The sequence below is a fragment of the Acinonyx jubatus genome, chromosome C1 (genome assembly GCF_027475565.1).
Source record: "Acinonyx jubatus isolate Ajub_Pintada_27869175 chromosome C1, VMU_Ajub_asm_v1.0, whole genome shotgun sequence".
Classification (NCBI taxonomy): Eukaryota; Metazoa; Chordata; class Mammalia; order Carnivora; family Felidae; genus Acinonyx; species Acinonyx jubatus.
The window spans coordinates 46,936,610-47,080,788 of record NC_069381.1 but is presented as its reverse complement, the minus strand read 5'-3'; the positions used below and the strand labels follow the sequence as shown (position 1 = coordinate 47,080,788).

The window sequence follows — 144,179 nt, the reverse complement described above, 5'->3', positions numbered from 1 at the left end:
ATGGTGGAGGAGAGCCTGGAGCTCAGGCTGGTCCAAGTCCTGCACTAATGGGGTCTCTTTTAACCATACCTTTGTTAAAGTGTTGCCACAACCAGCAGCTTCAGTCTCACCTAGAACTTTGTTTAAAAAAAGAAGGAATCTCAGGCTGGGTCCCAAGCCTCCTTGCCAGAATCTGCCTCTCAGCAAGTTTCCCCAGGTGACTCCAATGTCCATTCATACTTTTGAGAAGTCCTGTCCTGCACCACCCCAGGTTTGTCCGAGGTTCCTTCTCATCCCGGGGTTCTCACTGTCCCATCGCTGGCAGGCACATCCCTGTCACCCACAGTATGCACTGCTCTCTGCCAGCAGCTGGGATTCTTGGCTCCCTTTCTCATCTGTCTCTGCTGCAGCCGATGAGCCCCTCGGGAGACAGGAGGCAGCATAGCAGGACTGCCCACACAGCCAAAGCAGCCCCTTACATCACCACTGCCGTCTGCAGACCTCACCTCATTCTTTTTTTTTTTAATTTTTTGTTAACGTTTATTTATTTTTGAGACAGGGAGAGACAGAGCATGAACAGGGAAGGGTCAGAGAGAGGGAGACACAGAATCTGAAGCAGGCTCCAGGCTCTGAGCTGTCAGCACAGAGCCCGATGTGGGGCCCGAACTCACGGACCATGAGATCATGACCTGAGCCGAAGTCGGCCGCTCAACCGACTGAGCCACCCAGGCGCCCCGACCTCACCTCATTCTGATCTTTACACAAGCCAAAGTAGATACTATTATCAAACTAAGAGACTTGCCCAAGTTTTCAGAGCTACATTAGTTCAAATTGAAGGGCTCACCTGGGGTGAGAAAACCTCACTAGGAGTCTGGAGGTACTGAAACACAGGCATGGTACATATTGTTTGAAATGACGGCGCTCCTTGACTGCAAGAATCAATCTTCAGGAATGCCCTCTGGCCTACACGACTGCCCTGTGCTGCAGGGACAGTGACCAGTCTCTGCTGGCGGCGGGATCTCATCATTCCGGCTGGAAGGCCGCAGCCCTGGCCTCCAGCCTCAGCTGTCATTCACTTGCGGTGCGACTTTGGGAAAGGCAGCTGGGCTCTTGTGAGTGAGGCACTTATCACGGCGCCACATGAGAAGGAGACACTCAGTAAGAGCCAGTTCCTGTTGTTCCCTGGGCCTCAGTTTCCCCATCTGGAGAATAAAGATGTTCCGCTAGAATCAGTTTTCAAACTATGGTGCACAGCGCTTTGGGGATGTCAGTCTGGATCTGTATCTGGTCTGGACTGAGAGATAAGAGAAAGAAAGGAAGGGGATCCCTGGCTGCCCCTGATTTCAACCAGGGCTGCTGACATTTATCCATTTTACACACCAGCTTTCTTGGGAGACATATATATATACACACACACACACATATATATGTGTGTGTGTGTGTGTGTGTGTGTGTGTGTGTATTTGTGTATGTATTTTGCTCTAGAATAATTTTGAAAACCATTGTGCTGAATATTATCTGAGATCCCTTTTAGTTAGTCCAGACTATGATTCCAGGCCTGATTGGGATTTATTAAGTGGGGGCATTAAACAAATATTTACCGATTGCCATCATGTCATTTACCGAGTGACATTCCCTGCTGGCTGCTTTACAATGTTCACTTCGGCTGCTGTAGGGAAAGCAGACCACAAGGGTATGTGTATGACAGATACCCCAAGATCCACTCATACTCAACCTTCTTTCTATAGCAACAGACCCTGATTTCTAGCTGGACACCTGGCTATGCAGAATAGTCTCTGTTCACAGTCACCCAGGTAGCTAGGTGTGGCTGTTTGACTATATTCTGAACAACGTGTACAAATGGAAGTGGGCGCAATCTGTGGGCCACGCAGTTAGAAAAAAAAAAGGGTGTGCCTTCCCCTTCTCCCTTTCTTCTTCCCAGCTGGGCAGAATGCAGACACGGTGGTGAGCAATGTTGGGTTACGTAAGCAAAGGAAATAGCTTACAGAGGGTAGGGCTACAAACACAAGGAGCCTGACACTGTGGGACTGCCACACGGTCCTGGACTGCTTTCACCCAGCTTGATACATGAGCAACAACAAACTCTTGTCTTGTTCAAGCCACTGTTGATTTGGGTCTCAGTTGGAGTACCAAACATAGATATACATATACATACATATACATAGGTACACATACACCAAATTTATACGTATATGTATAAACACACATACTCATCAATGCAGAGTACAAGAGTGGGAACAGAGAGATCAGCTAGAAACGTTTGAAATAGTCCAGGCAGAGATGATGGCGATTTGGAAAAAGGTAGTAGCTTTGAAGGTGATGAGAGGCTCAGATGGGTTTGGGAGGTATTGCAGACATACAGGTGATGAGATTTGTTGGTGGGGTGAATGTGAGGCATAAGAAAAATAGTCACGGGTGATTCCAAGATTTGAAATAATGTGCTGCCAGATGGAGAAGATTAGGAAAAGAGCATGGATGGGGTTGGAGGTCAGGAGTTCATTCGGGACATGACAACTTTGAAATGCCTGGTAGATATCCAAGTGATGGGCGGGCATTTGGATTCAGGCATCGGAATTTCAGGGGACAGAGAATTGCCTTAAGCATAAAAACAGACCTTTGGGGCAAAAATGTAGGGAACAAAATAGAATTCCACGGAGAATATCTGATCAAGCTACTGCCTTGTCATTTCCCATAATTGTAAAATGGGAATCAACATTAACTAGCTCTGTAGACCACTGGGCACTGGGAAACCTGTGGGACAGATCACTGCTCTGTGTGTGCAGCTTGGGAAGTGTAGCCTCACATCTGAACAGCTCAGAGTTCCCAAGGCCATCTGAACAGCTCAGAGTTCCCAAAGCTCATAATTACCCTCTGAGAAAGCTTTCTAGGGTGAATGGCATTTGGGAAAGTTGGGAAGTTGGGGAACTGGATTTTCAATCCAAAAGACAAGGGAAAGAACAGTCAGATGATCAGGCTTGGAGTCCTGGACTCTCTCTATAAGGACCTTATGATATGAGATAAGTCATCTAATATCTATCCATGAATCTTTCCATCCATGCATCCAGCCATCATCTGAATAGATGATCTCTAGTGTCATTTCCTTTCTCTTAAATCTCCCACATCCTTACACCACGTGGCCAGGCTATGCTGCTTCTTGCCCAGGTAAGATAAGAGAGGAAACCACCTGGAGAATAGAGGCGTATAGAGGAAGAAGAAGAAGAAGAAGAAGAAGAAGAAGAAGAAGAAGAAGAAGAAGAAGAAGAAGAAGAAGAAGGAGGAGGAGGAGGGGGAGGGTGGAGGAGGAGGAGGAGGAAGGGGAGGAGGGGGAGGAGGGAGAGGGAGGAGGGGGAGGGGAGGAGGGGGAGGGGGAGGAGGAGGAGGGGAGGAGGAGGAGGGGAGGAGGAGGAGGGGGAGGAGGAGGAAGAGGAAATAATATAGGGATACCTTTCTAGATAGAAATGGGTAATAGAAAGCTATTCTGGCATCAGGGTGTGGGGCAATGGACAGAGGGAGAAGAAAGCCCAACCTGAACGCTAAGCTCTCTGAAGTAATAGCTCTTTTGTGACAGAGGTGAGGGGAGAGTAGTGCAGAATAATTTGCTCCTTGAGTCTCAGTGTCTAGCTCTAAACCAAGTCTCAGGTTCAACATGGCATCATGTCCAACACAGCATGGTTATATAAGCAGTCAAGCTAAGAAGGTGTCTAAGGGCAATATCACAGAGGCTGCGCACTAACTTGGGGGCAATAGAGAAACAGAGCATTCCTGGAAGCCCCAGAATTGGGGTCAAGAGCTAGAAGCCACAGAGAACAGGGACCTTGCAACTAGAGGGTAAAGCAGGTATGAAGCTGTCAGCATGAGGGGCCGTGGATGGATGGATGATACCCAGAAGACCTCAGATATTATAAACTCCTCAATAGACATCTACCCAGAGCTCCAAAGGACCAAGCTAAACCTGCCAGCCCTCTGGAATAGGTACCCTGAGACCTATAGGAGCTCTTGGACCAGGACCCCTTCTCATCTGTCCTCTCTTTCTTGCCACTCCATCACCACGGGCATGCATAAACTCACACCTGCACCCAGACACCGTATCTTGGGAGAGAAGGAAAGCTTTTTGAATGAGAAAAGAAGCAGTATTGATAAGGGGCTTGAGTTTAAATGAACTAGCAACCCAACACGACTGGCTTTGGCAGGAAGAGACTGCCTGAATCCCACATAAACTGAGTTACTTCCAGTTGGCAACTTTAAGGACGATTTTCCACCCTCAGTGGGAATGGGGATGTGAGAGCAAAATAAATTCAATCACCGCCGAAGAAAATCATGTTGTTTTGCACATCAGAGTTGTGTGTGACTTTTTAATTTCCTGCTATAATCCTTTCACTTATTCGTCCCACAAACATTTACTGAGTGCTTACATTCTATCAGGAACTAAAGAGAAAGATGGGCAAGATTTTTCTGCCCTCGAGAAGTGTAGAGATTGGGATGGGGGGCACTACTCACAATCCCAGTACGAGGTTAAGACGTGCTGCAATAGAGGCCAGCACAGAAGAAAAGCAAAGGGTGCTCACCCCAGCCTGGGCAGTCAGGAAAGACTTGCTGGAGGAGGTGGTGCCTAACCTGCATCTTTAGGGGTCAGTAGGAACTGACCAGGCAGAGAAGGACAGACAGAAATGGTGGCATTTATTCCTGTGTTTATTCCTTCCCTTTTTCCTTCCTTCCTTCCTTCCTTCCTTCCTTCCTTCCTTCCTTCCTTCCAGTAATATTTGCTGGGTGCCTGCCAAATTCAAAAATTGATGTAAGCAGTGGGAATACAGCAGTAAATGATACGTTGAGATCCCTGCCTTGGTGGAATTTATATTCTGGTGGGAAGAATGCGATTATAAACACGACAGAATAAACATGTAATAGAATATCAGGTAGTGAGAAATGGCAATGAAGAACAAATAAAGTTTGTCCAGTAAGGAGTCAGAGGGAGGCAGTGGGGAAGGTGAGAGAGGGGCCAGAGGTTATTTTGAGTTGAGTGAGAGGGGAGGACTCTGATGAGGTAAGATTCAAGCGGAGATGTATTTGAAATGAGAGCCTTAAACGTGTGACCCTCTGGAGACACAGCAGGTGAGGCAGAGGGAACGGCGAGTGCAAAAATCCCCGAGGCTGGAGTTTCCTGGACAACTTCAGGAACAGCCAGGAAATCAAAGAGGCTGGAGCAGAAAAGGAAAGGAAGAGAGGCAGGGAGTTAAGCCAGAAAGGTATCCAGCACCGGTTGAGACAGAGCCGTGCAGGTCATGGTTAGGAGTCTGGATTCTGTTCCAAGGGTGAGGAAAAGCCATTGAGGTTTCAAGGCATGAGATAGTAGTGAGCACTAGGGAACTTACAAAAAGTCCAACATGACTGGACTGGCAGGTTCACATGAGAGATCATGAAGGAATGAACCAGAGAGGTCAGCCAGACGCCAACAGCCAGGACAGCTGCTGGGATTTATCTGAAGCACAATGGAAGTGTTGAATTGACGTGACCAGAATCGGATGTTGGAAAAATGAGTCGTAGGCGTTTTGGAGGATGGATTAGTAGAACGGGAGAGTGGTGTAGGAAAGAGAGGGCAAAGTAAGGGGAAAAACAAAAACAAAAAAACAAAACAGAACAATAAGGCTGGTGTAGGGGCGCTTGGGTGGCTTAGTTGGTCAAGTGTCGAACTTTGGCTCAGGTCATGACATCGCAGTTGGTGAGACCCAGCTCCACATCTGGCTCTGTGCTGACTGTGTGCAGCCTGCTTCAGATCCTTTGTCTCCTTTTCTCTCTGTCCCATTCAGGATCTGTCTCTCAAAAATAAAATAAGCATTAAAAAAAAAGAAGACTGGTGTAATCATCCAGGGGAGAGCTGGCGACCAGGCAGGTGCCAGGAAACAGGGCACTAAGTGAAGTAGAACAAAGTGTGACTGGATTTGGGAGGTGAGGGAGAAGGAGGAGACTGGTTTTCTTCTCCCTCTGAGCCGTCTTGTCCATTCCCACAGACCGAAACACCATCCTCAGGATAGTAACTTCCTCAATTATATCCCCAGCCCAAATCTCACCTCTGAGCTCTCATCCCCAGCTCCCTCCTTGGCTTCTCTGTTGCCTCACAGAAATCTGTGTGTTCCAACAAAAGCCTCGATTGGCTCCCATGTGCCCCTCCCATCCAGTCTTTCTCACATTAGTGACAATGCCATCCACACAGCTGATCAAGCCAGACAGGCACCTAGGGGTTGGCCTTGACTCTTCACTCCCTCCCCATGAACACTCCGCTGCAAGTCCTAACATTTTAAAATGCATTTTGAGTCTGTTCACACTTGCTTAGCCATAGTCACTGTCATCTGTGGCTCAAGTCGTGAGTCCAAAAAAGCAATGCAGAAGACAATTCAGCTCCAGAAAATACCGGAACTTCTACTTATATTTATTGTAGCATGTCCTTTGTAACTTATTTTCTTGTATTCATTTCATAATATACATTCTACATTAGTGTGGCAGTGTTGATAAGAATAGCCAACACGTAATGAGACCTATGATGAACTGGACCCTGTTCTGAGCACTATTCATTAATTAGCTCATATAACTGTCCCAACAAGCAGGTGAGGCTGCTATTATTATTATAAAACTGATTTTGCCAATGCGAAAACTGATGTGCAGAAGTTATAAATGCCACAAGATCGCACAGCAGATAGTGCCTGTGGTGAACAAAGAGATGGGCTGTATTTCTGTCCCTTGAAAGGACATGATAAGCCCCAATTGCCCATTCTTCCTGGTGCCCTCAGCTCCTCTCAGTGTAGCTCCAGCCGGACATCTGGGAGAGGTCATGGCACAAGGAGCATCCCCATCCACAGTGGGATTCCTCTAAGGGGCTCCCTCCTCCAGTGCACGCCTTGTGGCAAGCAGAGACTTTATCAAATGGCTTCATAGTTCTGGAAGCTTACTCTGCCTGGTCCTGCTCATTCCCCTCCCAAGGTTATTCCTCCATAGAGTCCAAACTGCATCTCAGCGTCTACTTCCGGGTACACCCAACAGACCCATTGCCTGGGCAATGTTGATGACTCTTTGTGTACCCCCATTATCCTGTCCTTCTTTCTGTCTTTGCATTTGCCACACTGCATTGATGTTTTTGGTTTCCGAGTCTGGTGTGTGTGTGTGTGTGTGTGTGTGTGTGTGTATACACGTGCGCACGCGCGCGCACACACACACACATGCATGAGTGCACCCATGCATCAAAATATATATAAAATAAAATTTGCCATTTTAACCATTTTGATGTGTGCAATTCAGTGGCTTTAATTATGTTCACACTGTTGTGCGACCATCACCATGCTCTGATTTCAAAACTTTTTCATCACTCCAAACAGAAACTCTGTGCCTGTTAAACTATAACCTGAGTCTGATTTTTAGACACCAAAACTAAGCTGAGTTCCATCAGGACAGTGATTCTATCTGACTCGTCTCAATCTGTAGCTTCTAGCAGGACCTGGCATATACTAGGCATCAACGATATCACTTACCAGACCAAAGAGTTATAAGAAAATTTCTTCTGAGGTATCTGAGAAAATTTGGATGAGGTGACATTTCATTGGAATCTTAAAAGATGGAAGATTTCAGGAGGCGGACAGGAGGGAAGGGCATCCCAGGCTGAGGAAACAGGAGGACAGGGCAAGCTCTGTTGGTCCCTAACTCGAAGTCAATGTCCCCTCCCAGAACTGCAGTTTTGTTTAGGGCAGCCAGGCGCACAACTCAAACTTATATACATTTCCTAGCCTCTTGTTCATTCAGATCCAGGTGGCCGTGTAACAGGTGTAGCCAGTGAGATGTAGGCAAAAGACTAGTGGAGACTTCTGGGGTTGGTTCATATGCCTGAAATGGGTATTGCCACTTCCTCTTTGATTTCTTTCTTCTTTTTCTCATCTGGAATGTAGATGGAGTTACTGGAACAATACTAGACATCTTGCAACCTTGCACAATTGTGTAGTCCTTGTCCTGACATTTCTGAGCCACTGAATTAGCAACTCTAGACTTCTGTGTGTGTGTGTGTGTGTGTGTGTGTGTGTGTGTGTGTGTGTGCATGTGTCTGTATATAATTCCTACCTGTAAAACTTGCCTGAGATTTTTTTATTTGCATTTAATATAAGTCCTAACCACTACGATGGTCAGCAGTTTTAGAAGCAATGGCAAACCTGGATAACGAGACTCTAAGCACAACCTCAAGAACCATAGGTGGCTCTGGCCACCAGAAGAACTTCTGCTTCCTCTGCCTCAGGGAACTGGCAGCCAAACGAGGAAGCTGCCTTTGCAGCTGCTCTCTGCCAGGATCAGGAAATCACCCAAATCAGAAAAAGCCACAGTCTAGAAGCTAAAATGACCAGGAAGCTACCACAATCAAGAAGTGTCTCAGGAGAGCCAGACCTCCTGTGCACTTGCCAGCAGAGCCACAGAAGCAGGCTGGCGAGGCCGCCTTGTCATTCCATCTTTCAAACCCTGCTTGAGCGCATCTGACTGATAGAACTCATTCATATCCAGAATTTGTATCACAAAGGAACCTGGGAAACGTGGTCTTTAGCTTTCCAGCCAATACATGCTAGGAGGGTGGAGTAGAAATTGTATGCCATGGATGACATCTGCCTCAGCCTGGGACAAAGTTGTTCTTCTCCCCCTGGCCCAGTATTGATCGTCCTCCAGGTTAGATGCCCCATGTCACTTCCTTGCTGAAAATACCCATGCCATTCTGTACTTTTCCATTACAGATTATACATTCACCATCCTCCTACTCTAAGAGCTTGTCTGTCTTCTCTGAGAAGCCCACAATAGCAGAGACTGTCTTGCTCACCCCTGTGTCCTCAGGAGTTTGCCCAGCGCATGCTACACTACAACCTCTTGTATGAAATGAGTGAATGTATTGCATGAATTAATGAGTGGATTGACAAAGGAGAGCGTGGGGGTAAGAGCTTTGGAACAGTGGGTCATGAGGCAAATACAGACATCATTTGGAGGAAAATTCTTCTGAACAGGAGGGGGTTCCATCTCTGTGATTTGCTTTGCAGAAGTAGATACACTGATAAGTATAAAGTATGGCAGACGTGGATATCATCTGGAAGAATCCATCACACTCTCAGTAATGTTCATAAGCAGCATTAAACAGAACCAGATGCTTCTAAGAGAATGGCATTTCCCTTTCACTGGTCTCTATCTCCAATAAGAAACATTAGTTCCCAGAGTATCTGACTTTGAGGAGCCTAGAGATGAATGAGATGCTCAGAAGCCTAAAAGATGCTCAGAAGCCTAAAAGTCTTTGTTCAGAGGTTGCCCATAGCCTAGTCTTCAGAACAGACTGAATCTCAGAGAAGGAACAATTTCCATATAGCTCTGGGACAGGAATGTTTGGAATACAGATTCACTTCTCCAGGATTTGACCTGACACCTTGTTCACCTGTGGGGCCTGGATCTTTGTGGAAGCCTAGCCATAATACTGAAACGTTTACTTCTCTGAAGAAGGAGCCTGAATGGCACTACCTGTTTGACACAGTAATGCTTAGGCTTTGGCTCAAAATCCAGTCTATCCGAAGCTCTTTTCCTCTAAATAGAGGAACCAGTTGCATTGGATGGACCAAGGTCTTGTGCCAGATGAATGCAGAGCCACTTTGGGGGTTCCCAGCCCCTCTGCCTCTTGTTCCAAAAAACTGATTACAGTGGAAATTGTTAGCAGAGTGAGTTTAGTAACAGCCCAAAGGCAGCAAAGCCCAGGGGAGTAACTAGGGCTGGTCCAGGGAGAACCACTGCTTTGGGTCTTAGTTTTGATACCTGTTGTCTAGGGTCACACTTCCCCCAAGATACACACAACTATGGACAACAAAACTAAAGTTTGCAAGATCAAGGTGACCTACAAAAGAGGTATTAATTAGAACTTTATAATATGTGTGTATGCTTATGTATACATATATATGTAAGTATGAAGTACAGCTATTTATAAGACATTGATAGATAGTGGTCATGGTCATGTAAGACGTTGAGGACCCACTTATGCCTCATTCTCACTTGATATCCGTATTGATCCATTCACCCCCAATCCACACCACCCACGAATCCTCCTGCCTTGCTTATAAATCTATGAAACATTTAATTTTTTCTTTCAGTGCTACTGTTACCTTTGTTACTACTTTCTTGGTTTAGGATAGTCATGAAGAGGTGAAGCTATGGAGTCAGACTTTGTCAGTTTAAATTCCAGTTCTACTCCTTGCTGCTGTGTAACCTAGGAAAATTAACCTAATGTTTCCCTGTCCCAGCTCCTCCTTTGTAAAATGGAGATTAAAATATCCTCACCATGTGGAATTGTTGTCGGAATTGAATGGAGTAATCTATATGGCATTTGAAATTAAGCTTGGCATATTGGAACTCCTCAATGATATTCATTATCCTTATAATTATTGTTCTTAATATTCATGTGTAGCACTCTTTTACTGTTTAGAGGCATAGCTTTCATGGATTTTATGTAGTAAGCCAAATGTATGGGTTAAATGACAGATCAAATTTGTTTCTCTCCCATTCTCCATTCTGGGACATTGAATAGAGCAAGTGACATAGGTTGATCGATCTCTGGATGAGCAAGAACTAAAGAAATCAAACTTACTGAGCAAATGTTCAGATTTCAGAGAAAGGAACTATGGCATTAATTGGGTTGTCTTGGGCAGCAAGCAACAAATCCTGCACAAACTGGGTTAAGCTAGAGGCAAGCACATTAGTTCACATAGCAGATGTCCAACAGTAGGGGAGGCTTCAGGAGTTGGTTGATTCAAAGATGTGATGATGCCATTTTGGTCCTAGGTCTTGTTCTTTTCATCCCTCCCCTCTGTCTTATGTAGCACCGGCCTCCTCCTAAGCCTGGCTCCCCTGTGTTCATACGGTGGCTGCCAATGGCATCCAGGACACATGTGTCTTCTTTGCCATCACGGGAAGGAGAAAAAAAAGGCTAGATGCCCCTGAAGTATTCTTTTCTGGCCTTTCCAGGAGCCTTTCCTCATGACTTGAGGACCTCCCCACACCTACCTGGAAAGGAGAATGATGTTGCCATGGTTTCTGCAGACCCATCAGATGGGGTGGCATGGATGTTGGAGTTCAGTCACCGTGACCTTTGTAGGGATCATATGAAGAGGCTTTCAAATGGTGCCAAGACTTACCTACTTTTATATTTATCAAGTGTCAACAAATCGGGATGTTCTATTTATCCTTTGCTGGACAACAAATGATCCCAAATTTAGTGGTGTGCAGATACAATTATTTTATTATATCTCACAGTTTATGGGTCATGATTTCAGGCAGGGCTCAGCTGGGAGATACTTGAGCTTCATGTGATTTTGATGGCGGTCACTCATTGGTATCAGCTGGCAGCCAGGCTGGTCTGAGGGTCCTAGGATGTCATCACTTGAATGACTGGCTCCTTGGGGACAGCTGGGCTGCACTGGACACTTCTCCCTTACTATGTAGTCTCAGGACCTTTCCATGTGGTCTCTCTAGCAGAGGGGCTGGTCTGCTACCCAGCTGTAAGAGACAGACTGTGAAGGAAAAGATGATTCCAAATTATCTGAAATGTTATCTTCAGTACATGTAAAAAACATAAAGGAATAGGCATGTAACTTTTTTTAATGTTTATTTATTTTTGAGGGGGGGGCAGAGAGTGGAGGAGGGGCAGAGAGAGTCAGAGACACAGAATCTGAAGCAGGCTCCAGGCTCTGAGCTGTCAGCACAGCCAGACGCGAGGCTCAAACTCACAAACTGTGAGATCATGACCTGAGCTGAAGTCAGACACTTAACCAACTGGGCCACCCAGGTGCCCTGGAATGTAAGTTTTAATAATACTTTGTCTCCCTTCATGCCAACTAAATGGAGGTGTCTATTTTTAAAATATTGGTTTGAAGAGGTACTGCTTTGTCATACCAGGGTGCCAGTGTCACCGGCTGGCCCTGTCCTGGGTAAGCTGTGAGGTTCTCTATCCTTCCCATCAGCCCTTCTTTGTCTAGGGCTCCGCCATATCTCTAGGATGTCCCAGGAGCCTCCGATCTGAACCTCCTGCCACCAGTCTTATCCTTGAGAGGCCCACTCATCCTATGTGTTGTTTTCCACTGTGGTGTTTCTGAAACACAAATATGCTCAGACCATTCCCTTGCCTAAAGTCAATACTGGGTTTCTTTCAACAACCAGAGAAAATTCAAACTCTTCAGTATGGCTCATAAGCTTTTCCTCTCCTGGGTCAAATCCCCCAGTCTATCAGTGCAATGTAAGCTGAAAGAGGGCAGGGATCTCACCTCTCTTATCTGTTGCCTTATCCCCAGCACCAAGACCAGGCCTGGCATCTAGCAGGCACGTCATAAGTATTTATGGAAGGAAGATAAGAAAGGAGGAAGAGAAAGGCAGTGGAAGAAAGGAAGGAAAGCAGGAAGTTAGTTCCTGTAGCCCCCTGTACTTCACCTAACCTAATGCTCACTTTTAGTTTAATGTCTGGCTTCCTCATAGCTGGTAAGGTGCATGGGGGTAGTGAACGCACCACATGCACTGCTCCTAGCACAGTGCCTGGAATAAAGCAGGTGCTCTAAAACATTTCTAAAACAAGTGAATTAATTAATAATGTGCTAAGTGTTTAAGGCACACACACAGAGGGGTAAAAGCCTGGAAGAAAGGCCCGTTGATTCTTTGGAGTTTAGGAGTGGAAATGGAAAGGAGACAGGACATGAATGAGCCCTTGGATGGTGATGCCAATGGCTTCCACTTTTGGGCCCAGCCTCACAGGAGTGAGTGACTGGTCCCCTTTAGGGCTCTGGCCCTGGAAGTTTGAGTCCTTTGCTCGGTCCTGATATCCCTTTTGTGTATCCAGTTTTCTTCTTTGGTGGAGGTATCCAACCCTGCTAGTTTGTTTTTTTGTTTGTTTGTTTTTTTTTCCCAAGAGAGTGAGTCTTTTGAAGCCATGTGTGGACTGCCTTGCCTCAGCCTCCTGGAATGTGACCTCATTCCTTCCCCAGGTCAGTCCCCTCATTAAGCGGCCTGCCCAGTCCTGCTCCATCAGGCAGCCTGCCAGGCATGCACTTGGCATAGGAGTGCCAACTCAGGCACCAACGCAGCCTTTACTATTTAAGAGCATGGACTTCAGACTCAAACAGACCAGATTTTTGGATCCTGAATCCATCGCTGATTAGCTGTGTGGTCTTGAGCAAGTCCCTGCCTTGACTCGATCATCTGTAAAGAGGAGTTAACAATAGTGCCTAGTTCATAGCATATTTGTAAGCATTAAATCAGATACGCCATAAGCCTACACCACAGGGAGCTCAAAAACAGGTGGAGGTTATTTTTCTGCTGAAGGACTTCTCCTGTCCTCGGCAAGTCATGAATTTCTTTGGGATGGAGCAGGGATGAGGGAGAGAAGGGGCGGGGGTGGGGGGTGGGGAGCATGTACTGAACACTTACAATGTACCAGGCACTGGGCTGGCATGTCCACAAGAGCTATCTTCCCCACACCACACAACAGCCCTTTTGCCGTGTCTAACATTTCCAGCAGAAGGCATGCAGACTGTAGAGGAGACAAACCGTCGGGATGCAGGCTCTAAAACGCACTTGCCATGTGAGCCTGGGGAAGGCCCTTCCCCTCTCTGGGCCTCAGTTCACCGGTTCCTGTGTGACAGGCTTTCTGTGTGGGCTGAATGAGTCAGTGCTACGTAAAAATGCTTACCCAAATGATGCTCGGTATGTGTGACTTCCTTCATTCCCAAGGGGACCCTTGGTGAAGAGCAGGGTTTGAATAGAGAGAGGGAGCACATGGGGACATGGCAGGAAGAGGCATCCCAGGGCATCACGATTCTGGAGGGGACGCATTCTTTGACTCCACAGAGAGGTGGGCTGCTATAAACACCATGAGTGGATGTCCCTGTTGGGCTGGCACAGAGACTCTGATGGCTGGCCATCTCCATTCCCGACCTTTGGGTTTACTAATGAGTAACGGTAATCACACCAAATTATAAGCTGAGGTCCTCAAAAGCAAAAATTCGATCTTTTTTCATCTTTCGCACCCTAGAAGGCACTTAGAGCGAGCTAAACAAGTGAATGCGCTCTGCAAAGAACTGTGCCCAGGTCGAATCCACTGCACTTGATGAACATCACACACATCTACACACACACACACACACACACACACTGGACAACTCCTCTGCCACTTTCCTTTGTGTGCCAAAGACAGAAACTTGTACTAATGCAGGCAGGGGAGAAGCACTGGCCTGGAAGGCAGGAGCTAGGTTTCTTTTTTTCTTTTTCTTTTTCTTTTTAATGTTTACTTATTTTTGAGAGAATGAGAGAGACTGAGCACAGTGAGGGAGGGGCAGAGAGAGAGGGACACAGAATCCGAAGCAGGCTCCAAGCTCTGAGCTGTCAGCACAGAGCACGATGCGGGGCTCAAACCCACCAACCGTGAGGTCATGACCTGAGCTGAAGTCGGAGGCTCTACTGACTGAGCCACCCAGGCGCCCCAGGAGCCTGGGTTTCTAATCTCAGTGCAGCTCTGCTTGCCATCTGATCCCGGGCAAGTCACTTCCCCAAACTGGGCCTTTGTTTTCCTATCAGTGAAATGAAACAGTTGCAAATAGATGGTGGGGTCCCCTCTAACTCACAAACTGTGATTGTGTTTGTGTTTGGAGTTTCCTCAGTCAGGGATGCTCTAAAGGAAGGGAGACATGGGCAGAAGGTGGCTGAGCTGGCAGAACTGGCCACCTATAGGTACAAGAGTCAGGGGTTTCCCAATACCCCATAGCTGGAAGAGGGCAGAGTGCCCCAGAGCCAGAATATGGTACCTTTCTCTTTCCTGTGCTTCTGTCCCTCCCTAGAAACCAAGGCCTGTGGTCCCCATTCCAGCTCCTCCCACCTGTCTCTGTCCTGTGATGCCGGCATCTGACTTGAGGCTTTCCTGAAAATAATTAGAGCTTTTGCTGCCTTGCCTATTTAAGCTGGATGCGGATGGGAAACCCTCTGCGACAGGGAGGAGCAGGGAGGCTCCATACACCTTAGCAACGTTGACTTATTTGTCACAAACAGGTTGGCTGAGCTGGGCGGCCAGCACACTGTTTCCTGTTGTGACTCGTGCCACACGGAGGTAATCCTGACGTCTGAAAAAGTGCTGGTTTGAGATAGCAGAAACTAGCACTTCTGCTAAGCTAAGAGTGAGCAAACTACAAACCACGGGCCAAATCCTGTGTTTGTATGACCACCTGTTTTTATACGGTCTGTGATCTAAGAATGTATTTTACATGTTTCTTTCTTTTTTTTTCATTTTTTTTAACGTTTACTTATTTTTGAAAGAGAGAGAGAGCACGCGCTCGAGCATGAGCGGGGGAGGGGCAGAGAGAGAGAGGGAGACACAGGATCTGAAGCAGGCTCCAGGCTCTGAGCTGTCAGTACAGAGCCCGATGTGGGGCTCAAACTCACGGACTGTGAGATCATGACCTGAGCTGACGTCGACCCTTAATCGACTGAGCCACCCAGGTGCCCCGTATTTGACATTTTTAAATAATTCTATAAGTATGCCCAGAACAGCCATGAATTTTGCTCCTTAGCCAACAAAGCTTAAAATACTTACTATCTAGCCTTCTACAAAAACAGTTTGCTGACTTCTGCTCTAAGTTTTTCACATAGATGAAGTCCTAATCCTCACAATAACCTTAAGAAGTGGGTAACTATTGTTCCCATTTTACAGAAGAGAAAACAAGAGGCCAAGAAGAGTTAAGTATTTTACTGAAAATCAAACAGCTGGCAAAAGGTAAGGTCAGGCTTTGAACTCAAGCAGCTGGTTTCTGTGTTCCTTCTTAAAACCAAAGGAATCTTTTCACTAACTGGCTGTGTGACCTTGAAGAAGTCATCGCAAGGTCTCTGCTAAGAGAGGCGAAGCCATTGAACTCCATTAGAGATTCTAAGTTGAGGGTGGGAGGGTCCTTGAGACAAATAAACTGCAGGGAATCCGAGATACCACCAATGGAAACCTAATCAAGGTTAATGAGTTTAGGGTAAATGTTAGTGTTTGTGCACGGTTGCATTTATTTGAGGAGAGAATCTGGCGATCTCCTCAGAAATGGATTCCATGACTCAAAACAGATGAGAGCTACTGGACTAGCTTTCTTGGAAAGTCGTTTCCAGGTTTAACGTTCTTTGATGTTACCAGTTTGGGTTGTCATTTTTGTCCTTCAGGTGTTACCTTTCTAGGCTGCCCAAATGTTATTTCTTTCAGTCATCTTTTTTGTGTACACGTTACCTATTGGATTGCGTTCTTCCCCCACCCCCTACCCTCAAAGCTCTACGTACTCATCCCTGAGAAACACTAGAAAAAGCCAACATGCTTAAGAGCAAGGGATGTTTTTCTAGCGATGTGTTCTGTAACTAGGTGAATAACTCATGTTGGTGGGGAGGGCAGGCACAAGACTGCATAACCCTTTATTGCAATATTTCATGTTTCTGTGTTATCTGTTCAACAAATATGCACTGAGCCCTGACTAGATGGTTATTGCTGTGTGGACTGTGAGGTACTCAGAGTCAGGGGTTAGGTGCTATCTGCCCTTCAGCCTCTTGGCCTAGTACGGACCTGGCACATGGGAGGCACTCGTGAGCCCTAGAAAGTAATGCCTGGCTGGCTGGATGAAGAGATGGTGAACGGGTGTATGAGAAACCAGCAGTGTGGGTGGGAAAGGGGGTGCATGGTGCCGAGCAGGTTAGTTCTGTTGGCTCCCCATTGCCTTTCCAATCAGCAGCCTCCTGTGTTGTTGGAGAAGCTTTGGAAGGCAGTCTTCATTTTCCCAACAGCCACAGTTTGAAAGGTTATAGCTGAAGGTTAGCTGACACAGCCAGGACTTCCCACATGAATCCAGAGAAATGAATCCGATTTCTTGCATCCCACTTAGGCCAGAGGAACAATGGGGGCTTCCTGGTCCTTTTTCTTGGACTCAGACATCCCCCGCATTGGAGAACAATGAGCTCTCCTCTCTCCTGCCTTCTCATTCTGCCCAGACTTCTGAACTTTTCCTCTCTCCCACTCCTCCTTGCCTCTACTTCCGTCCGCACTCAGACTCACAGCTGCTGAGGGTAGGAGTGCAAGCCCCTCCACACAGCTGGCTCCTGGGCTGATGGGTCTGGAGACATCTCCAGATAAACAGCTGCCGAGGCAGGGACGAGCAGAGGGCAAACCACAGCACAGGACAGGGCGGGGGAGCCTGAGCCGGCGGAAAGGCAGCACAGGAGCTCAGGAAAGTATCTGCTGCGGGGAAGGCTGGAAGGTTCTGTCCTGCTCTTGAGCTTTGGACAAGCCATTCACCTGCGCTCGGCTGGACTTTCTTCATCTGCACAGAGTGCGTAATGCCTTGTCTGTTTCCCTCAAAGGGTGAGTTCAACCAAGATGCCAGATAGCAAAACTGTAAGTTGTCCTATAAAATCGAAGGCATATCATTACTTGGATTCAGTTGAGAGACTATTCAGATGCTCTGATTCAGTAGCTATAGAAGAAAAAGAAAGTGGTGATGTGGTTTGAACTGGTATAGGAATGAACTTGTACCAAGGTGTTGTGGAGGCTAAAACATTTGTGTTCAGGAAACTCACAGGGTCTGGAGTAGCATGGTGTAACAAAGACCACAATCTCAGAACCAGGCAAAAATGAATGTGAATTCCAGCTCTGCCATTTACTATCTACAGATTCTCAGGCAAGTGCCCTTTGGCATGAGTTTCTTATTTGTGAGGCAAGAAAAACAGAACCTACCTCATTTAGATGATGTAAGGATAAAGATAACCCATGTGAACAGCTGGCCAAAAACAGGCTCTGAGTATAATGTAGATCTTACAAATACTGCCCAGACGTCATCTGTTCCAAGAAAACAGGGAATTAGTAGTTAGGTAGGGGACAGCTGGGGTTACACCTACTCTCCTAGACAGAAGAGTGAGGCAGGTCAACAGAAACAAACCCTCCTTCACAACTTCCACAGGATCCTCGGTTGGTATCTCCCCAGACTGCCTCGTTCCATAACATCATGTGTTGAGCTACAATGTTTTGCATTGCTCCAAGAACGGAAATTCAGATAGTTTGTGAAGATCACAGAGGCACAGAGTTTCCCTGAATATTATGATGAACTTTCTCATGGAGCTGGTTGGGATTGGGCTGGGCTGTCTCGTGGGGAGGATGGTTGATTCATCACTAAAGCAGCGGATAAGCACCTACCTGTTCAGGACTTGGACAAGGGACTCCATACTTTGGGTGGGAGACTGGGATAAAGGACCTCTGATGTCCTTCTCAATAATCCTGAGGAGCATCCCTTGGGCCAGCACTGCCCAACAGGCAGGCTAGTTTGGGAGAGGCAGTAGCAGCACATTTGAGACCTGTCGCCACTGTCCTCACCTTGGAAGGGCCAGAAGTGCTCAGAAACAGCAACACCTCCACACCCCTCACGGGAGCATCACACCTCAGCTGGATAGCTCTGGGAAAGGAAGCACCATGACTCATAAACATGGGGTTGGAGAAATGTGGCTGCCCTGGGGATGTTGTGATGAGATTTCCCAATCTCTCCTCATTTGCTGCCAAATCTCTCCAGAAACAATGGGCCCAAGAGCCAGTGAGATCAACTACAGAGTGACTACTCAGTTGTTGGGTGTTTTATCAGCTTTTTCCTTGAGTGTAAGACCCTTGGAAAAGAAGCCAACTACCACTAGAGGTAGAGACCAGATGCGAGGGGAGGGGGCCAGTTATGGTTTGCACTTCCTGATGAGGAGGTCATGACAAGAAGATCATGAAGAGAAGGTCACAGGTAGGAGATACCAAAATGAAATAGTGACACACACTTTTCAGGTGAAACTGCAGTCCCTTTTCAAATCCTGATGGACTACAAAAGCCAAGCAGAGCCACGGATGGCACAGCCAACCTCTCCTAATAAACTGAGTGAGGCCTCACCCAAACAAGCAAACAGAGAAACTATTGTCTTTTCCAGAAAAGTGAAAAGATCAGACATTCCAGTGGCTAGGCTGCCCAGACCCAAACCACACCCACTTTACAGACCACACCCACTTTACAAACCACACCCATTTTGCCAATCTTTCCTCTTCCATCTACTCCTGTTCATTGAAGACTCTTCAGCAAGACCCCAAACTTTGTCATAGAAAAGTGCAGATGTCCCTGTCACCAGACTTGGGTTCAAGTCCTTCCTCTGCTGAGTCCTAGCAGGGTGATTGTAAGCCTCAGCTTCCTCATCAGGCAAATGGGAACAAGAGTAATTATTTTATAGAGTTGCTGGAAGGACAATAGGGGACCTATTTATAAAGTGCCTGGTACAATGTTGGTGATCAATACATGGCAGTTCATATTAATAACAGAAACTATGGAAATGGGAAAAAAAGACAAGTAGAAGCAAAAACAGAAATTTTACCCCAAATACTTCTAAAACTTAACTTGAGGGATTGACTTGTTTTAAAAATGTTTTCATTATAAACATTTTAATAATAATAAACAAGAAAATATAGTGAGTTTATCTGTACCCTACCCTAGATCTTTTGAATTCTAATGCTTTGTAACACTGTTTTAAACATATTTTTAAAGAAATGAAACATTAAAGCTAGAATCATGTACCCCTTATCTTTTTTGTTGTCTGCACCCCCGCTCCCCAGCCCCTGGGCTGACTTCCCATTCTTTCTATGGTTTCTTGGGGCCTCCTTCCTCCATCCTGAGCTAATAATCACCACAGCTTACTTCTCTGTCTGTGTTTTCTGCATTCTGGCTAAAGGATCACCTGCTTCCCCTGGGGCTCCGAGCTGTTTCTGAGAAGGAAGGGAAACCCTGACCAGCCTTCTTGCATTGCCCATTGTCTCAGTGACTGCTCCTGATAGAGGCCAGAGCTGACCGTGGTCACAGGCCAAGAAGAGTGAGGCGTCTTCCAACCTGGCCCAGGCAGCTTCACAAATGTCACACCATAGAATCCCCACCACGTCACTAAGAGGCAACATCATCGCTGTTCTACAAAAAAAAGGAAACCAAGCAGAAAGACCTGCCCTTGGCCTGGCAGTGCAGAATTCAAGCACCAGCTGTTTCATCACAGCAACGCAGACAGCAAGGAACATGTCCACTCTAGCGTGGGAGGAAGTCGTGGTTAATGGCCTAAGTCCTAGGGTTTCAGGTGTGGGCTCTCTGCTATGCCCTACACAAGTAGCTCTTTTTTGCTTTTTGCAAACCCAGAACTTTCTAAGGGTAAGAAAGAAAAAGAAAAGAAAATCCAAGGAACATGAGATGAGACTCTATCCTCTTGACTCCTTCAGTCCTCTTCCATTTTTGTTAATTTGTATGTACATGTGCTGTCAGGAGACCCAGATTCTAGGCCTGGCCTTACCACGCACAAGCATGTGACCATGATCAAGCCCTTCTCTTCTCCTCCCAAGGTCTCTGTTTCCACATTCTGTAAAATAGGGGGCCAGGATGACAAGGGCCCTGGGGCAGCTCCCCTCCCTAACAAACAGCTCCTTGGGCCTGATCTTTGGCAATCTCCACAGTCACCAGCTTTGTGCAGAAACCTTTAATGATCTCAAAGCATCCTCACACTCCTGAGATGGCTGATAATAACAGCTAAGGTTAATTCTACTTAGTAAATGCCAAACACTGTATTGGGTATTTTATATTCTTTATCTTGAGTCATTAAAATAATTATAGATGGTAAGTATTTTTTTTTTTTACTAATCAGCTAGAGTTTTGTTCTTGTGTTTTGTTTTTAATAAATCACACCCTTATTGGTCTCATACCAAGCGAAGTCAGATAATCAACACCAGTTTAGAAAACAGTATAAGAACATATGAGAAGTAGGAACTTCAACTGAAGAAAAGCATGTTCATAATCACAAGGTGGGAAATTATCCTTTTCACAGATGTTGGGGAGATGGAGACATTAAGTTTTAAGAGATAGACATGAAATTTTATAATTAAGGAAACTGAGGCTCCCAGGGGTGAAGTAACTTGTACAAAGTCACACAGCCAGTAAGTTATGTGAAACTAGGATTTGAGCCTGAGTCTCACTAGATCCAAAGTCCATTTTCCTTCAACCTCACTGGACTGCTTGCCTCCAGAATCCCCATCTGCTCATAGACTGTCAGACTCTATCTCTATTCCCTGTAGCACAGTCTGATGAAAGTTTGGGATCATGCATAAAAGCAAAAGTAACAGTTCATCATTACTCAGTGTTCCTTGAAACTGGGTGTTTGAAGGTTGCGTTAGGGTAAGGATAGAGATTCATGGTTGGAGTAGGCGATGAGAAATGGACAGCAGAGAATTGAAATGGTCACAATGAACACTCCCAGGAATGTATATTGATACTGTAACATTCTGGGAACAACTCAATGTTAATTAACCCAATAAACATTACTGAGCCCCTAATATATGCTGGCGCTGGGGTTATAGTGCTCAGATATGGTTCTTGTCCCTGGTATACATTTGACAAGGCTGAGTTCATGGAATGCTTTTGTTAAATACTTGAAAATTAAAATGAAAAAAAAAATACAAAGAGCTAAAGCTAACACGTGAAATTTTACAGACCTAGTCAGGAAACGGATGAAACAAGAAAGGAGAATCAGAGCTGAGGCTGTGCTTACTTAATAAGCTCATCTTAGGGGTGCCTGGCTGGCTCAGTCAGCAAAGCATGTGACTTTTGGTCTTGGGGTTGTGAGTTCAAGTCTTATGTTGGGCATAGAGCTTACTTAAAAAAATAATAAAATATTTCCCAACTAACTCCCAAAAGAATCTATACAAAAACAATAAAAAACAAGCAGCACCAAAACTATCAACCGACTCTTGATTTTGGTTCAGGTCATGATCCCAGGGTCATGGGATCGAGCCCCATGTCAAGCTGAGCATGAAGCCTGCTTAAGATTCTCCCCCTCTCCCTCAGCCCCTCTACCCCTCTCCCCCGCTTGTGTTCTCTCTCTAAAATAAAAATCAAAATAAATTTAAAAAGTAAAAACAAGACAAAAACATTACTTATCATAGTGTTTGCGTGTTGGGGGAAAGCCTGGCAGATCATAGAATTTAAGAAAGGAAAGAGGGTGGGGTGGCCCTCCATCTTCCACAGAGGATACTGAGAATGGGCTCCTTTTATCCGCATCCTCCAAACACTTACCATGGATGAAAAAGGCCAAGGTTTGGAGACCTCAGAGCTCTTGCCTGAGAAAGGTCCAGCCATTTGGGGCTGATCTAGCTAAGCAGCCAAAAGCACCATTGTGGACATTGCTCAGCCCTGAGAACCCTTCCCCATTAGCTTTCCTGCTGCCAGCCTGGGAAGCACTGGACTAACAAGCAGGTAGCTCTGCCCTGTATAGAGGATTGTGGCTACGTAGTCAGGAGCTGGTAGAACAAAAAGGATATTTAAAAAATAAAAATGCAACCTGACATGTTGACCATGTCTTACATTTTACAAAACTTTGGTATCTACCGTCTCATCTATTTTAGATTTGGTTGTTGGAATGTCTCATGAAATAGAGAGATGCTATTATCTCCATTTTACACGTGGGCAGACAGAAGCCCAGAAAAGTCTGGTGCATTACAGGATTTAGGAAAGCACAGAGAGGGAGCACTCCCCTGAGTGCGATAGACAGGGCCTCTCAAGGGAGGCTTCCTGGAAGCGATCCAAGGGCTCAGTAGAAACGCACAATTATGCACTAAATAGATGAGGGGAGAGTACACGACTTGACAAAGGCTGGAAAATGTGAAGAAGACTGGAGACACTAGCAGAGTCAAGATGAGGAGGCTGATGGTGGTGGTGACCACGACAGCAGCTGACCCCTATCCATGCTTATACTAAGTGCAGACACTGTTAGAACAGATACTGTTCTAGGCAGTTTATCTACGTTAATTCTCATACCTACCTTGTTAGGTAGGTACGTTTATTATCCCCATTTTACAGATGAGGAAACTGAGGCATAGAGAAGTAGCTTGCCCAAGGTCATATATGATCTTGTTTGCCACTTAAAAAGTGTGACTTCTACAGGCGCCTGGGTGGCTCAGTCGGTTAAGCATTCAACTCTTGATTTCAGCTTGGCCATGATCTCGCGGTTCATGGGTTCGAGCTCCACATTGGGCTTTGCGTGGACAGTGAGAAGCCTGATTGAGATTCTCTCTCTCCCTTTCTGCCTCTTCCCTGCTTGTTCTCTCTCTCTCTCTCTCAAAAATAAATAAATAAACTTAAATTGTGTGATGGATATCCTTCTTTTAAAAAAAAGTGTGGGGGGGCACCTGGGTGGCTCAGTCGGTTAAATGGCCGACTTTGGCTCAGGTCATGATCTCGCGGTCTGTGAGTTCAAGCCCCGCGTCGGGCTCTGTGCTGACAGCTCAGAGCCTGGAGCCTGTTTCAGATTCTGTGTCTCCCTCTCTCTGACCCTCCCCCGTTCATACTCTGTCCTCTCTCTGTCTCAAAAATAAACAAACGTTAAAAAAAATTAAAAAAAAAAAGTGTGGGGGCACCTGGGTGGCGCAGTCGGTTAAGCGTCCGACTTCAGCCAGGTCACGATCTCGCGGTCCGTGAGTTCGAGACCTGCGTCGGGCTCTGGGCTGACGGCTCAGAGCCTGGAGCCTGTTTCTGATTCTGTGTCTCCCTCTCTCTCTGCCCCTCCCCCGTTCATGCTCTGTCTCTCTCTGTCCCAAAAATAAATAAACGTTGAAAAAAAAAATTAAAAAAAAAGTGTGAATTCTATACCAAGAGCCAAGAGCACCTCCCACTCTGTTCTCCGCAGAGATAGACACAAATTTGTGATTTAGAAAGCCTTCTCTGACCACAGGGAGGACTGGGTGTTGGAGAAGGGAAAAGACACTGGAACCTGACTAGGCTTTTGGTTCAAGAACCTAAACAGAGGGTGGCGCCTGAGTGGCTCAGTCACTTGACTGGCTGACTCTTGATTTCAGTTCAGGTCGTGATCTCAAGGTTGGTCAGATGGAGCCCTGCATGGGGCTCTGTGCTGACAGTGCAGAGCCTGCTTGGGATCCTCTGTCTCTGTCTCTGTCCCTCCCCTGCTCATATGCACATGTTCTCTCTCTCTCTCTCAAAATAAAATAAACTTAAAAAAAAAAAAGAACCTGAACATACAAACAGAGACAGTGGTGGTAGAGAGCTGGGGAGCATTCCCACAATGCCCGGGGCTTATGGGTAAGAAATTGCCCCTCACGTGACTCTGCTTTCTCTACCTATAAGTGCAGAATGTTGTATTTCCACCTGCCTGCCTCAGGAATTGCTTGAAAATTAATGGGGTAGAGGCCTCGCTGGCTTTCATGTGTTAAACAACACCTTTGTACTGCTGCTGGTGTTCATTAAATGCTGAACACATAAAATGTGCTTTGAACGGACGAGCTGGGAATAATTACAGCTTGCTAATTATTGTTAATTTTACCACAGCTTTGAAACCCTGGACTTTCTCAATGATTCAAAAAAGAGATTGCAACCCCTCCATCCCATTCAAGTAGCCACACAGAGGCAGACCAGCCAATTTCCCACAGTCTGTATTCTTTCCTCATTTGCAGTGGTGCAGCAACTTATATGGGACACAGAGAAAGAAAAGCAACGATTTACTCTTTTAGAATCAAGTTGCACAAAGAACCCCTTATACTCTTGCTTGTTCTTTTTAAGAACTAGTTCCTTTTTGTCTCCTGATACTCAGTTCATGTATAAACATTATTTGTTTCTCTCTGTGTGTGTGTGTGTGTGTGTGTGTGTGTGTGTAAAGGAAAATGGTGTTTAACAGAACTTCTGACGCATTGGACACCAGGGCACCTGGGTTTTACTCATGATACGGTGAGTAACAAAAACTCCCTAACTTTCAGTTTCCATACACATTGTTGTAAGTTTTCATAACTGCCAGGCAGAATACCAAAGACCCCTCCGAAGGATCTGAGGATATTGACGGCTGAGTGACTTTACGCCTCGGCCTCGACTGCATCGCTTATAAAATGGGTCTGAAACATTGTCCATAATACCTGTCAGGACCTAGGAGAGGATGAGATAATGCTTATGAACTGTAAACTATGCAACTGACTGCTACTATAAGACCTGGGGTTAGGGTAGCGATAGAGGGTAGGAAACGGAGCGAGAAAGGCAAGCGGATAGGGGACAAAAGCGAGACGACCTCGCGCGAGACGACCCTACTTTTCAATGAAATCCCTAAGAATTCCCGTCCAGAAGGGCAGCCAGGACGCCCACGGAGGTCTGGCTGGAGGCCGCACCGACCGCGGCCCCTCCCCAGGTGGGGTCGGGCGGGACGGGGGCGGGGCCCCCGCAGCCCGCAGGTGAGTATCGGTTTTCTTCTCCTGGGCTTTCGGTCCGGAGGAGGCGGGAGCAGCCACCGCTCCCCTGATCCTATCGCGGGCGGCGCAGGGCGGGCTGTGCCTTCCGTGGGACGGTGACGGGGGGCGGGATGTGTCACCCAAATACCAGAGGGTGAGTCGGCCGAACCAGCCGGGCAGGTCGGGCGGAGTATAAGAGCGGGAGGGAGCGGCCAGCGGCAGATGCCCGGAGACTGTCCCAGCTCGGAGCCGGAGCCCCGCGGAGTCCCCAGCGCCTGATCCGCCCGCGTCCCGTCTGCGCTCCGCGTCCCCACCATGGCCCGGGAGCCGGGCCTCGCGCTGCCGTCGCTCCCGCTGCCGCTGCTGCTGTTGCTGCTCCTGGCGGCGGCGACCGGCCCTGCGGCCGCGCAGGACAACTGCACGTGCGCCACCAATAAGATGACCCTGTGCCGCGCGGACGGCCCCGGCGGCCGCTGCCAGTGCCGCGCGCTGGGCTCGGGCTTCCCGGTGGACTGCTCCACGCTGACTTCCAAGTGCCTGCTGCTCAAGGCGCGTATGAGCACCCCCAAGAGCGGCCGCGCGCTCGTGCGGCCCAGCGAGCACGCGCTCGTGGACAACGACGGCCTGTACGACCCCGACTGCGACCACGAGGGCCGCTTCAAGGCCCGCCAGTGCAACCAGACGTCGGTGTGCTGGTGCGTGAACTCGGTGGGCGTGCGCCGCACGGACAAGGGCGACCTGAGTCTGCGCTGCGACGAGCTGGTGCGCACCCACCACATCCTCATCGACTTGCGCCACCGCCCGGCCGCCCGCGCCTTCAACCATTCGGACCTGGACGCCGAGCTGCGGCGGCTCTTCCGTGAGCGCTACCGGCTGCACCCCAGGTTCGTGGCGGCCGTGCACTACGAGCGGCCCACCATCCAGATCGAGCTCCGGCAGAACGCGTCCGAGAAGGCCCCCGGCGACGTGGACATCGCCGACGCCGCCTACTACTTCGAGAGGGACGTCAAGGGCGAATCGCTGTTCCCGGGTCGCGGCGGCCTCGACGTGCGCGTGCGCGGCGAGCCCCTCCTAGTGGAGAGGACGCTCATCTACTACCTGGACGAGAAGCCCCCAGAGTTCTCCATGAAGCGCCTCACGGCCGGCCTCATCGCCGTCATCGTGGTGGTCGTGGTGGCCCTCGTCGCCGGCGTGGCCGTCCTGGTGATCACCAACCGGAGGAAGTCGGGGAAGTACAAGAAGGTGGAGGTCAAAGAACTGGGGGAGTTGAGAAAGGAACCGAGCTTGTAGGTACCGGCGGGGCGGGGGGGGGGGGGTGTAGGGCGGGGTACCCAGACCAAAGTGAGCCATGCTTCTTCACTCGTGGCCCAAAGGAGGCATTTCTCTTTTCCAATTCCTGCCTCTCCCCACCCCATCAAGTCTAATAGATTCTGGGCTCAGGGTCACCTCTTTCTGACTTCTGCCTTCAGAGAAAGCATTTCTAAAATTCCTCCCCTTTGGGTCCAACAAGAAACCTGGCTCGAAGAGTTAAAGAAAGTGTGGCGCAGGGTTCTAAGAACCACGTGTCTGTATTACAGTCCAGCGTCGTTGGCAATCGATGTTGAAGGCTTAAATGCGCTTAGGTGGGGGGAACGGCGCTTTTACTGTCCTGGGTTAAGTTATTTGATTAGCTCCACTTGTGTCGTGGCCTTCCTGGTGAGAAGAGGATTTCGCCAACTGAGCCCGTGTAGTGTCCTCATTTGCTGTCGTTTGTATTACCGACCACATGTCCTTGTCACCGGGAAAGAAGCCTGTCTCAACTGCCTGAACACATTTGAGATGTCTTTTGAGGGCAGACTCTGCCCCCGAAACTCCGCGTCTGTGCTTCAGCCCGCCCTTATTATAGCTGATATTAGTAATGTTTCTTTTGTAAAATGTTTGTACATATTTTGTCGTTGATAATGCTAATGTGATTTTTTTAAAACACAAATGTAATAAAATATGGAAAAGGCACAGACCAAAAGATGGGAGTTTGTGAAAACTCGCTCCAGATTTATATCACGTTCAGGTCCTCTCATTTCCCTGGGCTCAGATTTCTCATTTCAAATCCTAACACGTTTTTTATTTTATTTTTTGCAGGAGCAGGCATTTCATTTTGCCTCTCCTGTTTTCCTGAGATGCAATAACAGGCTGGTTTAAATACTGGCTTTTCTAAATAAGATTGGAAGCCTCCCTCAGACTGCATAAGGGTGGGTCTGAAGGAGGCAGCTAAAACGAGCTGCTGTTGTAGGGAAAGGGGACCAGTTTTAGGTTCTCTCAAGAACCTCCGGTGGAGAAAGAAATGCGGTAGTTCTTTGAATGCCTGCCCTGCCTCAAGTAGTGGTATTATGTCCATTTAGCCTCTGGCAGTTTACTTAATTGCCAAGTATTGTGGCTCCCAGACAGGTTAAAGGAAGCTTCCAAGTAGTTACAGCTAGTCTGTAGTGGGCCTTACTCTCTGGCCGCGGAAGTGCGGGGGTGGCACGCACCCAGGTTGTTTTCCTAAAATTTCACCAATAATACACTTTAAAAACTTCTGCTTCCTATTAGCTGTAAAAACTGGCAACCTGGCTCCTTCATGCTTACTTCCTCATTTTCACCCCTTCGCATTCATTTATGTGGAGTGTGTTAGAAGGGCACTGTTGGGGAGCCTGCAGGTAAACAAGTTAGGGTAATTACTGGGAAACTGGGGCAACAATGGGTGTGCACAGAGGAGGGAGTGGTTGCTACCCCGACAGCAAATAGCTAAATCAGGATTTCAGTTTCTTCCCCTGGAATCCATCATGCCTCCTCCCACTCCTGCCCTGTGGTTTCTGCCTGCCCCACAAAGGTTGAAACACAGGTAAGAAACGGGGGAGTATCTTTCAGCTGCGGCCTTTCGGGCTTGGGGCTGTGGCTGGCGGAAATCTAAATCTGTAAGCACGCCTGCTAGGGCGCCCCCCCCCCCCCCAAAGTCCTCTCTGGTTCAGATGGGGCTTGGAGGGGGAGGGGGAGGGGGAGAAGATGGATGTTGGCTGGCTTCCTCAAAGTGGAAGGGGCCGAGGCCAGAAGGGGAACTGTAATAGTGTGAGTGCAGCTTCCCTGAGTCACTGAATAGCCAGCTTAGCTCAAGAGACCATGGCCCCTCAAACCTAGCCCCTCGTTTTACAGAGGGAACCGGCTAGTGACTTCTGGAGATGAATGTTCCCATGGCACAGCTGGAAACTAGACAGGCTGGCATTCTTTTTACTACAGCAGACTGCCATTGTTTCAAGAGTCACTTCAAAAAACTCACCTGACTGCCTACAAAATAAACAGATTGAGGGTTGAGTGGGCGGCTAAACAAAGGAAAAAGCCCTGAAAATGCCAATTTCTTCATAGACTGCCCCTTCTGGATAATTTCTAAATTTCTGCATTAATTCAGGACTAAGAGTCTTTGCACTTTATTGCACTTAATACTTCACAAAAGCACTTTGTACATGAATCGTCTTTGAGACATGGGCTTCCTGGAAATAGCCCAAGTGATGACAAACCTGAGTTCGAATCCTTCCCTACTAGGCAGGTAAGTAGGTAAGTCCCTTACCTCTCTGCAGTTTCCCTTTGTGTTGCATGAAACTACAGATCTCTTTCATCAATGCCAAGATTAAAGGAAGTAATTGATAAAGTGCCTGGAACAATATGAGCATTTAGAGTTCAGGGTATCTTAAATTTGCTCGTCTCCTATAGACCTTATCCATTTCACGTGACAGAAAACCGAGGTCCAAAGAGCTTGGGTAGCTCTGAATCACACATCCTCGGTGTGCTAAAGCCAGGGTTGAGAACTTTTGTCTTTGGCTTCCTAGCCCAGGCTGTTCTCCTAGGCACCAAGCGGGTTGAGACACCTTTCTTCTTCACTTGTGTTAAGGAAGAACCCCTCACACGTATGTTTTGAAACTCAGCTTGCATCTGCTGAGGGCAGGAGTATCTAGAACTAGCTATATTCCGGTGTTTAGTCTCTACCTCCAGGAGTTCCCCTCAGAATTCCTCTTCACTGCTGTGTGCACAGGCCTGGGACTGCCCTTGGAAGGAATGTGAGGAGCAGGTGTGGCTCACCAAACAGGTCAGGCTTGTCTTGTGAGCCCCGTGGGAGGCTCATCTGGCTTCCTTGTTTCGTCCTGGGGCTTTCTCCACTCTTGCTATTTCCTTAATTGGAGCGATTTGAAAAATCATAGCCTTTTCCCCTGCTCACATATTTTTGACTTCACTGTTTTCCAAATAGAATCACCACACGTCAGAGCTGGAAAAAGGATCATTGAATCCGCGACTCCATTTTGCTGATGGAGACATAGAGGCCCAGAGAGGAGAATGGATTTTCCCAAGTCAGGCACATAGTGGCAGCATTACCCTAGAGCGCCAATACTCGGATTTCTATCTTGTCTAGTGTTTGCTCTACTTGTCTCCCTAGTTAGTCTCCTGTTTATTGTTTTCTGGATCATTTCTGTTCTTAAATTGTCGTGTTGTTCTTTAGCTTTTTGGTACCACTTAAATGGGAGAGATACTTTGGTTAGGTGTAAAATGTATGGGATTTGAAGTTATGTGGTCTTTTAGACTCCCATTTTTTCTTAGTTTTTTTTTTTTACGTTATTTATTTATTTTGAAAGAGAGAGAGAGAGCACATGGAAGGAGCAGAGAGGGGGAGAGAGAGAGAATCCCAAGCAGGCTCTGCTCTTGAACCCACAAATCGTGAAATCCTGATCTGAGCAGAAGTTGGATGCTTAACTGACTGAGCCAGCCGGGCGCCTTTGTGAAATAGGTAGAGTCTTATCTAATATGCTTGATTTTATAGATTAGATAGAAGAGGGGCACCTGGCTGGCTCAGTTGGTGGAGCATGCGACTCTTGACCTCAGGGTCATGAGTTGAAGCTCCACGTTGGGGATAGGTTTACTTAAAAAAAAAGATTAGAGGACGCCTGGGTAACTCGGTTGAGCACTGACTTCGGCTCAGGTCATGATCTTGCGGTCTGTGAGTTCAAGCCCTGCATCAGGCTCTGTGCTGACAGCTCAGAGCCTGGAGCCTGCTTCGGATTCTATGTGTCTCTCTCTCTCTCTCTCTCTCTCTCTCTCTCTCTCTCTGCCCCTCCCCCGCTTGCACTCTGTCTCTTGTCTCTCTCTCAAAAATAAATAAACATTAAAAAAATTTAAAGATTAGATAGAAGACATGAAAAATTGAGTATGTATTTGTAAATGATCACTCTTGTTAGAATGACAGCAAGGCCCCCAAGAACCTGGGGAAAAAATAACTAGAAATGGTTAAGCTCTCTCCAACAATGTGAATAGCACTTCCATTGTACTTTCTTAAGGGGATGTCTCTGTCCCTGGACTTCCACTATTAGGGAGCTAGAGCAACCTTGGAAGTCACCTATTTACAAAGGCAGAGCCATGGCCACCTGGTTGGTATATCAGATAAAAGGGCTAGTATCCAAAATCTATAAAGTCACCAAACTCCACACCTGAAAAACAATCCAGTGAAGAAATGGGCAGAAGACATGAATAGACACTTTTATAAAGAAGATACCCAGATGGCCAACAGGCACATGAAAAGATGCTCAATGTCACTCCTCACCAGGGAAATACAGATCAAAACCACACTGAGATACCACCTCACGCTGGTCAGAGTGGCTAAAATGAACAAATCAGGAGACTATAGATGCTGGAGAGGATGTGGAGAAACGGGAACCCTCTTGCACTGCTGGTGGGAATGCAAACTGGTGCAGCTGCTCTGGAAAAATGTGGAAGTTGCTCAGAAAATGAAAAATAGATCTACCCTATGACCCAGCAATAGCATGCTAGGAATTTACCCAAGGGATACAGGAGTGCTGAGGCATAAGGGCACTTGTACCCCAATGTTCAACATTAGCCAAATTATGGAAAGGGCCTAAATGTTCATCAACTGACGAATGGATAAAGAAGATGTGGTTTATACATACAATGGAATACTACTTGGCAATGAGAAAGAATGAAATCTGGCCTTTTGTAGCAACGTGGATGGAACTGGAGAGTGTTATGCTAACTGAAATAAGTCAGGCAGAGAAAGACAGATACCATTTGTTTTCACTCATATGTGGATCCTGAGAAACTTAACAGAAGACCGGGGGGGAGGGGAAAGGGGGAAAAAAGTTACAGAGAGGGAAGGAGGCAAACCATAAGAGACTCTTAAAAACTGAGAACAAACTGAGGGTTGATGGGGGGTGGGAGGGAGGGGAAAGTGGGTGATGGGCATTGAGGAGGACACCTGTTGGGTGCCAATTTGACAATAAATTATATACAAAAAAAGAAAAAGCTGGCCTTGCCAAGTGGCCCACCTTTATTATGATATGAGAAGGAAATAAATGTCTTGCTTTTGAAATTACATTATAGGTCTCTATAATAGTCTTTTATTTTACTTTAACATACTCTTTCGCTAGTTTGAGTGGCTGTATTATTATTCGTGTAACTGATGAAAAAATTAAGACACTGAAGGTGAAATTACTTGCCTGTGGTCACAGATCTAGTAAGTGGCACTTCTGGGATTAGAACCGGGCAGATTGGCCCTCAAATCCAGTGTGCTGTACTGCCTCCCAATTTGTAAATTTGCAAGCCAGAGCATATTAGTTTTTGCTAATTTCCTGTGTTGACACACATTCATTATCTGGTAATTCTCCAGGTCAGAAGTCCTATATAAATCTCAGTAGGCTAAAAATTAAGCTGCCTGCAGGGCTGTGGTCCTTTCTGGGGATACCAGGGGAAATTTTATCTTCTGTTTATTCAGGTTGTTGGCAGAATTCATTTCCTTTTCTGTTGTAGATCCCAGATCTCTGCTTTCTTACTGGCAGTGTAAAGTAAGGGCTTTCCCCAGTCTGTAGTGGCAATCCGCTTTCCCTGGCTCATAGTCCCACCCTTCCTCTTTGCAGCAAGCAATGGCAAGCTGAATTCTCACGCTACATCCCTCTGACCATTCTTCCACCGTGTCTCATCTCTTTCTGGCCGCTTCTGGGCAAGGTTCCCCATTCATGAGGACTTGTGATTAGACTGGGTCTACCCACATAATGCCAGATTAGATTATCCCATTCTCTAGGTTTCTAACCTTAATCACATCTGCAAAGTCCTTTTTGCCATGTAATGTAACATAATCACAAGTTTGGGGGATTAGGAGTGGGCATCTTTGGTGATGGGGGGCAGTATTCTATCTACCACATAGAAGATGGCCCCCAAATCATGTGCGTAACCAATATACTATCTTGCCTCTGTGGAATTGTAAGGCAGGGTGCATTTTTGTGTTTAGTTACAGAAGAGCTGTTTCTCCCATGGCCCTCTCCATCCTTTTTTTGAATCAAGCCTTTTCAAGGGGAAAAAGGGATTCTGGGGAGTTATTTCTATAACCCACACTGGGTTGTCCAGGGTGCCTGGCAACTAATAAGCTCTCAGGAAAGTGTGTCAAATTGAACTGATACCTATGGCTGCCATTTATTAAGCACATAGGACATGGCAAACACTGCCCTACGGTGTTTTCATCCTGATGCTCTCATTTATTTCTCAATAACTCCATGAACATGAAGTATGTTTTGCTGTTCCTGTTTTACTGATGAGGAAACTAAAGCAAAAAAAAAAAAAAAAAAAAAAAAAAAAGACTTTCCAGCAATGACATCGCTGGTAAGGAGTACAGCTAGAGTTCAAATCCAGGGCATCCCTCCTTAGAGTCTGTGTTTTACCACTACACCCTACCCTATGACACTGCAGAGTAGAGACCCACACTCCTTGCCAAGTAGTGAAGACGCTTAGTCTCAGGGACCTAGATAGAATCCCTCCAAGGACTGTTTGGGAACATAATTGATTTCTTTTACAACCAATAGAGAACCCTGGTGGACATCTTCCAGCTGTAATTTCCCTCCTGAAACCATTCTGTTTTTGCTAAATACCACTAGACGTTTCTTGATTGCTTTCTTTTATGACAGTCTTCAGGAAGGAATTGTCGGGAGGGGGGAGGGGGAGGGGGCTGAGCCCATTCACTTCTAGGGTACACTGAAGACAGGAGAGCTGCCTCCCCAGGTACCACACAGCCATATGTCCTCGATTTAGGGGGAAATTCACATCCACGCTGTGCAAGGAGGCCAAACCGAGATGGGTGAGAAGGGAAAGAGAAAAGATACGCAGTGATGGTTTGAACACATTAACAGCAGGCAGCTTACCAATGCATGGCATCATGTCTCCTTGGAAAAGACAGACACCAATCCCTTGGCTGGTTCATGCTAATCCTCAGAAGGCTTGTGCACTCAGGGCTCCCACACTGCATGTGACTCAGTCTCCTTAGTACTACCCACTACTCTCAAATCCCTTGTTAGCTGATGCTGTTTGAGGGAATGTTCTGTCCACCCAACTATTTTGATGGGAAGCACATTATTATATGCCTTCGAACCACAATGTGATATAGGAGGTATCAACTAGGTCAGCAGGTTTATACTTTATGTCTTGGTTTTCTCTTTTCAGCTAGGTGATCTTAAATGTGGTAGTTCACCTCCCTGAACCTCACATTGGCATCATCAAATGGGTCTGATAATATCTACTGATTCTACCTCACAGAGCTCTTGTCTTCTGATCTTGCCTAAATAAGCTTGATGGAATGGCCAGTTTGCCTGGTTCTGGGTATACCTGCAGTGTAGACACCCTGAGTGACTGTAGGTGGTTATCCTGAAGCAGTCCCAAGTTGGACAACCTGTGTCTTTAAGGATGCTGAGGGTAGATCACTCGTTCATTCCTTCAAGTATTTTTTGTCTTATTTTAAGTCAGATATTGTGGTAATTGGGGGAATATATCATGAATTGAACAGATTTGGTTTCTCTGGTGTTCATTTGTCAGTTTTTTTTTCCAATTTACCTGGCATCCCCACAACCTTCTCAAATGGGAGAAGCACCTCATTTTGTGAATCTTAGTGGGAGGCCCGATGACCCTGTTCCCTGGCTGGTGGGATACGGCATGTGACCAGGCACAGCCATTGAACCTTCCTGCCTTGGACATTGATCTAAAGGACATGAAGGTACATCAGGCCACCTGCTCAATTACTCCCAGCAATGTGTACAGCTGTTCCATGGCTGCCGTGTACCCACTGGTAGCAGCATCAGTGGGGCGTTTCCATCAGACTGTCTCATTGCTTGACCTTGGCCATGTTCCTACTGTCCAGCGAACCTTAGTTGCTTACCATTTTCTGAATCTGGTTCTCCAGTCTTCCTGTTGACTCTGTGAACTTACTCATATCCTCCCAATAATTTTTTTTTTCATTAAGTTTAGCTAGAATCAGTTTCTTAGTACCTGGCCAGTTAGCTCAGTTGGGTAGAGCATGTTGCTATTAGAATGTCTCTGTTGCTTACAACCAACAATCTGACTGGTAGAGTTCTTGCCTTTGTGGAACTTAAAGGCAAGGGGCAAAGATACTTATTAACTCCACAATCACATAAGTAAAGGCACAATTTAAAAATGAGGTAAGTGTTGTAAAGAAAATGAGCATGTATAGAATTCTGAGCTAGTCTTAGCAGGAGTCACATTCTTAAGGAATTGGCATTTAATCTGAGATGCAAGGTACAGTAGATGCTATTTATGAGTGAGGAGAAGCATTTTGGTAGGAAAGAACAGCATGTGCAAAGGTCCTGGAGCACAGAGAGTGTGCTTTAGCACAGGGAGTACCTGAGAGTAGTACAGCATGGCTAGAATATAGATAACAAGGGGAAGGTGGTACTACATGAGGCCGGAGATGTAGGCTGAGGACAGACTATGGAAGGCCTTTCAAGCTTATTAAATATTTTCACCTTTGTGCAAATTAGCAAAGGGCATGCCCTCTGTGCAGACATAAAATGGCATCCCTTTCTAGTTGAACTAAACCCTGCCATGCAGGGACTGGCATATGGGCTGGTGAAACCTTTGCATGGAGGAAAAGGGCCCCCCTCCTCCCTAATGACACAACTTCACCCCAGACAAGAGCATAGGGAAATATGCACCAGACAAGAGCAGAGGGAAATTGTTGAAAAAATATTTTTCAGGGGATGACATAATCATATTATGTTCTAAAAAGATCACTGGCTGGAGTACGGAGAACAGACTAAAAAGGAGAGAGTAGAGGAAAGGAAACAACAGAAGACGAGAAAAAAAGAATCTCAGAGAGATAAAGATAGTTTGGCCTGAGAGCAGGTGTATAGGATGGTGGGGGTGATGGAGAGAAGTGGGTGTTTTGGAGGGATGCTTAGGATACAGAATCAGTAGGACTTGGGAATGGATTCAAATATAGGGGTGGTAAGGAGGAGAGAGGTATCAAGAATGGTTCCCAGGTTTCTGTCCTTCGTGACTGGTTGGTGGTACCATTTGTTCCCTGTGGCAGAGGACACAGTGAGAGCATCTTTGGTGGGAGTGAATTGGTGAGGATCGTTTTCAGACATATTGGGTTCAGCCAGGCATTGGGTATAGATGTCTGGTGTTTTATGGGCGGGAGCTGGGAATTCTGGAAGCACCGGCATATAGGTTTTGAAAGGCACTGGTAGTGGTACTTAAAACCACAAACACGGATGCCGTTGCCTAGGGAAAGGTAAAAGACTGAAAAGGGAAAAGAACTAGCACTGTGCCTCCAAAGACCCCAGCTCTTCAGGGGCAGAAAGAGGAGAATGAGTTGTAGAAGGAAACGAGGAAGGGTCAAAACTAGAAATGGAGACAGAAGGACAAGCCCAGATTGGCACCAGGAGACAAGGCCATGTCAGAGGTTGGGGGCCACTGACCCGTGGAGGGGGAGGGTGTTGGTAGGAGCAGAGCCCCAGACCGAGAGACTTGAGTGTCTGCCATTTGTGATTATCGTCCATCCACTGCCTGCTGTTTAGGGGCAACCATCTGAGAGCAGGGTGGGAGGGTTGGAGTAGGCAGTTCAAGTGACCAATCTGTGAGAGTCCTGTAGGAAGGCAGGTGGCTGAGACGTCTGGGTGCAACTTCTGGCAAAGCTGCTTGTCAGTGTGTGAGCTTCGATCTGGGTACTTACACTCCTCATGCCTCAGTTTCCTCACTTGTAAAATGGGGACACTAGTATACCTACCTTCTCAAAGGGTTGGTGAGATAAGTAAATATGCTAGTACATGTGAGTACTTAAGCTAGTGCCTGCCACACTGTGAGCTCTCATAAATGTTAGCTAATGTTAATAGTTACTTTAAACTTGAATACACAGTGTCCAATGCAAGTTCATGAAAGAAAGAGCTGTTTCTTTTTATTTATTCACCTCTGCATTTTCAAATTCTAGCACAGTTTGTGGAACATAGCAGGTGCTCAGTACTTAATGCTCAATAATTAATACTTATTAAATGGCTGGATAGATGAGATGGGTATAGATGTTCCCCCAAATGGCTAGTTCTGGCCTTCGACATCAGGGATTAACCATTCAAGGAGGTAAATTTCATATGCTTCTTCCCATATCTCACCACTCAAAATAATATTCAGTCGCAAAAGGAAGAGAAAGAAAGCCACTTAGAACTCCATGAAGGTTTTGTTAATGAAAAGCAATATGGAATGCATTTGAATAATTTATGAGTGGAACAAATACAAAATAATAAGCAAGGAAAATACAGCACAAAATAATATGCAAAAAGTTAATAGTTTTACTATATAAAGAACTGAGACAAATTGATTAGAAAAACAATGATCTAATCAAGGCCTTAGCTAGGTACCTTTGTGCAAATTAAAAAGGGCTCCCCTCTCTGGGCAGATAAATTAGAAAAAGACACCCCATGTAGTTGGACCCAGTCTTGTAGTGCAGGCTTGCCAAGTACACAAGTATGCAGGAGCCTTTGTAAGAAGGAAAAAGTGTCCCTCAGTTGAGGGTGCACAGATAGGTAGATGATTGGAGTCAGACTTGATTTTAGCCACTGCACCCTGTTTGTCTTGGTGCAGTTCATACACAGAACAACCTTATGAGATGGTCCTGACTTCAGTAGGAAATGGGCAACGGTCCCGAATAGACAATTCCGGAAGAAGAACTAGAAATGATAATAACCATCTTTTTTTGTTTGTTTGTTTCTTGAGTTTTATATATTTAAGTAATCTCTACACCCAACGTGGGGATTCAAACTCAAGACCCTGAGATCAAGAGTCACATGCTCCTCCGACTAAGCCAGCCAGGTGCCCCGATAATAAACATCTTTTAAAAATATATCTAACATCACCAGTAATTACCGCACTTCAAAGCAAAGTGGGATAAAAATTCTTCTCTGTGAAATTGATACAACGGGTCTTATTCAGTGCTGGTGAGGGACGTGTTCATTGTATAACCTTTCTGGAAAACAAGCTGGTAATATCCACCAAGGACCTTAAAAGTGTTTATTTTCTTTGATTTCCTAATTCCATGCCAAGGAATTTATGTTGGGGAGATAAATAGTGATGCACACAAAGGTTCACAGATAAGATCTGTCTCCTGCAGCAGAAAACTTATAATAACAAAACGCTGAAAGGAGCCCAAATATCCAACAGCAGGGGGATGGTCATACAGGTCCACAACTCCTCTAGAGAATGTTGCCCAATTCAGAATCTTGGGTTTTTAGGAGAACTTGGTACATGTTATCTAGCCCCCTCAGTAGGGTTTGCGGCAGCATCCTCAACAGAGACAGGTTTCTGCCATGAAACTTATTTATAGTCACACTAATTGGTATAAATAGACCGTAAATAGCCGTAGGCCACTTCAGGTCAGCTTTACTGCCACATGAGCTGGCACCAAACGTTCAAAACAGCATTTGGTTTTCAGAGCAATTTGGATTTGAAGATAAGGGATTGTGGATCTGTACAAATTATAGTATAGCCCTTGAGGACTTTCTAATATGGGGCCGGGGAAGAATAACATAATTATATAATGATCCCACTCTGTGTTATTTAATTAAAAAATTTTTTTAATGTGTATTTATTTTTGAGAGAAAGAGAGGGAAACACAGAATCCGAGGCAGGCTCCAGGCTCTGACAGCACAGAGCCCAGCGCGGGGCTGGAACCCACGAACCATGGGATCATGACCTGAGCCAAAGTCAGACACTCAAGTCACTGAACCACCCAGGTGCCCCCCACTCCATTTTAAAAAACAAAAATGGGATTTGTTACTTTATATGCACAATTTGCTGTTTTACATCAAAGCTGACCATAACTGCTTTCCTTTTCCTTTTTTCCTTCTTTTTTTTTTTTTTTTTTTTTTAAATTTTTATCAGGGTCGGGATCAATCTTTGCTCACTCAGTTTTCTTTGAACAGCCGCTGAGGCAGAAGAAAGGGAAGTCCTCCCTGGCCCCAGGCCTTTAGTGGAAGCCAAGAATGGGCCTTTGGATATGCAAAGGAAGGGCCCTTGCTTGGGGGAGGAGCAAAATAACCTAAATTGCTTTGCATCCAGAAGCGAGAAGGAATTTTTTGGCAGTGGGTGGACGCTGGGGGGGGGGGGGGGGGGGGAGGGGGGAAGGGGGGAGGAGGGTATGGGGGTGGCGGCAGAGAAAGGATCCCTTGGCTAGGGGTTGGAGCCTCTGTTAGTTTCCTGGAGCTGCCAGGATTAAGCACAACAAATTTGGTGGCTTCAAATAACAGAAAACAATTATTTCTCATAGCTTTGGAGGCTTGAAGTTCAGAGTCAAGGTGTCAGCAGGGTGGTGTTCTCTCTGAAGGCTCTAGGAAAGCATTCTCTAGCTTGCTGTGGTTGCCAGCAGTCCTCGGTATTCCCTGGCCTGTGGCACCAAAATTGCAACCTCAGCCTCCTTCCTGAGGGGGTCCTTCCCCAATTTCCCTCTTCTTGTAAAACACCAGTCATTGGATTAGGACCCACGCTAATCTAGTGAAACTTCATCTTGACTTGATTACATCTGCAAAGACCCTTTTTCCTAATAAGGTCACATTCACAGGTTCTAGGTGGACATGATTTTGAGGGGTGGGGGGGGATACTATTTAACCCAGCACAGAACCCCTAGTGTGTGACTTGACTGAGAAAAGGGAATTCTAATATTCAATTTTTTTAAAAGGCTATTTCTGCTGAATGAATGAATGAATGAATGAATGATGCATATGGACCTGTGATGTGAATTTCCTCCTTGCCTTTACTGCCAAATTTTCAGTATAAATTGGCCGTGAAAGTGTGCTGTATGGGCAGTGTCATTTGTGTGGAAATCAAGAAGGAAAAGGCATTTCTTTGTTTCTGCGGGATAAAGGACCATGAGAAGTGAAATCAGGAACCCCAGAGGAGCGTAAGGTAAGAGCAGGAGCTTCCTTGGGGGTAAGAGCCAGGATCTGAGCTGGTGTCTGGTTATGGATGCACACAGAAATAAAATGCAAATATTCATTGATGGGGATAATAGAGCTTTCTGTTGTCTCCAGCTATGCTTTTATGTATTTCCTAAGTTTTCCACAATGATTATAACTAGTTTTAATAATCAAGGAAAAAATGCAGAAATTATTTAAACGAAGGGCAGTTTGTGGTGCTGTATTATTTAGACATTAACTCAGATCTTCAGAAAATGCTTAAAGAACTGGCAAACTGGGTTCTTCCTTTATTTAGTCTAATCAGACCACTAAATACTATTAAAGCAATAATTTTCATCCTTCATGAGTATAATTATCCTCTTCTAATTATTCTCTTTGATCAGCCTGGGGAGTTTAAAAATGTATTATTATTATTTCATTAAGAAATCCTAAGTAAAAGCAATTACTGGCTTATATACTAAAAATTAATCAGGACATATTAAACAACTGTCTAGTAGCCACACAGAAATAGTTAGGCTTGGTCATTGTTTATTTTACTATACTTTTCAGAAAACAAATGAATATTCTAAGTTGTGAGTGACTAGACATTAGCCACTGACTATATTTCATGACTGTGTTGCATTAGTGATTTGGGGACAGGAGGATCAATACAAAGGCAACTGCAATAATGTGGGATGATTATTATGAGAAGGGAGGACGGGGCTATGACAACATCCATTAGGGAAAACTGATGGAATCTTGGGTGGAGGTGGGTGTCAGTTTAGGGAAGATCTGCTTGAGGAAGTTCTACTTGAACTGAGACCTGGGGATAAATAGGGATTTGTCAGGTATGAGAACAAGAGGGAGGGAAAATGGATCGAGAGAGACAGCAGATGTGCAACACTGGAGTGTATCAGCAAGGACTGTTCCAGTTGCAAGTGTTGACAACTCAAACTAGTGTAAGCAAAAGAAATTTGTTGACTCGTAACTGGAAAGTGAGAAGGGGAGATGTTAGCTTCAGGTATGGCTGGATCCAAGGGCTCAACTAATGTCAGGTTTCTATTTCTCTCTTCATATCTTTATTCTGCTTCTGGGTTGGCTTTGTTTTTTAGGCCGGCTTTGTCCACATCATGGGCAAGATGGCCACCAATCGTTCCAGTCCTATATTCTCCTAATTTAAGGGCCCCAGAGGAAAGTTATCTCCTTTAACTTTCCTTTGGAAATAGAATTGTTGTAGTTGTTAATTAAGCTGAGGATATTTATTTATAAATAAAGAGAGCATGTGAGTGGGGAAGTGGGGCAGAGGAAGAGACAACCTTTTTTTTTTTTAATTTTTTTTTTTAATGTTTATTATTGAGAGACAGAGAGAGACAGAGCATGAGCAGGGGAGGGGCAGAGAGAGAGGGAGACACAGAATCCGAAGCAGGCTCCAAGCTCTAAGCTGTCAGCACAGAGCCCAACGCGGAGCTCAAACTCACAAACTGCAAGATCATGACCTGAGCCGAAGTCGGTCGCTTAACCAACTGAGCCACCCAGGCACCCCGGAAGAGATCTCACACCCCTGAGATCATGACCTGAGCTAAAATCAAGAGTTGGATGCTTAACCAACTGAACTACCCAGGCGCCCCTAAGCTGAAGATCTTGAGAGGCCATCATTCTGGACTTAGGGTGGGCCCCCAATTTAATGACTGGTGGGTGTCCTTATAAAAAGAGAGGACGCACAGAAACACAGAGCAGATCATGACATGGAGACAGGGGCAGAGATTGGAGTCATGGATCTACAAGCCAAGGAGCTCACTTGTATGGAAGCATGTTCGTGATTTTGTTCTGGGATTTAGAGTGGGCCAACCTGGGTCTCAGAGCCACCACTTATAGTCTTAGTAGGAATGACATGAGCACAAAATGCTCCTGGTGCACAGAAAAGTGGGACAAGTCACCAGGCCTGGTGCAGATGCATACAAGACTTGCCAGAGTGGGCGACTACTGCCCTGTGTTTTGAAGAATAAATTAGCCAGGTGACAGCAGAAAAGGCATTTGTAGCAGATGCTACTGGTGCCCACTCATACCTACTGGCATGTTGGTTCCTGGCCCATATTTCTGCACATGCTGGTTCAGCTTGCAGCTGTCAGCGTCTGAATCCCTTTGCTGGAGGCTTTTTCTGAGCTTCCAGGAGCACATGAAGGAGGCTGGAAGTGCTAGAGAATTAATCATCCCCAGGACAGCCCTCAACCAATGAGTAGCTGGAGTTAGTGGATAAATAGACCAGCAACTTCATTCCTCTGTTTGGAAACTCTGAGGTGTGTGTTACACGGTCTTCCCACATTCATCAGAGGGACTCTCTCCATCTGCCCCCAGTTGTAATTCGTTTGTTAATGCATCATTTATTGGCTTCCTTTCCTTCCCTGTCTCACTTCTCTGCTCCCCAACTGGTGCTGCCTGGGATCACTTCCCAAATGAATGATTGCATCTGATTCCTTGTCTCAGGGTGTCCTTCTGAAGGAACACCAAATTAGTCTTCCACACAGAAAACATGGCATGTGCAAGAGCCTGGGAACGTAAGTGTGGAAATCTCATGACACATTTAAGTGATTGTCCAAATTATTTGAGAATCTGCTGTCCTGGTCTTTTGGCCTACTGTGTGGACTCGCCTGGGGCTTAGAAGTAAGTGGGTACCATGTTGCAATGACTCCTGTTTTATTTTGAGAGTTGTTGGAGTTTAGAATAGCAGGGGATTGTTAGTTTTCCCCTGGACTCTCCAGACAAACACAGTGCCAGCACGCAGTGTGCATTCCGAAAGTGATTTTGAATTAGTGAACTTGTTTATTTTATTGAAATTAGTGTATTAAAAAATTCCAGTGCCTACTGTATAATGCATGTTCAATAAACGTTTGTTGAACAGAATCTAAGGACATCGGGAAGCCAGACTTTCTTTGAACAGGCGTTGTGCCACCTAGTGGTGAGTTTGAGGAGGGGGGGGACTTTGCAGGCACTGGTCTTGTGCTCTAGAATTTCGGGGACTTTGATTTTAGTAAGGGTTCAAGGTTGTAAGCTGAGATATTTGTAACAGCAAAATGACAGGGATAGCTTAAATGTCGAGGGACAGCGGGGTGATAAATTAAATGATGCAATATCATTTCCATAGAACACTATTCAGTGATTAAAATGGATTAAGGTGATCTATATACGTTGGTCAGAACTTTTTCCAAGACCTGTTGTTCAAGTGATAAACTGGAAGGCACAGAGAATACATATAATATGATGTCATTATATTAAAAAAAAAAAAACACGAAAATTCATCCTGTATCTTTGGTTGTTCAAGAGGTGGGCTCAGCAACAGATTGGGTGGGGTGACAAGATGGTTTTTAAGTCCCTTCCAGTTTGGAGATTTTATAATCCTAAGGAGTCAAAGTTTATAGTTCCTTTAAAAAATATACTGCTTTGACCCATATAAGAAGACTATAAAACTTTATGGAGGGACATAAAAGAAGACCTGGGTAAATGGAGACACATGTCAAGTTTCCTGGATTGATAGAGTCAACCTTGCAAAAGAATAAAATTCCTCAAAATTAATCTAAGTTTGTTTATTTATTAGAAAAATTTTTAACGTTTATTCATATTTTGAGAGACAGAGCGTAAGTGGGGGAGGGAGAGAGAGAGAGGGAGACACAGAATCTGAAGCAGGCTCCAGGCTCTGAGCTGTCAGCAGAGCCCGACGCGGGGCTTGAACTCACGAACCTTGAGATCATGACCTGAGCGAAGTCAGATGCTCAACCCACTGAGCCACCAGGTGCCCCTTAATTAATCTAAGTTTAAAAACGGCAATAACAGAATTAAAGTCCCAGTGCATTTTTTTGGTGGGGAGGACTTGAAAAGTTATTCCAAAAGTCCATCCTGAAGGTCAAGTGTATTAGGAAGAGCCAGAAAATATTTGAAAATAAAATCTGTACGGTAAAATTAGAACCACGCACTACTGCCAGAACAGACAAAGGAACAAAAGAGAAAAGCCCAGAAGCAGAGGATTTAGTATATACCAAAAGTGACGCTTCAAGTCAGTCAGGACAAGATGGGTTATTCAGTAAACTGTTGGGACAGCAGTTACCTTGGTGATCCTCCTATGGGCACAGCACCTGCATGTGTCTTTTGTAAAAGCTCCAATGGCCTGATAATTCAGAAAATATTGTAGGTTATATTCTTCTGTCTGATCTTGTACTGAAATGAATTCCTGATGAAGATTTAAGAGAGAACAAACTCAAATACCAGAAGAAAATATTGGTAAACATATAATCTTGGGTTTGAGACAGACGGTAAATAAATCTCAAAGGCAGAAACCACCATGAGAAGACAGAGAGATTTGTTTATACCAAAAATTTTTTAAAGTACATATATCCGCACACACGAATTAACAAAGTTGAAAGACAGATGCCAAGCAGGGGAGATGTTTATTACGCAAATGGCAGACAATTCTTAACTATGTAAAGTACTTTTGTAAGACCATAAGATAATAAGGAATATTTTATAGAAAAATGGGTTGAGGGAATGGACAGGAGATTTGCCAAAGAAGAAATCCGAAAAGCATATAAGCATGGAAAAATGTTTACATGGTTAAGAATCAAAGGACTGCACATTAAAAGGACAGCAAGAAACCTTTCATTCTATCCAAGTTTTAAATACTTAATTTTAATCTTGACTTCCAAGAGAGTGGCATATCTGAATGTTAACAGTGATTAATTATCTTTGGGTAGTGGGTTAAGGGTAACTTTTCTCTTTCTTGTTTCATTTTTCTTGGTATTAATAGTTTTCTTTTGGGGCGCCTGGTTGGTTCAGTCGGTGAAGTGTCCAACTTCGGCTCAGGTCATGATCTCCTGGTTTGTGGGTTCGAGCCCCATGTCAGGCTCTGTGCTGACAGCTCAGAGCCTGCAGCCTGCTTCGGAATCTGTGTCTCCCTCTTTCTGCCCCTCCCCCACTCGTGCTCTGGCTCTTTCTCAAAAATAAATATTTAAAAAATGGTTTACTTTTGCAATAAAGGAGTAATAGTTTGTGCTCTTAGAAAAGTGCTCAACTGGAATCTCTGGAAAACTCATCCCAGGGTAGCGAGCAAGGTTGTGTCCAAGCTGTGGCCTTGGAGTTGTTGACCCACATTGTATCATCTAGGCTTTAGCTTCAGGACCTGGGTCCAGGTGGCTGCTGGTTAGACAAGAGTAATGAGGTGAAGGCAGGGAGACCACTCAATGAGCTAGAGCATAAGAATTCAGGTGGCAATAACACACTAGAACTTGGTGTGACCACTGTTTTCAAGCCAAAAAAAAAAAAAAAAGGAAAAGAAATTAAAGACATGTCTGTTCATGTTCTGTGGGAAGAAAGGCTGGGCTGAGAGAAGAAAGTAAAGTCAGTCAAGCCCATGGATGAAGAAGATGCTAAGCTACTTTTTGGTGGAGTAGAACAGGCAGTTGTCTATATTGCTGCAGTTGTCTATGTTGGGTGACTTCAGACCCAGAACCAGTCATTTCCAACATCTGGAACAGTCATGCCTGGCACATGTTCAAGAAAAATGAAAGGCCACTTCAGTCAAGGAACGACCTGTCCATTACAGACTACCAAACTTGTGACCCTTCTCAAGTCCTGTGGCCATCTTGTGTGGCTCTCAACTTGAACTGAGATCAGCAGAGTTGTGCTATCTGTTGAGCTTCTTTCTGTCTACACCCGGTTCTAACACAAGCCAAGCCTCACAATTCTTCAGAGTTACTCAGTATTCAGCTTCTGGTACTTCCTCTGGGAGGTATAAATGAAAGTCTTTCTGTATCCAAGCAGCTTCCACTTCTGGAGAAAACCCGAGTTACCTTGGGTTGGGTTCCCTGGAAACAGACTCTGAGTCTCTGTGTTCAGGGTTTTTGGGGTGCAGTGGAGGGGTCCTCAGGGACAACACCTATAAGTGAATAAGGGACAGAGGCCTGGGCAGAGGGAGAAGTGGTTCTTCTTACCAATCCTAGGGAGAGCTCTGGAGCTGGGGTGGCCTTATGGGGTTGTCCTCAATTGAGGCACAGGGGCCAGGCCTTTATATCTCCTAAGTTAATCAGTCACTGCGGGCACTTGGGTGTCTCAGTCGGTTAACATCCAACTCGTGATTTCGGCTCAGGTCATGATCCCATCCAGGGTGGGATCACACTGGGCTCCACAGTGTGGAGCAGGCTGAGTATGGAGCCTGCTTGAGATTCCTTCTCTCTCTCTCTCTCTCTCTCTCTCTCTCTCTCTCTCTCTCTCTCTCTCACACACACACACACACACACACTCAAATAGGAAAGGAAAAATTAAAAAAATAAAAATAAAAAACATCAGTCACTGAATGCATGCTGTTTCCTGGGGTGAAGGCATATTCTTTGATGAGGCCGGTTATATCAACCTCAGTCAAGGGAAGTCTCCAGGGAGGAAGGCAGCTGAATTGCCCTAGCAGACTGTAGGGGAAGAAAAGAGGTCCTGAGGGAAGTGGGCTTGCTCGAAGGATTTATTGTGTGGAATCAAAAGGTCAGACAGAGGGTTATGCTCCACAGGAGGTCCAAAGGACAGGCCATACTCAATGGCAATGGGAAATGCACTAGTGAGAGAAATACCAGCATCACTAAGAAGTTCAGAGGGGGCTAGGGTAATCTCTAGGGTAATGATAGCATCCCGAAGTGATAGAAGCTAGGTGGTGACTTTAACCACCAGAAGCCTGGAGGCTGTAATTACTATAATATCTGGCAAGTTAAGAGGGGCTGCATGGGTACTTGACCCTCAGGTGCTGTGAAGGTATTTAATAGTACAAGGTGTCCATAGGGGAAAAATAGATGGGCAGCCAATAGGGTGCTGCTTGATATCTATAACCAGAAGAAGGCAAGAATGGCAGAAGAGGGGTCTGAGGGTGGTTGCCTTAATACAAAAGTCGCACTTCCTGTACAGTTCTCAGATCTGAGTCAATCTTCAGACCTGGACCACAGAATCCATTGACTGAGAAGAATCCATTCCCTAAGAAGAAGAACCCTGCAACGCAGAAACAGATATTACTGCAATGATTACTCTGTGGCCTATGGCCATTTTCACAACCAACTATATGTTAGGGAAAGAGAAGTACCCAGAAATTTTGCAGAGTCCAGAGGATCTTGTTGCCCAGAAACTCAAAGTGTTATCATGGCCTCTTTTTAAGAGTGGGGACTTCTGGGGGTCAGGTAATGAGCACAGGTCTGTATAATATCCAGTTTACAATGAGTCCATGGGAGCGTGGACCTATCCACTAGTCTTTCCTCAGTCCCTGAGTGCATAATTGGGAGTATATATTGAGAGCAAGCTCCACATTAGGTCTTTGGCCTTGAGTTCTCATGGTGAGGAAAACCAGGTGAAAGCCACTAAAACTATCCCTTCCTTACCGAGTTGAGATAATAAATAACCAATATTTCATCCAAGGGGCTAGGATGATGATGGTAGAGATTAATGCCACCATTAAAGACCTAATAGATACAGAGTAGTTGTCCCTGTCATGTCTCCATTTAATTTGCCAGTCTGGCCACTTCAGAAACCAGGAGAATGGTTTATAGACAACTAAAGATGTAATCATGTAGTAGACTCGATTATAGTCATTGTGCCATTTCTGCGATCTGTCATAACACAGTCCAAAAGGATCGGGACCACCTGGACATCCCAGAGAACCTATCTGTTCTATTGATAACAGCCTGCTAATAATATAACCCTATCTGTTATATTGATAACAGCATGCTAATCAGGCATGCTGAGCAAGAGATAGCTAGTACATTGGAGACCGTGGAAAGATACACGCACTTCACATAAACCCATGAAGATTCAGAGACCTGTCACTTGAGTTGTTAGGGAACCAGTGGTCAGGGATCTGCCAGGATAGTTCCTTCAAAGTAAAAGGCAAATTATTAAAACACAAATAAGCAAGGTGAAAGAAAACATTGCTTATAATCCCGTAAAAGCGACACGTAAAATTGTTCATAGTGTTTATATCTTTTAAGATGTTTTTCATTGTGCAGAGAATATAAATATCACAAACTAATACAGAATCATACCACTATCTGATACCATGTTTATTTGCTTGTTTGCTTGCTTATTGCCTAGATCTCCTCACTGTGATACAAGCTCCATGAAAGATGCACTTGGTGCTGGATAAATATTTTTTGGTGGCATAAATGAGACATACCATACCCATTGTTTTGTAGCCAGCTCTTTTCAGTTAACTTCTAGATGCTTCAGGTTATGCTTCATTTTTCTTAAACTGTGCCATTCCAGAAAGTCAGGTGAAAGCAAAATTCTCACACTCCAAAGACTGCTTCTAGCACTGCAACTTTAAAACCAAGAAACCTTAGTCTTTGGGCTCCAGAAACCCTCCAGAATCTCTTTTCTTTTGGCCAGCACTGCCTTAGAATCTTCAGCGGTCACAGCCTTGCCTGGATCATTCTTTAGAGGAGCCAAATCAGGTTCCAAGGACTAAGTGAAGAAGACGTGCCAGGCAAACAGCACAGCCCGCAGCCACGTCCCTCCTCTAGCCACACGGGGGCGTGAGAGCGCCACGGTCCGCTCCTGGTCGGCGGCCCTCGGGAAGGAAGATTTTGGGCGGGTGTGTCGACTGCCCGCTGTGGGCGGAGCAAAAGGCGCGAAGGACCGGGCAGAGGGCAGGAAGTAAGGAGGCGGGGCTTCTGGATGGGGTACGCGCTTGCGCAAAGGGCCGGTCTGAAGAGTCGTCTTCGCTTTCGCCTCTCCTAGGGTCTGTCCTGTGGGGATGTCTTTGTCCCCCTTTTACGAGTTGGGCCGGGCCCAGGGGTGGGGGCAGAGTGCGAGAGCTTCGAGGGGCGCCGGGGTGAGGGGCGGAGCCCTGTGAGCACGGGGAGGGGAGTGGGGTGGCGAGGCCTGGGGGGAAGGGACGGAGGGGCGCCGGGTGTGTCTGGGGAAGGGTTGGGGAGAGCCGGGGGAGAGGGGTGAGTGGAAAAGGGGTACGGGAGAGTTGTGTCTCATCCCTCCTCTACCCCCCGCCCCCCCCCCCCCCCCCCCCGCCGCTCCCGGCGTGGAGTGCAGGGACCCCAGGGTGCTACTTTGCCGGCCGGGAAGTTGCTAGTTAGCAGGTGGATGTGGTTTCCGAGAAGATCCCTTTCTCTCCCCTCATCCTTTCTCTTTAGCAGCTCCTTTTTTAAAGTAGTATTTCTTATTAACGCGGACGGCACGGTGTGCCTCGCTTCGACACCTTCACCCGTGCAAAACCGCTTCCAACCGCCTACAGCAACTTGAGAGGCAGTCCCTCTCTTTCCTCCTCACTCTTAAAGTAGACAACATAAGTTTTCCTACCTAAACCCTGCAATGAAGAACCCAACATTTCCCGTGTAACCAGTGCAAAGGCGTTTTGATACGTTCTTCATAAACTTGTTTACAAAAAGAGCTTTTTATACTCTTTAAATAATGTCACTTGCCTGTGTAAAGCTGAGCAACAGTTTTATTGTGCCATGCAGTCCTCAATGAGCAATTTTAGTCCGGGGCGACGAAAAGACCTCATTTGGAATTCAGGGATTGATCCACCGTAGGGACCCCAACCAGTACCGTGTATCCCTCGCTGAAATGCAGCGGGTGTATATCCATCATCTCAGCCGTGGTGACGGGGTGCATGCAGTCTGACATTTGGAAGCTTAAGAACCAAGGCTGTTGCCTGCCAATTTATTTTTTTTTTTTAAGTCTTCCATCATGTGTGTACTTTGCTTGAATGATTATTTTAAAGTACATGTCCTATTTTTGCCAACCTGACGGCTGTTTCCATAGAAACCAGAGAAGAAATAGTCATTTTCAGCAGAGTTGTTAAAACTGTCTTCCAGGCTTCAGCTGTGAGTGCCAGTGAGTGCTGTACTTGCTCATTCTCAGATGGTACTTAAAGAATTAAGGATCTGAAATGGTCTTAGAGGCTAACCATCCAAATTGCTTAATTTTCTCACATCATTAATTTAGTAATCCTTGAAATTTGCCAGCCATGTTTGTTGACCTGCTCTAGTTCTTTGAAGAGGATAGGCCAGCCCTGAATCCTTCTTAGGCTCTGTGTAGTCTAGCGTTGGCTCTGTGAAATGTATAAATAGGTTTCTTCCCCCAATTTTTTTTTTTTAACCATTTCTCAAGGATAAGCCAGGGATTGCAAAATATCAGGCTCCATTTCTGTTCTAAATGACAGTTTATTGTCAGTGATGTCAGTGATAATGTTTTTACTTATGTTCATGTAATGTTTGGGGCTTTTGCTTGTACCTTCTGTGTCAGAATTTTTTTTTTTTTTAATTTCACATAAGTCATGAGAGATGAGCAAGACTTTGCTTGCTATAATCGCAGAGCTAAGCCGTGCAATTGATGCGCATAGATATTAGAGATGAGAGGTTTTCTGAGGGGTGTAAGTAAATCAGTGGGTCTGGAGCTTAGGAATGGGTGAAGGACAGCCGGGGAAGGTGGCTGGAGAAATGGTAGGAGGTGCCATTAGGAGAGGCCTGGTCTTTCATATGCAGGAGTTTATTGAAGCCCACGGAAACCGTTGGGAATTACAAAAATAGTTGTTAGTTTTGGGGCTTACAAAATAATACACCTGGTAAAAATTTGAACAGCACAGAAATACATGAGATGAAAATCCTTTACAGTGACTCAAAATAACCACTATGAATAGTTTGCTATGTGTTGCTTTAGATTTATTTGTATTTGTGTATGTTAGCATATTGCAGCATTACTGTTGCTGCAAATTGGGCAGAGATTTTTGTCTCTTTTTTTGTGGTTATCTCCAGCATCCAGAATGGTATGATACGGTATGTAGGACGCGCTCATTAAATATTTAATGAATGAATGACATCATTTAGATGGAAAACTGAATGGGGTCTGGTGTATGTTGGTTTGGTCAAGGTGGTTAATAAGCTTTGTTTGTTTTTTTTTTTTAAGTTGGTTGCCAGCATTTTAAAACTGCTAACTTCCACATAAAGTTTGAATTGCTTGCTTTTCTTGAAAACATTGAGCTGTTTGGTAACACTAAGTTCAAATTCCATTACACTTGTTGCATCTTCTTTAGATAGGCGTGAATCTGCATTTATGTCAGGATGGCTTTGCCTGGACTCTACAGACTAGCACTGTGGCTAATACAATAGCCACTAGTCACCTATGGCCATTTTGTTTTAGATGAAATAAAATGAACTAAAGGGGTGTCTGGGTGCCTCAGTTCGGTCGAGCATCTGGTTTCGGCTTAGGTCATGATCTCATGGTTCATAGGTTTGAGCCCTGCGTTGGGTTCCTTGTTGTCAACGCAGAGCCTACTTGGGATTCTCTCACTCCCTCTGCCCCTTCCCTGCTCAGGCATGAGCGCGTGCTCTCTCTCTTACAATAAATAAATGAACACTAAAACATTCTTTTGCTCAGTCACACCAGCCACATTTCAAGTGCTCAGTAGCCATAGGTAGAAGTTAGCACATTGGACAATGAAGACACATTTCTATGATTGCAGAAGTTTCTGTTGTGCAGTGCTGGTTTACACATCTGAGTTTGCCATTCCTGATATACAGAATTTTGGCAAGTAGTATGATTTTTAAGATTTGTATATCTTTGTCATTATACAAATCTCCATTTAAAAAAAAAATGGTTGCCTTATATTTAGCAATGTAGGGCTTATGTGAGTTGTGGGAGTAGGATTCTGTTGTCTGATTTGTATTTTAGATAGCTTTACTTCTTGTTTGGGGGGGACGAACTGGAGGGGTAGGAGTTGGTGGTAAAATGGGCAGAGAGATTGAAGGTTATATAGCCATCCACAGCCTAAGGCCACAGAGCCCAGGAAGGGCTAGAGATTAAGACATTAAGGAGGCAGAATTGACACGACTGATTTAATGTGGATTGAGATCTGTTGTATGATAAAGTCACTGCAGAGATAATCCACTACTAATCTGGAACTGATTCAGTGTTGAAAATCGGAAATTTGGCTTTGCAAAGTATAGAAGGAACCCTCAGTTGTAATAAACATCATGTATATTAAAATGTTATTAGCTTATGTATGAAGTGTGTAACTTTTATACCTCGTAACCTCTTAAGTCAGAGGTCATTTATTCATGAGATACTCTTCCCTTTAAAGAGAGGGAATTGTAGGGATAGAGTAAAAGCTCATGTAGCTCAGTTAAATTTAGGAAGTACAGTGGACTCTTGGGAACCAGGAGGGTATGAGTCTTGCCCCCTCTCTTTCTCTCTTTCTCTCCCTGAGGCTTCAAGATCTTTTACTTTCTGCACATTGATCGATTCCATCGTCCTTTCTCTTGATCCACTTCTTTTGCAAGGGTTTTGGTTCCCAGTTCTTGCTTGCGTGCTACTTTGTGTAGCACCAAGTACAGCCCCAAATTATACATACCCTTGTACTTCTTTGCCTGATACTGCCTCACCAAAGTCTTGTCAGTGTCAGATGTCCACGCCTGGCTCTGTGGCCAGTGGAAGGGGTCTCTGGGGAAGATTGACAGTCTGGGCCTATCCCTTAAATTGAGGCTATAGGATGCCCTTAGAAAGTGGGCATGTGATTGGACAAGTGTTTGAAGCTTTTCTCCTGTAGTAAATAATGTGGGTTTGTGTTGTTTTTGTAGTATGACTTCTAGCAAAAGACTTTCTGTTGTTAAACCTTAAGTACACTTCCCCATTTGAAACAATTCTTTAAAAACTTTTTTTTTCTGCATCTACCCAAACAGCATAAAAAACAGTAGTTGCCTTGAACTATTGTGCTACTCATGGAAGTTCTTTCTTTTTTAAAAATTCATAACAGTGCATAACGCTTAATAAGGAACTGTATTTTATTATTCCATAATAGTCTTACTTAGATACATTCCCTACCCCCCTCAATTAGATTATGACATCCATGAGGGCAGGGACTGAATTTCATGCTGCATCTGTAACTCATAAGCCAGCTAGCCAATGAAGAAACTTACTGGTTACTCAAATACTAATTTTGAAATGATTTCTAGACTTCAGTTATTTTACTACTTTCAGCTTGGTTTAAAAAAGGAAAAAAAAACTAGAAAGTATCTTGTTAATAACATCAGATTATTATGTATTAAGTGTGGACTCTGATTTAAAATTGGTAGTAATTCCAAAAGGGTTAACTTGGAGTTAATGTTTACTTATCATGCCCTTTATTCACATTTTATGTTATATGCAAGGGTGGAACGTTATATAAAAAATGTTAGTCACTTTTAAATAGTCTGACATGTAGGTAATACTGCTTATTAAAACTGATTTTCTGAAGTTATTTTTCTAGATAATATTGTAGTAGTTTAGGATGAGTTAGATTTACATATTTTCTTCCAACTTTAATTATGAAGATTTTGAAACAGAAGAATTGAAAAAAAAAATTAATGAACACATATATAACCAGGACTTAGATACCATTGTTAATATTTTACTGCATTGGCTTTATGTCCTATGTAAGTGTGTGTGTGTGTGTGTGTGTGTGTGATACAATTTGAAAGTAAGTTTTATTCATCATAAAGAGATACCTCCGCAAGTATCTCAGGTATAAATTATTCACCTGCATAACCACATCATTATAACCTAATAAGCAATACTTACCTAAAATAACCTAAAAGCAAATCTATATGTGAATTCCCCCATTAATCCCAGTTGTCTTCCAAAGCTGATTTTTTTCTTTCAAACTAAGATCTAATCAGAGTTCACACATTGCATTTGATTGTTACCTGTTTTTAGTATCTTTTGAAAAACAGCTTAATTGATTTATAATTGACATAAAATAAATTATGCATACGTAAGCTATATAGTATAAGTTTTGACCTCTGTGTACACCTGTGAAACCTACATCACAAGCAAAATAGTGAACATATTCATTGCCTCCAAAACTTTATAATCCGTCTCCTGATCCTCTTTACTTTCCCATCCTCAGGCAATCAGTGATCTCTCTGTAAGTAAGTATAATTACTTTGCATTTTGTACAGCTTATATTATAGAGCTGGAATCATAGAGTATGCACTTTTTTGGCGGTAGTAAGGTCTGGCTTCTATCACTTGTTAGTATATAGAGATAAGATTTGTTTTGTATATTGCTTTTGTATCCTGACACCTAACTAAACTCATTGTAGGAGCTTTTTTTTGTAGATTCCTTTGGATTTTTTTTATAGAGATGATCCTATTGTATAGGCATAAAGACCACTTCTATATTTCTTGTCTGGATGCCATTTATTTAGTTATGTATGTATTAATTCTATTGTATTGATTAGGAACTCCAGTATAATATTGAATTTAAGTGGTGAGAGTGAACATCTGTGCTTTTCTCCTGATCTTAGGAGGAAAGTATAGTCTTTCACCAATAAATATGCTGTTATAGTTTTCTGTAGATGTCCTAATTTATGAGAGTTTTTTTGTCAGGGTTGGGTGTTGGAGTTATCAAATGCTTTTTCTGTATCTATTGAGATGATCATGTGGTGTTTCTTTTTCAGTGCATAGGGTGGATTACATTGATTGCTGAATTTTTCTTTCATCCTTGCATTCCTGGGACACACCTCAACAGGTCATGATGTACTGTCTTTATATGTATTGTTGAATTAGATTTTCTAAAATATTAAGAATTTTTTTTTCTGTCTGTGTTTATGAGAGATAGTACTTTATAGTCTTGTAAGTTTTTTTCTGGCTTTAGTATCATGCATGGTAATGCTGGTCTTATGGAATGAAATGCAAATTATTCATTTCTTTTCAATTTCCTGGAAGAGTTTGAATAGAATTATTTTTAATTATTCCTTAACTGTTTGACAGAATTCCCCAGTGAAGCTATTTGGGCCTGGAGCTTTCTTTGTGGGAAGGTTTTTAACTGTAAGTTAAATTAAAATAATAGATATAGGGATGTTCAGATCAATTTCTTTCTGAGTTAGCTTTGGTAGTTTGTGTTTTTCAGGAAGTTGATCCATTTCATCTAAAATGTGAAATTTAAGGGGCGCCTGGGTGGCGCAGTCGGTTAAGCGTCCGACTTCAGCCAGGTCTCGATCTCGCGGTCCGTGAGTTCCAGCCCCGCGTCAGGCTCTGGGCTGATGGCTCAGAGCCTGGAGCCTGTTTCCGATTCTGAGTCTCCCTCTCTCTCTGCCCCTCCCCCGTTCATGCTCTGTCTCTCTCTGTCCCAAAAAAATAAATAAACGTTGAAAAAATAAATAAATAAAATGTGAAATTTAAGATTTTCGCTTCCATCGGTTTTAAGAAATTTAACTAGGATATGCCTTGGAGTAAGTTTCCTTTGTGTTTACTGTGTGTGTGTGTGTGTGTGTGTGTGTGTGTGTGTGTTTAAACTTGTTGGATTTGTTGGTTTACAGTTTTCATCAAATTTCGAAAATGTTGGCCATTCTTTTTTCTTTTTATTGTCTACCTACCATGCCTTCCCACTTTTCAGGGACTGCAGTTATACATATGTTAGGCCGCTTGAGTTATCCTATACCTTGTTGATGCTCTGTGCATTTTTTCTCTTGGTTTTCTATTTTGGTTTTCTTGGTTTCTATTGATCCGTCAAATTCACAAGTCTTTATTTCATTGTTATAATATCTAATCTGCTGTTAGTCTCATCTAGCGTATTTTTCATAGAAGACACTAGTTTTCTTGTGTAGAAGTTCAATGTAAGTCTTTTAAAAAAACATATTCCATGTCTAACACTCTCAAATTACCTTTAGCTTCTTAAACACATGGAATATAGTTATAATAAGCACTTCAATATCTTTGTCAATGCTGTCATTCATGCTACTTAAGAGTTAGTTTTTATTAGTGTTTTTCTTAATTAAGGTTTACATATCCTGCATCTTTGCTGCCTGGCAATTTTTAATTATAAATTGTACCTTGTTAAGTGGTGGATATTTTTGTATTCTTAACAACTGTTTTTGAGCTTTTTTCTAGAATGTGGTTTAGTTACTTAGAAACAGTTTGATCTTGTTGAGTATTGCCTTTAATCTTTGTTAGGTAGAGCTAGAGTAACTTTTATTCTAGGACTACTTTTTCTCTAATGAGGCAAAACCCTCTGAGTACTCTACGCAGTGCCCCATGAGTTAAAAGGTTTTCTGCTTTGAAGAGTGGAAATAGGATACTCCATGCTCCATGAGTCTTGTATATTGCTCCTCTAATCCTGTCAGGTGATTCTTTCCCACCTCCAAGGACTTTCCTCACATGAGTGCCCTGATCAGAACTCAGCTGAATATAGGAGGCAGATTTTTCTGCAGGACACACTCTCGAGTTCTTTTTCTGCACAGTTCTGTCTTCTCTCATACTGTGCTCTGCGAGGTCTAGCTACTATGGCCTACTTGAACTCCCAGCTTCATTTCTCCAATTTAGGGCCACTTGTGGGCTGTGCTAGGTTTGCCCTCTCTGCATAGTGGCCGGGAAACTCTCCAGGCAGGAACTTGGGGCAATTGTAGGACTCAGTTAATTTATTTCCCATCTCTCAGGTGTCACTTGTTCTTCATTGCCTAATGTCCAGTGTTTTGAAACCATTGTTGTATTTATTCTTTTTTTTCACTTGTTTTCAGTTCCTCTTATTCCATCTTGACCCCAATTAAAAGTGCCAGGATTATATGTGAAAGGATCAAGTTTGTATTTTATTTTATATTTATTTTTTAAATATGTATTTTAAATTTACATCCAAATTAGTTGACATATAGTGCAATAATGATTTCAGGAGGAGAATCCAGTGATTCATCCTCTGTGTGTAACACCCAGTGCTCATCCCAGCAAGTGTCCTCCCTAATGCCCCTTGTCCATTTAGCCCATCCCCCCACCCAAAACCCCTGCAGCAACCCTCAGTTCTCTATATTTAAGAGTCTTTTGTATTTTGTCCCCCCTCCCTGTTTTTATATTATTTTTGCTTCCCTTCCCTTATGTTCATCTGTTTTGTATCTTAAATTCCACACGAGTGAAGTCATATGATATTTGTCTTTCTCTAACTGACTAATTTCACTTATAATACACTCTAGTTCCATCCAATTTGTTGCAAATGGCAAGATTTCATTCTTTTTGATTGAGGAGTAATACTTCATTGTATCTATATACCACATATTTGTTTTTAAGTGTTTATTTTTGAGAGAGAGAGAGAGAGAGAGAGAGAGAGAGAGAGAGAAACAGAGTGTGACCGGGGGAGGGGCAGAGAGAGGGACACAGAATCTGAAGCAGGCTCCAGGCTCTGAGCTGTCAGCACAGAGCCAAATGGCCCGATGTGGGGCTTGAACTCCTGAACTGCAAGATCATGACCTGAGCTGGAGTCCAATGCTTAACTGACTGAGCCGCCCAGGCACCCCTCTTCTTTATCCATTCATCTGTTGGTGGACATTTGGGCTCTTTCCATACTTTGGCCATTGTCAATAGCACTGCTATAAACATTGGGGTGCATGTGCCCCTTCAAATCACCACTCCTGTATCCTTTGGTTAAATACCTAGTAGTGCAATTGCTGGCTCGTAGGGTAGTTCTATTTTTAATTTTTTGAGGAACCTCCATACTGTTTTCCAGAGTGCGGTGTTTTCCGCACCAGTTTGCATTCCCCCCACCAGTGCAAAACGGTTCCTCTTTCTCCACATACTCGCCAGTATCTGTTGTTGCCTGACTTGTTAATTTAACCATCCTTACAGGTGTGAGGTGGTATCTCTTTGTGGTTGTGATTTGTATTTCCCTGATGATGAGTGATGTTGAGCATTTTTTCATGGGTTGGTTGGCCATCTGGATGTTTCTTTGGAAAAGTGTCTGTTCAGGTCTTTTGCCCATTTCTTCACTGGATTATTTGGTTTTTGGGTGTTGAGTTTGACAAGCGATTTATAGATTTTGTATACTAACCCTTTATCTGGTATGCCATTTGCAAATATCTTTTCCCATTCCATCAGTTGCGTTTTAGTTTTGCTGATTATTTCTGTATCCTGTGCTGTGGAGAAGATTTTTATCTTGATGTGGTACCAGTAGTTCATTTTTGTTTTTGTTTCCTTGGCCTTCAGAGACCCGTTAAGTTAGAAGTTGTTGCAGCCAAAGTCAAAGAGATTGCTGCCTGTATTCTCCTCTAGGATTTTGATGGCCTCTTGTCTTATGTTTAGGTCTTTCTTCCATTTTGAGTTTATTTTTGTGTATGGTGTAAGAAAGTGGTCCAGGTTCATTTTTCTGCATGTTGCTGTCCCGTTCTCCCAGCACCATTAGCTAAAGAGACTTTTTTCCATGGGATATTCTTTCCTGCTTTGTTAAAGATAAGTTGACCGTACGTTTGTGGGTCCATTTCTGAGATCTAGTCTGTTCCATTGATCTGAGTGTCTGTTTTTGTGCCATTACCATACTGTCTTGATGATTACAGTGTTGTAATACAGCTTGAAGTTCGGGATGGTGATATCTCCTTCTTTGGTTTTCTTTTTCAAGATTGCTTTGGCTATTCGAGGGCTTTTCTGGTTGCATACAAATTTTAGAATTGTTTTTACTAGCTCTGTGAAGAATGGTGGTGTTATTTTGATAGGGATTGTTTTGAATGTGTAGATTGCTTTGTGTACTGTTGACATTTTAACAATATTTGTTCTTCCAAACCATGAGCATGGAATGTTTTTCCATTCTTTTGTGTGACTTCTTCAGTTTCTTTCATGAGCTTTGTATAGTTTTCATTGTATACATCTTTTATCTCTTTGGTTAGGTTTATTCCTAGATATTTTATGACTTTTGGTGCAGTTGTAAATGGGATCGTTTCCTTGATTTCTCGCTTCATTATTGGTGTATAGAAATGCAACCAATTTCTGTGCATTGATTTTATATCCTGCAACTTTGCTGAATTCATGTATCAGTTTTAGCAGTTTTTCAGTGGAGTCTTTTGGATTTTCCACATAGAGTATCGTGTCATCTGTGAAGAGTGAAAGTTTGACTTCTTGCCAATTTTGATGCCTTTTATTTCTTCGTGTTGTCTGATTGCTGAGGTAGGACTTTCAACACTATGTTGAATAACAGTGATGAGAGTGGACATCCTTATCATGTTCCTGACCTTAGGGGGTAAGCTCTTAGTTTTTCCCCACTGAGGGTGATATTAGTGGTGGGTTTTTTTTGTGTTGGCCCTTATGATCTTGAGGTATGATCCTTCTATCCCTACTTTCTTAAGGGTTTTTAATCAAGAAAGGATGCTGTATTTTGTCAAATGCTTTTCTGTATCAAATTTGTATTTTAAAAAATACATTTTAAAACTTAGATCTTACTATTCCATTACATGCTTTTCTGTAATGCCTCCTAGTTACTGCCAATTACTAAAGTTGACTGTTTTTGTTTGTTTAATCCATTTCTTAATCCCCAGTAATTTAACTGTTAAAATAAAAACAGACTTCCCCCAAGCAAAACTAAAAAATGAAAGAAGAAAAAAAAAATAACAACCAAGTTTCTAAAGTATATGTTGTAGAGTAAAAAGAAGTGAGCAAAACCTTTTTTTTTTTTTTAAACCTCTTTGGTTTGTATTGCTGAGAGGCATTGCTATAGGGCTGGTGAGTAGAAACCTAAGATAATTCAGTCTGAGATGTGTCAAGGGAAGAGCAACTGAACAGCAACAGTTTTATAAATAAGTATTTCCAGAGGTATTTATAACTTATTTTTTGTGTTCCAGATAATCCAGGAGAAGAAAGATGAGCTTCGTCTATGGACTGCAATCTGCTACTAGAAACTGTGTTTTCTTCCGATTTCATTTGCTGACCAACTGGAGACTGTGTAACACACTAGCTGTCACCTCACCAGACTGCCATCAAGTACAAATTACTCATACAGTTAATAAGTATCAGGGTCTGGGAGTACAGCAGTGTGATAGGTTGACTTTTCTGCCTAAAAATTTTTATTCTTATAGGACTCTTAATACCAAAAGACCAGGATGCCTCTTGAGCGTGAGCCATAAAGAAATTTGGATGGTTACCCCAACATGTGGTGCACGGAATGACTCTTTTTCAAGACACCTCCTGATAGAAGAAGTTGCAGGAGCTTCTTTTCTCTCAGTATTGCGTCCCCTAAAGTGTCTTCGCATGAGAGAGAGAGACATCAGGAGTTTCCACACTTCTCCTCGGTTTCAAGCCGCTCCGGTTCCTCTCTTGTTGATTATTCTTAAACCAGTGCAGAAACTATTTGCAATCATTGTAGGCAGGTAAAAAGCTTTAAAAAAAACAAAAAACAAACAAAAAAAACCTTAAAAGGTATTTGTAAAACTATACTTTTAAAGAAAACTTGTTAGATTTCCCTCCCATATTTAGCTCAAAATTAAGTTTCCAAACGGTTGGTTCTACCCAGTTTTGTTAGAAATGATTTAATCTTGAAATAATTTACTACATATTATAGTATAAAAATGAGATCTTTAAAAAATTATATAGGACACTTTTTAAACGATCTTCTATTTTGATTACAAGAATGAGAAATGTTGGGTATAGTTTGTAAGAACAATACTTAAAAACATAACTTTTTATTTTACGAAATCTGAGGCAACGGGTCATGAAACTGGGAGTTCACTTATTTAAGAATAGGCTCATTCCTAGCCAAGTTAATGCTTAATTAGCATTTATTTTTCAGTTCTATTTCCATCACATCTTTGTTATTTTCTTTTGGGTAGTCCTTCATAATAATTATGTTTTCACAGCTAAATAGTACCTTTTATTTAATTTAAACCTCCCCCCATAATTAATCTTGTTTTCTCTTATTTGCTCCATGAAGAATGAAGAAAGGTAAAGTTAAGCATTGTCTTGTCATTCTTACATTTGATGACTGTGTAGGCCTTTCTAGCTCTCTTACTCTCATACTAACCAACCCAGTTTTCTGTGATTTGACACTGGCACCCAGAAAATATACAGTTGTGTTAGCTCTAGTTGTAGGTAACGACTGTCAGAGAAGACCAGAGCTAGACAACAGTTAAAGCAGTAAACACAGATTTATGCAGAACTTTTGCAGTAGGGGAAGAGAGACCTAAGTATAGAACCAGAGTTAATCTGAATATACCATGGGCAAGTGGGAATTTATAGCTGAGAAGCAGGGTGGGGTTTGGTGGATAGAAAATTACTCAGACGAAGCATCAGGAATAAGTGGGGATTCTCCCTAACCTGACCCCACTAGGCTTCTTGCTGAAGGCAGGTGAATGTGATCAGACATCATCTGGAGGCTGGAGAATGATGAGGAACTCGATCAGGTATCGAGGGTGATAAGATATGGAGGATGGGGAAATTCTGTTTAACCTGACTTAGCAGGATTCTTGCTAAACCTGGACAATGCAGAGATGAATACAGAAGTCCAGAAGTGAGGCCTAGTTGAAAAAAGTTCAGGGGAGCCTGAGTAGAGTCTGGTGCAAGAGAGGATCTTTGTCATAACTCAGCCCAGGGTCTTAGGCCAATGGCTCTTTCTCATCCTTTTTAATATTATTTTTAACTTTTTGTTGTTGTTTCCATTGTAATCACTTAACATTTTCTTTTAAGCTGTGTTTTCATCATACATTGAAGGCAGATGATAAGTCATATGAAGTTTTAAATGGGAAATAAATATACTTCATAGTCTGGCCTAAGTCTTTTCAGGTTGGGACACTTTGAGGCATCTTAGGAGTGTCACTTAATAAAATTAAAATAACTTGAAGTTATTTTGTAAGATGGATTTTGTCAAGAGAATGATGTATATATCTTAAACTTTTGTTGTGATTTCACAGATGAACTCACTAGGAACAATTTTGTCTTGTTGTTGAAAACATTGCTTGTCCAAATGTCTGTGATCTCTGATAACCAGCAGGGAGTATTGTTGCCTGGTAGAAATTAGACCTCCATGTGTTAACTACACAGTCTCTCATTTTCTTGTTTACGATGTTTATGCCCTTATTACCTTTCCTTTATTATGTTCTTGAGGGGATAGTGAAGTTTCTGCTGGTGAGCAGTGTTTATTTCTAAAATCAATGCTGAGGTAGTTTCCCTTGTACCTTGCTGAAGTACTGGCAGATTGTGCTGGAAGTCTGATGAGCAGGGGGAGTGAATTGTGGTTACAGGTATAGATGATTGTGCTGTAACCCCTCAGATGTTTATTTGAACAGATCATCCCTATCAAGTAGTTAAGTACCCATACTCTAGGATCACATGGTCTTCCTTGCCTGGTTTTCCCTTATCACCTCTGCAACCTTGGACAAGTCCTTGGACAGTTCTCTCTGTCTCAGTTTTATCTTTGGTAACAGGGTTTTTGTGAAGATGAAGTGAGATGACATATGTATAACAATTAGAACAGCAGCTTGCATGAGGTAAACAGTCAATAAATGTTAACTAGTGGTAGTTGTAAAATAGCTACTCATTTAGTGTTCACCTTTAAAATAAGAAACTTTAAATGAGCTTTAGAATTTTTATAACTGGTTACTTTTTCATCATTCAGCTAAGAATTTTATAAATGGAGAAAACCCATCTATACAGAGAAATATTTCACAAAAATTCAAGTATTTGATGACATAGAATTCTAGTATAAGATTAAGTTTTGTTGATATGTGCTGATACTACTGTCAGAACTTTCAATTTTTCTTTCTGCTCTAGGGGCATAAGGAAATGGTGGCAGGCACTTCCTCCTAACAAGAAGGAACTATTTAAAGAAAGTTTAAGGAAGAATAAATGGAAGTTATTCCTTTGTTTCAGTAGTTTTGGATTGCTCTTTGTAGTGTTTTATTTTACTCACCTGGAAGTGAGTCCTATCACAGGAAGGAATAAGCTACTATTATTGGGGAAAGAACATTTCAAACTTTTATCCGAACTGGAATATGAAGCAGTAAGTAGTAAGAATTGTTTATAATTAGATTGCTTAATATAATACTCAAAGCGGCAGAGTTTCTTAAGTATGAAAGATGCACTACTTTTTTATGTTAGTCTTTGATAGAAAATTCGCATTTTCCCAAAAGGCCTCCAAAGTTTCATACTTACTATTCCTGCTACCTACATTGCATTTCCTTTCATTCATCTAGCTAATTCCTGCTCATCACATGCCACCTTAAATGTCACTTTCTCAGGAAAGTCTTCCTTGATTATCCAGACTGGGTTAGGCAGGTTGGCTACATTATGCTCTAGTGGGAATCCTTCATACAGACTGAATTATGAATCAGCTCATTTATAATTGTGTCCAGTGCTTGGCTATATTGGGGTCAGGTCTCCTGCTTTTATTTTCTCTTTGCATACTGTACTTTTCCTTTAAATCACTTATCATGGAGGTAACATAATTGTTATTTGCATAATTATTTCTTTACTGATCTGTCTCCTTTGTTAGACTAAGCTCTTTGGGAACCAAGACCCTGCCTGTTTTTATCATTTTATATTAAGTACTAGCACAATGTAGAAGGTAGTGTTTAGTACATATTTTTTGGATAAGTAGATATGTAATATGAATTTTTGTACCTTGAAAGTAATGTAGAATATGGTAATTTTTTCCAAAACCTCATTTTTGGCAATTATATTTTTTGAATGCAAAATCAAGTTGGAATTCAGAAGCCTTCAGTCTTTTTTTTTTTTAATGTTTTTTATTTTTATCAAGAGAGTGCAAGCAGGGGAGGGGCAGAGAGAGAGGGAGAAAGAGAATCCCAAGCAGGCTCCGTGCTGCTAGCACAGAGCCTGTGGTGGGGCTCAAACTCAGGAAACATGAGATTATGACCTGAGCTGAAATCAAAAGTTGGACGCTTAACTGACTGAGCCACCCAGGAGCCCCAAGAAGCCTTACTTCTTTAGATAGTACAATAACTCAGATAGTTAAGCATTTTATACCACTAGTGAGTTTCTTGAGGACAGACTCTTTCTCCAGTTGTGAGCACACACCTAGTATATACTCGATGAGTATTTATTGAATTGATGTCTCATGGTCTCACTTGACCACTTTGGTGAAGTCTTTATGTCTTTTTATTTCAGTTAAGCTTCTGAGTTTGTCAGTGGAAAGTTTACCTTAAAAAAGAAATAACAATGTTTTTTCACAAAAAAGATGCATCTTTTCTAGTAGAGCTTTTACAGAGATTGGAGATGTTTCTAGGGTAGTCTTGTCTGAAGCAGGTTTGAGGAGAGTGTTCTGGAAAGATTGAGATAGGCCTAGTGTTAAATTTGTGTATCTTCCACCATTCGTCTCACTCAGAAGCTTTAAAAAATAATATATATGTACATAATATTCTTTTTTTTTAGCCTACAAATAAAATAACCTGCTTGATACTAAAATTCAAGCACATGTTCCTATAGGGATATGGTAAAGTACTATAATTATATATAATTTTGCTTGTTTTATTTCCTTCATATGGGTTAATAGTTGTTTCAGTTTATTTACATTGGTGACTTGTGCTTTTAAAAAATGGTATTGATATAAAGACTTGCAGATTCAATTCTACAAAATCATCTGTTTTTAATACATCTAAGGGAAGAAGATTCTAAACTTCTTGATCTATATGTGAACGAAGCTACACATTTTATGGAAATTAATATGATATTTTCAGAACATCCTTAATTTTCCTATACTTGAAAGGGTTTCTCATGAATATAGCTTCAGAAAGTGTGTTCATACAGTGGCTAGTCCTACTCTACATGGTGTAGAGAAAATGACATGCCTGTTCTAAAATTTGAGTAATTTCCTATCATTCTGTGAATAAAACACTTAAAATTAATGAAATGTCCTTTTTAAAAAAATTTTTTTAATGTTTATTCATTTTTGAGAGACAGAACAGAATTTGAGCTGGGGAGGGGCAGAGAGAGAGGGAGACAGAATCCAAAGCAGGCTCCAGGCTCCAGGCTCCAAACTGTCAGCATAGAGCCCGACGCGGGGCTCAGACTCACTGACCTCAAGATCATGACCTGAGCCGAAGTTGGATTCCTAACCAACTGAGCCACCCAGGTGTCCCCAAAATGTCCTTTTCTTTTTAGAAGTTTAACTTTTTTAATTAAGTATAGGGTGTTTTTCTAGTCAGTGGGTTATGAAAGTAATTTTCTTTTATATTGTTCTTCCTTATATGAAATCTTTGTTTCCTAGGCAGTATTTTGTTTTCTAAAATATTTAGGAAAGTAGAAATAATATTTAAACATTTTATTTGTTTATAGGCTAATAGAAAAGATGAAAGTTTTACTTCAACCAATTTATATGAAAAATCTTAGTTATTAGAATTTATTCCATTTGTGAGAAAGCACATTGCCTTTGCATGAATAATTCAAATTTAAGAATTGAAGTGTTTTGTATATGTAAATTTTTACATAATTAAAAATTAAAATGTTCAACAGTAAGTAGCCATTTAACTCTTTATGAAGCAATATAAACATTTTGCTGAGCTAAAACTCTCTTAAAATAAAGATGACTTTTTAATCTTTCAGTGGATGGAAGAGTTTAAAAATGATATGCTAACTGAGAAGGATGCCCGATACCTAATGGTTAAAAAAGTGGTTTATCATTTGATTGAGTGCAATAAAGATATTCCAGGGATCTCTGAGATCAATTGGACTATTCATGTGGTTGATTCCCCAGATATAAATGCCTTTGTGCTTCCAGTAAGTAAATGTTCTCCCATCTAACTTTAAATCGTAAATTTAATATCCTTGTTTTTTTAAGGTGTTCCAATTACTTACATTATTTTCTTTATGGTGCAGAATGGACAAGTGTTTATCTTCACTGGGCTTTTAAATAGTGTAACTGATATTCATCAACTTTCCTTTCTTCTGGGCCATGAAATAGCACATGCAGTACTTGGGCATGCTGTAAGTACCTAGGATGAATGTTCAGTTGTTGAAATAACTGCTTTGAAGTGTGCAAGTTAAATCTTGTAAAACTGAATCTTTTCAGTTTTCTTTTTCTTTAAAAGATGGTATTTTAGTTTTTAGCAGTTGACTTACTCTGTTACCTGAAAAAATATGACTGGCTAATTTTGAGAATTTTCATGGTCTTTAGTATTTGATACCTGAATAATTAGTGTTTCTGTTAAGTACTATTTTTATCAGCTGTCTCTTTTGCTAAAAAGTAATTATTCTCAACCTCTAATTATTTCAAATTAGATTTTAAACTCTCCATAATTATTAACATACTTGTAATCTAGTCTGAAAGTTAACTATATGAAAGTGATATTACTATTTAAGTGGGTAAATCAGTTTTCTTGCTTTTTTATTCATTCTCAGAAGATGGCTTGGAGCATCTCTGAAAATCTCTAGAATGATATGCCATATATAATTAATGCAGAGTAATAATAATGATACCTTGCCATTTTACAGTTTGCTGAGCTTTTAAATACATACCTTCTCAATTATAATTTTAATACCATCCTCATTAAGTATGTATTTAATATCCCTACATTATATATGAGGAAACTAATGTTTAAAAAGACTTGGAGTAACATGAGTAATGTGGTCAACTGGCCAACTGGGACTTTAACCCAGGTCTTCTGTTTGCAAATCCAGCCCTGCTTTCTTTCACCACAGTTACCTGGGTATTGGCAGCCTTTTTTTTAATGGATCATAGAATTCAGGTTGATTTACGGTTCTGTGAATACACATCTGTTTGACTTGGTATGAGTACAAAAAGCTAATGTATTTGTTTATTCATATATTTATTTTTATTAAAAATAAGTATATTTCTTTTGTCCACATTAACTAGAGAGAGGTGTATTTTCTGTTGAAAACATGAAGGTAAATAGTGAAAGGATTGTGAAATGTTATGTCAGAAATGTAAGTAATGTTAACTTTAAATGGAAATGCTAGTGTTATTAATCTCCTTAAAAGTCATTTCAAATTCTGTCTATTCCTTAAAGTACTAGTAAGTTGAGGTGGGTCACAGTTGTGCTTTTCTGAAGCACAAACAGTAATTATCTCATTTATTTCTTCTGATTATAGAAAAATATAAAAAAACATTTTCCTTAAATAGATCTATATAAGAATAAATCTAAGCAATCGAAAAAGCTTGTCTTTCAAGAAAAGACTTCATAACTGCAAAATCAGTTTTGGCCAATTTTAGCATTTAAAAGATACTCATTTTACATACACCTTTATTTTTCTGGCCTCTAGTTCACTGTCTCATTCAGCATATTGTTGTCATCTCTGTCAGTGCAGAACACTAATTAGATAAGACATAAAAAGAAAATAACAGTCTTAAAAATTGAAAGTAGTTATTAATATTTCTTTGTAGAGGCCTTAGACATCATCAGCACTATATTTTCTCTTTTAGCAGTCTCCATGTTTTCTTCCTTCCACAAATACATATTTAAAATTTTTTTTTAGTTTTCTAAGACTATGTAATGGATAATTATATTCTTTAATAATTAATAATAAGGATTTTCTCTTTTATAATGACTTCATCATTTGTAGTGTTATTCTTTTGTGCTAAAATAATTCCATAATTGTTTTTCATGACACACAGTTTGTATAATGAAGCAAAGAATGCTTTGTGAGGACAGATTATATTGTTACGAGAAGTGTTCCGTGTGATTGTTTTTAGTTGTCAGCCATGTTTCATACGTTCAAGTAATGATTCCTGTATTAGCATTTATTAATCATCTTTAATGGGGAATGTGAACAATCCGGTGCGTTAAACTTGTATTTAGAAATTATTACTTAAAACAACTATTTTAAGTAAAATTGGTTAGTGCTATAAATATAAAACTTTATAGAACTCAATTTCCTAGTGAGAAATACCAGAGTGGTAAAATTGCAAACTTGCATAAATGAATCATACTTCATATATTAGGTCATGAAGTCCAGAAGTTTTTTACTAAAAATAAATTTCCAGTCTTTTTCTGAATTTTTCTTGTTTTAACTATTTCATATGTTAAGCAGTGTTTAGTCTATCCAAAGGTATAAGGTATAAGCATAATGAGCACATTTATTTCCTTTAAAAAATTTTTAACAATAACATTAGAAACTAAAACTTCTGGGTTTGATTCCTTGTCCTTTTACTAATAGCTGTGTGAATTTTGGCACCTCTTTTAGTTTCTCCTATCTTAGTTTCTTTATAAAAGAGGGATAGTTGTACCTATCTCACAAGATTATTATGCTTGTTAATATAAGAACTATAGGTTAGTGAACTTCTATTCATATCTATGAACCTGTCATTGTATCTGAGTGATAGTAAGTGGTTCAGTACATGTTAGTCGAATGAATGTTTATACCTGTAAGCAAGGGATGGAAAGAAAAACACACAGAAGAAAAAGAACATGTGATCTTAGTTGGTGAAGGTAAGTTTAAACATGTAATTATTTAATGTGATTACACATCATGAACTAGAAAATCTAAGGTTACACTGTCTTAATTTATTAAATGTAATTTTCATTATTTTGATTATTCTCAGGCAGAAAAGGCTAGCTTGGTTCACTTACTGGATTTCCTAGGTATGATTTTTCTCACAATGATTTGGGCTGTTTGTCCTCGAGATAGTTTTGCACTCTTGGGCCAGTGGATACAGTCTAAACTGCAGGAGGTAAGTGTGAGACAATAAGTTGGATTTTTAAAGGTATGTGGTGAGGATATTTTAAAGATTACTATAAAGTAACAGATACAAGAGATGTTTTCACGTATCATGAAATATAGCTACTAATTTTTAGTCATATGTTTTCTCATTTTTAGGGGACATTCTTAAAAATGAGCATTCAAATTAGAAAATACTACATCTTTTAAATGATGGAGATAGATGGGTTTCAAGGGCATAGCAGTTTTTGGCTAACATAATATTTAGGGGCAGAGTGTTCTATAGTTATTGGTCTTAGAGAAAACCCGGTCACAGATCCTTTCTTTCCTTTTGTCACTTTACCTTCAAACTTTTCACTTTTGTCTCTCATAGTGACTGTGGTATACTTTCTGGATGACTCTCCCTTCTCCCAAACGTTTGCATTTTGATGTAGAACTCTTAAAACCTGTAAATTTTTATGGGCACAGAATTAGCTAAAGCTGCTTTACCATCCTCATCCTCTTACTCCCAGTTATACTAAGATTACCTGCACAATAGTGAAAGGATAATCTTACTAGGTGCTTGTTCACTTTCATTTCTAGTACTTATGTATAATGGTGTTCATGTCATAAAATTTACTGAGGCCCGCATTTTGTTCAAAACACTTCACTACTGAAAGTAGGTCTTGCAGTTTTGATAATTGCTTTGTTAACTATGATTAATTATTTTATTTTACATCTTTCTTCACATGTTTCCTCTTGTCCTGGGAGGTTTGGTTATTCAGGAACAATCTGTTATTTGTTTATTTAATGATTTGTGGAGCACCATCATTGTGCCATCTGGGTACTGTTTAAATCTAATGTGTAAAATTCTTTGAGACAAATTGCTTTTGAAATTGGATAACTAAGTCTTTTATTCAGTGTTACCATATCATTTGGCTGCATTTATATTGAAATAAAGGCTTTTAAAGGGGAAAAAAAAGAATGGTTGTTGCTTAGGTTATAGGATTTCATATTTTGAATTTTATTTCCATTATGTGTCGGGAAGTCAAAGGAGTTAATGTAGTGTTTACCCCATTTATCAATATATCACTTTTTTCTGTATTGGAATCTGAAGATTTTGTTATAGGAAATATAACTTGTGGCTGTTTTTTCTTTAAAATAGTTGATGAAGGGGTGCCTTTGTGCCTCAGTGGGTTGAGCATCGACTCCTGATCTCAGCTCAGGTCATGATCTCACAGTTCAAAGTTCAAGCTTCAGGTCAGGTTTTGTGCTGATGGCTTGGAGCCTGCCTTGGATTTTATCTTTCCTTCTCTCTGCCCCACCCCACTTGTGCTCTCTCTGAAAAAAATTTAAAAAAAACTTGATGAATCCTGCTACTTCATATACTAATTAATAATTAAACTAAAAATAAAGTGATTACTTCTCTTTGAACTTTTCTTCCTTAAATCAAGCCCCACCCCCACCCCCATGATTTTGGTGATGGGGAAATGTTTCTTTCTCTAGAAAGCCTTGTTCCTTGTGATTGAAGAGCAGGAGGGGTTGCTGATAGTGAATCATTAAAGAGGGGGAATTGCTGACATTTATTTGCCAGAAAAAGGAAGAGATGAAGGAAGAAGGAGGGGCCTTTACATAACCAACCATTGGGGAGTCCTCTATTTTTGTAATTTTAAAAGATTTAGGTATAATGTAGCAGCCGTCATAGCGTGCTACCAGGTATTAATTAGTAGTAATTACAATAGCTAATATTTATTGAATACTTACTATATGTTAGGCATTAGGATAAGCACTATAATTATGTCCAGAGGTTAAGAATACAGGCTGTGAACAGATGGACTTGTGTTTGAATTTAGGCTGTTAGACCTAAGTTCTATACTGGGCAGATTACTTCACTAATTATAGGTCTCAGTTTCTTCATCTATAAATGGGCATAATACTGGCTACTCAAAGCACTGTTGTTGGTTTAATGATACATTTAAAATAGGACCTATTTTTTGTTTAAGTTTTTATTCATTTTGAGAGGACAGGGGAGGTGCAGAGCGCGAGAGAGAATCCCAAGCAGATTCCACAGGGTCAGTGAGAATCCCAATGCAGGGCTTGAACCCACGAACCTTGAGATCATGACCTGAGCCAGAATCGAGAGTCGGATTTACGCTTAACTGACTGAGCCATCCAGGCATCCCTAAAGTAGGATCTCTTAATCTAAACACTGACATTTTGGACTGGATAATTCTTTGTTGTGAGGAATTGTCCTGTGCATTGCAGGATGTTCAGTAGCCTCTAAACATCTACTGTAAATATCTGACCTCTACCCACTAGATGCCAGTAGCACTCCCCCTGCCCAACAGTTGTGATGATCATAAATGTCTCCAAACATTTTTATATGTCCCTGGGGGACAAAATCGCATCCAGTTGAGAACCAGTGATTTAAAGCACTTAGCACGGTACCTAGTACAAAATGAGGACTCAATAAATAGGAGTTATTATCATTTGCTCATTTTATCCAGTCTGCAACTCTAGGAGGTTGGTCCTGTGCTACTCCATTTTACATATGATGCTACTGGGCTTAGATGGGTTAAACAATTAGCTGAGGGTTAACAGTTAATAAGTGTCAGCATTTGGACTTAATGTAAGTTTCCATCCTCAAAAAAAAAAAAGCCAATGTTTTAAACCAGTTATACTATCAGTAGACTTGATGGACCCCTGCAGACTGCTCATTGAGAGTGAAGACACTATATAATATAGTTCAACAACCTAAAAAGTCATGATCGAGAAGGAAGAAAGTCCTATCTCATGGTTATATACTAGATTGATTATATTATTTCTAGACATCACTGACATGTAGCTACCTCTGTGAAATTGTTTCCCCTATTAATAACTCTGTTCTCAAAAGTCCTGCTTATTGATCCATCTCCTACAAATTTTAGTACTTACTGAAAATTAGAATTTAACTGGAAAGCATTCACATAAATACAAGTAATTAGGGAAGTTAAAGTTACGATATCTATTTGTATTTTTTTATTGAAGTTGGAAGAAAATTTCATTTTCCTAACTAATCAATACTTAGAAAGACGGAGTTAAGATAATTTATCAAAGAAGGAAAATTCTGCTCTCTGGTTAATTTTCTAACTGAAATAAATTCTCTAGTAGTGTCAGTGGTTATTACATAGCCATATTTTTTCAATTTTCTTTTAAAACTGCAAGGTCAGAATGTTCCTTGGCCATAATAAAAGCTTGCGTTAAGAAGTTTTCTTAGGAAATCCTCTCCTTTCTTAAAATTCATGTTATGTCACTTCACTTTTAGGCTTTTTCATAAAAGCAAACATACTCTTTGGATTTCTTTTGGTTAGTGAGAACACGTTCTAATGTAGGTCTTTTGTAAAAGCAAAGTAGCATAAGGCAAACTTTTGAAAGAGGGGTATACCTGTATAGTAGTAACCCCTCCCCCAATATTATCCATAGGGCTGAGGGAGGGTGGGATATATTCCCACCACTGGTTTCCTAAAGCCTCAGATAGTACCATATCCTATTTACAGTATGGGTTTTTTTCTATACATACATACCTATGATAAAAGTTTGTAAGTTAAGCACAGTAAGAGATGAATTGTTCTATAAATAGAACTATTATAATATACTGTAAAAAAAAGTTACATGAGTGTGGCCTTCTCAAAGTATCTTACTGTACTGTATTCACCATCTTGTGATAATGTGAGATGATAAAATGCCTATGTGGTGAGATAAAGTGATGTGAACAATGTAGGCACTGTGACGTGGTGTTAGGCTGCTATAGACCTCTGACAGTATGTCTGGAGAACCATCTGCTTCCAGATCACAGTTGAGCGGGTATCTCCAACCGTGGAAATTGAAACTGTGGGTAAGGGAGACTACTGTACTCTATAAAATACTATAGACTCTCTAGAAGTCTGTAGGCCTAATTTTTTATGTTTTTAAAATATTAATATCTGATGGAGGAAATAAAGACTGTACTTTATGTTTTATACCATGGTGTTCTTTCTTTCTTTCTTTCTTTTTTTTTTTTAAATGTTTATTTATTTAAGAGAGAGAGAGGCAAGCGAGCACAAGGAAAGGGCAGAGCAAGAATCTCAAGCAGGCCCAGCACTGTCAGTACAAAGCCTGAGGCAGGGCTTAAACTCACAAACTGTGAGATCATGACCTGAGCCGAAATCAAGAGTTGGATGCTTACCAGCTGAGCCACCTAGGCGCCCCTACCATGGTGTTCTTTAAGTGTCAGTCATCGCGAGCATAAAACCTTTATCCTAGATACTCCATGAAATTAATTTTAAAAATCTCACTTTGTTACTTATTTTGTTGTGAAATGATAAATATCCTTAATGAAACTTCTCCTTCTTACTTCTTCTTAGTACATGTTTGATAGACCATACAGTAGAACTTTGGAGGCTGAAGCTGACAAAATTGGACTACAGCTTGCTGCAAAGGTAAAATGTTTAGTAGTTGAGACTACACAGTGTCCTTCACACAGTAAAAGATAAATACACATTGTCTTAATGAGCTGTGGTATGAGGAGAGAATGAGAGCTGTATGAAATTTTTCATTAATACCTTTTAAATTTGTGCCCTCTGTAAACTGATACACTATCTTTATTTCACTATTCTCCCTTGTTTCACTGATCTAAGAAGGCTTGAGTAAAATAACGTAAGACTATTTTTCCTCCCCTCAGAGAAAGGTTTATGCTATTGTAGCTATGATCCCAGATGAGCAGATTGAATTTTTACCTTTTAAATAAATGGTAGAGGAGCAGACTTATTACTCTGTGTCTTTGAGATTATTTTTGTTGCAGCCAATGACTTACATTTGCTAGGCACAGAGAGCAGCCCTGGGCCTTTACTATGATTTAGGTTGGCTTTGTTCATGTCTCCTTTACAGGGTACTTCATGTCTGGCTCCTATTTTTATCATCTGTGATAACTGATATTATTAGTAGTAGAATTTAATATTAGAAGTAAAACTGCATTTTTAAAGTGGAGTAAAAACAATGCCACTTTGTACATTAAATTCAAATTGTATTTGATCTTTGTTGAGTTTCCAGTAGTTATTAAAAAGTCCTAGGTATAAAAATAAACTATTATATGAACTTCTAGTTAGTTTTATGGATTTAATTTCATAAATGAAGATACTACTATTCACAAAAGCAAAAGTAGTTATTTGAATGTTACGTAATAAGACTTAAGTGAATTCTCTGACTACATAGATTAAGAGGTTCCCAAATAGTGGACCACAGATTGGCTATAAAGGTAAGAGTGTTTTGTGTTCTGGTTAAGAAATCTTGGCCTATTTCAATAAATTGTTCCTGTTTTATTTCCAAGAAGCTTATTGTTTTATTAGCTTTTTAAAATATAAAATGAGGAAGAAGTCAAGATAATTTTTTTCCAATGTGGATATCTAATAGCCTCAGGACTGTTTATTGAAGAGTTATCTTTTTCCACTATTCTTGAGTGTCTCTTTGTCATAAATGTGGGAGGCTATATAGGAGTCTATTTCTGGACTCCCTGTTGTATTCTCTTGGCCTCTTAATCTGTCTCTGAGCCAATACTGCATTGTCATGTGGCTTTGTAGTAAGACATGATACCTGGTAACTTCTGTCTTCCAGTGTGGTTCTGCAAGATTGATTTGGCTATTCTTAGTCCTTTTCCTTTCCATATACATTTCAGAATCACTTTATCAAATTACATGCCTGTATAAAAATACGCTTGGAATTTTGATGGCAATTGGGTGAATTTGGAAATAGTTGACTACTGTCAAAAATATTGAGTCTTCCTGGGAAGTGTGGGTGGCTCAGTTGGTTGAGCATCCCACTCTGGATTTCAGCTCAGGTCATGATCTCAGGGGCATGCGATTGAGTCCCACATCAGGCTCTACACTGACAGAATGGAGCTTACGTGGGATTCTCTTTCTCCCTCTCTCTCTGCTCCTTCCCCGTGCTCTCCCTCTCAAAATAAATAAACACTGAAAAAATAATATTAAATCTTCCAATCCATGAATGATATATTTGTCCATTTATATGGATATTCTTATAATTTTAGTGATGTTTCTAAATGTTTGTGTGTGTATGTGTATAGGAATTATACATCTTTTGTTAGATTTATTGCTAAATATTTGACATTTTAATTGTAAAGTGTTATTTAAAAAATAAACTTCATATATAGAAATGCACTTTATTTTTATAAATGACCTTGGATCTAAAAACCTTGCTAAATCCACTTAATTCTGATAGTGTGTAGATTCTTTTATATTTTATATATACACATTTATGCTGCCTGTGAATAATGACAGATTTAGTTCTTCCTTTCCGGTCTGTGTACTTTCTGTTTTTGTTTTTTTGTTTTTTTTTACCTTATTGCAATGGCCGGAAACTTTAGTACAATGTTGACGGTGAGCACCTTTGTTTCTTCATCACCATTTTTCACCATTCTGATGTCTAAGTTGTTTTTCTTTTAATCTGACTTTTTAGAAGAGTTTCCCTGCTATTTCTAATATGCTAAGAGATTTTTTAAAATTATGAATAACAAATTTTATCAAATACATTTTTTATATTGATTATATCATTTTTCTCCTTTAATCTCTTAATGTGGCAAACTATATTGATTTTTTTTTACGCACTAGGACAACTTTTATTTTTGAAGTAAACCCAATTTTATCAATAATATTGTTCTTCCAATATATTACTGAAGTTGGCTTGCTAATGTTTAGCTTAGAATTTAGAATGTTTTATCTGTATTCATAAAAGATAATGGCTTGGCCTTTTCTTTTCTTGTAATGTCCTGTCAGGTTTTAGTATCAAGATTATGTTGGCCTCATATAATGAGTTGGGAAGTGGTTTTTTCTTTTCTGAATGGAAGAGTTTGTGTAACGTTAGTGATATTTATTTTTTAAATGTTTGGAGATTTTGTGGGTAGAAACCATACAGATTTATTGTTTTTTAAGTTTATTTATTTTGAGAGAGAGAGAAAGAGAGCAAGTGAGTGGGGAAGGGAAGAGAGAAAGAGGGAGAGAGAATCCCAAGCAGGCTCTGCACTGACTATGTGTAGCCTGACACAGGGCTCTAACTCACAACTGCGAGATCATGACCTGAGCCAAGATCAAGAGTCAGACTCTTAACCAACTGAGCCACCTAGGTGCCCTGGGCCTACAGGTTTCTTTGTGGGATGGCCTTTAGTTGTAGATTCAGTCTCTAATAGATATAGAGCTACTCACATTTTTCTGTTTTGTGTCAGTTTTTATAAGTTTTGTTTTTCTAGGAACTTCTGTTTTGTTTAAATTTTCAACATTATTATGAACTTTTCTAATATACACATATATTTGTGTTTTGTATTTTTTATTGAAGTATAGTTGACACAATATTACATTAGTTTAATGTATACAAGACAGAAGTTCTACAACTCTGTATTTTATGCTCACTGTACGTGTAGCTCCATCTGTCACCATGCGATGCTGTCACAGTACCATTGACTATATTCTCTGGTATATCTTTCATTCTGTGACTTATTCATTCCATAACCGGAAGCCTGTTTCTCCTGCTCCTTCATCTATTTTGCCTGTCCCCTCACCCCTCTCTGCTGCCAGCCATCAGTTTGTTACCTTTCCCATATATGTATTTTTTAGAAGTTTATTTATTTTGAGAGAGAGAGAGACAGCATGAGTCGGGGAGGGGCAGAGAGGGAGGTTGAGAGAGAGAATCCCAAACAGGCTCCATGCTGCCAGCATAGAACCCAACGTGGGCTTGAACTCACTGAACTGTAACATTTTGACCTGAGCCGAAACCAAGAGTCACGGACACTTAACCGACTGAGCCACCCAGGTGCCCCCCTCCCTTACTATATTTTTAATGTCTCAAGGATACTGCATTCCACAGATATATTTTATTTATTTTTTTAAAAGTTAATACAGGGGCATCTGGATGGCTCAGTTGGTTAAGCTTCCAACTTTAGCTCAGGTCATGACCTCACAGTTTGTGAGTTCCAGCCTCCTGCTCAGAGCCCATATTGGACTCTGTGCTGACAGCTCAGAGCCTGAATCCTGCTTTAGATTCTTTGTCTCCCTCTCTGCCCCTCCCCCACTCACACTCTGTCTCTCTCTCAAAAATAAATAAACATTAAAATTTTTTTTTAAGTTAATACAGTTTTTAAATATATTTTTAAAATGTTTGTTTGTTTTTGAGAGAGAGACCTGACAGCACAGAGCCTGACGAGGAGCTCAAACTCATGAGGCTGGAACCCACAAACCATGAGGTCATGACCTGAGTGGAAATCAGACACTTAACTGCCTGAGCCACCCAGGCGCCCCAAAAGTTAATATATTTTTATTTCAGGAGTTTCACATGTTGTGATTCCTCCCACTGCCAACCACCTTGGTTCTTCCAAAGTTTAAGTAGTAATTTTTAAGTCAGCCCTTTTTTTAAAAAGAAGTTTTGCTCAGTCCATAGTTCTTTTAGTTGAGCTTCTTTGATCTCCACTTGAATATGGACATGTTGTAAAAATTCTCCAGCTGTAATATTTGGGATCCAGTTTATTCAAGCAATTTTCCTTAGGGCCATGCTTAGGATCTGAGTAAATAGATCTGCCTAGTTCTCAATTTCAGACACCCTCTAAACATGAATAAGTTCAAACCATATTTACTCTTAAACTGTCACACCCTAGAATAGTACAGATTGTTGGAATGTGCCAATACCTAAGATTAAAATAATTTGACTGTTAGCAGATCTGTTTCATAGTTTCCACAGATAACACACGTTTCAGGATGTATATTTTCTGTCATTGCCTTGTAGTTCATTAATCTTACTTTCAGCTGTGTCCATTATGGCATAAACTCATCTTTGACTTTTACAGTTTAGTTACTGTATTTTTCCATTCTAGAATTTCCACTTGATTCTCTTTTATAAATTTCAGTTCGCTGGTGAAATTCTGTTTTGTCATAACTTTCTTCATATTTTCTTGAATATGTTTATCATAATTTTTTTAAACCTTCATGTTTGTTAACTATTATTTTTATTAACTTTCGGTCTGTTTCTTTTGTCTGTTTTTTGCCTTTGGTCTTGTTTCTTGGTATGCTTGCCCATTTTTTATCAAATTCTGAACATTTCATATAAACAGTACTTTTGGCTCTGAATGATAATTTATTCCATCACTGAGGATTCTGCCTTTAGTCTGGAGAACAACTAGAATAAAGCGGATTCCTTCAGCCAGTCACAGCCTGAGCTGAGTCTTCTTAAATTTCAATTTGCTTCTACTTCACCTTCATTCATAAGGATATTACTGTCGGGAAGTCTACTAAAGGAATGGAGGATTGACTAAGTTCCTTCTCTGTAGTGGTTTTTGAACTTCAGTTTTTTGTTCTGCCAGCACCATGAGGATGTTGAAATCTCAGTTTTCATCCACTTTTTGTTTTAAAAAGTGCCCTATGCAGCTTTAGAATTCATAGGCGCCTTGGTGAACTGGCATCTGGTGTTGTCTTTGCCTTCCTGTCTTTCAGATCTTGACTTCTCAAATTTGGCTGCCTCATCAAGCCTGACTTGTAAGTTTTGACCTTTAGTCCTGCTGGATAGCCATAAGCACTCCTTAGTCACCTCTTTCTGCTTGGATTTCTTTTGAGTTCTGCTAGTTTTCTTAGCCTCTGGCCCTTCACTCCTTAGAATTTAACAGATTTTGCTGAAAACAAGAGCAACACACGGATAAGCCTCCTCTCCCTGAGCTTTCCTTCTTCCTAGGATTTTGGCTTTTCTAGTATTGGCTAACTCAGTAACTCTCCAATACCTTGGAACAAATATTATTTATATTTTATCCAGATTTTCTTTTTTTTGTTGTTGAAGTAAAATTGGCATACAGTATCCTATTAGTTTCAGGTGTATATACTATTGATTCAATATTTTTATACGTTACAAAATAATCCCCATGGTAAGTATAGTTACCATGTTGCCAGTTATTACAGTATTACTATATTTCCTATGCTGAGCATGATATCCCCATGATTTATTTATTGTATAACTGAAAGTTTTTACCGCTTAGTCCCTTTCACCTGATAGATTTTCTAATTGTGTTTGATAGGAACATTGGTCTGCTATAATTTATTTACTCCATCACTGCTAGAAGAGGAAGTCTCTTAGTCTTTTTAATAGCGATTCAGTATTCTATAATGTCACTAATTCATTTAATCATGTATCTATTAACGAGTTTTGGGGTTATTTCCAGAGTTTTTCGTTATTGTTTAAATTGCAAATAATACTGCATTTGGCATCCTTATATACATATCCTTATGTTCCTTGTGCTTTTCCGGTATTGCCTTTTTATTTTTAAAAGATACTCCCGGGGTACCTGGATGGCTCAGTTGGTCAAGTGTCTGACTCCTGATTTTGACTGAGGTCATGATCTCACAGTTGTGAGATTCAGGCCGATAGGCCTCTGTCTGCATGGGGCATGGAGGCTGCTTAATTTTCTCTCTCCCTCTTCCTCTGCCCATCCCCAACTCATACTCTCCCTCTCTCTTGCAAAAAAAAAAAAAAAAGATACTCCCAGTTATTACAGAATGTTGTAGCAAATCTTACCCAGTGACATATCAGAATGCCTTTTTTTTTACGTGCATATCAGTACTGTTTCTAGTATCTTTAATTTTTGTTAATTTGGACAAAAAATGGAATCTCATAGCTTTTAATTAAAAATTTGCATTTTCTTGCCTAGTAGTAAAGTTGAGGATGTTTCCTTTTTATTGGCTATTTTATTTCTTGTTTTGAAGATTGCCTTTTTTTAAATGTTTTTCTCAGTAGATTTTAAGAATACATATTCTAGGCCCCACTTGGAAATTCTCAGTCAGTAGCTAGATGATGAGACCCTGAATCTAAATGTGTTTAGAAACTGCCAAGTGATTCTGCTGTCTGGGCAGGTATGGGAATTACTACTTTGAGTGATCAAATGCCAGTTTTGTGTTTTTGGGCGACTTGGTAAGTTAAATTTTCTGTTTTATTTAAGAAAGAAGAATGGAATTAGAGAGGTTAGTAAATATTGATATTTTTTTGATTATTTATAATATGGAAGCCATACATTTTTTATCCAGTGCATCTGGATAGAAAACTATCATTTCACTTTCTAAAGCACATCTAAATATTGTATTGTGGAGTAGATGACCTTTTGCCAGTTGTGATATTATATTTAGTTCAAAGGAGAAAACGATATTGCTACAGATGTTAAGTCATGAATACATAGTGATACAGGTAATATCTTTGTTATGGAGCACTTGGGATATAAAAACGCCATCTCTGAGTATAAGTATTTTTTTCCTATCCAAAGGGAGAAACCTCAAATTAAATAGTTTAAGAACTTCAAATATTATATTTATACTACATTTTAAATGTATATATTTAAATATGTTTTTATATATTAAATATAATATATTAAAATAATATATACTATTAAATATAATATATTAAATATATTTAAATATAAATATATACTACATTTATATGTCACATTTATTCTGTGACATCACCTGTTTAGATAATAACACCATTATCTGCCATTTCATAATACTCTTTTTTTTTTTTTCCAATGTTTATTTTTGAGAGAGGGAGAGAGCATGACTGGGGAGGGTCAGAGAGAGAGGGAGACACAGAATCTGAAGCAGCCCCAGGCTCTGAGCTGTCAGCACAGAGCCCAACGTGGAGCTTGAACACAGGAACCGTGAGATCATGACCTGAGCCGAAGTCGGACATTTAACCAATTGAGCCACCCAGGAGCCCCAATACTTAACGTATTCTAATAACTGAGCTTAAATTTTGTGTGTTGTCTAACCTAATCCCATAGTAGCTCCATGAAGTAGTTATTATTATCATTATCTCCGTTTTATTGATAAATGAACTGAAGCTCAGACAGGTTAAGTTACTTAAGGCAAACATTTTCAGGTACTGGACAAGAGGCAAGACAGGACTGTGATTCTTTTATTTATTTTTTATTTTTTAATGTTTATTTATTTTTGAGAGAGAGACAGAGTGCGAGTGGGGGAGACAAAGAATCTGAAACAGCCCGACGTGGGGCTCGAACTTACAGACTGTGAGATCATGACCTGAGCTGAAGTCAGATGCTCAACCGACTTAGCCACCCAGGGACCTCGTGGCTCATCTTTTCTTAACAAACTTTGTTTTTGTTTTTTTGTTGTTGTTATTGTTTGTTTTTTGCAGAGCAAACATTTTTAATTGTGATGAAAGCTAGTTTAAGGAACCCAAGGAAACTCTGCCAATTTCTGGGATGAGCTTCCTTCTGATGCTTTAACCCATAAATTCCAACTACTCTTGCAGCCCTAAACTCTTGTCTTTTAACTCCATAGCTGAGTCAAACTTACCATGTTCTCTGCTTGGGTTCTACCCCCTTACATTGTGGTCAGGAAAATGCCCCCAGGCCAAGAGAGCAGGAGCAAGTCTGGGGATCACAGTACATAGTATTTCCCTTTATGTCAGGAATCAGTCTTGCGGCGCTTGGGTGGCTCAGTCGGTTAAGCGTCCGACTTCAGCTCAGGTCATGATCTCATGGTTTGTGAGTTTGAGCCCTGTGTCAGGCTCTGTGCTGACAGCTCAGCGCCTGGAGCCTGCTTCATATTCCATGTCTCCCCCACTCGCACTCTGTCTCTCTCTCAAAAATAAATAGACATTAAAAAATAAAAAATAAATAAAAGAATCACAGTCCTGTCTTGCCTCTTGTCCAGTACCTGAAAATGTTTGCCTTATGTAGTCTGTAAGGCAAATGTCCAGCTTTATGGTTATTTATAGTGGGAGGACGAATCTAGTACCAGTTACTCTCATGGGTGGAAGTGTATATCCCCAAATTTGTAATTCATGATTGTCCATCCATATTTTATAAGATGGCACTAAGAAACTTTTCAGAAGCTCTGTGTACATAGTTTGGGATAGTGGACTTCACTGTAAGATGATAGGACAGTGAGCTAGCTCTTTCTTTGGGAACTTTCATGTGGAATATATATAGGCTCTTTTTCTTGGCTTTTCAAGTGTCTTTGCAGAAGAATCTTGTAAAGCTAGCTGTCATTGTTTAAGGGTTAGAAAGGGAGAGGGTGGTGGGGTTATTCTATTCATTGTGGAGTCTCTTGTTTAATTCTCTATTTGAACCTTATACCTCTACCTTTTTTTCTTGAGTACCAAATACTGAACCTTTCTGGAATCCCCATGATGTGAAGGTATCAATCATCTGCCAATGAAGCAATGTAATATAGTGATAATTAGTGAGCTCAGGAACTTGACTGCCCAAGTTTGAGATCTGCTTTGCTAGCTGTAGAGTACTAACTGTGTGATCTTGGGTGAGTTTTTTATCCTTTCTAAACCTCAGTTTTACTCATCTATAGGATAGGAACAGTAATAGGACCTACATTATAGAAGTAATACAATTAAAGTCCTAACAGCACTAGTCTTCTAATCATTTATATTTAAACATATGCCTATGTTTTGACTATACTCAGAAAAATTAAAACCAAAATACGGGGCGCCTGGGTGGCTCAGTTGCTTAAACATCTGACTTCAGCTCAGGTCATGATACATGGTTCGTGGATTCGAGTCCCATGTAGGATTCTGTGCAGACAGCTCAGAGCCTGGAGCCTGCTTCCAATTCTGTGTCTCCCTCTCTCTCTGCCCCCCCCCCCCCCCACTCACGTTCTGTCTCTCTCTCTCTCTAAAATAAATATATGTTAAAAGTAAAAAAAAAAAATTAAAAAGAAATCTACCTGTTATTTACTCTATTACACAAGTATCTCAAACCTAATATAGTCATTGTATCCCTAATTTTCCCTCACATCTACTTCTAGTCTTCCTTCTATACCACCTTCTATTCAGTTGCTTTTGGAAAAAATTTAAATTCCTCCTTAGTACTTCCTTCTTCTTTATCATTCACATGGAATCTTTCATCACATGTCAGTAGTTATGCCTATAAAATTTATCTCAATATGTTTCTGTCTCCGTCATTAGCATTTTACCCAAACAACTGTCCCAGTCTCATGACAGCTTTCACTGACTTCAAATCGTATTCCCTTCCACTTTGCCATAAATAAGAATTAGGTCTAGTTAGCTAGGATATTCACTTTCTCAAGGTGAGACTTAAGTGGACACTGGCCAGCATTTGCCACCAGATTTTTCAGATTCTGGGTTGGCCAACCCCCGACTATTGATTGGCACATTCTTTTTCATATTTGTTAATACATGCTAATCATCTTCTAGGATGTAGGGTTACATAATACCTTGATGAAGGTCAGAATTTGAATTAAAAAAAAGACATTCAATAAATGATTTTTATGCCTTAAAGTATAATGATAGAGATACACAGGATCCCCTGAAAGAGTAGAGTAGAGATGTCACATTAGTGAGGGATGAGAACTTGGCCTACAGATTAGACTGAGGAGATATTTACAGCAGACATCTGAAAGCTAAGTAGTAATTATCCTGATGAAGATGCTAATGGGGGTGCTTTTGGCGTGGTGGACAGCATGTTCAAAGGCAAAAGAAAGGATTGCTTAGTCCAGGAGTTAAAAATTCAGTATGGCTAAAATGTAGATAGAGTTCAAGAGCACCAATGTCAATAGGTAAAACTGAAAGGTAGAGCCTTCTTTGTTAGCAGTTCTCAGGATTTTATATCTTACCCAGCATAGTGGTTGGGATCTTGGACTCTGGAGTCAGACCGACTTGTATTTGAACTCTTACTTTCTTTGCGTAATTGTAGACAAATCACTTAACCTTTTTGAGACCCGTTTTTAGTCTGAAAAATGGGAATCACGACAGTATCTACCAAAAAGGGTTATTATGCATGTCCTATTCTTGATTCTTATTTGTGACTTATATCCTTTCTTTGAACATTGATGAATCAGACTTTCTTGACTTCTTGCCACTTAATATTCAAATCACAGAACATAATTATCTTATTCCTAATTCTGTCCTTATTAGGTAACCTTCTGATTATAACGTGGCTTCCTTTGTACCATGCCTAAAAGAGAGAGAACATGATGGCTTGAGGACACAAATGCTCTGTGCCCTTGGTAGTTTTGGCAGTTAGAGTTATTGCAGCAAATTAATAAGGTGATATTCTGCTTTTCTATCAATCTTGTGAACTTGGTTAATGGGAACTGTTCCTGTGAGATGGATCTATTGGTCATGTGCTGTCCCATTAGATTTATGTGATTTCAAGGTCAAGGGCTAAACAGACTATGGAAAATTCATTAAAATCAAGTTACTCAGGAGGCCTCTTTGAAAATAGGCCGCTTGTCTCCCCTTTTTTATTGCTTTGTTATTGGGTGTGAGCTTATTTTGTATATTTACATTTCTGTGGTTTTAATTTTTCATTTATAAGACATTAAATTTATCATTATATAAATTATCAAAAAGGCTAATACAGGGTTGGTAAAAATTGGTTGGACTAAGGTGTGACTTAATCACAGAATAATAACAAGATGTTGGTTACTAGCTGACAGTCAAATTAAGTCTTTGATTTTGTGTGTGTAGATTTATTTGTCACTGTAGAGGTAATTTGACACTTGACACTCATTTACAGAAATGACTGATTTCACTAACAGCTAAATCATTTTTATTTTTAGTATCTGTTTCTTAAATATGAAAAAGGAAACATTTTCTTTTAGTGGTTGTAATGCAGGAGTGAGCAGCCTTTTAGTAGACCACCGTATAGGGTTGTTTTTGATGGTCACAGTGATTAGAATAGTAAAGATTACTGGTGTTTAATGGGCATGCAGGAGTGAGAGATGGCAGGGAGGTATCTTAAATACTCTATAATGGCCTGGAGAGCCCTCCATAGGGAAGAATTGTCTAGCCCCCAAAGTTTTTAACTGCTCCTGTTGAGAGATGTTGCCAGATGAGTTCTTCAAGTAATATGGATAACTATGCACATAGCACCATCTAGTGACAGAAATAGGTAATAAATAAAATCGACTTTAAATTCTAAACTTTCTGTAAAATAATAGGTTAAAGTCATAGACTTTTGTAGCCAGAAGGAAAGTTGGAGATTATCTAACCTTACCCTGTTACAGATAGGGAAATTAGGTCCAAAGAGGTAAAGCGGTTTGTCCTGTAACATACACCTAGTTAGGAAGAGCCCATGCTAGAATCCAGGTCTCAGAATTTTCCAGGTTAGTAATCTGAGCCTTTGTTATAGCAAACTGACTATTTTTGTTCTATTTGGGTTGATACCTTAGATGATTTGTGTGAGAAATCACACAAAGATTTTAAGATGATTTGCTTAGTGATTTGTGTGAGAATAGAAACCAGTAAATGAGAACATCTCATTGACTAGTGTGTTATAAATGTCAATTTTCATAAAGTATACATACATCATGCTTTACATCTTATTTTGAACCTCATTGTGTTACCTGAAGAAACAAGACAGGCTTTTGCGTATTCATTTAATTTTTTAGTTGCAGTGATTTTAGCTTTCAATGTTGAGTCTTATGATAAAACTTTATCTAGGATAGGGAAAATATGTACATGAAAGTTTATTAAAACCTTATTGTATTGATTGAGGAACTGACATGTCAGCAGTCAAAAGGTGCAAAAAACATTAAAATGAACTGAATTAAAAAATGTTGGAAATCTTTCTGTTTCTCTTAGGGCATATAACATAGTTTTAATAAGTCAAGGTTTTTTTCTTATTGTTTGTTTTTGTTTTTAATGAGAGGAATTGGCAGATACTGAGAATGGTTTACCTGAAACCATTGGAAAAGAGCACTTTTTAATTATTGACTAGAAAATGTTGAGACAAGAACTGGGTTCCAGATTAAAGTGAGCTTTAGAGAGTGATGTCATCAGAAGTAATGGGAAAATGAATGTATGAAAGAGACCGAAATGAACCAGTTTCCTGGTAGTTGATGCTGACATTGATGACAGTTGTACTGAGAACGCTGATGATATTGACAACAATGGCGGTAATGTTAATTAACGTCTCTGTTCTGGGCACTGTTCTGAGTGTTTGCATGTGTTAATAACTCTTTAACACATGAGGTATAGGTGCTATTATCATCCTCATCTTACAGATGGAACCAAGGGATAGAGCAATTAAGTAACTTGCCAAAGGTCTCACAGATAGTGAGATTTTTCTCTTCGAGGATAAAGGTATGTTTGTTTCTGAAATGGAACTTTTTATAATATTTTAATGCACTAGGAACAATTTTGGCTTTCTGTAGCACTGCTCCTAAGATGACCATTTCGATATTTGTTTTGGTGCCTTTAAGTCTTACTTTAAAATAACCTCAGTGTAGGGGCGCCTGGGTGGCTCAGTCGGTTAAGCATCCGACTTCAGCTCAGTTCACGATCTCGTGGTCCGTGAGTTCGAGCCCCGTGTCGGGCTCTGGGCTGATGGCTCAGAGCCTGGAGCCTGCTTCCGATTCTGTGTCTCCCTCTCTCTCTGCCCCTCCCCCGTTCATGCTCTATCTCTTTCTGTCTCAAAAATAAATAAACGTTAAAATAGCTTCAGTGTATTCTTCTACCTCTGAGGAATCCACCCACCCTTTTGTCACAGTCCTTTGTAATATTATCTCACATGACTGTTTTACCTACCACGTGTCTGTGTGGAATACGGACGAGGATGCCAGAGGGACTGGGACAAGTGTACGGTGTTAATGGCATTCTGAAAAATGACTCAGAACTGCTAATGTCAGACTTCACTTCTTAGGATTATGGCTGGCAAGAGTTTTATTCTAGAGTCTAGGTGAATAGAGAGCAAATTTTAGAGACACTTTCATCGTCACATTTCTAATGAAAGCTTTGGCTACAGGTAGGATATACTAGGTCTAGGTTTATTTATACATTTTTTCTGGCATTGAACATTGGGGAATGTTCAAATGTAAGAATAGAGTACTATTGTACTCTTATGAATATCATATCCCACTGAGTTTCTAATTGAATAGTAACAAATTTGTTGTCAATTAATATGTCCCTTAATGCATATTCGTGCATATTGGTATTATAGGCTGAATTAAACTAAATCCTTGTTTAGTTATAAATTTGTAATACCATCACTTATGACCAAACCTAACATCCTGCAATATTAGTTGCTCACCAGGGGAAAGTAAGAGTAGAAATAGTACCCACTGGGTTCTGGGTTCTGGGCTCTGGGCTGAATATTTTACAAAAGTTATCACATTTAATCCTAATGATCCACTGCTTTAATTTCATTTTTACAGATGTATCTGAGACTCCCAGAGACTAAGTTATTGGTCCAAGGTCACAAACTTTTTAACCAGTCTACTTGTGTTATGTTACTTTCAGCAAATTGTTTGACCTCTGTGGGCCTTGGTTTCTTCATCTGATCTGTAAAATGAGTGTAATAGTACTTAACTCATAAATTTGTTATGATGATTCAATGAGTTAATATTTGTTATATGCTTAGAACAGTACTTGGCATATAGTGCCATGTGAGTTATTATTAGTCAAAATAAATAAGTGCTTGTTTTAAAAGTGTTTATTTTTGAGAGAGAGTGCACATGTGCATGTGCAGCCAGGGGAGGGGAAGAGAGAGGGGGTCAGAGGATCTGAAGTGGGCTCTGCGCTGACAGCAGAGAGCCTGATGCAAGGCTTGAACGCACAGACCGTGAAATCATGACCTGAGCCAAAGTTGGACGTTCAACGGGCTGAGCCACCCAGGTGCCCCGTAAATAAGTGATATTTTGAACCTGGTCTTTCTGTTTCTAAAACCTGTACTCTTCTCATTATGCCAGTATAATGCCTCAAAAATTATTCCAGGACTAATATATTTCACTGAAATATTTTATATATTTCACTGAAGTATTTTCTTATTTCCCTGGTCAACTGTGACCATTACTGGTTTTAAGAGTTTTACATGTCTAGAAATTATCCCATCTTTTCTTAATATACTTCCAGACACTTGGTAAACACAGGTTCCTTACTTTGTCATAGTTTTTATTGAGGCAAGTGAATTAGATTTGTGATGGGCTGAATATTTTTAAAATATTTGTTTCGATCTATGATTGTCACTTTTTCTCTTTTTTTCTTGTGGCAAGAACATTTAACCTCAGATCTACCCTCTTAACAGATTTTTAAGTGTATAGCATAGTACTGGTAACTATAGACTCAATGTTGTACAGCATATCTCTAGAATTTATTCATCTTGCATAACTGAAACTTTCTACCTTTTGAATAGCAACATCCCATTTCTTCCTGTCTCTTGCCCGTGGTGACCACAATCTACCCTCTGCTTCTGTGAGGTTGACTATTTAAATACCTCACCGAAGTGGAATCATGCAGTATTTGTCCTTTTGTGAGTAGGCATATTTCACTTAGTGTAATGTACTTAAGGTTCATCCATGTTGTTGCATATGGTAGGATTTCCTTCTTTTTAAATTAAAAAAAACTTTTTTTTTGAGAAAGAGAGAGAGCACACGAGTGGGGAAGGTGTGGAGGGGGGCGGGAGAGAGAGAGAGAGAAAGAGAATCCCAAGCAGGCTCCACCTTCCACAGTCATTTCTTTCATATAAATACCCATAAGTGGGATTGCTAGATCATATAATAGTTCTTTTAATTTTTGTTTTTAGGAACCTAAATACTGTTTTCTGTAGTGGCTGCACTATTTTACATTCTCACTGACAGTGTACTAGGGTTCTACTTTCTCTGTGTTCTCACCAACACTTACACTTTTTATGTTTTTAATCATAATCATCCTGACAGATGTGGTGATCTCTCATTATGGTTTTGATTTGCATTACCCTGATGGCTAGTGATATTAAGCATTTTTAAGTACACATATTGGCCATTTGTATGTTGTTTTTGAAGAAATGTCTGTTCTGGTGTTTTGCCCAATTTTAATACTGTTATTTGTTTTTTTACTATTGAGTTGTAGGACTTCCTTGTATTTAAATATTAACCCCTTATCAATTGTATGGTCTGCAAATATTTTTTCTCATTCTGTAGGTTGTCTTTTCATTCTGTTAATTATTTCTTTTACTGTGCGGAAGCTTTTTAGTTTTATGTGGTCCCATGTGTCAGTTTTTGCTTTTGTTGCTTGTGCTTTGGGTGTCTTATCCAATAAATCATTGCCAAGATCAATATCATGAAGCTTTTCCTCCTATGTTTTCTTTGAGGAGTTTCACAAGTTTCAAATTTTATGTTTAAGGTTTTAATTAATTTAATTTTATTTTTGTCTGTGGTGTAACGTGAGGGTCCAATTTAATTGTTTTACATGTGGATATCCAGTTTTCCCAATGCCATCTGATAAAGATACTATACTTTTCCCATTGTATATTTTTGGCACTTTTGTCAAAGATCACTTGACTACAGTTTATTTCTGAACTTTCTTTCTGTTCATTTGGTGTGTATGTCTGTCTTTATGACAGTATTGTTTTAATTATTGTAGCTTTGTAGTACATCTTGAAATTAGGAAGTATGATGCCTCCGCCTTTCTTCTTAAGATTTTTTTGCCTTTTTGGGGTCTTTTGTGATTTTGTGTGAATTTTGGGATTGCCATATTCTATTCTGTTTTAGAGAGAGGGAGCACAAGCAGGGTAGAGGGAGGGAGGGAGAGAGAGAGAATATTTAAGCAGAGCCCGACACAGGGCTTGGAATTGTGTCCCATGACTGTGGGATCATAACCTCAGCCAAAATCAAGAGTCAGACATTCAACTGACTGAGCCACCCAGGCACCCCTAGGATTGTTTTTTCTATTCCTATAAAAAAAGCCATCGATATTTTGATAGACATCATATTGAATCTGTAGATGGCTTTGGATATCATGGGCATTTTAACATTGTCTTCCAATCCATGAACACAGGTATCTTTCCATTTATTTGTATCTTCTTTATTACTTTGATTACTGTTTTGTGGTTTTTAGTATACAAGTCTTGGACCTTCTTAGTTAAATTTATTCTTAAGTATTTTATTGTTTTTGATGCTAAGTGGGATTCTTTTTTTTTTTTTTTTTTTAATTTATTTATTTTGAGAGAGAGCAAGCAGGGCAGGGGCAGAGAGAGAGAGAATCCCAAGCAGGTTCCGTGTTGTCAGTGTAGAGCCTGACATGGGACTCGATCTCACAAACCATGAGATCATAACCTGAGCTGAAATCAAGAGTTGGATGCTTAACCAACTGAGCCACGCAGGTGCCACAGGATTATTTCTTAATTTTCTTTTCAGACAGTTTGTTGTTAGTATATAGAAACACAACTGAATTTTATATGTTGATTTTTGTAATTTGGTGAATTCACTTATTCTAGCAGTTTTCTTTTGTGGCATCCTTAGTGTTTTCGACATAGAAGATCATGCCATCTGCAAACAGGTAACTTCTTTTTTTCTGATATGTATACCTTTTTTAATTTTTCTTTCTGCATAATTGCTCTTGCCAGGAGTCCTGGTACTATGTTGAATAAAAGTAACAAGAATTTTAAAAATTTTTTTAAATGTTTATTTATTTATTTTGAGAGAGAGCTTGAGTGGGGAAGGGGCAAAGAGAGAGGGGGAGAGAGAGAGAACCCAAGCAGGTTCCACACTGTCAGTGGAGAGCCCGAAGTGGGTTTCAAACCCACAAACTGTGAGATCATGACCTAAGCTGAAATCAAGGGTTGGACACCCAACTGACTAAGCCACTCAGGTGCCCCAAGAGTGTTCTTGATCTTGGAGGAAAAGCTTTCAATTTTTCACCATTGAATATGATGGTTGCTGGGGTTTCTTCATATATGACTTTTATTATGTTAAAGTAATTGCCTTCTATTCCTAGTTTGTTGACTTTTTTTTTTTTTAATGCAAGGGTGTTGAAGTTTGTCAGATACTTTTTCTGCATCTGTTGACATTATCATGTAATTTTTATCCTTCATTTTGTTAATGTAGTATATTACATTAATTGATTTTTGTATGTTGAATCATCTTTGTATCCCAAAAATAAATCTTACTTGGTCATAGTGTATGATTTTTTTTCAGGCTAGTACAATTTATTTTTAAAATTAAAAAAAATTAAAGTATACTTGACATAATAATTTCAAGGATACATCATAGTGATTCAACAATTATATACATTACACAGTGCTCACCATGATACGTGTAATTACAGTCTGTCACCATACAAAGTTATTACAGTCTTATTAACTATATTCCCTATGCTGTACTTTTCATCCCTGTGACTTATTTATTTTATAACTGGAATTTTATACCTATTTACCTATTTCTCCTATTCCTTTACCACCCCCCCACCCCCCACTGGCAATGAGTTCTGTGAGTCCGTTTCTGGTTTTTTGTTGTTGCTTGTTGATCTGTTTTGTTTTGTAGATTCCATATTAAGTAAAATCATGGTATTTGTGATTCTCTCTCTGACTTATTTCACTTAGCATAATAACCTCTGAGTCCATCCATGTTGCCATGAGTGGCAAGATTTCATTTTTTTTAATTGTTGAGTAATATTCCACTGTATATATATATACGACGTTTTCTTTATTCATCTATTAATGGACATTTAGGTTGTTTCCATATCTTGTCTGTTGTGAGTTAGTGTTTTCATTTTTTCTTTTCTGAGTAAATCCCCAGAAGTGAAATTACTGTGTCATATGGTATTTCTGTTTTTAATTTTTTGAGGAAACTCCATACTGGTTTCCACAGTAGCTGCACCAGTTTGCATTCCCACCAACAATGCAGAAGGGTTTCCTTTTCCTCACATCTTTCCCAACACCTGTTCTTTCTTACCTTTTTGATACTACCCATCTGACTGGTGTGAGGTGATATCTCATAGTGGTTTTGATTTACATTTCCCTGATGATTAGTGATGTTGAACATCTTTTCATGTGTCTGTTGACCATTTGCATGCCTTCCTTGGAAAAATACCTATTCAGGTTCTCTGCTCATTTGTTGATTGGATATTTTTTTTGGTATTGCATTATATGAGTTTTTTATTTTGGATATTATCCACTTATCAGTTGTATCGTTTGAAAATATCTTCTTCATTCAGTAGGTTACCTTTTTATTTTGTTGATGGTTTCCTATACCATTTACAGTTTGAGGTCATCTCAGTTTATTTTTGCTTTTGTTTTCCTTGAAGGAGACATATCCAGAAAAGTATTCCTAAGGTTGATGTTCAGGAGATTACTGTCTATGTTTTCTTGTAGGAGTTTTATCAATTCAAGTCTTATATTTAGGTTTTAATCCATTTTGAGTTCCTTTTTGGATATGTAGTAATATAGTAGTACAGTTTCATTCGTTCCCAAGTAGCAGTCCAGTTTTCTCAGCATCATTCGTTGAAGAGACTCTCTTTTCCCCACTCTGTATTCTTGCCTCCTTTGTCATAGATTAATTGGCCATGTAAGTATGGGTTTATTTCTGGGCTCACTGTTCTGGGTCATTGATTTCTGTGTCTACTCTTGTGTCATTACCATACTGTTTGATTACTATAGTTTTATAGTATAGTTTGAAATCTGGGATTGTAATACTTCCAGCTTTGTTCTTTCTCAAGATTGCTTCAGCTAACTTTCTTGTCTGAAGTGGTTCCATACAAATTTTTGGATTATTTGTTGTAGTTCTGTGAGAAATGGTATTTTGACAGGGATTGTATTGAATCTGTAGATTGCTTTGGGTAGTTATGGGCATTTTGACAATACTAATTACTCCAGTCTATGAGCATGGACTATCTTTCCATTTATTTGTGTTGTCTTTAATTCCTTTAATCAATTTCTTACCATTTTCAGAGTACAGGTCATTCTCCTCTTTGGTTAAATTTAATGCTAGGTATTTTGTTCTTTTTAATGCAGTTGTGAAGGGGATTGTCTTCTTAATTTCTCTTTCTGCTGTTTTGTTAGTAGTGTATATGAAGGCAATAGATTTCTGTATATTAATTTTGTATCTTGCAACTTTATGAGTTTGTTTTTTTTTTAATTTATTTTTTTAACTTTTTTTAATGTTTATTTACTTTTGAGACAGAGAGAGACAGAGGATGAACGGGGGAGGGTCAGAGAGAGGGAGACACAGAATCCGAAACAGGCTCCAGGCTCTGAGCTGTCAGCACAGAGCCCCACGCGGGGCTCGAACTCACGGACCGCTAGATTACGACCTGAGCGGAAGTCGGCCACTTAACCGACTGAGCCACTCAGGCGCCCCTATGAGTTTGTTTATTAGTCCTAGTAGTTTTTTGGTAGAATCTTTAGGGTCTTCTGTGTATAGTTTCTTGTCATCTCCTACGTTGTTTAATTGGTTGACATGTAATTTTCCATAGTGGTCTCTTATAACCCTTGGTATTTCTGTGGTGTTGGTTTTAACTTCTTTCATTTCTGATTTCATTTATTTGACGCTGCTTCCTTTTTTTTTTTTTTTTTTTTTTTTTTTTTTTTATGATTCTGGCTAAAGGATTTCCGATTTTATCTTTTCAAAGAACCAGCTCCTAGATTCCATTTATATCTGCTGCGATCTTTATTATTTCCTTTCTTATACTAACTTTGGGCTTGCTTTGTTCTTTTTGTAGTCTCTTTAGATGTAAATTTAGATTATTTATTTGCTGTTTTTCTCGTTTCTTGACGTAGGCTCGTATGGCTATAAACTTCTCTCTTAGAACGGATTTTGCTGTCACCCAAAGATATTGAACTGTTTTATTTTCATTTTCATTTGTCTTCAGATATTTTTAAATTTTCTCTTTAGTTTCCTCACTGACCCATTGGTTGTATTGTAGTATGTTATTTAGCCTCCGTTTTTTTTTTTTTTTTTAGTATTTTTCTTGTAATTTATAATTTCATACTGTTGTGGTTGGGAAGATGCTTAATTTCAATCTTCTTAAATTTATTGAGGTATATATTGTAATATAGCATGTGATCTATGTTGGAGAATGTTCCTTGTGCACCTAAAAGAATGTGTATTCAGCTGTTTTGGGATGGAATGTTCTGTATATATCTGTTAGGTCCATCTGGTCTAAGGTGTCATTAGAGTCACTGTTTCTTTATTGATTTTCTGTCAGGATGATCTATCCATTGATGTAAGTTCGGTGTTAATGTCCCCTGAATAATCAGCTCATAGCCTTACAGAGCTTACCTTGTACATAACTGTTTGCTCTTCTCTTACTGCTTTTAAGATTCTCTCTTTATCTTTAATTTTTGCCATTTTAATTATTATTTGTCTTGGTGTGGACCCCCTTGTGTTCATCTTGTTTGGAGCTCTCTTAGTTTCCTATAACTGGATGTCAGTTTCCTTCCCTAGCTTAGAGATGTTTTCAGCTATTATTTCTTCAAATAAATGTTCTGCCTCTTTCTCTCTATCCTCCTTCTGGGACCCCTATAATGCAAATGTTAATGTGCTTAATGTTGTCCCAGAGGTCCCTTAACCTATATCCTTGTTATAAAATTTTCTATGTTTATTTTTTATTTTTAAAAATTTTAAGTTGAATACAGTTGATGCATAATGTTACATTAGTTTTAGGTGTACAACATAGCAATTCGATATGTCTATATGTTATGCCATACTCACCACAAGTGTAGCTACCATCTGTCATACAATACGTTTCAGTAGCATTGATTATATTTCCTGTGCTGTGGCTTTTATTCCTGTGACTTATTTATTGCGTAACTGGAAGCTTATATCTCCCATTCTCCTTCACCCATTTTGTTCATTCCCCCACCCTCTTTTCTCCATCAACCATCAGTTTGTTCACTGTAGTTATAGATCTGATTCTGCTTTTTGTTTATTCATTTGTTTTTAGATTCCACATTAAATGAAATTATATGCTTTTTCTCTTTCTCAATCTGACTTTTTTCACTTAGCAATTTTTTTCACTCTGGTTCTCTACATGTTGTCACAAATAGCAAAATCTTATCCTTTCTTATGGCTGTGTAATAATTGCATTGTATGTATGTGTGTACATATATTGCATCTTCTTTGTCCATTCGTCTATCAGTGAACATTTGGGCTGCTTTTATATCTTGTTCATTGTAAATAACGCTGCAGCAAACACTGGGGTGCATGTATCTTTTCAAATTAATGTTGTGTTTTCTTTGCATAAATAGCCAGTAATAGAATTATTAGATCATATGGTTTTTCTGTTTTTAATTTTTTGAGAAACTTTAATACTGTTTTTCACAGTGGCTGCAACAGTTTGCATTCCCACCAATAGTGTGTGAGGGTTGCTTTTACTCCATGTCCTCACCAACGCTTGTTATTTCTTGATTTTTGATTTTAGCTTTACTTATAGGTGTAAGGTGATATCTCATTTTGGTTTTGATTTGCATTTTCCTGATAATTAGTGATGTTAGCACTTTTTCATGTGTCTTTTGACCATTTGTATGCCTTTGGATAAAGATCTATTCAGGTCTTCTGCCTGTTTTTTAATTGGGTTATCTAAGGGGTTTGTTTGTTTGTTTATTTGTTTTGTTTTTTTTGGTGTGGAGGTATTTAAGAAGTTCTTTGTGTATTCTGGATAGTAACCCTTTATCAGATATATCATTTGCAAATATTTTTTCCCATTCAGTAGGTTGACTTTTTGTTTTGTTGATGGTTTTCTTCTCTATACAAAAGCTCTCTATTTTACTGTAGTCCTAAGAGTTTATTTTTCGCTTTTGTTTCTCTTGGCTTAGGAGACATATCTAGAAAAATATTTCTATGGCCAATGTTAAAGAAATTACTGCCTGTGTTCTCTTCTAGGATTTTTATGTTTTCAGGTCTCACGTTTAGGTCTTTAATCCATTTTATTTTTGTGTATGGTTTTAGAAAGTGGTCCAGTTTCATTCTTTCCTATGTACCTGTCCAGTTTTCTCAGCACCATTTATTGAAGAGACTGCCTTTTCCCCATTGTATAATTTCTCCTCCTTTGTCATAGATTAATTTACCATATAAGTATGGGTTTATTTCTGGGCTTTCTATACCATTGATCTATATGCCTATTTCTGTTCCATTGATCTATATGCCTATTTTTGTGTCATATTTTCATTTTTAAATTATTTTTTCTATTTTTTTTTTTGTTTATTTCTTTGTTTTTGTTGTTCAGTTTCGTTGCTCTTCATTACCCAGTCTTCTGGATTGCTGATCTGCTCTTCTGAGTTCTCTAATCTGCTTTTGATTCCCTCTAGTGTATTTTACATTTCAGTTATTGTATGGTCAGCACTGACTGGCTCTTTTTTATATTTTCTATTTCTTTATTGAAGTTCTCACTGAAGTTTATCCACTTTTCTCTCAAGTCTGGTGAATATGAACATTACATTGAACTCTTCATCAGATAGATTACTTACCTCCATTTCATTTAGTTCTTTTCCTAGGGTTTGTCTTGTTCTTTTGTTTGGAACACAGCCCTCTGTCTTCTCGTTTTGTCTAACTCTCTGTGTTTGTTCCTGTGTATTAATTAGGTCAGATATGTCTCTTGGTCTTGAAAGTAGTGGCCTATGTCAAAGGTGTCATGTAGTGCCCAGTAGCACAGTCCCTCCTGGTCACCAGAACCAGGTGCTCTAGGGGTATTCCCTGTGTGGGCTTGAATGCATTTTCCTGTTGTGGCTTGGTTGTGAGTATTGAGGGTGTGTTGGTGGCCGGAGCTGGCCTTTAGCCTTCCCATCAACGACAAGTGGCTGAAACTACTGTGGGCATGCTGGTGGACATGGCTTGCCCCTCGTGCAGCTGGCTGAGGATTGGTGGCAGTCACTTTGGGTATGTTGGTAGATGGGGCCAGCCCTCAGCCTCGTTGTCTGTGATGACCTCCTGTGACTGCTGTAGGTGCACTGGTGGGCAGGGCTTGTCACCTGGCTGAGAAACCTGGCTGTAGGTACTATAGCCGTGCTAGGGGGTGGGATTTATTGCTCCCCTCTCCTGGACAGCAGTCGCTTCAAAGGGGCACTGCTCCTGGCCTGGCTGCTTGCCATGTGTGGCAGGGCGGTTGCTGCTTTGGAGTACCTGCTGGGGTAGGTTTGTAGAGGAATGCTGAAATGGGGCAGATGGTGCCAGCACAGTGATGGAGAGTGTCAGAACTGGCTCCTACAACATCCAGCCAATGAGGCTAAAGGAGGACAAGAAGAATGGAGCCTGTCATCACTTCTGTTCCCAGAGAAATCTGCAGGTTCCTACCGCTCTGGCATATATCCTAAAATCAGACACTAAATCACCTTCATGTATAACACAGATGCTTTTCAAATTGGTGCTTCTGTGCTGGGTCTCTGACTGAGTAATACAGGGCCCTGGCTTTATAAGCACAGAGACTAGGTTCCCTATAGCCTTCTGGCTCCCCTGGAATTTAGCCCCTTTGATTTTCAAAGCCACATGTTATGGGGATTTGCCTTCTTGGTTCGGGTCCTCAGGGTTGGAAGTACCAAATGTTGGGCCTGATCCCCTACCTCTTCCACGCCTGTTACTATTTCTCCTCTGTACTGATTGCTATGCCATAAGTTTGGTTCCCTACTGTGTCTGTGCCCCTCCTACCCTTCTTGTTGTGACCTTCCCTTTATGTCTTCAGTTGTGGAGGATCTGTTCTGTCAGTCTTCAGGTCATTTACACCCTGAGTTGCGCAGCATGTAGTTCTTGCCTTGATATATCCATGGGAGGAGATAATCTTAAGATCCTCCTACTCTGCCATTTCTCCTCACTCCCCCTGTTCTACAGTTCTTTCAGTAAGCTCTTGGGTTCGGTTTGCTAGTATTTTATTGAGGGGTTTTGCATCTGTGTTTATCAGGACATTTGGTCTGCAGTTTTCTTAATATTTCTTAATGTCTGGCTTTGGTATCAAGATATTGCTGACCTTGCAAAATGATTGGAAGTGCTTCCCCCTTGTCAACTTTTATGTATGATTTTGACAAGGATTGGTGTCAGTTCTTCTTTAGATGTGTGGTAGAATTAATTTGTGAAGCCCATCTGGTTCTGGACGTTTCTTTTTTGTTAGATGATTGAATCTTCTTGCTTGTTTTAGGTTTGGTTAGATTTTCTGTTTCTTAATGATTTGGTCTGAGTAGCTTTTATGTTTCCAGGATTTATCCATTTCTTCTAGATTATGCAGTTTGGAGGCAAGTAACTGTAGTTTTCTCTTAGCATGTTTTTATTTCTGTGACTTTAGTTGTAATGTCTCCTCTTTCATTTCTGACTTTGTTTATTTGAGTCTTTTTTTTTTTTTTTTTTAGTTCTAGCTAAAAGTTTGTTAATTCAGTTATCTTTTCAAAAGGTTAGCTGTTATTCATTGATTTTTTTTCTATTGGCTTTACTTTTCTCTATTTGGTTTATTTCTCCTATAATCTTTATTATTTACTTCCTTCTGCTAACTTTGTACTTACTTTCTTCTTCTTTGTACAGTTCCTTGAGGTATAAAGTTGGGTTGTTTATTTGGGATTTTTTTAATGTAGATGTTTATTGCTATAAACTCCCCTATTACTGCATTGTGTAAGTTTTAATACGTTGTATTTTTGTTTTTGTTTGTTTAAAAAATATTTTGTAATTTACCTTTTCATTTTTAATTTTACCCATTGGTTGTTCAGGAGTGTGTCATTTAATTTGCACATATTTGTGAATATTCAGTTTTCCTTCAGCTGTTGAATTCTACTTTCATTTCATTGTGGCTGGAAAAGATACTCTTTGTGACCTAACATGTGATCTGTCCTGAAGAACGTTCCATGTATGCTTGAGAAGATGAGTATCTGCTTATGTTAATGTATATATGTATTAGGTAAATTTGGCCTATAGTGTTAAAGTCCACTGTTTCCATCTTAATTTTTCTATCTGAATGTTCCGTGCATTACTTAAAGTAGCTTCTAGCATTCTCCCACTGCTATTGTATTGCTGTCTGTTTCTCCCTTCAGTTCTATCAATGTTTATCTATTTAGATGCTCTGATGTTGGGTGCATATATATTTATAATTATTATAGTGTCCATGTTTATTGATCCTTTTGTCATTATATAATGGCCCTTTTCTCTTGTGACAATTTTTGTTTTTAAGTCTATTTTGTCTGATTTAAGTATAGCCACTTCAACTTTCTTTTCGTTACTAATTGCATAGTATATTTTTTTCCTAGTCCTTCACTTTAAACCTGTATGTGTCCTTGTATCTTTTTATTTTATTTTTTATTTTTTAAAATTTATATCCAAATTAGTTAGCATATAGTGCAACGATGATTTCAGAAGTAGATTCCTTACCCATTAGCCCATCCCCCCTCCCACAACCCCTCTAGTAACCCTCAGTTCTCCATATTTATGAGTCTCTTCTGTTTTGTCCTCTTCCCTGTTTTTATATTATTTTCGTTTCCTTTCCCTTATGTTCACCTGTTTTGTCTCTTAATGTCCTCATATGAGTGAAGTCATATCATTTTTGTCTTTCTCTGACTAATTTTACTTAGCATAATACCCTCCACTTCCATCCACACAATTGCAAATGGCAAGATTTCATTCTTTTTGATTGCCGAGTAATACTCCATTGGATATATATTCCACATCTTCTTTATCCATTCATCCATTGATGGACATTTGGGCTCTCTCCATATTTTGGCTATTGTTGATAGTGCTGCTATAAACACGGGGGAGCATGTGTCCCTTTGAAACAGCACACCTGTATCCCGTGGATAAATGCCTAGTAGTGCAATTGTTGGGTTGTAGGGTAGTTCTATTTTTAGTTTTTTGAGGAATCTCCATTGTGTCCTTATATCTTAAATGAGTCTCTGGTAGACTGCATTTGGTTAGATCTATTTTTTAATTCTCTCAGACATTATTTTTTGAGTGAGGAGTTTCATTCATTTACATTTAAAGTTATTACTGATAGGGAAAGAACTTACTGTTGCTATTTTAATTGTTTTCTTTTTGTCTTAATAGTTCTTTAGTCCTTTTGTCACTGTGGTTTGCTGATATTTGTATTGATATTCTTTGATTCCTGTCTGTTTCTTTTGTGTATCTTATATAGGTACTCCGTGGTTAACGTGGGACTTACATAAAATGTTTTATAGTTAAAATAGCTTATTTTAAGCTGATAAGAGTTACATACAAAAACCCTATGCTTTTACTTTTCCTCCCCCCACCACACCTTATGTTATTGATTTTGCAGTTTACATATTTCTATATTGTATATGCATTAACATATTCTTGTTATTTTCTTTTGTTTTTTATCTAATAATTTATTTATTTTTTATAATTTACATCCAAGTTAGTTAGCCCATGAGTACATTCCTTAAGCCTTAGCCCATAGCCCCTCCCTCAAATCCTCCAGCAATTCTGTTTGTTCTCTATATTTAAGAGTCTCTTATGTTTTGTCTCCCTCCCTGTTTTTATATTATTTTTGCTTCCCTTCCCTTATGTTTATCTGTTTTGTATCTTAAAGTCCTATAGGAGTGAAGTCATATGATATTTGTCTTTCTCTGACTAATTTCGCTTAGCATAATACACTCCAGATACATCCACTTTGTTGCAAAAGGCAAGATTTCATTCTTTTTGATTGCCGAGTAATACTATATTGTATGTATATATATACCACATCTTCTTTATCCATTCATCTGTCGTTGGACATGTGGACTTTTTCCATACTTTGGCTATTGTCGATAGTGCTGCTATAAACATTGGGGTGCATGTGCCCCTTTGAAACAACACACCTGTATCCCTTGGATAAATATCTAGGAGTGCAGTATCTGGGTTGTAGGGTAGTTCTATTTTTAGTTTTTTGAGGAACCTCCATACTTTTTTCCAGAGTAGCCGCACCAGTTTGCATTCCCACCAGCAGTGCAAAAGAGATCCTCTTTCTTCCCATCCTCACCAACATCTGTCGTTGCCTGAGTTGTTAATGTTAGCATTCTGACAGGTGTGGGGTGGTATCTCAATGTGGTTTTGATTTGTATTTCCCTGATGATGAGTGATGTTGAGCATTTTTTCATGTGTTGGTCGGCCATCTGGATGTCTTCTTTGGAGAAGTGTGTATTCATGTTTTTTGCCCATTTCTTCACTGGGTTAGTTTTTTGGGTGTTGAGGTTGATAAGTGCTTTATAGATTTTGGATACTAACCCTTTATCTGATAGGTCATTTGCAAATATCTTCTCCCATTCCATCAGTTGCCTTTTAGTTTTGCTGATTGTTTCCTTCACTGTGCAGAAGCTTTTAATTTTGATGAGGTCCCAGTAGTTCATTTTTGCTTTGGTTTCCCTTGCCTCTGGAGACATGTTGAATAAAGAGTTGCTGCGGCCGAGGTCAAAGAGGTTTTTCCTGCTTTCCCCTCTAGGATTTTGATGGCTTCTTGTCTTGTGTTTAGGTCTTTCATCCATTTTGAGTTTATTTTTGTGTATGGTGTAAGAAAGTGGTCCAGGTTCAATTTTCTGCATGTTGCTATCCAGTTTTTCCAGCACCACTTGCTGAAGAGACTGTCTTTATTCCATTGGATATTCTTTCCTGCTTTGTCAAAGAGTAGTTGGCCATACGTTTGTGGGTCCACTTCTGGGTTCTCTATTCTGTTCCATTGATCTGAGTGTCTGTTTTTGTGCCAGTACCATACTGTCTTGATGATTACAGCTTTGTAATACATCTTGATGTCTGGGATTGTGATGCCACCAGCTTGGTTTTTCTTATTCAAGATTGCTTTGGCTATTCAGGGTCTTTTGTTCTAGCTCTGTGAAGAATGCTGGTGTTATTTTGATAGGTATTGCATTGAATATGTAGATTGCTTTGGGTAATATTGACATTTTAATAGTATTTGTTCTTCCTATCTAGGAACATGGAATATTTTTTTTTGTCTTCTTCAATTTCTTTCATAAGCTTTCTATAGTTTTCAGTATATGGATTTCTCACCTCTTTGGTTAGGCTTATTCCTAGGTATTTTATTTTTGGTGCAATTGTAAACGGGATTGGCTCCTTGATTTCTCTTTCTATGACTTTATTATTGGTGTATAGGAATGTAACCAATTTCTGTGCATTGATTTTATGTCCTGCGAATTTGCTGAATTCATGGATCACTTCTAACAGTTTTTGGTGGAATCTTTTGGGTTTTCCATATAGAGTATCATGTCATCTGCAAAGAGTGAAAGTTTGACTCCCTCCTGGCTGATTTGGATGCCTTTTATTCCTTTGTGTTCTCTGATTGCTGAGGCTAAGACTTCCAATACTATGTTGGATAACAATCGAGAGTAGACATCCCTATCTTGTTCCTGACCTTAGGGGGAAAGCTCTCAGTTTTCCCCATTGAGGATGGTATTAGCATTGGGTCTTACATATATGGCTTTTATGATCTTGAGGTATGCTCCTTGTATCCCTACTTTCTTGAGTGTTTTTATCAAGAAAGGAGGCTGTATTTTGTCACATGCTTTCTCTGCATCTATTGAGAGGATCATGTGGTTCTTGTCCTTTCTTTAATCTATGTGATGTATCACATTGATTGTTTTGCAGATATTGAACCAGTCCTGCATCCCAAGTATAAATCCCACTTAGTTGTGGTGAATAATTCTTGTAAAGTATCGTTAGATATGGTTAGCTAGTGTCTTGTTGAGGATTTTTGCGTCCATGTTCATCAGAGAAATTCGTTTGTAGTTCTCCTTTTTAGTGGGGTCTTTGTTTTTGGAATCCAGGTAATGCTGGCTTCACAGAAAGAGTTTGGAAGTTTTCCTTCCATTTCTATTTTTTGGAAAAGCTTCAAGAGAATAGGTGATAACTGTTCTTTAAATGTTTGGTAGAATTCCCCTGGAAAGCCATCTGGCCCTGGACTCTTGTTTTTTGGGAGATTTTTGATTACTAATTTGATTTCATTACTGGTTATGGGTCTGTCCAAATTATCTATTTCCTCCTGTTTCAGTTTTGGTAGTTAATATGTTTCTAGGAATTTGTCGATTTCTTCCAGATTGCCCATTTTATTGATGTCTAATTGTTCATAATATATTCTTATTGTTTGTATTTCTGCTGTGTTTGTTGTGATCTCTCCTCTTTCATTCTTGATTTTATTTATTTGTGTCCTTTTTTCTTTTTTGATCACACTGGCTAGGGGTTTATCAGTGTTTTTAAATCTTTCAAAGAACCAGCTCCTGGTTTCATTGATCTGTTATGTTTTTTGTTGTTGTTGTTTTGTTTTGTGGTGGTTTTTTTTTTGGTTTCGATAGTATTGAGTTCTGCTCTAATCTTTATTATTTCCTGTCTTCTGCCGGTTTTGGGTTTTATTTGCTGTTCTTTTCCCAGCTCTTTGAGGTGTAAGGTTCGGTTGTGTATCTGAGACCTTTCTTCCTTATTTAGGAAGGCCTGGATTGCTATATACTTTCCTCCTATTACCGCCTTTGCTGTGTCCCAGAGGTTTTGGCTGTGGTGTTATCATTTTCATTGGCTTCCGTGTACTTTTTAATTTCCTCTTTAACTTCTTGGTTAGCCTATTCATTCTTTAGTAGGATGGTCTGTAGTCTCCAAATATTTGTTATCTTTCCAAATTTTTTCTTCTGGTTGATTTCATGTTTCATAGCATTGTGGTCTGAAAATATGCATGGTATGATCTCAATCTTTTTGTACTTGTTGCGGGCTGATTTGTGTCCTAGTATGTGATCTCTTCTGGAGAATATTCCATGTGCACTGCAGAAGAATGTGTATTCTGCTGCTTTAGGATGAAATGTTCTGAATGTATCTGTTAAGTGCATCCGGTCCTGTGTGTCATTCAAAGCCATTGTTTTCTTGTTGACTTTTTGTTTAGATGATCTGTCCATTTCTGTAAGTGGGGTATTGAAGTCCCCTACTATTATGGTATTATTATCAACGCATTTATTTATGTTTGTGATTAATTGATTTATATATTTGGGTGCCACCACATTTGGAGCATAAATGTTTACAATTGTTGGGTCTTCTTGGCGGATAGACCCCTTAATTATGATATAATGCCCTTTTTCATCTCTTGTTACAGTCTTTATTTTAAAATCTAGGTTTCTGATACAAGTGTGGGTACTACGGCTTTCTTTTGTTGACCATTAGCATGATAGATGGTTCTCCATCCCCTTACTTTCAATATGCAGGTGTCTTTAGGTCTAAAATGAGTCTCTTGTAAGCAGCATATAGATGGGCTTGTTTTCTTATCCATTCTGTTACCCTGTGTCTTTTGATTGGAGCATTTAGTCCATTGACGTTTAGAGTGAGTACTGAAAGATGAATTTATTGCCATTATGTTGCCTATAGAGTTGGAGTTTCTGGTGGTGTTCTCTGGTCTTTTCTAATCTGTTTTGCTTTTGGACTGTGGTTTTTTTGTTTTGTTCTGTTGTTTTTATTTTTGTTTTTTCTGTCTTTTCTCCCCTCAGAGAGTCCCCCTTAAAATTCCTTGCAGGGCTGGTTTAGTGGTCACAAACTCCTTTAATTTTTGTTTGTCTAGGAAACTTTTCATCTCTCCTTCTATTTTGAATGACAGCCTTGCTGGAAAATAATTCTTAGCTGCATGTTTTTCTGATTCAGCACATTGAATATATCCTGCCACTCCTTTCTGGCCTGCCAAGTTTCTGTGATTAGGTCTGCTGCAAACCTGATCTGTCTTCCCTTGTAGGTTAAGGACTTTTTTTCCCTTGCTACTTTCATGATTCTTTCCTTGCCTCAGTGTTTTGTGAATTTGATTATGATATGCCTTGTTGATGGTCGGTTTTTGTTGAATCTAATGGGAGTCCTCTTTGCTTCCTGGATTTTGATATCTGTGTCTTTCCCCTGGTTAGATAAGTTTTCCACTTTGATTTGCTGACATAAGTTTTCTACCCCTTTTCCCCCTCTTCTCATTTTCTGGGACCTCTATGATTCTGATATTATTCCTTTTTGATGAGTCACTGAGTTCTCTAATTTCTATATCATGCTCTTTTGCCTTAGTCTCCCTCTTTTTTTCTGCCTCATTTTCTCCCTAGTTTCCTCTGTATTGCTGATTTGCTGCTCTGCCTGATCCATCCTTGCCCCTGTGGTATCCATTTGAGATTGAAACTCATTTATAGCATTTTTTATTTCATCCTGAGTAGCTTTACTTCTTTTATCTCTGCAGAAAGGGATTCTAATCTTATCTCAACCCTAGCTAGTATTCTTATTATTGTGACTCTAAATTCTGGTTCAGACATCTTGTTCATATCTGTATTCATTACGTCCCTGGCTGTCATTTCTTCCTTTTCTTTGTTTTGTGGTAAATTCCTTTGTTTTGTCATTTTGAAGGAAAAAAAAGGAATTAATAAAGTAAAAAAGAAAAAAAAACCCTTAAAATTAAAAACGTTCAAAGAAATCAAATAAAGGATGCTAGATCCTCAGTGTCTTTTGGTCTGGTTGTTGAAACAAGCTGGACAGATTAGAGAAAAAAGGGAAAGATAAGAAAAGATAACAAAGACAAAAGAAAAAGAAAGGAAAAAGGAAAACGTTTGAAAATTTGAAAAATGAATACAATAAAATAAATGATGAAAGTAAGATAGAATTTTAAAAATTTATGAAAAAGTAAAAAATATAGTAGAAAAAAATGAAAGAAAAATCTTTTTAATCATAATGGAAAATAAAAATAAATTCTTTCTTTCTGTATTCAAAAATGAGAAAAGAGAAAAAAATTGAATAAAAGGACCAGCAAACAGAATTAAGAATGATACAACTGGTTTCCCGTAGAAGTCAAGCTATGAAGCAGTTTATAGTCTGTAAACTAAGCAGGTTGAGAGTCTTGTGTTTGTCAAGAGCACTGTTGGCCCATTTGGGCGGGGTTTAGTGTAATGGCTCAGTTCTCCACTAGATGGTGCTGCTTAGCTTACTGGGGTGGATTGCTGTGGTGTGTTTAGGCATGTATGTGCATGCATGGGAGGGGTGAAAATGGTGTCACCCTCCTACCCAGTCTCTAGTATCAGAACTCTGTGCTCTCCGCAACTGGCAGTCAAGCACCCCTCCTTAGTCTCTGGCTTGTGTCCCCTCCCCACTTCTGCACTGTCTGTGACTAAGCTGTCAGGCTGCCAGGTAGCACCTCTGTCCTGAGTTTTATCTCAGATGTGGCTGTGTTTCCCAACACCTCACTTCTGAGGGACTGTGGCTTTGACCCACTCAGATCCTCTGGCGGAGGGTCTCGCTGAGCAATGGCTGGGTGTGGACCACCCCCAGGAATGTTTGCAAGACTGTGCTGCTGCTGATGGCCAGAGACTGCCCCTGGGTGCCAGCCCACCTCAGAAAATGTTTGCATGATCTTTTAGCGGCAGTGTTTCAGGATTTATGGAAAATCACAACACACATCTGGCTCCAGGCTTCGCTCTTAACATCCTTGTTCCAACACCAGTGAATGTGGTTGTTGTCCGGGGTCTGCTGGTACCTTTGCCTGTGGGGTGGTTGCACAGCCTCTACCAAATGTCCCCAGCAGGGGAACTGCCACTCCCCATGTGTCCCATGGACCCCTTGGACCTTGGTCTCCGCTCTTGGGGATTCATCCTTCCCACCAGAACACTGCCAGGTATTGAGCTGCAGAGTTTCAGACTGTGCTCCCCTTCTTTATAGAGTCTTAATGGAATTTAAACCCTCTGCTTTCTCCTTTCTCCCTTTTTTGTTCAGTCCCTGTGGCTGTTTCCACTTTTCCACTTTCTCTCCAGCTCCTTTTGGTGGGGGGTGCTTTTCCCATACTCTCCCCCCCCACCCCCCCGTCTCTGTCCTCTCTCTGCACGTAAAAACAGCTCCCTGCCCTCTGTGGCTTCTCTCCTCTGGTTCACCTCTCCGTGCTGTGTACCCGCCTAGTTCTGTGGTTCAAGTTGTGCAAATTGTTGTGTTAATCCTCAGGTCAGTTTTTTAGGTGTGTAAGATGGTTTAGTGTTGATCTGGCTGCATTTCATGGAGTAGAGACGCAAAAAATCTTCCATGTTGTTCTGCCATCTTGGCATGATGGATTAGATTTTAAAACCTTTCTTTTATGAAAACAAAATACTAATTTGCGTGGAAGATTTTTGCCCTCAATACGTGTTCTTAATATATGTCATACTGACAATAATGGGTTATCTTTGGGAGTGAGTGTACTGTCAATGTTATACATGGAGAGAGAGGGTGGGCATTCTTTTCTGGGCTTCTCTAATACTATATTTTATGAGCTTTTTTAAAAGTAATGAGTATGTTATTCTTTTATTAAAATACTGATAGAAATTTTTTTTTCATTCCTATGCCTTTTTCTTTGTTTCTTGCTACTTTTTTTTGCTTTTTTTAAGTTTTTAATTCCAGTTTACATACAGTGTTATATTGGTTTCAAGTGTATAAATACAGTGATTCAACACTTCGATACAACACCTGGTGCTCATCACAAGTGCATTCCTTCATCCCCATCACCTGTTTAACCCATCCCTCCACTTTCTCCCCTCTAGTATGAGTGTGTCTTGTATAATTAAGAATCTGTTTCTTGTTTTGTGTCAAGTTTTTTCCTTTGCTTGTTTGTTTTGTTTCTTTTTTTTTTTTCTTCAGTGTTTATTTATTTTGAGGGATCACAAGTGAGAGACAGACAGAGAGAGAATCCCAAGCAGGCTCCACGCTGTCAGCACAGAGCTTGACCTGGGGCTTGAACCCATAAACTGTGAGGTCGTGACCTGAGTCAAAATCAAGAGTTGGACAGTTAACTGACTGAGCCACCCAGGTGCCCCTGTTTTGTTTCTTAAATTCCACATATGAGTGAAATCATATGGTATTCATCTTCCTCTGAGTGACTTACTACACTTAGCATTGTGTCTTCAAGTTCCATCCATGTAATTGCAAATTGCAAGATTTCATTCTTTTTCATGACTGAATAATGTTTCTTTGTATATATATGCCACATCTTCTTTATCCATTCATCAATTGATGGACACATGAGCTGCTTCCATATTTTGGCTAATGTAAATAATGCTGCTGTAAACACAGGGGTGCAAATATCCTTTCGAATTCATGCTCTTGTATCTTTTGGGTAAGTACCCAATGGTGCATTGCTGGATCATAAAGTAGTTTTATTTGTAACTTTCTGAGGAGTCTCCATACTGTTTCTCACTGTGACACCAGTTTGCAGTCCCACTAACAGGGCGCCAGTGTTCCTTGTTCTCCACATCTTCACCAACACCTGTTGTTTCTTATGTTTTTGATTTTAGCCATTCTGACAGGTGTGAAGTGATATCTTGTTGTTTTGACTTGTATTTCCCTGATGATAAGTGACGATAGGCATCTTTTCATGTTCTGTTGGCTATCTGGATGTCTTCTTTGGAAAAATCTCTCTTCATGTCTTCTGCCCATTTTTTTAATTGGTTTATTTGTTTTTTGGATGTTGAGTTTTTATATTTTGGATACCAGTCCTTGATCAGATATATCATGTGCAAATAATGGTAGAAAATGCCTTTAAAATGTAATGACATAAAGATAAATTTTTAAAAATGTTCTCATAACTAAGTTCATTTTTTTCTGTCATTAATTCTTGTTCTAGGCTTGTGTGGACGTCAGAGCCAGTTCAGTGTTTTGGCAGCAGATGGAATTTGCAGATAGCCTCCAGGGTCATCCCAAGTTGCCAGAATGGTTATCCACACACCCTTCTCATGGAAATCGAGCTGAGCACTTGGATAGACTCATACCTCAGGTGAGCTAAGACTGTATAAGGCAAGACTTTATTTTTACTGTATCACTTATTTTTAATGTTGTTACTTCTTATGTTTAGAAAAAGAGAGTTCTAGTCTAGCCTATCAATTATTTTGATTACTGTAATCATGGGTTATCAGTTTTCAAAAGACTTGACTGAAAAGTGAAACCCTGTTTGTCCACAAGTCTTGGGGAATAAATTGGAGTAGAGTTGACTTTTCTTGTTGGTGGATGGTTTAACCTTTTTAGTATCATACCTTTTAAACTTAACTGATTTGGCTAAAGTCTAAAACTCAAGGCATATTTTTTTTCAACATATTGATCCTAATTTAGTATCTTCTTGGTGATTTAACCTTTGTTAAAAAGCTTGTTAAAAATACCCATTAATGACTTGTACAAAATTTTTAGGTCAGTTGGTTATCTTGATATTGATGCTAGAATTTGTTTTCTTAGAAAAAAAATCTCTTTGTATTAGTTTCTTTTTAGTTATTTGTTTATAAAGGTAAAGTATGTGCTGTGTAGTGTTTTGGTTTTTTTTGTTTGTTTTTGGGTAGAACTCCTGAATGGATCAAGTTGAAGCAGCTTTCCCTCAAGTAGTTTTTACTATCTTCTGAAAATCTTTTGACTTAACATCATTCAAAATGTGTTCTTTAGTTATCACATCAGTGCAGGATGCATGTCAGACATCTCTAAGCCAGGCTACATCTCTTTTCTGTTTCACTTGCATTAAATTTGCTGGTTGGTTGTAAAAGCGGAATATTCTTTAGAATTTAAGAATTGGTATTGGGCTGTTTGCTAAAGGATAACAACAGATTCAGGTGTATTATAAAAGTATCTTTCAGTATAATTTCAAATTCAACTTAAGAAATATTGAGTACATATTATAAGAAAGAAATGATGCTAGTAGGTACAGGGGATACAATAGAAGTAAGATATGGTTCTTGATACTTTCATGCTAAGTACAAATTGATTCTTAATACAACAGGGAATATGACCTCTCATAAGAAAAGTTGAAATGTAGTGGTATGCAATTTGAAGGAATAGTAGCCTGCATCTAGTTTAAGATAAGAAACAATCACAAGATTCATTCATTAATTTATGTGATCAGTATTTGTTGATACTCATTACTAATCTCCTATTCTGTGTTCTATTGCTGGGAATGAGCAAGGACAAAACAAAACAGGCTTTGCTTTCTTGGAGCTAGCATTTTACTTAGGTAATGCAAATAATAAACAAACATATGTGTGGTATGTCAAGTGGTGGATAAGCACGATGGGAAATACAAAGCATGTCAAAGGTAATAGGGCTGGGCAGTGGAGAAAGTCTGCTAGTTTCTGTTCATGTGTTAAGAAGGGCCTCACTGAATAGAACCTGGAAAGAAGCCAGGGAGCCAATCTTACGTATATTTGGAGGGAGTCTTTTAAGCTGAGGAAGCAGCAAGTGCACAGGACCTAAAGTGAGAGCATGTTGGGTGTGTTCATGGAATAGCAAGGAAGACATTGGGGCTGAATGGAGTAAGGAAAGGTGGGAGAATGCTTGAAACTTAAGGGGAACAGACGATGGAAGGTCATCTAAATCACTGTAAGGACTTGACTTTTATGTCAGGTGATGGGGGAAAGCTAGTAGAGGGTTTTCAGCAGAGTTGACCTGACTCCTGTGTTTTACAGTGATCACTGGGGCTCCTGTGTGGAGAGTGGACTGTAGTGGGGCAAGGGCAGAATCAGAGAGACTAGTAGGCTCTTGCAATAATCCTAGTAAGACGTTATGGAGGTGGAAGAGAGAAAGAGAAGTGGTGAGATTTTGGATATATCTTGGAAGGAATAATGAGAGAATTTGTTGACAGTTTGGGCATACTTTGTACCTTTCATGAGTACTGGGGGATAGCCAGACCTTTCTAAATATACTTCGTTTATACTCCTAATTTGAAGGAAAAATTTTGAGAAAGAAACATAAGTGAAATTTACTTAATATAATGTATAATAATCCTTCATCTTAAAATAGGGCAACATAGAACTGGTATTGTATGTGTTTCATTAGTAATTTATGAGTGCTGAAGGTCACTGGCTCTGAGAATCTTCTTGGTCCTCCCTGAGACCCGGGACCTTGTACCACCTTGGGAGGTTTAGCCTGTCTCTAAAGTCATAATAACCACATGGTTTTCTTTCAGAATTTCTTTTCTTTGCATATTTGCTCAGTGAAATTCTAAAAGTATATGGTTTGCGTAAAGTGAATAATGACTTCTAGCCAACTTTCATCTGAAGCCTGTCCTAAAGTCTGTAAGAAATATGCGTTAGAGAAGTCTTTAAAATAATAATGAATTGATTAGTAAGTATGAGGAAAAGTGATTGGAGAAGCAAATGTTATTTGGCAACCAATGATGAAAAACACTGGGAGATTTTTTTCTTCTAAAAATAAACTATCCTAGTTTAGAAACTTAATTTGAAAACCTCATATAATTTCTTATATTTTCCCCCCAAGTGATTAAATTCAATTTGAAAGTAATAAAACTCTACTACAGTATTGGGAATAATTCAGTGGTTGAAGTGAAACTGATAGTACAAGAGTATATTGTTAATTAGAATACATAGTCATAATTCAGAGATTGGAATTCCCTAACATTGTAAGTCTAATTTCTGTAATGAAAGAAAGCAGTTCCTCAGGCAGTATATAGAATTATGTGAATCTATAGACTACTACTAATAAAGACTACTTTTTGTTGTCGTTGGTTTTTTGTTTTTTGTTGTTTTTTTGTTTTGTTTTGTTTTTTACTTAAGTGAGTGCAGTGTTGTATTCTATCTAAAGCTTCTGTCTTTGACATTGCTGACAGTAACCCTGAAGTGATACACATCTCAAAGATAGTTGGGAATACCGCGCCATAGGACAGAGAAATCTAGGCAAGAGATGAGGATTTCAGAGCTACTTGAAAATGTTATAGTTGAAGCAGAATGGATGAGTTCACTTAGGAAGTAAGCAGAGAAAAAGATGCTGGACAGAGTTAACTGTATAAGGTAGTTTCCCTATGTAATTAGTAGGATAAAGATTGAGCTTCTGGTAAATCAGATTTATAAGAGGAGAAAAGATCAGGAAAATCAGGAAAGTAAGATGATTTGGTTCTGTGAGAACCCAAATCTTGATAATTTTTATTTTCTAAAAAAATTTAGCTTATTAAAGATTATATATTTCTTATTGGATTCCTTGAATATCATCAAAGAAATGTATTATTTTCTACCATAGCATATCAACATTTATTTTAAAATCTGTATTTTGTACATTCAACAAATATTTATTGATTACATGTTATGTCAGACTATAGATGTTATGAACATAATAGACAAAAAACCTTGCCCTAATGAAGCTTATTATGCAGTAAAGGAAGACAGACAATAAATAGCATTAATTAGTAATGTATAGAATAAATTACTGATACATTGCATATTAGTAATGACTGTTGATGAGGAAAATACAAGAAGAACAAAGTATTAGCTTGGGCTGCCACAACCAGAGATTGGGTGGCTTAAGCAACAGAAATTAATTTCTTCACAGTTCTGAAGGCTAGAAGACCAAGATCAAGGTTCTGGCTTAAGCAACAGCAATTAATTTTTTCATAATTCTGAAGGCCAGAAATCCAATAATTTTCTTGCAGATTCAGTTTCTGGTAAGGTCTTTCTGGTTTGCAGATGGCTGCCTTCTAGAACATTGTGTCCTTACGTGGGGGGAGATAGCGTGTTGATGTCTCTTTCTTTTCTTGTAAGGGCATGTTAATCCCTTCATGAGGGCTCCCCCCTCATGACCTCATCTAAACTTAATTACCTCCCAAAACCCCATCTCTAAATACTGTCATAACATTAGAGGTTAGGGGTTCAACGTAAGAATTTGGGACAGGGGGAACAATTCAGTCCATAGCAGATAGATAACGTGTGAGCACAGGTGGTAGAGGTGTTGGAATAGCTCTTTGAAATGGGGCCAGTCCGAGAAGGTTTCACTGAGAAGATGGTATTTGAATGAAGAATTGAAATAAATGAAAGAATGAGCCATGTGGCTTCCTAGGACAACAGCTTTCCAGGCAGAAGAAATAGTAAGTACAAGGCCCTAGGGCAGGAGTGAGCCTGGTGTATATGAGAGACTACAGGGAAACCAGTGTGGCTGGATGGGGAAGCAAGGGAGAACGTGGGATTTGTAGTCAACGTAAGAACTTTGGATTTTGCTCACAGATGGGCCACCAGTGGAAAATTTTGAGCAGGGGACTAGAAGAGTAATAGGATTGACTTATGTTTGGAAAGAATGTGATCTATAGCTCCTACAAAGCACTAAAATTGTATAATTTTGAAGTACTTTAGTATATTGTTTAGAAAATAGACTAGTTATTTGTTTTGTTGTTTTGCTTTTAAATCAAGAAAATGCCCCCAAGTTAGAAAAAACATATACCCTTGCTATTCTTTTAATGTGTATAAAGCATGTAGAAATGCCTATTAAATATAATTCACTAGCATTTAAAAAGGATAAGTATAGGGTTATAGTATTAATAATATTTGTAGTTAATAAGATGATATGCTATAATTTTATTTACTTGAAATAATCAGTTAAATTTAGGAAACAAATACTCCACGTATTTTGGTTACCATAACAACTTAGGTGAAAAATTGAAGAACAGATGTTACATCAACCTGTTGATGTTTAGTGGTATGACAGTTTTAAAATTCTACTTACACTGTTCAGATTTTAAATTTATGTAAAACATAAGTTGTCCTTGAAAGAGATAACGTTATTTAACTTTCTTCCTATAAAGACTGTTATAAAATATGGATGAATAGATGTGAATAACGGAAATTGTAAGATAACCCAGGGTAGAAATTTACCTGATAGATTTATTTTATAACCAAAAGCATTTAGACTGAATTTTTTATTTTCTGTTTCTCTCACCATCTTACTCTCTGCCATCCTTTTCTTGGTTAGGGGGAAGAGGTGGAGAATGACAGAATATAAAGGAAAAACATTTCAATGGCCTTATTGTTGTTTGGGGTTATATTATTATAATAATTTTGAATAAGATTTATTTCTCAATGTTTCTTAGAGCTTTCAATGTCAGCCTTATTTTTAAACTGTTTTTTAAATCTTGATGTTCAAATTTACCACATTCAGTTTTTATAGCTGCTAGCAGGCTATAAATGCATTCATTTTAATCTCATTTTATCTTGAATTCTTTAAACTTTCAGGAAGCTGGGAGTTGAAGTCCTGTAAATCTCTCTTATGCATTTATAATTGGACAAAGTAAATGCATAAATCGTTAATATTAAACATCTCACGAGTTAGGAAATACGAGTGTTTAACACTGAAGTGAAATGTCGTTGTTGGCCAGTGTACACAAGCATACACTGTTCACCTTACAGAATTTCATTTTGTCTGACGTGGAGAGTGTGGAGGAAAAGGCAAATATCATAGCAGCTGCTGTAATTGAATTGGCATCTGAATCATATAAAGCCAGGAAGCCTGACAGTAACATTGTCTAAAACCTTAAAAAAACATTATGGTGCATGTGATGTGTATCTACTTGAGGCTGAAGTGAATGGGCTATTAGAAAAAAAAAATGCTTTTAGAGGAAAGAAAAGTATGATATCTTTAAAAAACATTAAAAAATTGGAGGTGATTTTTTTTCCCTCTTGAAATGACTTGGTTTCTACTTTCAAAGGAAGCTTTTAACCTAATTATAAAGCTTCTGTGGCCAATAGTTTTTTTTCTCCTGTTTTTTTTCTTTCTTTAAAACCTAATTATTATAGTTTTATTTTTTATGAGTGAGTAATTGATAACTGTTTTCCTTGATATATAGAGCCCAGAAGAGTCCTGATGTGCACTAGCAGTTGCATAAATACTTCAATTGTTACTGGGAATAAAATACAGCCATTTCATAATATATCATTCTCACGTCAGGAGTGTTTGATTATAAATTAATTTGAAAACTTTTTCTTATCTTTCTAGAAGAAAATTGACCTGTGCCAAGTTGGCCTTAAATTTAATTGTTTGTATTTATTAAAATTTTAGTTGTTTATAATTAATTTTTAGACCCCTTAAAAAACTAATCCGACTCCAATTTTCATTGCAGTTTATGAAAGAAAATGAATTAGAGGGAAAAAAAATTTTTAAGGTAAAATCATGACTTACGCAAATATAAGATGAACAATATCTGAGATTTTCTTTAACTTACTATCACTGAAAGAGCCAGTAATAGGTTACAGGGAGCTTACAGGAGAATTTAAGAACCATAAGAATATAGACAAGTAGGAATGCTGAAATGACTTTACAAATAAATGCAAAATTGATCTGTTATGAGGCAGTAATCAATTGCATTCCACCAGATGGTTCACTTACATTTCTGTGGATAAGTATTTGCATTGTTAATAGTTTTCTACTACTTACAGAGTTGTAAAACAACTCTAGGACCATGAAAGGCAGAGGTGACGCTGAAGGATGCACTGGAGAGGATACCCCGATGATCTTTTTTGCCCATTTCCAAGTCTTTCACATTTTTTTCGGTTTTTATTTTCTGTTGTCATCCGTTTGTCTTTCAAGTAAAGATAATAAATCAAATCATCCTGTCAGGCTTATATATACATGGAAGGATTTGTTATTTTTAAGTAGTCACATAGCCATCATCCTTGTTGTATTTATTTTCTCTCTCTCTCTTTTTTAAATTTTTTTTTACTGCTTATTCTTGAGAGAGAGAGACAGAGTGTGAGTGGGGAGGGGCAGAGAGAGATGGGACACAGAATTTGAAGCAAGCTTCAGACTCTGAGCTGTCAGCACAGAACCTGACATGGGGCTTGAACTCATGGACTGTGAGATCATGACCTAAGCTGAATTTAGACCTTTAACTGACTGAGCCACCCAGGTACCCCGTTTTTGTTTGTTTTTAAACATGCCATTGACTTGCTCAACAAATCTAGCCCCACAGTCTATATTTATTGATTGTTTTGTTTTTTTTTTGGTGAGATTGTCTAACCTAACTTGTGTTAAAAAACAAAATTCAGCTGAGTAAATTTAAAGATTAAATTAGCTTTATTCAGTGATTAATGAATTGGGCAGTATCCCATCTAGCAATGGAAAGGAGCTCCAAAGAGCTGAATGAAATAGCGACTTCTGTAGGCAGAAGGGCACAGGGAAAGAGGGGTTACCTCATCCTTCTTTGGGGGACAGAAGGGGACTGTCTGGCAGATTACCTCACTAAGTGCTGACCAGGAAAATCCAGATTTACTGGTTTAAAATTCTATTTCTGGAAGAGGTTGAAACTGCAGTTAGATTAGTAGTTAAAGTCTTGGTTTGATGATGTGGGGCTTATCAGAGGTGACTCTATTTTGGGCCTATTCGTTCTTTTTTTTAACACTTGTTACTCTATATACCTATAGACAGCAGTTTAGTTTTGACAAGAATATTTTATAGGCAGTGAAGCTATGCTTTTCATATTAGGATTCCCTTAATCTGGCTGCTCCACATTAGTGTTGACACATTTGATCAGGGATTTGAATGGTGGTGGCCTGACCCTTCCTTTGTCAACATGGTTTTCTCTCATATGGCCAGCACGTGATTGTGGGGTGATGCTTTTAGGACTCTGTAGCCAGGTTTTCATCAACCTGAGAAGTTTCTTGATTGAGGGGACTATCATTGTCCTCTGTCTTAAAAGGCTTACCTGTATGTGCGTCTTCAGGAAGAATCTATATAGAACAATGAAGAAGGAGCTCAGACCAACCAAATCAAATCTAACAGAATAAAAGATGTTGCAGCCACATTTTTCTCCCATGAAGAGTAGATTTAAGAGGTAGTTAAGAGAGGTTTTTAAAACATCACAATGATGATGAGTACATAATAGTTGGAAAGAAAGATGATCATAGGTAATTGTATTTAAAAGACATTTAGCATCTGAGTGCCCTTAACTAATAACACCAAAAGGACCCTCATCTAAACTAAATCTAAAATAACAATCACAAAAAGCCTCTGAAATGCCCATGAAATGCCCATTTTCTTCCAGTAGGGTAAACTTCAAAGAGTAGAAAAATCTGAAAAAAACCAAAAAACAAAAACCCCAAGTCTCAGGTATAATTTAAAAGCTTTACTGCATTGGAGAAGACAGGCTAGGTGCCCCCTGAAGCTGGCATGAGAAGGCTGATCTAGCTACATTGAAAGTGACAGAAGAAGAAAGAATGATTTTACAAACGTAAGATACATCCGTTCCAGAAAATTGCTAAACTTGTGAATACAGCAGACAAGCTCTAAAAGTTTCAGTGGAGGCTGGGAAGAGCAGAATTGATGCCCCAGAGCAAAGACTTATTGATGCTGGAGATAAAGGAACATAGCACAACCAAACTAAAAGACCCACATCTAAAAAAAATATCTGAAAAATGGAAGAATACTGAAAAGACACAAGTCGGGCTGCATATAACAGTGGTAAAGTCCAGAACCTTCACTTACGCCTTAGTTTCTTTGACTGTGATTTCTGTATCACATGTTTGATTTAGATAACACTTCTCAGAGTGGGCTTTTAGAAGAATCCCAAAGCATTATGGCCGAGAAACCCTGAAATGATGTTGCCTAGGTCTATAAATCTATCAAGTGTTTAATCTTCATTGCAAAGACAGGATTTTACAAGCTGCCATATATAAAGAGAAAATTTAAAGACCCATATGAGTAAGAATGACTTTAAATTTTTCCTTTTAGACTTTGGAGAAGTATAAGAGTTTAGGGGAAAAGAGATAAAACAACGAACAATGCAGGTAATGCACTCGAGTGTGCTATCTAGCCAAACCAGCTTTTCTTTCTTTTGAAATAGAAGAAACTTTAATACATGGAACACATAAAACAATATGCCACGAAGTATTCAGTAGCAGTTCTCTTTCCAGAAGCTACTGACGATCAAGAATTAGATGGAGTATGTAGTTTAGTTTGTTTATATATGACTGTGATTATAGCTTCCACCCTGCTATTCTTAGAAAACTACAGATCAAGTAAGGAATTAACAAAGAATTGAGTTGAAAATATGAAAAATAAGATTCAACTGACATAAAAAACGAAATGCTAGGAGAAAGATGTATTTTTTCATAAAGTACAAATACATAAAATACAAAGCTTTCATAAAAATATTAGTCGTTAACTTGGGCAGAAACGTGTATACTTAATATAAAAATGTTGTGGTTCAAATTATCAGAACATAGTACATTAAAATTAATATAACAAAAATTAAAATATGGGCAACTACATGAAAATTAAAATTGTTGTATATATATGACAATAAAGAAATCCATAAACAGTGAGAACATGCCTTAAAATAAAAAAATTTTCTAGTGGTTGTAGTTATATTTTCATGGATTGAGTGTCAAACATATATGTCAAAAAATTATCAATTTAAATGTCTGTATTAGTAATAGAGAAAAAGAGAAAGGAAATTGAGAAATACAGTGTGCCCCAGACAGGGAAAATAAAATTAAGTAGAAATAAACAACATTTTAATAGTTAATTGTTTTAGAAATTGTGTCAAAGTGGAAATTATTGAATCAGACAGACAAAGAGTAAAATATAAATAGGATCAGTAGAAAAGCTACAATAATTAAAATGCAGGAAAACCAAAATACTTGAGAGCATGTTATTTTTAGGTAGATGGTGTTAATTAATGGCTCAGGTCAAGATCAGAAGTAATTAAAATGTGTGCATGCATAAGTGTATGTGTAAGAGAGAGAACTGCCTATGTGGGTACATCTAGAAGTAGAAATTGTAACGAGAATGTACCCCCTCAAATTAATTCTCGGGGAAAGAGGTAAGGTATAATTAAATCAAATAAATAAAAACGACTGTATTAGAAATCCATAGTCCTAACAAATTAGCAAAGAAAAGAGCACCTAGCTAGGCCTGGTGGGGATTTACTTTGAAGAATTTTTTTTGAAAGTTTGAAGAACCGTTATTCAACGAATAATTAACTCTAGCTTCAAAAAAGGGACATTGTTAATTATTCATTTTATGAACATTTTGTTTTCACAAATTGATTTAAAAAAATACCTTTAAAAGAATTTATGGACTGGGCATGAACCAACAGACAATACAGTGCCAAGTAACAATAATTATTTCCTCGGAGCAAGCAAATTATCCTCAGATACGTGGGTGGCATATGAAAGCAATGCTGTTAACACAGGAGAGAATTCAGGAATCCTTTTTGATCCCTCTCTTTCCTCTTTCTGTGTCCTCCCACAAGAAGATCCTGTGACTTCTCCTTTTCCATCCCTGCTGCTACAGCCCTAGTAAAGTCACCAGCATCCCCCGCTCCTCCAATTCACTGCAGCCAGCTCATGTTTAATCCTCCTGCTCCATTTTCACCTCAACCCCGACAGCCTGTTTTCAGTATAGCAGCCAGAACGGTCTTTTCAATGTCATTTCCCTGCATAAAACCTTTCAATGCCATCTCTTGAATTTAGAATGAAAATCCAAATTCCTTAGTCTTTGAGTCAGGTGATTGGGCTACTGCTTCCTTCTCCAGTGTTTTCATGTGTCCCTCTCCCCCAGGTTTTCCTTGATTCCAGTGATTACACACTGTGCTTGTTTCCTCCTCACAGCTTCTCTACTCAATCTTCTTGCCTGAAATATTCTTCCCTCAGCTCTTTACACAAACGTCATCTCCCCTGGGAGGCTTTGTTCGATTCCCCCCATCTCAAATAGCCCTTCTTCCATGCAGCTGCTCTCTAAGAAAGTTCACGGTTTTGTTTCTTCATGTACACAACGAAAGTGATCTTGTTCACTTGTTTATTGTCTTGTCTCCTCCCCTACAATGTAAGGCCCTTGTTCGCTATTGTATCCATAAAGCCTGTGACAGTCCCTGAGATGCTTAATGAATATTTGTTAAATGATAGCATGCTAGGTCATAATAGGAAAGATAGGCTAAATAATGCTGGGTTAAAAATAGAAAAATTGGGCAGTACAGTTGAGTAGCAGTTACATTCCCTTATGGAAATTTAGCATGTAGCAAACTAATAGTTGATAATGGGAAAAGGATGCTTAAGGGAAGTACAATAAAAATAGCAGCGGTCTTGGGAGCTTTGGGTTTTAATTCAGATCTACCACCCACCTAACTTTGCAGAAGTTACCTAATCTAACCTTCAGGTTCTTCATCTGTAAAATTGTGATAATATCTCCTGTTTTATGTACATACTTAAGTATTTGTGTCGTAAGGTCCTGCCTTTTCCCCTCTTTCCTTGCCTCTCTCTCTCTTTTAAGACATTTCAATGACAAATACTCTACATCAGGCCCAAGATTTTAAAAGTGGTTCATATCAGGGGCGCCTGGGTGGCACAGTCGGTTGAGCGTCCGACTTCGGCTCAGGTCATGATCTCACGGTTTGTGAGTTCGAGCCCTGTGTCGGGCTCTGTGCTGACAGCTCGGGGCCTGGAGCCTGCTTCAGATTCTGTGTCTCCCTCTCTCTCTGCTCCTCCCCTGCTCACACTCTGTGTCTCTCTCTCAAAAATAAATATTAAAAGTGGTTCATATCATAATGCCAATTTAGATAAGTAAAATACCTGGTACAGGACAAGGCACATAGAAAATGAACAGTATATGTTAGTTTCTTTCATGTCTAGTGGGAATCCTTAGGTTGGCTAATTCCATATTTAACTCCAAATCTTCCTTGGGATTCTTAGAAGTGTATATTTTTGTTACTAGAATACATTCCTGCTTTCTCTTAGACTCTCGATTCTTAAAGAGTGTTTTCCCTATGACGTTTATTATAATGATTTATTCATAGCTTGTGTTTTATAGGTGTTTGTTTAAAATCCACCATGTATTTATTAAGTACGTGTTATGTAGAGTACATACAGTTAAATGCAGAAAACGAAGTAAAGGCAACAGAAAGGCATATTCTTGTTGTATTGTGGGAAAATATTGCTGACTTTTAAGGAGATGAAGCTATATTTAATAAGATAGATTTGAATTTATAAAAATAAAAGATGTTGACACCCTGAAATGTAATAAAATAAACGTGGAAAGGACAGTAGAAAATAAAAATATTTTACCAACATATGTGATAAAATCTTGCTGTGCAAAATAGATGAAGATTTGATAGAAATCTGGTCTAATAGGATTTTGCTTGATCGATAGTTGGAGGAGAGGATTCACACATGTAGAAAGATTCATAGAATACCTTTATGAAGAATATATAGTTTTTCTAGCAATTAAAAGTAGGTCAGACATCTCAAAAGTACGTTTATTCAGTAAAAGATTTACTCAAGAAACAGTGTGGTGCAAAAAATGTAGTACAAAAGCATGTAGTGTAAGAGGATTAAAAACAAAACAACAGAAGTAGATTCTCATCCCTTTTTTTTTCTAAGTCTTCTTACTTTTGTGCCTCTTCCCAAATTTTTTTTTAAATTAGACTATTTTTAAGAGCAGTTTCAGGTTCACAGCAAAATTTCATGGAAGGTACAGGAGAGATTACCCATATACCCCTTGCCTTTGCTCAGTCTCCCCCACTATCAAAGTCCTGTGCCAGAGTGGTACATTTATTACAGAAGGTGAATCTACACTGACCCATCTTTATGACCCAGAGTCCATAGTTTATATTAGGGTTCACTCTTAGTGTACATTCTGTGGGTTTTGACAAATGTATAGTGACTTGTATTCACCAGTACAGTATGACATAGAGTAGTTTCGTTGCCCCACAAATATTCTGCCAATTCGTCCTTCTCTCCTTGCTCAGCCCTAACAACCGTGGATCTTTTTAGTGTCTTCATTGTTTGCCTTTTCCAAAATGTTATGTATATAGTCAGAATCATATGCTATGTAGCCTTTTTAGATAGGTTTTTTTTTCACTTAATATGCATTTAACGTTCCTTCATGTGTTCTCATGGCTTGATAGATCATTTCTTCTTAGTGCTTAATAATATTCCACTGTCTGGATGTAACACAGATTACTTATCCATTCACCTACTGAAGGGCATTTGGCTGCTCCAAGGTTTGCCAATTATGAATAAAGCTGCTATAAACATTTGCCAAGCAATTTTTTGTTCCCTGCCAGTCACTTAACCTCTTTGGGGTTTAAATTTCCTCAATCTGTAAACTGCAGCTGATGATTTCTAAGGTTTCTAATTTTGGAATTATATGGTTATTATCTAGTTAAAAATCATGAAATCTTATGTTATACTGATTATGAATAACTTAGATAATAGGCCTGTATGCTGAAGACATTATAAGTTGGTAAAGCCTTTCTGATAGAAAGCAGTCTGGTCCTGTATAAACTAAAAGTATACTCTGTTCACATCATTCTTTTGGCAGGTATACTTCAAGTAAACCCAAATGGAAGTTATAACATTTTTTTTAAGCAAAGATTTTCATAGGGTCATTTATTAAAGCCAAGTAAAACAAAATGAAACTGTGGAAACAATTCAAATGCCCAGTGATGGGGAAATGCAAAGTAAATTGTGTGAGGGCAGGGATCATGACTATGTATCCTGACTGATGTATACCTAGCAGATCATTCAGTGTGGTGTTCTAAATATTGGCCATTTAGAACTATGTAAAAATACTGAATAAAAGGACCTAGGGGAAAGAGAAAAGCTTTTACCGAATATAAAAGATTAGATGGCATTCTGCTTTTCCCTTTGCTGCTTTGCATCTCTCATTGCTAAACTCAGCTTTACCAGCTGTTACTTGCTAGGCTCCATACTTGCCCCTTTACTGACACCAGTGAAGGTCTCAGGCATGTGATGTAGCAACCATAACATAGCGGCTTCTCACTTGGAAAAGGACATCAGCATGGCTGTAAAGGAGTTAAAGCAAGAGTGGATTGTGTGTCCCCATTTTGCCAGGGCAGGCTCATTTTGTGCCTGATGTCTCATTTGAGTTTTAATAGCATCTTACACTCTCAAAGGTGTTCTGCTTTGGGCAGTAGGTCACCATTTTGCTGAGGGTCTGACTTTCTGTTTATTTCAGTGCTATAGTTGTGAAACGTTTTCTTGATTTTTCAGTTAAGTTTAATGAACATTTTTTTAATGCTCAGTAGATGATTGTGAGATAGAAAGAAAATTAAGACGAGGCCCCTGTCACCACAGAATTTCACTTCAATGCTTTTTCCTCTTTAGTTTATTTTGGTAAACCATAGCCTTCTTCAGAATCAGAAGTGTTCCTAGATCTAAGCTCCTGCCCTGGCATTACCCATTTAGAAGGCCTTTTTCTGGTTTTCCTCTGGTTGCATGCCCTTCTCTCCTTTGGAACTTAAAGGAATATTCCCATCTAAGAACCTATGCCCCTACCATGTGGCACTGTGGGTATTTGGGATAATGGAATTCCTTGCCCAAACACTTTTGAGCCTGCTTCTGGGCCTGTGGGATCTCTTCCCTTGGACACATGCACACAAAGCTCCTCATAGTGCCCAGGAAGCCAGGGATAGGAGAAGGGAGTGGACAGCAGGCCAGTGACAGGAAGTGGGTAGGTTCCCTGCAACCTTACACATTCCAAAATTCAAGAATTCTAGTTTTGTACCTGCCTTCAGGGTCATTTTGAATGTGTATTTTTCAAAGTGGGAGAATAGAAAATGTTTTCTACAGTAGTTTATTAGCTTGACTTACTGCTTTTAGATATTTAAACGTATGGTATCTGAGTGTTTATATTCTTGCCATGGACCCCACAAATAGCAGAGGCAGCCCCACTCATAGTAAAACCTAAAACCCTATGACCTGTGAGAGCCTACATAATCTGCTCTTGCCCATGCCCTGCTCTGCTCCAGCTGTGCTAGCTTCCTTACTGTTCTAGAACAGTCCAGGCACACTCCCATCTCTGGTCCTTGCATCCCTGCTGCTGGTACTTGGAATGCTCTTTTTCCAGGTACCCACGTACCTCTTCCCTCTTGTCCTTCAGCCTTCAGGTCTTCTCCCCAGCTACCCCTCCTCCTCTCTGCCCCCATCAGTATTTAACAGTGAGACCTTGGTAGGCTAATCTTTCTAAAATTTTACTATCCCCACAAACATTGATTGTTTCCTTCCCAGCTTTACTTACATCCCTTAACATCCATCACTATAAAAAAGTTAAAAGTGGGGTGCCTGGGTGGCTCAGTTGGTTAAGTGTCTGACTTCAACTCAGGTCATGATCTCTTGGTTCCTGGGTTCGAGCCCCACATCGGGCTCTGTGCTGACAGCTCAGAGCATGGAACCTGCTTTGGATTCTGTGTGTGTCTCTCTCTCTTTCTCTCTGCACCTCCAGCCCCTGCTCACGCTGTGTCTCTCTTTTTCTCAAAAATAAATAAACATGAAAAAAAAAATTAAAGTTATAAGTAATAAGAAACTAAACTAGCTCCCTCCCCTAAATATCTTTCTTTTAACCCCCATTAGATATAAAATGTTTGTGCTTTAAAAATTCACTATTTTAGGGGCACCTGGGTGGCTTAGTCGGTTAAGTGCCCGACTTCTGTTCAGGTCATTATCTCACGGTTCATGGGTTTGAGCCTGGTGTCGGACTCTGTGCTGACAGCTCAGAGCCTGGAGCCTGCTTCGGATTCTGTGTCTCCCTCTCTCTCTGCCCCTCCCCTGCTCGTGTTCTCTCTCTCTCTCTCTCTCTCTTAAAAAATAAACATTAGAAAAATTTTTTTTTAATTCACTATTTTAGTTTTTATGTCTTAAAGTCCTTTATGAAACCACTGTAAAGAATCACATAGATCTTCAAGTCTAGTTATTTAAAGCTCCAATCCCCCTACCTGCCCTCAGTTTTAAGGGTAACCATTTCCAGCTCTTAAATAATTCTTTTGGTATTTCCCACCACGTCTACCATCACATAGTCATATCGCTACTTCCTAACTTTCCAGTTTAAGCATTTCCAATTCACTTTTCCCCGTAGAGGATGAGAACGAAGGGCTCCTTTATCACTGATATACCTGTGCATGCACCCACATGTATCCAGCTCTCCCTCTTCCAGTTGTTTGTTTGTGACTTGGGGTAGATCAAGATTCATTGTTTTTAAAACTGTGAACACCAGTCACAGCTGAACCATGTCATCATTCTGTGATTACTTTTCCTGTAGCATTTTGTTTTTCCGGGAATTAAAAATTGTCCTGATTTTGATCTGCTTAATCTTGTAGGTTATTAGCATCAGTTCTCCCTCAGACTGTCCTAGTTACATGTATCTTTCTTCAGTATGTTCATATTTCTATATCCTCTTGTTTTCCTTTCCTTGAGAAAGTCTTAGAGTCTTCAGATCTTTTTAAATCTGAATGGTGTTCTCACAGTCAGCTCTAGTGTGACTGAAATCATAGAGATACCTCTCATTTATCCCTAATAGGACATCAGACAGTCACTGCAGATATTTTTTTCAAATATATTATTGTATAAACAAATAATAAAAATGTAACTATTTACCAGGAATGTCTCTATGGTCCTCTTTCACATGTTGTAATTAAGGTACTTTTTATTCCAAAAATATAGAATGTATTCTTATATTTCACTGTTTTGCATACAGCATAGTAGGAATTACTGGAATAATTTATGTATATATTTATATGCATATATAAATTTATATATGTGTGTGTATATATATGTGTATATATATATATATAGTGTGTATATATATATATACATACACACACACACACATATATACACAGAGTATTGTATTCTTCATTTGTAGGCCCTTAAAATTAGAGAGAGATGTAATTGCCCACCACTTTCTGGACCAGACCCTCGATTACTGTTCAAACTCAGCATGAAGCATTTTCTTGAAGAATCGGAAAAAGAAGACCTAAATATCACTGCTAAGAAACAGAAAATGGATACTCCTACCATTCAAAATCAGAAGCAAATACCCTTAACATATATAGTTGAGAAAAGAACTGGCAGTTGAATTAAAATTTATGAGACATGGGATATATGAAGAATGCAGCAATTCTTACCATTTTTATGTTCCTTTTAAAAAAATGATGTTTGAAATACAAAAATTGTATATTCAGGGTCAAATCATGTATATTACAGGTATTACCTAACTTCTTCTCCTAGGTATTTTCATGAAATATTGATGTATTTTAATCTATTTTAAAATATCTTCAATGAAGAAAATGTCACAGAATAAATTTGTATTATGTTTTACTCTGTCTCATACTTGGTTTTGATTTGGAGGCAGACCTCTAGTGGATGAGAAGTCAGAATGTGCAGTAATTCTTGTTGTAGAGAGAGTTCCACCTGAACCTAAACTGGAGCTCAAAGTCTGGGTGGTTATGGTGAACTGGGAAACTGACCATCAGTCTGAAGCACTGTTTACAGAAGTTGATTTGCAATTGGATAGGATTATGTGGAACAGGGGACCTTGGGATAGAGAACTTACTGGTCTTCTCTTATGGACTCTGAGGGGAAAAAGGACTGTCTAGGCAGAAGCTGAAGAAGCTGTTTTCATAGGAGGCAAAAGGAGTGCTCTTTGTGGTCCAAGTGACAATGAGAAACACAACAAGGAGGTAGGGTCATTTCCTTGCAGACACAGTGTGCTGCTAATGTTGTGAAGTCCTAACAAAGTTGTGTCATCTTGGCTCCTTCACGACATTACAATTTGGGAGTCTTGGGGGTTCTCAGAGAAGGCAACCACCCTGTTGTCATCGAGGGTACCACCAAGGATGTGGGAGGAGGTGCCACCCACAAATTGACCTCCCTGGGCAGCAGACATCAGTAAAAGGTTGGAAGGAGGTGGGAGAAGAAGCACTAGGCACAGCCCGAGCGGTACTCAGAAATTACTGTGTATTCTGGAAATCTGGAAATAGGGTTCTAAAGTGTATTATTATGTGTATAAAATTATTTCTACTCCCAAACTGATGCAGTCTAGTGATGTTGAGTTTCTCTTCCTGGTAGGGACATTTTTCTAAAGACACATTACATTAAATGGTTTCTTAGAGAATTGCAGGGGAAATAAACGATCTTTTATTGACTGTCTGCTATGAGCTGGACCCATTTATTCCAAAACCCCATGAGGTAGGTTGTAGTGGCCTCATTTTACAATGAGAAGCAGGCTTGGGGAGGTTATGTGGTACACCCAGGGACTCTCACCTAGAAAGAACAGAGCTACATCTGTCTGGCTGCAGATCAGTCTGTCTCCACAGCTCTCAGATATCTAAAACTATGCTATCAGAGGGAACAAATGCCATCCTCGGTTGTGTCTTAGCATCCTCATATAGGGCTTCAGTATAGGTAAAAATCTCCTAATTATAAAATCAGGATCACCTACCTGCAGGATGACTTTCTAGGCACTCCTCTCACACCTTTCCATCAAAAAATGTACACGAAGAGGCAGGGGGGTGAGGCAATTTAGGACAGTGGAGCCTCTCCCCACTGCCTCTGAAAGCCCGTGACTTTGCATTTGGGATGTGTCCTGACACCTCTCCTTAGACAAGATATGTATCTAGTTATGAGGAGAATTTCAGGGGCTGCTGCTTATATTTTCCAGGGCTTACTACAGATGAGTGGGAAGGACTTTCTTGCTCTGCACACAAGATAACATTTGTAAGGAGGAGGTTCAGATTAACTGTTGTAGTCATTGCAGTCCTGTCTGAGGCATTCCATAACGTGTAAAGACGTTTGGAGAATGTCACCTAGAGGTAAACAGTAAGACACGCCATCAGATTTCCCTGTATATTTCCTGAGAAAATAGTGTCGTGGAGGCCCTAGTCGATATTTCCTTCCATCCCGTTATCACATCTAATTGTACTGTTTGGACTTCCTAGGAAACATATATAAGTTGACATGTCGGAAGGAACAGAGAAAGTATCAAGAGAATTCCTTTATAGTGCCTGTGAAAAAGACATTTTTTTAACCCATGGGATCAAAATACAAAAGAAATGGTACATTTCGGTTCAGGGTTTTAGGAGAAATTAAATAGTTGGATGTAATATGTATACATATGCTCTAAGTTCTATATGGAAAAGACCTCTAAGCTCTGCATTTAGTTGCATGCCATACTGACAGGGCTGTTCATGTGCCTATAGGATTTAGGTGTCATTGGTTGGTTTCTCAGTTGTTAGAAGCATGATGCCAGTAAATACAAGGCACAAATTCAATCTAAACTCCCCTGTAACCCGGGTCATTGTAAGGGTATCCTCTAAAACTAAATTCAAAAAGAATATGTGTATTTACTGCTATGTCTCTGGCAACTAATGATTTTTGACATAGGTATCCAATTGGTATTTTACTGATGATGTACACATCACCGGGGCAAAGGATGATGAAAAAAATAAAAAAGGAGAAACAGTTATATGTTATGAAATCTCTGCCTCTTTGTAGCCATAGGACCCTGGACAAGTCACTTCAAGTCTCTAACCCTCATTTTTCTTTTCATTTGTAAAATGGGGATAAGAAATCCTACCTTGTAGGGGTGCCTGGGTGGCTCGGTCAGTTAAGCATCCGACTTTGGCTCAGGTCATGATCCCACGGTTCGTGGGGTCACGCCCTTCATCAAGCTTTGTGCTGACAGCTCAGAGCCTGGAGCCTGCTTCGGATTCTGTGTCTCCCTCTCTCTGCCCCTCGCCTGCTCACACTCTGCCTCTCTCTCTCTCTCAGAAATAAAGGAACACTTAAAAAAAATTATATAAGAAAAAAGATTGTCGTGAGGTTGACATGATGCTTAAGGAAGGTGTTGTACTGAAAGCATTTAGCATAATGTGTAGAGCGCCAAACATAATACAAATAGCCACAATTTATTGAGGGCTTACTTTGTACCAAGCACCGTGCTAAACATTCTTCAAGCACTGATGAACTTCATTGCAGCCCTGTGTGTGATAGGTATTATTTTACCCCCCATTGTAGATCAGGATAGTGAAGTTGAGAGGGTTAATGAAACTTGCTCGATGTTATATGGTGTATTTCTTAAGATTATTTTACTTGCAAGAACAGGAAAAAAAAACCCTCAGAATTTATTGCCTCACCTAACAAAAAAGCCCAGAAGCACACTAGCTTTGGACATGATTTAGTCCAGAGTATTGTGATATCGTCAGAGCAGTGGCTTTTTCTCTGTGATTTTTCTCAGCTCTGGTTTCACTCTTCCCTGCTGATGTCAAGATGGCTGCGAGCAGCTGCCAAGGTTACCTTGCAACTATTGAAACAAAACCTTGAATACTAACTGCAATCTCTAAAGAGCAACCCAGAAACAGTAACCACCACAGGGGACGGGTGATCCCGACAGGATGGAGCTGAGGATGGTTACAGTCGGCACCCTACAAACAGAGTAGCTCACATACAACCACAGCGCCTGTTCAGTAACTGAAATAAAAACCTGTTACGTTTCTCCTCTTTCAGCAGGCAAAGAAACAAGATAATTCTTTGCAGATTTGGTTCAGAAATGATAACTTAATCTGAGCAAAAACAATATTGCCTAAGTTTTGTTTCTGTTGATAGTAAATTTGCATTAGTGTATTTGCTTTATCATCCGTAAGATATTTTTTTTCCGTTGCTCCTATCCTCAAAACCAGCCCATGTGATTGGAAGGACAAGTGGTGTTATTTACTCATAAGGAAGAAGACTAAAGCTTGGAGGAGTGAGTCAAGTTACCCGAGGATGCACTTCAAGTGAACGTCTGAACTGGGATCAGAAGGAAAGGGTTCTTGATTTGTAATCCGGTGCTCTCTGAGCAATACCACACTCTTTGTGGAGGGAGGTGTTACCTACATTTTTTAACTGGAAACCAAAGCTCAAAGATACTAGGCAACTGTGTGCCCAGCACTACTCCGCTCATAGTGGCAGAACTGAGATTCAAACCCTCATCTGCTGACTCCAAAGTCTGTGCTCTCCAGCTAGTTACTGCTACTCCGGGTGGCAAATCTCATGAAGGAAGTGGTGATGAAGAGTGTTCATTTCCTTCACCCCTCCCTTGGGAACCCTCCTTTCTCTTAAATGCATTCATTTTAATACTCTATGACAGGTGGTAAAAATATTTAAGTACATTCATATATGGGAGGGCTAAAATTCTTATTAATCATCTTATAATGTGGTTTTTTGTTGTTTATTTATTTTCAGAGAGCGAGAGAGAGAGTAGGGGAGAGGGACAGAAAGGGAGAGAGAGAACCCAAGCAAGATCTGAACCACCAGCACAGAGCCTGACACGGGGCTCGAACTCATGAACCATGAGATCATGACCTGAGCCCAAATCAAGCGTCAGAAGCTTGACCGACTGAGCCACTCAGGTGCTCCTTACGTTGTTTTTATTCGGACCTAGAGAGTTCCTTAATCTGTGGTGAGAAATATCTCTCACCTCATTACTGGAAGGAACCCTGTCAGTATATACCCCTTTACACCAACCCCTAACTTCTATCCAAGAACCAATAGCCTTTAGAGGTAGGCCAGTGACTCCCAGCCTTTTAATCAAGGACCCCTTTTGTATGACCCAACTGTGTGCATGGACTTTTACAGCACACAGTTCTGTCTTGAAGGAGTGGAGGGTATAGACTCGTGACTAGGGTTTCTTGCTATGCTGGCTGTTTAGGAGTTGAGTTAGTTGGGTGTGGGGCACAAGTCACAGTGTGATCCTGCTTGCACGTCTCAGAATTTTTGTGATATCATCAAACACCAATCAGGACCTCTGATCATCATGTGATTTCTGGTACTATCAAAATTCTAGCCAAGAGAAAAATTTGTGATTTTAATTAGTCTGGGTGGCCTAATTATGTGAGAGAAAATATAAAATTTTTAGTTAGGCTCTCTGAAATATTAAGCATAGCTAAAAGATTCCCAGTACCATCTTTGTGGACCATAAGGGGCCTGGGACCTCATCCTGGGCCACACGGGTCTGAAGTCAGATTGCCGTCTTCTTCTCTTCAGAATATAAAGTAAAATTAACATGTATTAATTTTGACCAGTATATTTTTGTAGGTTAGGGATGATGGATGGTCTGCTTAAGTGTTCTGTTGTTCTATATTTAAAGATATTTTTTAAAAGCAATTATTGTTTTTCTACACAGACAAGTTGAATTTGATTTTTTTTCTACAACTGTTCTTCTGATGTTATAGTAGACTTGAGAGATCGAGGACAGCATGACTAGTCTTATTTTGGGGGGAGCAACATGGGATTGTAACATCTGCCCTGATTACTTCCCAGGATTATTATGGGTTTTGAATACAGTTAACATGTATATGCTTTTTACAGCATCCAAACAGCTATACCCCTGCTGATTCTTATATTCTAGCATTGTCTTAGTCTGGGCTGTAAGATTATTAGTTAAAAGAGGTCATTTCCAAAAGGATGGCCATTGCTTGATCGAGTACAACACAGAATTGAAGATGATCTGTTCTTTTTTTTTTTTTTTAATTTTTTAATGTTTATTTTTGAGAGAGAGACAGAGACAGAGTACAAGCAGGGGAGGGGCAGAGAGTGAGGGAGACACAGAATCCGAAGCAGACTCCAGGCTCTGAGCTGTCAGCACAGAGCCCGATGCGGGGCTCGAACCCACAAACTGTGAGATCATGACCTGAGCCACCCCGGCACCCCGAGAGGTGCCTCTCGAATCAGTATGAGAATAGAATAGTAGAAAAAAAAAATAGAATAGTGACTAGCATCGCCTTTCAGCGTTGTCTGGACAAGCTCCTCACAGTGTGAGTCTCCCAGTTCTGTCCAGCAGGCTAACGTTCTGGTTAGGCTTTCCCTTAAGAGCCCACGCGCTGCAGTCCGAGCTGGATTTGATGCCAGCTCGTTCTGCATAGGTGAGTGTCCTCTGTAAAAGCTCGATTTTCTTCCCCTGGAAAATGGACATAGGAACGGTTAGGGCTTCGTGATGGGTATGAGGCCCAAATATATGCCCAGGGCTCAGGATGCCAGCATGGAGGAGGTATGTGCCATCAAGAGTGTGTGACAGCAGTTTGTGGGTTCGAGCCCCACATTAGGCTCTGTGCTGACGGTGTGGAGCCTGCTTGCAATTCTCTCTCTCCCCCCCCCCTGCTCCTTCCCTGCTCTCTCTTTCTCTCAACCCCCCCATCAAAACAAAAAACAACACAGAACAAAAAAGAATGCCTGTGAGGCCACCCCTCTGTCCCTTTGTCTCCTTGGCCCACCGAACTCACCTGCAGCCAGGGTGGAGAGTTTCCAGTCCTGTTCTCACCCTGCTGCCTCCTTTTCTGCCTAACGGTTTTTCTGGCACCACATGAACCACATGATTTCACTCTTCCACAAGCAGGGGCACCTCAGAAGGGCACCCCTGGTGTCCCATATCCAGGGGATCAATATCCGTGAGTAAATTAACATAGGGCTTGTTCCACAGTTTGTCAGCAGGTCCCCTGTGGGACTGGGTCCCCACTGCCCAGAACTTTAACCCCCTCATTAATGCATACTCTATAGGCTTCCCTCCCTTCTGTCTCTCTTCATCCACTTCTTCACATGTGCTTCCCTGAGATCACTGCCAAATAAATGACCCGGTGCCCACCTACCCTACCGTAGTACCTGCCTCGGGGCCTGCTGTGAGGGGAAACAAAACTGTGAAGTCCACTGTCAAACTTGTCATTATTGAATCTCCATAACAACCCCCCAGTAACAGATGAAGACACTCACATTCCGAGGGGTGAAGTAACTGGCCCAGGATTACACTGCAAACAGTTCTAAGAATCCTTATCTGAGGATTGTTTGGAGGAAGTCGTAGGTCAACTCTCAGACATAAATGGGCCTCGTAAACGGTAGCACTGGGTGTGAGTTGCTTATTGTCCCTTCAGAGTGCTACCTCTTCTAATGATGGTGACATGGAGAGTGATCCTCAGATGCCCAGAATAGCCATAAAAACATGCCCAAGTTACAATAGCTAATCATCCCTCCTTCAGGCCACACAGTCAATTCCCACAGCAACCTCTCCGTTTGAACCTATTTTCTGTGATTCATGGGCTTCGAATCTGGAGTGACCCTAATAGCCACCCATGCAATGGGAATTTTGACTTGGAAATCATAGTCCAGGCATAAAGGGTTATTTACACACAAGTGACAGCTCTTCTGGGAGCAGGAGAAGTTTATTTAACAGCTGGAACAGATTGCAGAGTTACCGCTCAATGGCCTGGTCCAGAACACGGAAATCTGTCAGGAGCCCAAATGGGAAGGAAACACAGCCTGGGAGGACAAGCCTGTCTTGGGGAGGCCTGCTCACCAGCACTCGAACTTAATCTGCAGAGGACATTCAGGTCGGACTGTTCAGGAGACGTGGTCATCAGGGCTCAGCAAGATGAAGGTTCTGACAGTAAGATCAGTAACTACAGCCATAATAAGAGTACCATTCACTACTGAGACCTCTGACAAATCAGGACCCACAAGCCCTTGACGTATTTGATTCCTGCAACTATTCTTTGAGGGGGATGTAACTGTCCCACTGTCCATATGAATGAAGAAATCAGAGCCCAGGGAGCCTCAGTGACCTGATGCAGACATCACGATTTGGACTATGTAGGCCTTCCAAGCTTTTGGGCCCCAGATTCGTGCCACCTGGAGGTGTTAGGTGTCTTCTGTTTCTGCTTTGCAAGTACTGTGTTAAGACATGACGCTTGCTGCTGCTGTGGCCTTCTAATGAACCTGAGAATCATGAAGATACGAACCAAGAACTCTCATATCACCTTGTCATTGAGCCAACACTGGCATTGCTTCCCTTGAAACTTTTTTGTGAAGTGAGATTATTAAATGTCTTTATTGTTTATGCTTCTATTAATTGAGTATTGTCTTCCTTGCACCCAAAAGAATTCCTGCTGATAAAATATTCTATTTTCCATTTTATGAGCTAAAGAATACATTTTATGGGTTAAATAACAGTGTCACAGAGCTAGTAAGTGAAACAGCTGTGCTTTAAGCCAGGTCTGCCTGAGCCTAAGCTTTTCACTGCTACTATTCTGCCTGGAGCCAAGTCTGAGGTCCAGGTAATTACACTCCAGGGCAATACATTGGCCCCGTCAAATAAGAAGAACTCTCCACTGGGTAGGGATCTCTCTGTCACTAGAAATGTTCAAGCAAAGATGACTGTAAGGGTTGTTGGGGAAGAGGGTCAGGTTCTGAGCAGACAAAGTGAGGAAGATGAACGCCAAATAAGAGGCAGGTGCTCCATAAATGTATTCTGGAACAGAACCAAAGGGACCCAAAGAGCAGGTGAAAAAGAAGTTGCAGCCTTGGCTGATTAGCTTTTCAATCTCAGAAAGTGTCTCAGGCATTTTCTCAAGGAATGCTCAAGGAATGAGAATGGTGATTCGGCTCCTGGAGTACTGAGGCCCACGGTGTGGTGACTGATAAAGCTCAGGTCTGGGTCTGTATCAGAGTCCTAACTCTGACATTTCTTAGCTGTGAACCTCATCTTCCTCCTTTGTCCAATGGGAAAAATGGACTTGGTGTACCTTACAGGGCCACTGTGAGGATTAAAGGAGATTATTGTACACTTCCACAAACATTTTCTGAGGACCTACTTTGTGCCTAGCCTTCTGTTGAATCCTGATGTCTGTGTAAGCTGTGAAGAACTTTCCAAATTTAAAATATTAAGTAGTAGTCTTTATTTTTAAAAATTATACAACTTCTGTCTCCTTCCTACCCCAGCAAGGGAGCAAAAAAGGACCTCATTCATCTGTTTTGAAATAAATTGAGCTCTCATCCAGGAAAATAGAAGAAATGGCTCCAACAGACAGAGTTTCCAGCGAGACAAATCCCCCAATGGCCTCTCTCTGCCGCCGCTCAATAATGGTGTTTGCTATAAATCAGAGAGCTTCTTTATCAAGTGCCTGGGAAACGCTTGGGACTGATTTAGCCCTAGAGTGAGATTAATCACAAATGCTGCTTTAGAAAGAGTGATGGGTATGAATAAGAAGGTCCAGTGGACATCATTTTGATTCACCTTGATTGCCATAGATAGCTGGAGTTTGCAAACTAGGGCTCTAAGTTTTTAAATGTTTCTCAGTTTGGGAAAAAAATAACTGCATCCAAAAACAGATTTCTATACCCCTAACAATAACCTAGTGGAACAGAGGAACAAACTCATGGTTTTCAAAACACTGACTATGTGTATCAAACATTGTGCCCATATCATCTCTTTTAGTCTCCATAACAATTCTGTGAGATGGGTCTGGTTATCCTCACTCTAAGGATGAGAAAAGTGAGACCTATCACTGTGAAATGACTTGTATAAATGACCAGGTGGTAGAGAGGAGAAGAAAATGCAGTTCTGGTTGGCTCTCGAACCATAACACAGAGCCTCTTGGAGACTTGACTGTAGATCCCTCACAGCTGAGCTCCATAGAGTCACCAAGAAATGAGTGGAAGTGACGTACCAAGACTGCTGGCTCCAACAGCAATGCTTGAAAGAATACTTTAGGACCCATCTTTAATGACACTTTCTATGATGGCCTTCTCAAACATCTCACTTTGTTTTCAAAGGTAGAGGACGAATGAATGAATGAAAGTCTGCCAGGCAGGGTAATAATCTATCTCCTCTTTGCCCATGACTACATACTTTGATCACAGTATGATGGTCATGGAGGGTTTGGCACCACTCAGACCACCTTCTTGAAGAGAACCTGCTGTGGGGAACATGGGTGACCAATCCTCCACATCTCCATATCCACTGTGATGCGTAACTCAGACTGCCCCCAGCCTGTGACTGAGCACAGCAGGAGTACCAGGATTGGGTTGGGCCATTCATGCCTCACATGAGGGACTTACAATGGATAATTTTTGCTTAGGGACTTCCTGTTGGCCTTACTGAGACTCTTAGGACTGTACTACAGTCAGAAGCTCTTCTGACTCTACTTTCACTATTTGCAGATGACATGATATTCTAAGTAGAAAACCCAAAAGACTCCACCAAAAAATGGCTAAAACTAATACATGAATTTTAGTAAAGTCACAGGATATAAAATCAACATGCAGAAGTCTGTTGCATTTCTATACACCAATAATGAAGCAACAGAAAAAGAAATCATGGAATTGATCCCATTTGCAATTGCACCAAAACCAGTAAGAAACCTAGGAATGAGCCTAACTAAAGAGGTAAAAGATGTATACTCTGAAAACTATAGAACACTTATGAAAGAAATTGAAGATGACACAAAGAAATGGAAAAGTATTCCATGCTCATGGATTGGAAGAACAAACATTGTTGAAATGTCTTTACTACTCAAAGCAATGTACATATTTAGTGCAATCCCTATCAAAATACCACTAGCATTTTTCACAGAGCTGGAGCAAATAATTCTAAAAATTTTATGGGACCAGAAGGGATCCCACATAGCCAAAGCAATCCTGAGGAAGAAAAAAACTGGAGGCATCATGATTCCAGATTTCAAACTATATTACAAAGCTGTAGTCATCACGACAGTGTGATCCTGGCACAAAGACAGACACATAGATCAGTGGAACAGAATAGAAAACCCAGAAATGGACCCACAACTATATGGCCTTTAATCTTCGACAAAACAGAAAAGAATATCCGATGGAAAAAAGACAGTCTCTTAAACTAATGGTGTTGGGAAAACTAGACAGTGACATGCAGAAAAATGAAACTGGACCACTTTCTTACACCATACACAAAAATAAATTCAAAATGGATGAAACACCTAAATGTAAGACAGAAAACATCAAAATCCTAGAGGAGAATACAGGCAGCAACTTCTTTGACCTTGGCCACAGCAACTTCTTATTAGACATGTCACTGAAGGCAAGGGAAACAAAAGCAAACATGAACTATTGATACTTCATCAAGATAAAAATCTTCTGCACAACAAAGGAAACAGTCAACAAAACTAAAATGTAGCCTAAAGAATGAGAAAAGATATTTCAAACAACATATCTGATAAAGGGTTTGTATCCAAAATCTATAAATAACTTCTCAAACTCAACACCCAAAAAACAAATAACCCAATCAAGAAATGGGCAAAAGACATGAATAGACACTTTTCCAAAGAAGACATCCAGATGGCTAACAGGCACATGAAAAGATGCTCAACATGACTCATCGTCAGGGAAATACAAATCAAAACCACAATGAGATACCACCTCACACCTGTCAGAATGGCTAAAATTAACAATACAAGCAACAACAGTTATTGGCAAGGATGCAGAGAAAGGGGAACACTCTTGCATTGGTGGTGGGAATGAAAACTGGTGCAGCCACTCTGGAGAACAGTATGGAGGTTCCTCAGGAAACTAGTAATAGAAGTACCCTACAATCCAGCAGTTGCAGTGTTAGGTATTTACCCAAAGGATACAAAAATACAGATTTGAAGGGGTACATGCACTCTAATGTTTATAGCAGCATTATCAACAATAGTGAAACTATGGAGAGAACCCAAATGTCCACTACTGATGAATGGATAAAAAACATGTGATACACACACACACACACACACACACACACACACACACACACACACAAACACACACACAATGGAATATTACTCGGTGATCAAAAAGAATGAAATCTTGCCATTTGCAATGATGTGGATGGAGCTAGAATGTATTATGCTAAGCAAAACAAGTCAATCAGAGAAATAAAAACACCATATGATTTCGCTCATATCTGGAATTTAAGAAGCAAAACACATGAACATATGGGAAAGGGTAGTAAAAGAAGAGAGAAATAAACCACAAAAGACTCTTAATGATAGAGAACAAAGTATGGGTTGACAGAGGGAGGAGGGTGAGAGATGGGCTAGATGGGTGATGGCTATTAAGGAGGGCACTTGTGATGAGCCCTGGACTTTGTACGTATGTGATGAACCCCTGAATTCTACTCCTGAAACCAATACTGCACTGTATGTTAACTAAAATTTAAATTAAAAAAAGAAATTCTTCTGATTCAATCCTCTTTCTCCCCACTCCCCTTGCACATGTGTGAGACCTGTATCATGGTCTGCAGACTCTCCCTGCCTATTCCTGCCCGCCACACCCCTTATCATTCACGAGCTTCTCCAATAACTCTCTTGCACATCTAATCCTATCTTGGTGTCTGCCTCTTGGAGAACTCTGAGGGACGGACTTAGTGATTCTATTTTCCAAACCCAGTGTCTACTGCCAAGAAAGCAGATCAATATGGTGATATTGTCATGGAATAGAATATGATAAAGCAGTGACAAATGGATGAATTAGAGATACAGGTATCAACATGGAGACATCTCAAAATATAATGTTGAGCAAAAGCAAAAACGGTGCAGAGTGATACATAGAGTATGTACTGTTTATATAAAGTTTTCAAATGTATAAAATAAATGACCCCTAAGGGCAACCTCATTTGAAAAAAGGCAAACGTGTGGAAATGAATACCTGGAGGGCAAAAAAGGGGGGGGGGATGCATCATTTGTACCTGCATACATATGTAATAAAAGTATAAAAACATACCAGGGAACGATAAGCACCAAATTCAGAAGAGAGGTTACCACTGGGGATGGAAAGGAAGGAGAATGCAGTCAGGTTTTTATTTTAAGCTGGATAGTTGGTACATGGTTGTGCATTGTACTTATGCTTTTTATATGCCTGAAGTATTCCATTAAAAATACATATTAAATCATACCCAACAAATTGCCTATTTTGAAAAAAAATATTAAATTGATTTGGAATTGGGTTCAGTGGAAAATCTTGGATCTGTGTTGTCACATGCCAGCAGCTGGGCCTTAGTCTATTGTGGCTATTCCTGCCCTGAGTAGCAATTACTTACTTTGGTCCTTGTTTTTACTCTCTCCCTCTCCCAGACCCTTACTGGACCATGAGCTCTAAGAAAGACAACTCTCAACAATTTGTTTCTGAATCCCCAGTGGCTATGACAGTAGCAGGAGAGCAATATGTGTATATTATGACTTCAATAATCAGAAGATGATTGGGGCGCCTTGGTGGCTCAGTCAGTTGAGCCTCCAACTTCGGCTCAGGTCATGATCTCATGGTCTGTGAATTCGAGCCTCACGTTGGGCTCTGTGCCAACAGCTCGGAGCCTGGAGCCTGCTTCGGATTCTGTGTCTCCCTCTCTCTCTGACCCTCCCCCTTCATGCTCTGTCTGTCTCTGTCTCAAAAATTAACATTAAAAAAACAAAAAAAAAATAATAATCAGAAGATGAGAAACTGGGGATTGTGAAGACAGAAGGCAGGTAGAGCAGAAGGCAGAGCACAAATAACTAATTTTTTCAACATAGGTAGGAAGGCTTCTGCCTTTGGGCACCACTGCATGTGGGAGTCAGGTCTGTAGTGAGGTATGCGAGGGGCCAGGTTGGAGGGTCTGATGTATTTGAGTTCCTACTACTGTACTCCAGCCAACTTATTAAGGGCTTCATGTGTTTCATTTCCAATCTTCCCCACTTGGAGAGTTGGGCATTTGTCACCCCACTTGGAGAGCTGGGCATTATCACCCTTTTTTACAGATAAAGAAACTGAGGCTCAGCAAAGTCAAGAACTGCCAGAACCATCCAACTGCTAACTAGCAGAGCCAGGCTCAGCCAGAAGTCTTTGTGGTCTCAATTGTCCACCATGGGGCTCTGTATCCAGGTAACGTGTCCTCTACTGGACAACGGTGAGCCTTGCTCATCCCACTGTTCAGCTCCTTCCTCTTCCGGGGAGCCTGCCTGACCAAGCCCACATCTACCACATTTGCTTCATACTATATAGTTTGTTAGGTGACTTTATATACATTACTTCCTGTAATTCCCACAATAATTTAGTGATGGTGGTGTTATTACCTCATCTTATAAATGAGAAATAAAACTCAAGAGAGGTTAAATAACTTTCCCAAGACCACACAGCTAGTAAAAGGCAGAGTTCAGACTTGAACAGAAATCTAGAAAGTAGAATTCCTATGCTTTCTTTCTGTTGCTTATATTTCTCTCTGCATTGCATGTTTCATTCTTCCATTTAGAATATAAGAACCTCAAGCACAGGGGGCCATGATCCCACTTCATTGTAGTCCCTCCCAAACACCTCATGTACACATTAGGTGCTTTCTAAATGCAGTCTGAGTAAAAGCCAGTGTGCTTAAGATGCAATTCTATATGTCAAACTCTGGAAAAGCCCTGTGCAAATACAGACTCCGTGTGTGTAAGACAGCACTCAAAACATGCCTTCTCTGCATACACATGGTACAGCTGGCATGACACCTTTAAGGAAACAACTCTGTTTGAAAAAACGAAAACCAGCTCTCCTGTCTGTGCCTGCCGGCAGCTGTGGATCTCTTAGCCAGATGCTCTGCTTCCCTATTTCTGCACTGTGTTCTTCCCCGTTCTCTCCTCCCCACAGTCCAGGTTCTGCATCTCCTCCCACTTGGTATCCCCACTTCCTTGACCCCTCCAGCTGTGACCTCAGCTTCTCTCTTCTAAAATTGCCTCTTCCTAGCTTTGGGGCATTCACCCAGTGTCTCTCAGAGCCAGCTCGCAGACGTCTTATGGGCAGCCCCACCGTCTGCCCCGTCTCAGATTCCTAGGGACTACTGAGACACATGGCAAGTGCATGTACAGACTCATCTGTATCTGTGAAGCCAGGGACTTACACAGATGGATCCACCTGGCCGCACAGATCCATGTCTACTGGGCCAAGAGCAAAGACAGAGACATGCATTTTTGCCTTTCGGGGCAAAGGGCACACGTGCAATCCCACTCATGTTTTGTATACAACAAGGCATGCCCAGATGCACAGGTCCATGTACACACAGACTCACGTGACTGTATGCATTTGAGACTGAGTCTGTGGTGCACAAACCTCTCAGAATGTGGCTACCGATGTATGCATACACAGTGCCATGTGCACTTACGTGGAACACACATGCACGGAAGGGCAAGGAAGGCAGACTTAGCCTCCTCCTTCCCAAGGAAGATTCCATCACAGCATGGAAGACACAGGTTCACACCTTCTCCTTGGGGCCAGCTCTGCCTTTGTCCGGTTGTCTGGCCCTAGGAACAGAGCTGGAACTTTTGGCCTGGGAGTCCCCAGGTGCCCACACACTGGCCCGTCACCTCCGCATTCAGCCACTCCTCTCACCAGGCACTCTCGGCTCTCAGCGGGGAAGGGGCTAAGGCTTGAGGTAATTAAATCTCTCTGTGCTTTAGCAACATTGATCTGTACAGGGACACACTCTGACTCTAAAAGAAACAAAGCTTTTAATTTCCCAGCTGGAATACGCTGTTCTTAGACTTGTTTCATGTGTGAGTCATAAGAGTAAAAATTACAGCACATACTCTCACCTTTGGAGCCTGCCGTAGCTTGTAAGGCACTTTTGTACCATTTCACTTGCATCTCACAATAAGCCTATGGGAAAGACAGTATATGAATCGGTCCATTTTATAGATGAGGACAGTGAGGCTAAAACAGCAACAATAGCCGTCACTGGCTTCCTACTATCTGTCAGGCCCTGTTCTAAGTACTTTGCATGTTTTAACTTTTAAAAATTCTTACAGCTACGAGGTAGGTCTGTGTTCATCCCTATTTTACAGACGAGGAAACTGAAATACAATAAGGTCACATAAACAGCCTGAGGTCACATACTTGGTAAGCAGTCTGGCTTCATCGAATGCTATATGCAGTTAAAGGGACTTGGCACAGGGTATTTGTCTTTTGCATAAAAATCTAAAGCAATGACTCACCATGCTCTGACCACCAATGACCACATATATGATTTTCATATATCACTGACTCCACCCTTAAAAGATTTTACTTATTACAAACGCTGTATTCATTAAGAAATAGCCTGTCTTGCACAGAGCCTGCTTGGGATTCCCTCTCATCCTCTCTCTCTGCCCCTTCCCCACTCACACTGTCTCTGTCTCTCTCAAAACAAATAAATAAACTTAAAGAAATAGCCTGTCTTATAGCCATTACTATGAGACTTTTGAAGTTTTGAAAATAGCTTGGGGAACACTGAACCTCCAAAATATTGCTACTGATTGAGATGCGTGGTAATCAAAGGGATCCAGGCTGGAGACATTTGAGATATGGAAGAGAATTTAGTTAAAGTACTTCCTAAGACTGACCTGGGTTCAAATCCTGGCTCTGTCATTTACCCCTTTTAAAAGGTGTCCTTGGGCAAGTAACATACCTGAGTCTTGGTTCACTTTCCTGCCGTGAGAGATGGAAACAATAGCGCCCATAATTGTAGCATCAAGGGCACAGTGGAGTGATCATGGATGCCCCACAACACCTCTGAGGGAGGAAAGAAATATTTGTAATCGTCAGAAACAAGATACAGCCAGCAGAAGTGTATGAAATCAGTTACGTGAATTGTGAACTATATGTCAAAGTTCTATTTGTTCTGAGACAGGGTGGAAATCAGCACATTTCTCACCAAGATAGAAAATAAGAACAGAGAAAAAACAGGAGCTCTTTGGAATAACTCAGCTGCAGAAAGACTTTATTCTCATCATGGGCATTCTGTTGGGACATCCACAGGACCACCATTGTTCATCTCAATGCTTGCTTGCCTCTGTGTCCCTTGATGTGCACCTTCTGACTGTTCTAGCTATTTAGTTAATGAGAGTTGGTTGTGGTTTTGTCCTTAGTTATTGTGCTTATGTGAAAACAACTTTAGAACACATCTTCCTTTCTCCTTGCCAATCCCTGAGTGTCTCTGGCTTTCTAAAGCCTTCACCTCTGATGTGTCTCCATCCTTGCTCTCTCCTTTCTCACCGATCTTGCATTTTCTTACTTAGAATTGTTTCAAGAGAATCAGTGCAAGTCTCAACCACATTAGGAAAAACAGCTGGTTTCCAGATAAATCCTTGTGGATCCTGAGCCTCTACTGACCTTGGAAATTTTGAGCATCCAATACCAATATATGCATGTTTCTTTGTTTACAATTGTATGGTTTCTTCTCTACTAGTATTTTATGCATAAAACATACACAAATAGCGATTTTTAAGATGGGGATTTTTAAAAAGTGTGAGATAAAAATAAACAGTAATTTAAAAATAATTTATTAATGAGACAAAAATGCTTGCTCTCACGAAAATAGTATGTTTTTGAAAATCTTGGTTTCTGAGCTAGTTATTCAAAGATCTAGTCTGACGTTCAATTTATACCGGAGATTGAATTTAATAATTGTCTTAGCTGTAAGAGAATACCGACAACTGCTTTCATCACAGAAAATGTCAGCAAATTGCAAACTCTTGACTTTTTGAAAAATAATTGTATATCTCATCTTTATACAACTTTTTTAAAGTATTTAGCTCTGGGATAACTAGTGAACTTCTATGTGGTATAGAAGATTTTCATTATCTTCACCCAACTCTAGTATTTCAGATAATATAATCTGTAAATCCACTTAATTGTACATATGCCAACTAAAATAAATCATGAAATATTGAAAACCAAAAATTGAATGAGGATTTCAGAGGTAGCCCTTCTACATTTAAAGACACTTACAGTTTCCTTAAGATCCCTCACAAAGAGTAGGTAACAAAGAGAACATCAGAGCATCAGTGTCCATCTGTATATTACACATTAGCAAACCTTAATATTTACTTATTTTAAATTTGAATATATAAATATTTTTCCCTAAAGCTTCCATGAATCATTCTGCATGCCGTCTGGGTAGGTCAACCTCATTTTGGAGATCACTTGGCTAGAGAACAATGAGATTCACGACTATGGACAGCTGATAGGATCATTGTGAGAAATAAATAAATGGCATAGTAAACGTTCAATGAATATTAATTCCTTCCTTCCCTTTCTCTGTTACTCAACCTGAGGCTAAATAAAAGAAAGAAGATGTATTCAGGGAAGATATTCTGGTCAGAAATTAAACAATGTAACTTTGGAAGTATTTCTGAGTAGGTCTTTCTGGTGCTTCCCTCCCCTTAGGAGGAAGGCTTTATGCACAATAAGTTCATACTCTTTTATAACACAGATGATGTGCCCTTTCTATCCTGCCCCACATATATACATATATACTGTTGATATTTCTCACTGGTGCCAGTTTCTTCATCTGATAAGGTCAGGCCTTTTGGTACCGTCCTAGATCTGACTGAAGCTCCTGGATGGTAACATGGTGTTTATATGTGTAGACTTTATGCCTTTAACTCTGGTTGATCCATCCATGCATTCTGCCTGAAGGGAGCTCAGGACACTCAGTCCAGTTCATACTTGTCGTAGTTTTAATATATGTCCACAAATTCATTGATACTTCTCTTTTTAAAATGTGGAGTTTAGTTCATCTCTTGGTCCAGTGTGGGCTGGATCCAGTGACTTGATTTAATACGATAGAATATGGCAGGAGTTATGGTATGTCACTTGTAAGATTGGATTATAAAAAAAACTGTGATCCCCACTCATTTGCTATCTCTCCCCTTTGGGTAATTTCCATGGGGAAAGTTAGCTTCCATGCCTTAAGAACCCTCAGAAAGCCTAAGTACAGGACCGAGTGGTGAATACCCAACATGACCAACCAACAGCCAGAGAGAAACCAAAGCCTCCTGCCAACAGTCTTGTAACTAAGTCCTCCTGCCCCAAACCTTTAGCTAACACAGCCCTGCCAATATCTTCATCTGATATTGGCTCTTACAACAGCCTTGTAAGAGATTCTGAGCCAGAGCCACCCAGCTAAACTGCTCCCAGATTCATGACCCTCAGAAACAAGGAGATAATAATATTTGTTGTTTTAAGGCACTAAGTTTTGGGGTAATTTGTTATGCAGAAAAAGTTAATAATAAAACGTCCAAAATCCTGGGCCCACTTTCCTTGTTCCTCACTGATTTTATTTACTTATTTTTAAATGTTTATTTATTTTTTGAGAGAGACAGAGCGTGAGCAGGGGAGGGGCAGAGAGAGAGGGAGACACAGAATCCGAAGTAGGCTCCAAGCTGTCAGCACAAAGCCCGACATGGGGCTTGAACCCACGAACTGTGAGATCATGACCTGAGCCGAAGTCGGATGCTTAACTGACTGAGCCACCCAGGCGCCCCTTATCCTCACTGATTTTAATGTTTGCTTTCTTGAGTTTTTGAAAACAAGTGAGTTCTGAGTTTATTTTGTGTTTTTGATGCTAAACCACTACTGTTTGCTCTCTTATTTAGAGCTCAGTTTCTCCATCCAAAACGACAACAATGGCTACTGAATATCGAGCATTCATCCCATTCTAAGGATGTGCACACCTGCATTATCCTGCCACCAATCTACCAGAGTATGAAGTGGCTATATCATTATCCCCATGTGATGAATAAACCCAAGGCTCAGAGAGATTAAAAAAACTGGCCCACGTTAGTATTTAAACATTAATAGGTCACACTGTAAGCCATATACTTTAAATTACTTTGCCTTTCTGGGGCACCTGGGTGGCTCAGTCAGTTAAGCATCTGACTTCAGCTCAGGTCATGATCTCATGGTTCGTGAGTTCAGCTGTGCTGACAGCTCAGAGCCTGGAGCCTGCTTTGGATTCTGTGTCTCCCTCTCTCTCTGCCCCTCCCCTGATCATGCTCTGTCTCTCTTTTTATCAAAAACAAATAAACATGAAAAAAAATTGTTTTTAATTACTTTACCTTTCTACCTGGAACTTTGATCCTGGTTCCTTTCACTTACTTGTAGGTTTTAGAATAGGACAGTGCCTGGCTCCACAACTGACCAGGTGATCACTGTTTCCTCCTTTCTAAAATAAAGGAAGGGGCTCCTAAGTGGCTCAGTCAGTTGAGTGTCTGACATGTGATTTAGGCTCAGGCCGTGATCTCATGGTTGTGGGATCAAGCCCCATGTTGGGCTCTGCATTGACAGTGTGGAGCCTGCTTGGGATTCTTTCTCTTTCTCTCTCATTCTGACACACACTCTCTCTCTCAAAATAAATAAAGATAAACACTGCATTATAAGTATATTCCATATATTGCTTGGAATATATTTAGACTAAAAAAATTATAAAACAACGGAAACAACATCACCTCAGAAAGTTCTATAAGGATTAGATGCAAGAATATAGGCATAGTGTCCACATGTCCCGCTAAACCAGTGCCG

At 40.2% G+C, this 144,179-nt stretch overlaps 2 protein-coding genes across 7 annotated transcripts; both read left to right on the top strand.

Annotated features, from left to right (window-relative positions):
• Nucleotides 1–25,343: 25,343 nt before the first annotated feature.
• Nucleotides 25,344–27,294, top strand: TACSTD2 (tumor associated calcium signal transducer 2). Its single transcript, XM_027059055.2, has one exon. The coding sequence runs from the start codon at nt 25,618–25,620 to the stop codon at nt 26,590–26,592; it is 975 nt and encodes a 324-aa protein (XP_026914856.1). The 5' UTR covers nt 25,344–25,617; the 3' UTR covers nt 26,593–27,294.
• Nucleotides 27,295–48,189: 20,895 nt separating this feature from the next.
• OMA1 (OMA1 zinc metallopeptidase) lies at nt 48,190–128,315 on the top strand. Of its 6 annotated transcripts, none has more exons than XM_015072342.3 (9): nt 48,190–48,285; nt 59,128–59,652; nt 62,048–62,276; nt 64,835–65,008; nt 65,108–65,215; nt 67,791–67,919; nt 72,268–72,342; nt 107,162–107,311; nt 127,315–128,315. In XM_015072342.3, exons 2-9 carry the CDS (start codon nt 59,147–59,149, stop codon nt 127,405–127,407), a joined length of 1,464 nt encoding a protein of 487 aa, XP_014927828.1. In that variant the 5' UTR covers nt 48,190–48,285; nt 59,128–59,146; the 3' UTR covers nt 127,408–128,315. The 6 variants fall into 6 exon arrangements, with proteins under 6 accessions (XP_014927828.1, XP_014927826.1, XP_053070119.1 ...); XM_015072340.3 differs by lacking the exon at nt 127,315–128,315 and adding an exon at nt 123,943–124,397; XM_053214144.1 differs by lacking the exon at nt 127,315–128,315 and adding an exon at nt 123,920–124,051.
• Nucleotides 128,316–144,179: the final 15,864 nt, after the last annotated feature.

Excerpts from the sequence above, each read along its gene's own strand:
- TACSTD2 (XM_027059055.2), top strand. The coding sequence starts at position 25,618 with ATGGCCCGGGAGCCGGGCCTCGCGCTGCCGTCGCTCCCGCTGCCGCTG.
- OMA1 (XM_015072340.3), top strand. The coding sequence starts at position 59,147 with ATGAGCTTCGTCTATGGACTGCAATCTGCTACTAGAAACTGTGTTTTC. Across the intron at positions 59,653-62,047 it reads TTTGCAATCATTGTAGGCAG|GGGCATAAGGAAATGGTGGC; the intron begins GTAAAAAGCTTT and ends TTTCTGCTCTAG. Across the intron at positions 62,277-64,834 it reads CCGAACTGGAATATGAAGCA|TGGATGGAAGAGTTTAAAAA; the intron begins GTAAGTAGTAAG and ends TTAATCTTTCAG.